Here is a 144,179-nt window from a genome sequence, read left to right on the forward strand (position 1 = left end):
CACATCTTGAATCAAATGAAGTATGTGATTTCTTTCAACGCCTTGTCGCATTTGACTTTCTTCTAATAAATCATTAAGTTGAGAAGAATTATTGAAAGATGTAACAATTTTCCTGCACTTAGTTAATGTTCTTGCAGTGAAAAAGAATATAGACGAATTATCTTTTTCACCTTCTTCAACTAAAACTATGATATTTTTAACAACTAATTGCAAAACATGTTCCATGCATCTTATTGATTGAATGTTTAATCAAACTTTTAAAGAATTTAGACAGTTGCGTACGTTACTAGCGTTGTCTGATACTATACTCATTATTTTAACATCCACTTTAAATTTTTCTACGATTTTTAGCAAAGCCTCTTTTAAATTATTTGCATCATGGCGGCCATTTATGTATGCAAAGCCCAAACAAAAACTGATGAAACTTGTTTTGTCAGAAATGAAATGCGCAGTTGCAGACATAGGCGCCGAGTTCCCTGGGGCAACAGCGGCAGTGCCCCCCCCCCTCTCCCAGGAAATTTATACTAATAATATATTATCACGGATATCATGAGGGCGAGAGTATCTATTCGCCCCCGAGATAATCCGTGATAATATATTATTAGTATAAATTTCCTGGGGAGGGGGGGGCACTGCCCCTGTTGCCCCCGTGAACTCGGCGCCTATGCACAGTGGGCCAGAATCCCATATTTTTGGAAAAAAGTCATAACTTTTTTTCCTTTTATCCATAGGCCTCAAAATTTCGTATATAAAGTAATTGGATGATTATAATTTGAATGAGCATGATGATTTTTTTGTGGTTGCCATGGCAACCCCAGTTGCATAGCAACAGATATTTATGCTTAGTTCTAAAGTAGAGACTGGCCAACCGTCCTATGTGATCATTTTATTCGTCAATATCGATTATTTCGATTAATGATAAAAAAAAAAACCAAACGATTAAAAAGTTAATTAGAGCGAGTTTTCTATAAACGATAGCGCGACAAGAGAGCGTCTAAATGATTAAAACGATTAATATTCATGAAATTTGATTTTTAATCGATTTGATTTTTTTAATTAAGGTAGCTGCAATAACTCGATTAAATTATTGTTCAGTTTACTTTTGAGGATGTCCCTGGTGAGAGTTTGGATGATATTTCAGACTCTGAACCTTCTTCTGCCACAAATTCTGACTCAACCAATCCTGGAAGAAGCTCAGATTTAAATAAACTTGAAGATAATCCTTTGGCGGAGCAGCCAACACGACAGCCTTCAAAAAAGAGGAAAAATTCCTAAATCATCTGAAGCCTTGCCTTTTAAACAAACCAACAAAAATAGCTAAACTAACTGAGAGACTTTTTGTTTGCCATCTTTTAATGTGTTCGTGATTTTTATACAACAAATGTTAAAACAAAATGTGTTTCATTGTGTTTTTCATTTTGTGTTTTTCTCTTAAAATAAAAAAAATATTTTATCGAGTTGTTTATGAACAAGGAGTATTAGAAATTTAAAAAATCTAACTAGATTTAAAATGAATAAAATGACTAATTGTTAGACAATTTGATTAAAATGATTAATAGTTTACTCGAAACTGATTAAAACGGTCACACAACTTTAATCGAATTAATCATTAATTTTTTAATTTGGTTGGTCATTAATCGATAATCGAAAATCGCGGTTGTCCGCTCTCTATTCTAAAGGATTATTTTTAAAGCCATTTTTTTCTAAACTTGGTATGCAAATTAATTTGATGGTTATAATATGATTGAGCATAACTATTTGCTTTAATTCATAGTCACACTTTCATATAGGTACACACATTTCCAAAATTATAAAGGTACATAAGACACATTTATAAACTAATATCATCTGTAGATGATCTCAATAAGTCAATAACTCCAGCTGGTAAGTTTTTCGTTTTGGTGTGACTTCCTACTGTCTTTCTCAGAGATGCAGTAAATGGATCAGATGTACACAATAGTCGATTTAACAAATCTTGGTTAGTTTTCACACGAGATGTTTTTCTTGTAAAATGTTCACGATAGTTTTGAAAGTCTTTATTGCGTGCTTCTTGAGCTTCTTCAGAATACATACCAATGGGTAATGCTAAAGTTTTAATAATTTCAGAACCATGGATTAAAATTTTGTGGAGAGATTGGGGCATATAGTACCAAGGATAATGATGAACATAAAGTCGAGCTGTTTTTAAACAGAAAGCCTCAAATTTATCAGTGTCGATGTCTAAACCACATGAAATTGTTGTCAATATAATATGCAAATTTAGAATCAGTTCAACATCAATATCTAAAATTTCTGCGAACTTTTCCGCATTTTGAAATGCTCTTCGAGCCGTATTTCCATAATTTGATGTTCCACTACCACCAGATTTTGGAACATCAACTATCAAGCCCATTTCATCTTTAAATCTATTTTGAATTTGTTGTTTCAGAGCCTTTACTTTGAATTTATCTTCTACTGTTTTTGCCTGCCATTTTTTCAAAGTCATTTTATATCCAATATGTAATAAACATTCAAAAAAACGTATCCAAGCATGTAAGGATGATAAACCAAATGAATGACTGCCTGTTATACCCTTTTTCAAAACCATTTTTTAAATATCATTCATTCCTTTGGGACTTGCCCCACATATAGTACAGCATTGACTAGAATTTGTAACATCTGAAAGAGCAGTATGAACTTTTCCATCAATCATAGTAGTTTGTATTATATGATGTATTTTGATTTTTTTTTTATTTATATCAACTTCAGTATCTTGCAAATTTGAAATTTCAAGCCTAATGAGATCCTCTTCTGATTTAGAAACTGCTGTCGTTTCTTTTTCAAATTTAAAACGCAGAGGTCTACAGTACATTGTTGATGATGGTCGTGGATTTCGCCAAGCTGGGTATCGTTTTCCACTTTTAAAGCCACACAAGTCCAATGGCACTAGGCATGTAATAAAAAGTGCCTGCTCATTGTTTAAATTTCTTGTTACCGTTCCTTGCGATATTTGTTTATATATGGACTGTCCTGTGGCACCATCAAAGCCTATTTTGTATCTCAGAGAAATTCTATCTGGAGTGCCTTCAGTGCAAAGGATATCATACTGTGCCTTGCATATTCTTTTTGCTGTATGATCCACCAAAGCTTGCAGTTTTATTTCAGCTGAAAAGTCTGAGACAGTTATATCTGCAGGATAGCATAACAGCTTTGCATCACGGACATCATTATATGGAGGATATATATCAACTCCCTTTTCAACTGCTTGATTTCGAATAATTTGGTAGGAACCTTTTGTCAATCTAGCATCTAAAAGAAGACAAAGAGCTTCATCTTTAGACATTCTACCATCTTTTTTTGAGGTTTTTTCAATTGGATTTTCTTTTCTACGTTTAATTTCTGAAGCAAATTGTAAAGCAGAAGCAGAATACATTTCAGTTAAGTGACTAATTTTATGTTTTTTGGTTTTAGTAGAGTAGTCATCAAAGTTTGCCTTAATTGGTCTTCCAATAGGTATTGGTGTTACATTTAAATCTTCAGGAACATGGCTTTGAAGCCATTTTTTATTCTTTTCTTCAAATCGAGCCATGCTGCTATATGACTTGCGCCACTTATCTCGTAGATGCGTTGTTATTGTTCCTAATTGCTGCTTGTTGCAATGCAAATTCATAGCATCAATAAGTTTGTCCACAATACCAGAATCAGATATTTGTAAATTATTAGGCTTATGCATGATGAATGCATAGATATCAAAGTATTTCATTTTCAGCCTACAAATACAAAAAATATATTCTTGATTAGACATTTGGACAACCAGACATGAAACAAGCTCCAAATATTTATATGTTCATTTTAATGTGATAAAAAAGATGTTTTGCTAAAAAATCGCGATGATTGGAGCCTGGGAACACAAAAAATGCCACAATTTTGGCCCCCCCTGCCCCAAAGATGAAGCTTGTAAAAATCATGTATAGAGACGCAGCTGATATCCGCCGACAATAGGTAAGATATATATCGATAATGTACATATTGGGCAAGATATTTCAAGTCTCAAATTTCTGGAGCACCCTGGAGCGCAAAAGTATTTTGTTATTTAAATGAAATTTTCACTAAAAAAAGTACTTTAAATACGCCATCATTAGAAACCAGTTTATTTGATATAGCTTACTTGCAAAATAACTTTGGAATAGCTCATTTCATAGATAATACTTAGTTTTATTTAATTGTGCAATAAAAAATGAAGTTTTAAAAATTAATAACAATTTTATGCTTATTAGTAACACGAAAAATATTATTAAATAAAAAAAAAAAAAAAAAAAAATTTAAAAAAAAACAAAACCTTTTTTATTATCAGCTTGAAATGCAAACGGCATAAGAGCTGTACAGAAATATATACATTTTATAAAAGCCAGATGTTTAAGCTTTAAAATGGTATATAACAACGTCATTTTTGAGAATGTTTTTTTTATACTTTTTTCCACCACCTGGCCCACTGTGCTATTGTTGCAGATATGTAACTATAGTTTTAACAGGACGTCCATCCGTCAGTAGTTATAAATAAAACTTTAATTGATAATAATTTTGACTTCAAAAGCTCAACTATTTCTCGATATAAATTAGTTAAAAGAGATCTTAACTTTTTTCGGCAAGGCACTTTATACTTTGGATTTAAATACAAAACAGATTCTTTATATGCACTACTTTCTACCAACATAAATGGAGGACAACAAGCAACATAGAAAATTAAGAGTTCTATCAATCTTATCGCTAATTTCTTTTGACAAGCCACTCGTAGTTCGCTTTTTTTTCGGCGTTATTATTTCGTGATCATATTCAAGATGGTAATCTAGTATCTTTGATGTTTTACATGAGTACTTTTTAGGTCTGTTATTATCACATTGATTGCATATCCATTTTGATGTTTCCTCCTCGATTGAGTAATATTCGTATGTAGTTTTAGCTGCTTCTTCAATGGACAGAGTATCAACTTCAATTTCTGTTTGACCGGATGAAAGACTTGAACTTGTTTCGCTATCGTTATGATTTACAGGATTTTGTTCATCTATAGTCTTTCTTTTATCCAATCTTTTCTTTAAATCAGATATTGGAACAGCATATTCCATTGGAGAAAACGTATTATTGTTCGACAGTTTAAAATACAATTTCTTAAAGTAAGTTTAAAGATATTTTTAAGAATAACCGTTTATCTAGTATACAGCGGGAAACCATTACTTTGAGGTGTCAGTTAAGATATTCCTTTATGTTTGTTGTGTTGAAAAATTATATGAACGTAACACAGTGTGCCCAGAATGTGGTTTCTTGGAAAAAATTCATAAATCCGTTATTTGTTAAAGAAATCTTGTGAAAACTTTAGTATATTACTTTTTTGGGCTGAAGAATCTGATTCTGAGGTTAAATGTTTCGTGTGTGCACTCTGACCCAGAGAATGGGGCAACGGTGGTGGAGGATGGGGGGGGGGGGGGGGGGCGCGCCGAGAGTCATGCTCTGACTTTTTTTTAAATTTTCAAATAAACTGTAAAATATAAATTAAAAAATAAAACTTTTAAAAAAATTTTTGTCTTCCACCGCCCCCCCCCCCCGCCTCATAAAACAAATAGCCCCTCGATCCCCGTGACCAGCAAGCTAATAGCTGGCTAGGTTGTTTGGATATCATATCCAATTCATAATGAAATATGTTTGACTATTATTAATTTCAAGAAATTCATAATAAAATGTATTTGAGTTCATAATAATTTAATATCAAACACAAATATACACAGATATTAGTCTTACTGATTTTATATGGTCACAGAAAACATTCTTGAATTATCATTTTTTCTTCAGTAAATACGTTGTTCACGTCTACTTTACACCCTCTTGTGGTATGTCCAAATTTTCCACATGTTCCACATTGCAAAAGTCTTTTTTTACTGGCAATAATTGGATGTGTCCTTATCATCAGTCTGCAGTAAATGTCACATGTATTAATTTGCAAAGACATCTGTCTGGCTTTACAACTTGTTCCTGATTTATAAGCCTTAATGTATTTATTCCAACTTTTGCTTGACTGCTCGGAGTACTTGGCAATGGGTGATCCACCTGTAATCATAAACAGTTCCCAGGCATGTGCACACATTTGATGCACACTGGGGCTGAGCATAGCCCATGGAAATGTCTGTTTATGGAATTTCATCAATCCATAACCAACTTCATTAACTTTATCAAGATCAACTTTTTTGCTAACATCAACATGCTGGTTAATGCTAAGGAGTATATTGAACTTAGATAACAAAGTCAAGAAGCTATCTTGGTCTTCTGTTTTAAGAATTATGGAACAGATTGACTTTCTTTCTTTTGGACTAAAAAAACGATCTGCTATTGGTCCATTGTTAGTGTGACCACCAATAGAAGTAGAAGAATCAAGAAGCATTCCTGTTTTTTCATGTACGTTTTGAATAACTTTTTTTTTTGCTGTTTTTAGAGCAGTTTTAACCATTATGTCCTGCTCAGACCAGGTATGGGTTTATTGGCCCACAATGTGATATGAGATTTTCAGACAGTGGTCAAGTGCACGTAGCTTTTGATGTAGTGACAAAAAGCTCCAGAATCACCCACCAATAAACCTGCCATTTTGTCATCAACCATACTAATCTCTGTTTTTACAAATACTTGTAAACCATTTTTTGAAAGAATAGTCTGAGTTTCATTTTTAGCCAGTTGACTCAGAGTTGGTTTAAAATACTCCTTTACACTCTCCCTAGTTTCTTTTGCTTTCACTAGAATAACAGGCCTGGCAAAAATAATGGAGATAGGGGTTGGATTAGTCCAGATTACTTGGTTTTAAGATTCTTTAATTTCAAGAGGACAGCAAAAGGAACAAATCTAATTTGTTCCCTTTAAGTCTGCATCTTAAAGATTGGAAAACTGATTACGATAGCTGTGGTTTCCAGATCCATTAAGTCCAAATTTATCCTCTACATGTATAGAATGATTTTCAGCACAAAACTCGGATATATTTAGTAGAGACTCAACAGTGTCTTTGATAACATTGTTCTAAGGGGATGAAGTCTGCTTGTCGTCACTGCTTAATTCTTTTGGTAGCAAAGTACGTTTAAAGGTATCTACATCATTCTTTATTGGCAACATTAGTTTTGGGAGAAGCTCAAGTCTCAGTTCCTAGGGAGATATAAAATTTAAACGTACAATTATAAAAACAATTAACTACAACAGTATTTGATTGCATACTTTACCTGATATGATTTATATATGGATAGATCCAAGTTGTAAATTAAAGCAGTTGCTTCCTGTACCAATATTGTTGGAAGTTTTACTCCTTCCACCTTCCCCCATCTTTTTTCACATCTTTGGACAAGTTCTTTTAAGTACTCTGATTTATCTTCTCCTTGTTCACTCGCATGTTTTTCCACAATATCCACAAAATCATCCAGAATTTTGTTATAGGTACGTTTTTCAGGTTGATCACTGAATTAAATGATGTTTTATGAAAAATAAAAATATAGCTACTGGGTGTCCCAAATAGCATGATGCTTAAGAAATTCAAATAAATGTCAACAGCTAAGCCTTTACCTTAGTCTTTTTCATTTCCGTCCTCTGTTAGCTTGTGGAGCTCCATCTTCTTCTACATCACCCCTGGATGACGACGACGCTGCAACAGGTAGATTTTCAGGCAGTATTATCCCAACTTCGTTTCTCCATATTTCCAATTCGGCCACAAGTTTATTTTGTTTCAACTTTGAATATTTGTTTACATGTCTTTCAAATTGCTTTAGAATTTTCTTGATGTTATCTTTTTCATCTTCTATAGTTAGATTATGTCTCACTTTGATTGTTTTTAAAATTAGCTTTGATTTTTCTAATGAACTTAATTTGATGTTCAAGGTTAATAAAATTTCTTCTAATTCTCCTTTTTTAATCAATAACATTTTATCGCACGTATTCAACAGGTATTCCTTAAAGTTGATTTTCATTATTACGCAACCTCGAATATAAAACTCGTAAGAACAAATAAAATTCATATTTAAATTACTCAATTTCCGGGGATAACCGGACTGTGTAATTTTTACACATAAAAATAGAAAGTCTACATTGTATGAAACATTTAAGTTTATTTGCGGCCTCCTGCGGCCTTTTTTTCCCTGTTACTTTGTTTTTAATAAAATTAATATATTTTCATATATTTTAGAATTTTTTTAGGTATAAACAAAAATGCACAAAATAAATGTTTAAACTTCAATTTTTATTTTTATTGAAGTAATTCGCAAACTAAATATTATTTACAGACCAGGATAGAAAATTTTTTTTAAATTCATGCAATCGATTTTGATGTATAGCGTTTCAAAGTTATTGATAAAAAACAGCATTGGTACAATTTTAAAACAAATATTTTGTGTCAACTTTTTCTTCAACTTCAAACAACTATAAAAACAAAATGGTTTGATGAATTTATAATTTTTTTTTTTTGCACTGACCTACATTTTTCCTAAACAACATAAATTTACTATTTAATGTGAAAAAATAAAAGGTCAGAAAAATGAATTTTTTCATATCCTGGTCACACAGTGCGTAATGTTGTAATTAGCGTAAAAAAATTGCATCATTGCGTCACGCCAGAAGAAGCGTTGTGCGTGCGTCATATTCTTTGTATAATTCGTTGTACGAAACTCATTGTACACAACGAATTTGGAAAACTTATATAAATTGTAAAAGCTGAGAAAGAGAGAGAGAAATACATACCGTATATACTCGGGTATAAGTCGAGAAATTTTGGACGAAATATTTACTCTAAAACACCAATTCGACTTATATGCGGGTCAGAAAAAAAACGAATTTATTCCTAGAAATTTTTTTCGTATTTCTTATTAATATTGATTAAAAAAATGTTTCATTTAATATTGATTTTGTACTGATTTTTGGATCGACTTTTACGCGAGTATATACGGTAACTGTAATGAAAGCATCGTCGTCTTGATTTTACGCATAAATTATGACAAAAAAATACGCATGAATTATGACAAACAAATCAACTTAAAGACATTCATTAAGATTTATTGTTTTTAAGAAATTTAAAATACGTGATATAATTTGTGACAATTAGGTAATGAAAATGTTTTGTTTGTACCTCACATTTTCTTTTAATCAGTTAAATAAAAGTTGATTTGTTAGTAGAACAACTCCGTCACAAGCAGCTGATATTTTATACCAAAAACACGATAAGTTATTAGCATTTTAATTATTTAAAAAAATTTAAAAAAATTGAGAGTTGAACAAGACATATATTCAACCACACAATACAGAAATAATAAAAAACATTAAGTCCGTAACAATTGCAATCGTATTGTCGTCACTGTAAAAGCTGCGTTTTTGTGAGTGTAGAACGAAACAAATTAGGTATTATTACCTCAAAAAATCATTGCAGGTATTATATTAAGGAAATCCGAAAATGCTTCTGCACATGACACGCCTTTCAAAAACATGGCACCATTTTTTTTTTTTATAAATTGATTTCACATGCGTTTTATAATTTATAATCCCCTTTAATTAGAAATTGAAAAAATCCAGATCTGAACCGCTTTTCATTGAAATTTAAAACAAGTACTAAACATTAACGGGGGACTACTTAGATAAGTTTTATTACAAAACTCCAAGTGTATAAGTCGCAAACCTTTCTCCAAAAACTTGAAAAACTCTGAAAATCAACCTTGAAAAAGATGCCCTGGAGATGTAAATTGTAACTTACAGCAATTTGTTATTAAAAAGATGGCACCCAAACTACTTCACAACCAACTCATAACAAGATTTAAAAAAAGTATTTTTTGGGTAAAAGTAACAATATATTTTTCGCAAATTAAAAACCTAGTCGACTAAATTTAGTTAGACTAAAAAGTTAGTCGACTAATTTTAGTTACGCTAAAAAGTTAGTCGAATAATTTTAGTTACGCTAAAAAGTTAGTCGACTAATTTTAGTTACGCTAAAAAGTTAGTCGACTAATTTTAGTTACGCTAAAAAGTTAGTCGACTAATTTTAGTTACGATTTTTTTAGTTAAGTTAGTTACAATTTTCAGTTTTGGTCACAACACTATAAATTAGTCCACAAATCGCTGCCGCACTATGTACTTCCTACCAAGATCAGAAGCAGGTAAAAGGTTGTGAAACAGTTGTAAAAGGGTCTTTTAATGCAAACAGAAGCTTATACGTTTAGCTTTTTCAAATTTGAAATCGCAACGATAGAAAATTTCTTTTCAGAGTCGTCGATCATACCTGTTGACACAAACTGAAAAGTATTTGCGGTTTTATGAAATGTTTTATCTATCGTTTAAACTTTTCAGAAAGATACTTTTAAATTAGAAATATTTATTTCAAATAAAAAAACTGATTACAAACAATTTACCAGAAAGTTTAAGTTTCCACAAAGTCGAAAAACTTTTTAAACGTCAACATTATTTTCTTTTAGCTAAAGATATCTTAATGAATAAAAACTCTGTCTGCTTTTAATAAACGTCTAAACTGACTCGGTCGTAACCGCACGGACCACAAAAACATGAAGAAGTAGTGTTGGAGCACTTACAAATTCTGCATATGCACAATGGCTCTTGTAAATCTTCGTTATTTACAAAATACTGAGCTTCGATTTCTTCGATATATCCATTATCTCCACAGTAACAACAATTTAGGGTTAGGTAGCGGACATATTCAAGATATCCGTCGGCAACAAAACCGATGGGCTTTTTTATAACCAAATCTACAATCTCTTCCTTTAAGTTATAATCTTGGTCTGTAAAATCCTGGAAAAGGTTTATTCGCGGTATCCAGTAGTTCGGGCAGTTTCTCTCGCACAATCTTCGCTGAAGCTCTCGGAGCATTTCACTAAATATTGGCAGTAAGTTAATACAGATAAAACCAGAGTGCAAAAGTCTTAGAGCGAAACTACTTTGTTTTTGTTTTTTTATTTTTTTTGGTATGATAATTATTCTTTGCACGATTCGACAAAAATCAGATGAAACTGTTATGCTAAAATATGCTTAAATAAATTATGACATTTAATAAATTATGCGCAAATAAGTTATAATAATTAATAAAATATGCTCAAATATGCTCAAATGTTATGCTCAAATTGCCGATTTTGATGTGGAAAACCAAAAAATAAATAGGATTTCTTTAAGAAGATGGTCTGTCGATGTCGCATTATGTTGCAGTTATCGATTACAATGGTTTTCTAACCAACTATAAAACTCATATTTAAGGTCAAATTAATTTTTGTAACTTTTAGCGCCGTGATATTTGAGCTTAACCTACAAACTGACCTTTATACAAATCCTTTCCAAGCTTTTACGTGTGTAAGTTTTTCATTATTTATAAATACTTTTTGAAGTAAAATAGAATTTAGTCATTTATTTATTTAGTTAGAATTTAGAAAGCTCCTTTTTACAAATCTTATCTTAAAGTTTCAGTCAAATTGAACTAAAAGAAAAAAATAAAATAAAGTAACATACAAAAAAAAAACCTAACAGAAAAATCGTCCCAAGACCTTTGCACTCTACCGTATGAATCCATTACATTTTAATCATAATTATATTGATCAATTAATTGATTGATAATAAAACAATTAAAACAGCTGAAAAAAATGCTAAAAAATTTGCTCAAAATTTAAAAATCTATCTTAGAATTGCTTAATTCTGACTTCGGCAACTTGACCACGACAATTTAACAAACGAGTAAAATTTAAAATACCTGAAAAATTCTTCTACCACAATTTTTTGATTTGAATTCTCCCAAAATGAGATGGGTTTTTTCTCAACAAGAGAAAGTAAAATGCATTTTAGGGCGTAACTCGGTATTTCTTTTCCCTTGCGATTGAAATGGCGCTTGTTGGTTGCTTTCAAAGCAAGAAAAGCAGAGCGAGCGCTCGAAGGAATGTTATCTGACAAAATAACTTCCGCCTGAGAAAACGAATATCGCCACTCTAATGAACTGCTTTGACTGTAAGAAGTGTATTCTGGTTGTTCTGAAAGATAAAGTTATATTTGTTTTTAAACGACTGTTGGCTCTTTAACTGGTGAGTTGTAAAGAAGAACACACGCGCTAGACGCTTTTACCTAAATTCAGTTTTACAAGTGCATTCGTAGATGCTTTCGGCGTCACATGACATCCTAGTTTTCGAATTGTGTTTACTGTTTCAGTGCTCGGCCAATGCTTTCTGTTTTCAGGGTCAAAAAATCCTGTTTACGAAAAGGTTTTTGTTAAAGAGAATGGCGACAAATATCGCAAAGAGAAACTGGAACAACAAACACCAATAGACAATATCCCAAATTTTAAAAAGCACACCTTTAGCTGCCTCGGGCCAGAAATTGCAATGAAGGGCGAGAGTAAAGTCTGCATCAAACAGTCTCTGCCATACATCACCTGACCAAATTCTACCTTGTTTTGAGATTTTAACCTCAATATTGAAAGCGGGACCTTTGTAAACTCCAGTAATACATACGTCGTCAAATCTTGAAGTAAATTGTTTAGAAACAAAATTTCGGACTTCTGAAGACTCAGTTATTAATTGTTTTAAAAACCCAGTAAAGAGCTTTGAAGAAAGGAAACTGACTCCTTCTTTATCAGAGTGTCTTCGAAGGCAGAACAGATCCCACTGTTTTAAATATATATCTTCAAGTTTCAACCAAACGTATCCATTTGGATTTTCGTTTTCAACAACAGTAAACAATGGCGCAATCTTCTGAGCTTTGTCCTCATTTCTACCTAAAAAGTGAAAAACTTAGAAAGTGTGCTAAAGTGTGAAAGTTGGTTCTTTAGTTGACCATTGAAAGCATCTTTATACATCTTTAATATCTAAATATTTTAAAAGTATTTAACCCAAACAGTTTTGCTCAAACTTGTAAACGAGTAGGTTGCAGTCTAAGTTTGAAAAAAAAACTCAGTTTAAAGACACAAAAAACGCACCCACAGTTACACCCTCAGGAACAAGCATGATATCGAAGTCAGTCGCTAAAATTGATGTTGATGGCAGAATTTTTCCGAATCCTTCTCTCAAACTCCCGGATAAAAGGTAAGAAAAAAAGTATTCCGGCATCTTACTACACAATGTTTCCATGATGGCCACTAAGAAAGGATGTTTGATAACGATTTCGGTGATTTCCTTTAAAATTTATAGATTAATTTGTAGCTACAAAATCTGCTTTGTCGTTACCGTAAAAACAGGCCATCATCATTAACAATGTAAAAAATAGTTTTACTATCAAATAGCTAAAAACTTACTTTGCTCGATAAAATGGGCTGCTCCTCATACCGTCCTATTGCATCAGCTAAACGAAGTTTTGACGTGAAATCGACCCGACAACAGCAGTATAAATACACAGCATTTAACCATCTCATAAATTTTCGTCTGCCGTTAAAACTGCATTGTACGTAGAAAATTAGCCAAATTATTATCAGAAGCGGTACACAAAAACCTGATGCACTAGCAATCGGGTCAACAAAGTAGTAATCACGGTTAACAAAGTAAAACAAGCATCCAGCGCCAATCAAAGAAAGTAGTATGGAAATTAAAGCAATACATATGATCTTTGATGATACCACCTTTTTTTTCATTGGTTTAGGATAATAAATTTTGTTATTTTTCATATCTCTTGGGGAACAACCAAAACCCTTTGAAGGTTGTTGAACGACAGGTGGTTTCTCTAAGACGTCTAACTCAACTCCGCTTAAATATTTAGAAAGGCGTCAAAACATTAGACGAAAAAAATACAAAAAAAAAAAAAAACAAAAACGAAATTAACAAAATAAAAGTGAAAAATAAAGCACGAATGGTTGTAATAAATCTTTTTTTTTTTGTACCTTTGGTCTTCAGTTAGAGGATTAAGGTCCATTTCTGTTTGTTAATATTGCAAAAGAGAAAGTGCAAAACTAATGAATATTCAGACACTTAACTGGCTGCACCTACAAAAACGAAAAAAGTTGTTGTAGTTAACATCAAAACTTTGTTTTGAAGCAAAGTTTTCGTTAGACAAAGTGAACATGATGTTATAACTTGGCAGCCCAAATTTTCGCTTATTTGCGGATTTAAATATCAATGGATACAAACCTTTGCATACAGTAGTTTTTACCGTGCACAATGTTGTGTCCGCTTGTATTGAAATTATGGTTCTTGAAAGATCAAGCTGCTGCCTACGCTGTGAGGGGTTTTTAAAATATTTTCTATTTTAAAATATTTTGAAAAAATAATTTCTCTCGATGCTTCTTTTCTTGGCTAATTGAAAGAACAGGTAGCTTAAATAAAGCAAGAAATATTCTCAAATGTTGTAAAAAAAGTCAATTATTTTAAAGTTTAGTAAGTAAGGCAAATGGTTTCAATATTAGTCAAATGCTAAATGTAAGTAAATGAGTCCAACAAATTGGTAGTTTGGCAATTTAATAGGATATATCGAAAATATTTATAAGTCCTTTTTTGCTTTTTATATTTCATTATTACAAGTTGATTATTACACGTTTACCATAGTTGTTATAATTTTTACCAAAATGTTTTTGTGTAAAAATTTACATCAAAAACCAAGTTTTTGATTCCAGATCGCATTGTAGTCATCTTTCAAGCAATAAAAGTTTTCAAAAATCTTTATAACAATATAGATGTAACTAAATTTTGAATTCCCAACGGTAGACTAATGATGAATACTAATATCAGTGAAGAAAAGAGACAAAACTGTAAATTGACTTATGACAAAAAAAATACGCGAAGAATCTGAAGCATGATTTACTTGCCATAGTTAGAGTAAAAAATAAATCAGAAGAATAACGTTTGAAATCTCAAGTTCTAGTTTTTTTTAATGTAATTCACTTTTGTTCTCAAAACCTGTTTTAAAATCTCATTTAATCGATTGTTTTTTTAATCTCCATAACAATTAGTAGTGTTCTTTCCAATGAAATCCAAACAGATGTGCTGTCTGTAATAATTATTTATAAATGGCTCATGGTGTTCTTGTTTGGCTTTTCGAGCCTTTTTTTTTTATTAAACTATAATCGATGAAGTCCATATTAACTTAATTTAAGATTGCAATTTTAAATTAAATTTATAACTATTGAAAATAGCTAATTGAATCATGCTTATTTTTGAAAGACTCTATTTGTAAATGAAGAACTTATTTTAATTCATTTTTTGATTTAGACCCTATTTAACTACGTACCTTTGCAATTTGACTATATGGAGCTTGTTCCTATCGATTAAAACATTATTCGTTTAAGTCCTTCTTAACTTTAAACCGGACCTGCGAAGTAGGACTAAAATTTACTGTGAACTCTAGTTCATCTCCTTAAATACAAACTACAAAGCCTTTCAAACGACAGAATAGTCATTTGACAATGCTTTGGTTACTTCGGCCCAAGTACGTCTTTTTGTGAATACAACTCTTTTTAAAACTGTTAGACTGACCATTCTAACATTCCAAAAATTGTGTCGTCATAGATTCAACATTAAACTCCCTTAACGGTGAATTGAAAATTGGTAAAGAAAAGTAAAAGGTTTCTCGCGCATGCTCTAAGACTGATATTACTCTAAAAATTGAGCTATCGTTCTATGATATTAAATATTTAAATAATTGTATCGATCTTATCAGACTATAACAACAGCGCAGTTACCAGCATCGTCATTCTTATTATTTCATTCACTACGTCACCACTTTTGTGGATTGCCTGGTTTTGATCGAGTTTATGTTCGTCGGTACGACCTTGAGTCCACCCGATGCGGTTTCTTGATCCAAGGCTAATTGTAACCTAGAGACCACTGTTTTTAAATTTTTTTAAAGAAATGCTTGATCCAATCCTTCTTGACAATGCGATCCCTGATAATTACCGATGAGCGGTTACCAAATGCCTCAATTTTCGATGGGTACATGAGCTACGCGACAATGCCTTCAACACTCCGTTTTTTTTTAAAAAAAAAAAACAGCGATCTCTATAACTTGCAATCAATAAAGTTCCTTAGGGCTAAATGTAAAGGTAGCCATCTTTTTTAAAATTAAGAAAAGGACAAATAAATTGAGAGAAATTGTAAATAAAAGAAGCATTTGAATATAAAATTTTATATTGCAATCATGCTTACACTTTTTGAGAGAGAACAGATGGAATTGACTGTAGAGTTGAGTGAAATTGTTACAAGGCGAATCTGTCACTTCACGACTCATCTTTTTAGTCAACAAAGAAACTATAAATGTCTGATAATAAGGACTTTTATTCTTTACAGCTGATGTTTCTAAATTTATTTTTAAGTAAAGCTTTTTTGCTTATCTCTCTAAATATCACTTATGCAAACAGTGAAGTTGAAATAATTGTTTCATGTTAAAATATTTGTTTTTTATTTGATTGATCAATGACAGTTTGTTTTTTTTTTCAGTATTTTGCTATATAATGATTTACTTAGCTCTAATAAAACAAACATTCAGCAATTGAGGTCAAAGGTTATCTATTTTAAGGCCTGTAGTAATTTGTCATAAAAAGAAATGTAACCCTACTCACGCAAAACAGCTCATTGCAATCATTTTATTACCAGAAATTGTGAAACTCATCAAGGAACCATCTGCTACAAGAGCTTTACCTAATTCTGATAGTGCAAAACATCAGTCAAAGTCCTTTTTTCCTAATGATCTAAATCAGCAATATACATTGGTTCAACTAAAAAGCAGCAGAGAGGGCTTTTGCTGTGTTTGTGCAGCTATTTTGAATGAAGTGGATAAAAATTGGTTTCAATCCTTGAGCTGGAATCAATGGGCAAGCGAAGAATATTTTGGAGTAGATATGTGTGCGAATTGTGTGCAAGCGACTTACAAACGTCTTGTAAACTCCTTAACTTTGAATGTAGTTATATTGAAATAATAAAATGAGTTCTTTAATTAAGTTAGCGGAACTAAGGAAACCGCTCCTTAAATAATGAATTCATCCCACATAACTGGGTTATAAATAGATCATATTGTACTCAAATGTATACTATATATGTGTGTGTGTGTGTGTGTGTGTGTGTGTGTGTGTGTGTGTGTGTGTGTGTGTGTGTGTCAATGAAACTGGTTATTAATATAATTTATCTTATTGTTTTATTTTTGTCCGATATTATTTTTGGTACGTCAAACCTAACAAAACACCCCACCTTACCCTAAAAAAGAAGGGCTTTGTCCCTTAAAGGAAGACAATTGGTAACCTCACATAATTTATTATACATAGTTTTAAAAAAACATGCTCAGTTAACAACAGTGTAAAAAAAAAAAAAATTACTTTTTATTAAACCAGCAATTGTTAAACTTGATACAACTTTCAAAAGCAATTAAAGAACGGAATTCAGCTCCTAGAGAACAAAATACTTCAGCAGCTTCGACCAAACTTTTTTTTTTCTGAGCTTTAAGTAGTTCGGTTTTAAATGATAATAGTTGTGCATGAAAAAACGCCCAATGCAAATAATTTTTACTCGTTTTTTTTTACAAAAAATTAATCTGGGAGTTCGTGTATTAAAGAGTGTCCGGTTACACCACTAACACACTTCAGAGCAAAAAGTTTATAGCAAAAAGTTTATAGCAAAAAATGTTTGTTAAGCAATAAAAAGTAAAGTACTTTTTAAAGTTTTTTAAAACTTTCTAATAACAAAACAAAAAAAAAAAGAAAATGGAAAACGATTTTTTTTTTTTTTTTTTTTTTTTTCACATTCATATAACAAAAGCTGAATACTTAACATCTAATAATAAAATACAACCTGCAATTACATTTTTACTAAAATGAAATTAAACAATAAAGTTAGAATGAAATAATAATAAAAGTTAAAATGAAATGAGAATGAAAGTTAGAATGAAATAATAATAAAAGTTAAAATGAAATGATAATGAAAGTCAGAATGAAATTATAATGAAAGTTAGAATGAAATTATAATGAAAGTTAGAATGAAATTATAATGAAAGTTAGAATGAAATGATAATAAAAGTTAGAATGAAATAATAATAAAAATTATAATGAAATAATAATGAAAGTTAGAATGAAATAATAATAAAAGTTAAAATGAAATGATAATGAAAGTTAGAATAAAATAATAATAAAAGTTAGAATGAAATGATAATGAAAGTTAGAATGAGCTTCATATATAGTGAGTTTGGAACAGTCTGGGTTGTCTGCGTTGAATGGGTGCAGACTGCAAGCTTCAAAGGCTTTTTTTTATTTTTGAAACAGCCATGCTTTGGGTATAGAAAGGTAAAAAAAAGACCTGTGAAATTTTCTTTTTAAACATACCCATTAGGATTGGTGAGGTGGAACGCGTCCACAACCTTCGTCCAACTTTTCTTCATGGGGCCAAATAGTCTCACGTTGAGTGGCAGTATGAAATGAGTGGTATTAGGTGGAATGAAGATTAAAACTATTTGGAAACCTGCGAGCTTTTTCACTAAATGAAGTGGTATCTGACTTCATGTTTGTTAGTCTAAACAATGACTGGTCTTTGAATATTATTATCTGTTAGCCACTAGTTAAAAGCGTTGCTTGAATATTTATAGACTACTTCATGGTTTATATAACCTTTAGCGAATTTACTAACAGCTACTAAATTTGGAGGCATTATATACTCTAATATATAAAATATACACACATGGGGATTCTCTGGTTAGCATATATAATAAGAGGGGGAGGAAGAGATTCGTCAGTACCAATATTTGCTGTAATAAATGTGCAAAAAAAATTCTAAAGAAAAACTAGTAGCTTAAGCTATCATGCTATCATGCTAAGATCTCATGCTATGCTATCATGCTCTAAGATATGTAAAATTAAAAGCAATTTAAAGTGCTTAAATAAAATTAATAAAAGCATTAAAGAAATAATAGAAAGATTAGCAATAACTTTAACATAAACTTACATAACTAAAACTATAATTCTTTCTTTGTCCATGTCCGTGGTGTAAGGAATATTTTTTATCCTCTTTCAGCCAAAACGTTTCACCTTTGGATGAAAATTGAAATCCGGACTCATCGATGTTAAAATTACGCTTGGGGTTCATATAGGATATCTAGAAGTCTCTCTCCGCCAAGTAACTTCTAATGTCCACCAACCACTGTTTAATTACTTGTTGCAACACGTTACGTCGGTTGACACTGTTGATGAGGCCTATCCTTATTTATTACCCCCATCAAACGTTCATCTGACACTAGGCTGAATACAAGCGATATAATGGCATCTTTGGTGACAGGATGAGCTCTCCTTTGTGCTCTGATTTTATAGTTAACCAGCACTTGATCCTCAGTTTCAGTCAAAAATATGTAATAATAGTATTTTTTTGACCATAGAGGTTTTTCCACTTTCCATCTTTAATTTGATTGGTTGAATAAAATATTTGAAATTTAATTAATAGTAGCAAGTTCAAATTTAGCAGCCATCTAGTTGTCACCTGGTATTAGCTACCTAGTTTTAAATGTAAAATTGGTTTTAAAACTATTTAAAACCTATTAAGAAAGTCTGAAAATAGAAAATAAACATGTAAAATATTGTTTATAAAAAAAAATTAAAAAATAGTCCTAAACGACGACGACGACTTCTATTTAACGATTTAATTTAAAAATACATTTTTAATTATATGCTATAAAACTTTTTATTTGATTAATCTTAAAAAAAAAAAAAAAAGGTGATGTATGATTATTTATAAAAAATTAAAATGGCCACTAATAACGGTGGTGGCTACCAGCAAGTGGATGTGGTGAAGCCAGTCAAACACTTAACTGCATATCATGCGGCTGTTTTTAAATAAAATTGAGCCATATGCGTATTGACCAATGTGTCAGAGTTTAAATTTTATGATTATGACAGAAACAATTTAGTTTTTTTTAAAAAAAGTTTTAATGGCGATTGCTAGCAAGTGGGATATACTGCTTCCACTGTTCGCCACCAACACACCACGCCCACCCTTTCAGATTCATTCTTAATAACACCCTGAAAAAGAAGAAAATAAATTAGATTATAAACAACATGTCTTTTGAATGATTATCCAAAAGCTTTTCTAATATTTGTCATTAGGCCAACTCATCATCTGCAAGAAATTTACCTGTTAATAAAATTTTGATGTTTTATTCCTTAAGGACTTTCAAAAATAACAAATGAACTGCAATAGTGATGAAAGTTGTAATTCGATCAAGGAGTACGCACATAAGTATTAAATCATAATATTACCAAAAAAATCTTTGGGTCTTATGACCTCCCACTTACCTCTAAAAACATTCCTCTAGGTGAAATGTCCTTCCATTTCTTTTGATGAAATTATTTTTTCTGAGTAAACTATAAAAAGCTGGAATAGTTTGCCTATAAACTTTTGAATAACCCTCCATGAAACGTTTATGCGATTTATTACGAATGAGAAGAAAAGTTACGCGAAAATTAAAATCATGAAAACTTTATCACAATTAATAAAATAAAATAACTTAGCGAATATTGTAAATATCATAAATAAAAGTTATGCTTTAAATCAATTACATACAATAGTTGGAGAAAATACAACGGACAACGACTGATATACAAAATTCTGCGTGCTGACTATAAAGGTACTAGATTAGATCAAATTTCATTTTTATGAAAACTACTTTTAATTTTTTATATAAAATATTATTTTAAATAAAATTATATATATATATGTTTTTTTAATATACCATATTTATATATATAAATTAACGAATAAAACAAGCTTCTATTGTGCTTAGTAAGTTTGTGCTTTGTGTAACAAAAGAGTGATCATAATGTATTTACATATACTTTGTATAAATATTTGTTTTATACATAAATTGTTTGTTTAAACATCATATATAAGTTGTAAAGTTAAAGCCTAATAGAGGTTGTTTAAAAATAACATTTGACATGTTTAAACTGCACTTCAATCGACGCCAGAAGGGGTGACCATCCCAAGTAGAGCTCAATAGAGAGGTCTTTGTTTTGTTTATGTTTGTTTAACATTATAGTGAGTGTAATTGCTAGAGTTAGTTTGGGAAAACATTATTTGATTTTTTGATTTTAGTTTTCATTAACTTTTTAAAATTTCTTGTTGTTTTTGCATTAATATGAGCTTTCATACTATTTTAATAGAGTTTCAAAGTAATTTCTGTTCTCGTTTTAACCCATAACCGTACTTTCCATTAATTAAAAAATATATTTTTCGCTATTATTCGAGACCATCTGGTGCTACATTTAAAAGATAAAAAAAAAGAAGAAGAAATTGACAAGAAGCTTCCAAAGACATTCAAGTGATAGCTTGTGTTTGATAAAAACAAAGTGGAAAACGAAAATATAAATGTTTACCCGAATCAATAAAATGGTGCTAATGATACAAACTTTTGGTATCGCTTTTTAGCATCAATATTTTATAGAGGAGCCTTTCTAGGCTCGTCGCACTCTTATCGCATTCTAGACTCAATATCTAGCAGAAGAACCTGTCAATGACATTTCAAAAAAATCAAGAATCTTTTTTTTCAGTTTTAAAAAAATGACCCTGTGACATGGCTGATAATTACTGATAAAAAAGAAACTGTTTAGTGAAACATGGACTAGAACAATACAACACCGGTGCTTTTCAGTTTTTAGCCGATGATCTGATAGCCGATGTTCCAGCACAGTTAGACATCAAAAGAATTTTTGAAATAGTGAAAAAGTTCAATACTTGTGGATGTTATATAACATTTCAAAAGGTTCCACTTACTGTTTCTGTTACATCTTATCATCAACCAGCAAAGTAAGACTTTTCTGATTGGAAAAAAATTAATCATAGAGAGCAAGAGCATGAAAACAGCTCAGAACACAGAAAATGCTATTCATTTTGGAATCAAAACAGAAAGAAACTGGAAAAGGTGAAAAACAGTAAACATAAACTTTCAAAAAAGAACTGATGAAGAAGGATTTTAGAAATTATTGTTGACATATTGTTTTGTGCTAAAAACAGCTTCGCTCTTAGGGGTAGTTTGGGGTAGTGGCTTGTTGGACAGTAAGAAAAGTAACATTTTTCATGGAACTATAGAGTTGATCATTGAAATACACAAATTGCTGAACATATTGCAACAGCTGAAGCCAAAAAAATGACAACCACGTATTTTTCTCCTCAACTTCAAGAAGAACTAATTATAGCAATCGAAGAAAAAACGTTAAATGAACTCCTTTAAAGATATCTAACTACTTTTCGTTTGTAATTCACTGGACTTTGAAATTCACTGGACTTCAGATGTTTCTCATAGAGAAAAAATCAGAGATAGTCAGATATCCAATCAGAGATGGTATGTATCAATCAGAAATACTAATCAGATTTTACTATTCTTTTTGAGGTCAAAGTCTTTTGGTAAAAATCTTCTTATCGTCTTTGTAACTTTTCTATTTTATTTAATTCCACTTCATATCTTCAACAGGACAAACATCATACTATACACAGTGCGATCATCCACACCTCTCTTCATAGCTACTCATTCTAAAACTCAGATTGGTCACTTTAGCCATCACCTCCTACCTTACAATTGATTCGTATGTGCTAAACCTAAAAAAATAATTATCTCCATCCTCCAAAAGATACTCAAGTTCTCTTAAGAAAATGTGCCTTGATGAAACAAATGTACTAAAAGTTGACAAAGTGTGAAAGTATCATTTTGATAACTTATAAAAGCCATTAGCAGGTAAAACTTCCACGGTTACCATGGATCACTATAATGCCAACCTAGATGACCCAAGAACGCCACTCTTATGGGGTGATAGCGTACACATCAAGATACCCTGTGGTGCAAATTTTGAAATTATTTTATTTTGTCCGCGGAAAATAAAATGATTTCAAAATTTGCATCACAGGGTATCTTGATGTGTACGCTTGATGTGAAATCATTTTATTTTGTCCACGGAAATTGAGTGAAACTTTGACTTCATAGTACTATAATAAAAACATCTGTAAAATGAGAACCACTCTATATCATTTGATAAAATTTGGTGCAAGTGTTGCCTACAGCCACACCAAACTTTTGATAAAACTTCACTTGATTTGCTATTTAAAGCGTGGTTTGAATTGGCTTATGCATAGAGTGAAAATCTCGGCATTTCCTAAGGTATAAACTACTGCCAAAATGCATAAAAATGCTAAAAAATTATTGAAAAGCTTTTTTAAGGATACCTTCATAGAAAACAAAAATATTTATTTCTCTTAAAACAGAAAAACTGAGAGAAAACCACATATTTGTTATATTGACTAAGATAATTGACAAAAAATTTAGATAACTAAGATAACTGACCGCTAAAAAATTTGGAGGGCCAGTCTGAGGAAAATCAATCTTTACATATAAGGGTTGTTTTGTAACAAAATTTGTAAAACTTTTATAAAAATAGTTGCAGAGGCACAAAAAGAGAAAATTTCTTCCAAAAGTTTTCTAAAAGTGTAAAAATTTTTGAAGAGAGAAATGTTATGAAGGGGAGAAAAAATTCCTTTGAAGAGCATTAAAAATCGTTTGTAGGACTGTCTCATCAAATAAGATCTCTTCTAAATTGTCATTAAGTGTGATAAAATTTAAGTAGTTATAATTATGTTAAATTTGTATTTTAATTGTAAACAAATGTCATTAATTGTTATTAAGTGTCATTAATAATTGTTAACAAGTTTCACTAATTTAAATAATTATAAGTATGTTAATAATTGTAAGTATGTTAAGTGGATTGTTATCCACTATAAATTTAGGTTAAGTTTTGTAAAAAGCAGTGTTTGATTTAGTAAAGTTAGATTTTGTGAATAACACAGTGCCAAATCATTCATAATGAAAATCGAAAGTTTGTGGGCTTTCTCTGTCTAAAAATATGTTTAAGACAGCTTAAAGTTTTCCAAGCAGATCGAATATGCCAACTGTACAAGACCAAGATCAATATCAGTGATTCTCGGGTACCATAAGGACTCTGCGAATTGGACAGAACTACTTTGCTCAGGAAACAAGAGGGGAAAGAAGTTGCACTCCCCCCTTAGTTTGAATACAAGTCAATACAAGTGAGGCTTGAAACAAAAGCCAGGATGTGTCATTGCCTAACCTGCCAAATTAGTCATTCAAAGCTGCGAGAAAAACAACCTCTTGAAGAGCAAACCATCATTGATAAAGAACCAAATGCGGGCAGCAGCACATGCCTCAGACCTTTAGGAAAAATTTGCCACACCAATGCTCTAAAATAAAATACTGAGAAAACCTTCAATCATTAGCAGCACTTTATGCCAAAGCAGCCGAACAAATTGTATCTCGAGTTATTTCTAATAAAGAATTATCCCCGGGAGGAACTATTCGAGTTGCTAAAACATCCGGCGGACCTCCAATTACAATAATCCCTGGTAAATATTTATGCTTAAATAATTTTTATATGCATATATTGAAAGAAAGTCTTGGCTATTAGGAAATGAGGCTTGATAGATTTCAGAAATATATTTTTGACAAGTTTCTAATCTCTTTAAAAACGAATTATTTAAAAGTTTTATCAAACTTTCTAAGCAATGTTTATTATAAACATAAAATATGCATGTTTTGGTTTCAGGTCAAAGTAGTGCTCTGTCACTATCAAGTGCTCCAAAATTGACCACTCCAGCTCTTGAAAATGTACAAATAAATATGGACCTGTTAAACAACGGATTAAAAGAACTGGTCAAAACTATAAACCAACCATCAAGCAGCAAGATGGTAGAGCCAAATTTTTACGTGAATTTCCTAAGAGCAGGTCAACACTTAAGTGATTTCTTCACCTGCAGTGACTTAAAAATCACTGACGGAAAAAGAGATTTTGGTGCATTTCGGGTTGTTGCTCACTGCAATGATTTATCAAGTCTTGTGAATCATGTTATTCAATCTCGCAAAATTTCTGGTGGCTATTTTGCTGGGAATAGATGTTGGCAAAGGTTTTCTCAAGTTTTGTCTAAGCATTGGTGATACTGAGTAAAGGGATGAAACCAGTTCACCGCCACAAAAATAGCCTCTCACTCAAAGGACTCGTAAAGACACTGGAGTCAAGAGACAAATTCTTGTTGCGTTATCAGAAACTGCCAGAAACTCACTACAATATCGAGTAAATCTGTTCACTTATTAATGCAAATGGGCTTAAACTAATTTTGGCTTGTGATATGAAAGTTGCAAATATAATTTGTGGTCTTCAAACCCATTCTAGTATGCACCCTAGCACATGATGTGATGTCTAATCTAAGTGTTTTACCGAATTTGGAAACTTGCGAACACTGGGCTCAATCAAACCTAGCCTCGAGTCTTTTCAGCAATATGGCGGGAATGTTGCTTATGCAATGCTGTTCGGCATTCATTCAAAAGCCAATCATAAGCGGGCCTGACAATGTTCTGATTTTGGAAACCATTTCATCGATGGAATTGCATCTCCTCTTAGGAGTTGTCAATCATCTTTTCAAGATCCTCAAAACTGCTTTGAGCTGCTGTAAAGTGGCCAGCTGCCCTCCACATTTAACTTAGCTCATATCATGGGGGCTAGTTCGAAGGAAATGAATGCAGAAAGCTTCTTAAAAATGCGGATGTGCTGCAACAACTTGCTGATACAAATTTGGTTTCCAATATTTTTCACATTGTTGTGGAAAATATTGTAAACCAAGTTTGCATCAGCAAGTTATTACAACAGGAGCCCTGTAGTGAACAAACTGTCGAAACTGCTCTTCAAGATTTTTATCAATATTGATCAAGGTATAAGCGAAACAATAATCATCCAGAGTACAAAGAAAGATTGTTTTGCTGCATAACTGATCTAAACAGTAAGCATCTTTAAAGAACTGCTAGCATAATTTGAGTTATTAGAGCTAAGGAGCAGAAAGTAATAGCTTACAGTTTATAATAAACATTTTTACTAACTTAATCCTTAAATCCTGTTAATTTAAAAATTATGAATTTTTATATTAAAAATAGTATTGTAGAGTATTTTTACTAAAAGAGTATATTGAGCTATTTATTAATAAATTTTTTGTGGAGAAAATCAAAAAACACTTCTCAAATTGTTATTAGATACTATTAAATGATAATACAATGTTAAAAAAAAAAGGATTTTAACATTTATTTCATCACTTAATTTTGAAAGAAAATCTATTTAAGAAGGTTTCAACAGTCAAAAAGGTATGTTTACAGAGACGCATTTTTTTATTTATTTTACTAACTGGTAGTCTTTTTACCAGGTTTTGTCCTTTTTTGTAAGGTTTATTTGCACTTTGACAGTAGTTATTACCTTAGGAAATGCCGAGATTTTCACACTATGCATAAACCAAGTCAAACCACCTTTAAATAGCAAATCAATACTTTGGTCTATAAAATGAAAACGTTACATGTAGCAATTAAACAATTACAATAGAAATTATTGGTATTACATAGTAGAACACTCATGTAACCATAGCTTTGAAAATAGTGATCGAATATCACGGTAATTGGTAATGTTTTGAGGTAGATGTAGCAAAAAACTGACAAAATTTAAACTAAAGCTGCCATAAATCCGTAACCCGTAAACCAATCCGAGTGAAGTTTTATCCAAAGTTTGGTGTGGCTGTAGGCTACACTTGCACCAAATTTTATTAAATGATGTAGAGTGGTTCTCATTCTACAGGTGTTTTTATTGGCGCACTATGAAGTCAAAGTTTCACTCAATTTGAGCATTCAAATCAAATTACTTTCCGCGGACAAAATAAAATGTTTTCAAAATTTGCATCAAAGGGTATCTGATGTGTACGCTATCACCCCATAGAGTGCCGTTCTTGGGTCAGCTAGGTTGGCATTGTCGTGACTCGTGATACCCTTACTTCCTGAGACCGAATCTTCATATACCGTATTTTATTGAGCTACACAGCATTTAGCCAGTTTTTGAATAACGCTCATAATAGTAAAAATGATTTTGAAGAAGGTCGCCTGTGTATTTTTGTATGGCAATAAAGTTGATTCGCAGTAGCTATATGTTATTCAAAAAATTCGAGGCGACCTCTGTGACCACATGCTCAAATCAACTAATGCTTAAGAAATCAAAAAAGAAACAAAAAATACTTTTCAAAAACCTTTTTTTCTATTTCTAGTTTTATATTCAAATAATTATATGATTAATTGAAATTTAACATTTATCTTTGAAAGGATTAAAACCAAAATATGATTTTTTTAAACATTGAAACAACCCTTAAAGTATCAAAAGTTTAAAAAAACTAAAAGTAATTTTTATTTAAAGTGAATTAAATACTGAGTGCGAAAAATAAACTTAAAAAGTTTAAATATGAAAAATCACTAAAAAATAACGGAATTCAAAAATAAATTCCGGAAAACGGTTTTTGCTGAAAAATAAACTTTGTGCATCTTTAAGTAAAATTGTCACGTGATTTTTTAAACTTGTTAAACCTAAACAGTTTAACGAGAAACAAAATGAAGGTTGGTCCCAACCCTTACCGTAGCCCAAACCATTTCTCCATTGAACCTATGTTTTGGATAACCTAGCTATTGTTTTACACACAATTAAAATCGCTGGTTTCTATAAGAAGTTTTAATGATACCTCTCAAATTTGTTTTCGATTTCCCAAACAACTATTTAAGTGTAAATCGCTTTTCCTTTGTTCCGGAAGCTGTTTAAACTTTATTTACTTTGTTTAACATATTCAAAATATCAATTCATCAAAAACTGAGATTGTTCATTAATTGTTGATAAAAAGTAATCAAACATGTTGACGAGTTTTTGGCTAAACCCAAGGCATGTCCATGTTAAATAACAAATATATGAAAAATATGTGAAATACATAAATCATTAATAGTTAAAAACAAGCATGAATAATCATGCAGGTTACTGAAATGTTATTCTGTTGGGAGGTACAATTAAGTATTGAGGGATTTACAAAAGATGGCGTATTTAGCGTTAAATCCCATCGGACCATCTTGTAACTGTCTTAAAGATGGGAAAAAGTTGTAGCTGACGATGGACAATACTTTGAAGAAACATATTACTCCAAAAAAAGTTATTTGAATTTTAAAAGTTGAAAATAATCATAAATAATATTCACGTTTTTTAATATTTCAGTCAAAAAATTTTCTTAAAAATGATCTCATTACTTGTTGGTGCAATTAATGTGATAAATGTCAACGAATCACTACTCTATTAGGTACTTCAAGAAAAGATTAGGAAAATAGAATCAATAATTTCGCTGCAGACAGTGAAAGACGATGAAAATCGTATGGAGATTTTAAGAAGCTTTTTTCTTGGAAGGCCTGGCCTTCAAAAACGTTTTTCGTTGCATTCTTTTACAACTTCGTCTTTGTTAAGTTCAGAGAAAATAAATCTCTAATGATTTAAACTGATGTACTTTAAATCTTGCCATAAATAATGTTTTACTATTTTTCAGCAACAATTATTGCTCATAAAAAAAAAATAAATAAAATAAAAAGTTTTTTGAACATCTGGAATCTGGATTGGAGCTAACTGATAAGGTGGCGTTTGCTTTTATAACACAACTATTTAAAATTTTCTCTTGCAAATAATAGCCTGAATGTTTTCGTTTACATATGCTAAAATCCTCTCAATGTCCCGAAGCTCAATATCTCGAACTATTAGGCATCTCAAACAATATTTTCGGTCCCCAGGACAATTTTTCCTCGTTATCTCGAACTTTTCACCAAACTTTCAGAACTTATGCGAAGGGATTTTTGCATTTTTGACTGTTTCGAGAACATTCTATTTTCTAAATTTTTTAAAAAAAAGCATTTCTTTGAAATTGATTGTTTCTTTCATGTTAAGCATGGCGCTCGTAAATCGAAGACTTCCAAACAAATCTTTAATAGAAAAGTGCAAGGCAATAAAAAACCGGGAAAAAGGGACGCCTAACAAAAAGGTGGCCGAAAAGAATGTAATATCAACCTGGCCTAACAATAAAGACAAGTTATTGACTTCGCAGATAAAAAAAAAGGCAAAAAATTTAAACGGAAGAAACTTCGAACAGTTGGGGAAATGGGGGCATAACAGCCCCCGTAACGTTTAGATTAATGGAATATGAAAATAAAAATAGCATGCATTTTTTTAACAGTGTATTTCGATAAACACATCATTAAGCTTTAAATTGCTGCAATTAAGAAAAAAATAAAACGGTTTTTGAAAATGTTATAACACAAAAATTAGACTTAGTGAAAAATACTACCGCACCCTTATATATATATATATATATATATATATATATATATATATATATATATATATTCAAATTAGGAAATGCATAATTATATACCTACAATATATGATAATCACCAGATATACATAAATATTATATTTATGTATATCTAGTGATTATTATATATTGTGTAATGTAATATATGTTATTATATATTTCTAAGAGTATAAATCGGTATCTTATTATACTTAATATAAAAAGATATCGATTTATATTCTTAGCTTTAAATTTTAATTAAAGACTCATTTATAAAAATTAAATAAAAAAATTCGAAACCTTATTTCCGACATTTCAAAATAATACTATTTCTATTTAAGTTTTTACATGAAGCATTTAAGTGTGACAATTAAGATTATTGTTATTCATAATTATCTAAGGATGACAAACATCAAAAGTACGCGGTTGTGCCTCCTGTGCGTCTATGCGGTTTTGCCCTAAAGGACAGTTTTTAGAAAGAATGCATTTTCTTAGGTTGCTCATTAAGTTATGCCGATGTCAAAAACGGTTTTTACTTAATGAAATAATGCTGATAATAAATATGTTTAATCCTCAAAATATTGCTTAATCCTCAAAAAAAAAGGTCTGGAAAAATTTGGTGTAAATAAAATATTTTTATCAAAATAGACATTATTATGTACAACTTCCCAGAAACGCAACAGGCGTTCTTTTTGACATAATCGAAATGAAGGAAACTGATTTACCGACGCATGGTATACTTTTTGCCATATTAGGTAACATTTTTCAATGGGAAATGTTGAAAAACGGTTATGCCTCCATATGCGGTTTTGCCCCCACTTCCCCTATTTCGAATTTCGAAAACGCATATGATAATTTTGAAAACGCAGAAAAGGCTATAACCACGTGGTTCGTCGCGAAAAGAAGTCAACAACTACCGTCCGCTGACATCATACTGAAAGAAAAAGCACATTTCTCTAAAGCATAAGGAGAGTTGGAGTTGCAACAAATGAGTAATCCTGTTCTACAACTTTGAGTAATTGTTAAAGAATCAATTCTTGGTTTATAAAATCTATTTAAAAAAAACTCTTTGAAAATCAAGTATCAAGAGTGACATGAAAATAAATTCTTACATATTTAAAAACATTAAAATAAAAAATAAAGAAATTTTTTCTTCCGGTTAAATCCGAACGAAAAAATACGAGGGAACAAATACGAACGATTACCGGATGAAAAAATGTGAACACGAGGTCTTCTAACATTTCATTATTTGTATTTACGGTCAAGGCTATATATTAGTCAACCTCTGTTTTTTTTAATAAATTGATCTCTCCCTTTATGCTAATGTACAAAGTAAAAGGAGATTTTGAAAAAAAAAATATAGATGATATAAAATGTTGGCTGAAAAGTATATGAGCTAATAGCTTAACAAATTTTTTGTGAGTGCTCCCTGTTACATTTGTCTGAAAATACTCACAAATATATACTTTTATGTATGTATGTATGTATGTATGTATGTATGTATGTATGTATGTATGTATGTATGTATGTATGTATGTATGTATGTATGTATGTATGTATGTATGTATGTATGTATGTATGTATGTATGTATGTATGTATGTATGTATGTATGTATGTATGTATGTATGTATGTATGTATGTATGTATGTATGTATGTATGTATGTATGTATGTATGTATGTATGTATGTATTTATCTATTTATGTAAAGTGAGTATTTAAAGTATTAAATGGTAAAATTCCACTGTCTGTAGTTTCCCTTTTGTTTATTTTTAGTTTATTTTTATAATTTAGCAAATCAAAAAAGCACAGTACTTGTCAAAAACAAATCTTAATTTTTTAAGCAGCAAAATAACTAGAGATGGGTAAAATGAAAAAAAAGGTAACAACTCTCATGAAGTAACTTCTTTGTTAATGCATGTAAATACATGCATTTATATATTATAAAGGTATATTATATATATATATAAATATATATATATATATATATATATATATATATATATATATATATATATATATATATATATATATATATATATATATATATATATATATAATTTGAATCCTATTGTTATCAGTAATGTAAGTGTGTCCTGATATAATTCTGTTAACCTGCTTTTGTTCTTGATCAATTTAAAATTTAAATTTGCATTGTGAGCAAAAAAAAAAGTATTGGACCAAATAAAATTTTGTTTGAATTCATTCAACTTTGGGTAAGTCTTTGAAAGTTTTGTAATTGAAATTTTATTTATTTAACTATATATAGAATATAAAATGATAGTAAATAAAAAAAATGTATAAACGAAACAAGGTTGGAAAAAATCCGGTTTTTTTTTTAAAACAACCCACCCCACTGGGTTTTTTTGGGTTCTATTGGGTTTTATTGGATTTTTTTGGGTTTTTTTGGGTTTTTTTAAAAATAGCTTTTTTTGGTTAGAAAATGAAAGACATAATACCTATTTTGCATTTAAACTATCTTTATACATTTAATTTTTTCAAAATAATAGTTAAAAACACATGGTAATAGTTATATTTATTTATTAAAAAGAGCTTTTACAAGGAAAATTTAATAAATTGAAGAGCTGTAAATAAAATTCTCCTTACATAATTTTACTTTGTTTGATTATTACAATAATTTTCAATTCTTGTCAGCTTTTCAGATGTTTTTGACAGATTTCCAGTTAAACGCTTCCTCTGGGATCATCAAGAATAAACTAAAACAAATATAAATTACACTTAAATAATAGAAATAGAATTTTTTTCAGAATTTAGATGGTTATTCTGAAGTTAAAAACGATTTTTCCTACTACTTACCTACTTATTGATCAGATTCAATATCATCACAGGAACTGCTGTCAGCTGCTGAGTTATTATGAAATGATTTGTAAATCTTCACAAGTTTCATTGCCTTATCTGCACCAAGACGATTCCTGATCTTCGACCAGACAAATCCAAAGGTTGAAAACCATCTCTCAATTGAGGCTGAGCTAACAGGACAGGAGTGTAGAGAAGCTAGAAAGCTGCAGAAATTGGCAGAAACCTCTTTATCCCTGATTTGAGATCTAGTAAACTTTCCTTTTATGATGTTCCACCATTCTGATGGAGAGATAACCTTCAGTGATTCTGAGAACATTTGCTTGGGGAACACCTCCCTGTCCTTCAAGTTAAACTTGTATAGTAAGCCCAAGAAATCAGGGTTTCTCTCCTCTAACCATTGTTCTGCAATGTTTTCATTATCATTATCAATGAAGCTTTTGTAATCATCTACATAGTTATGGTCAGTTATATACGCCAAAATACGAAAGGGTTGTACAGCATCTTGAAATCTCTTCTTTATTGCATTATAGTATATGGATAGCTCTGAAATGAATACCAGATATGAACTGGGTCAGAGAGATGACAAGAATCACTCTGCATCTTGTCTAAGGCAATCCCCAATTTTTTCATTTCACTAAGAAGGCGACTTGCCTCACGTTTGATGGCTATATTCTCAATTATTCTTCCAATATTGGCTGGAAAAACTTCCATCTTCTCTTCATAGATCTCCACGTAGAAGTTATAATTTTCTGGTATGTCTCAATGCAGGCAACTTGAGAGTTCCAGCGTGTTTCATTTGGCAGCTGAGGCATACATCCACCTTTTTTCTTTAACAAACCATGGGCCATATGCACATTTCTAAAATATTTCTGAACTTCCACAACCTGTTTTAGAATTGTTGAAAAAGAATTGCAAATGTCTTTCTTTAGCAAATTCATATAGTGTGCATTACAGCCATATGTTAACATATCAGGATACTCTTGTTTGATCAGTTCTTTCATTTTCTTCATCTTAGCTTCATTGTCAGTGCAGACAGCAAATACAAACTTATTATAATCATTTTTTATGCTAACTATAGCTTCATTGATGATTTTGATGCAGTATTCTGCAGTTTTTTTTTCTGATCCTGAGTCAACTATGTTGTACAGATAACTCTTTTTTCCATCATAAAATGAGTGAGCAATTATTGGGTCATTCTGAATACTAGACCATCCATCTTGACAAATTACCAATATGTCTTTGGTTTCCAGTTCGTTCTTTATCCCAGCTGACAGATCATCATAGACTTCATTTAATAGATCTCCACCCAGTTTCTTTCAGCTTGGTGGGACATACCCAGGACGAAGAAGAGAGCAAAGTTTCTGAAACTCACAATTTTCCACTGAATTAAAAGACATGTTAGAGCTAAAAAAAAAACCGGGCAACTTGCATGTCAATGACATCTTTCTGATCATTTGATGTTCTACCTACAAAGTTATTTAAGTTACTACTTTTAAACCTTTTTGCTGGTGTGGAGCTGGACATAATAGATCCTTCGGAAATTGAAGTATCTGACTCATTTTACAAGAGGCTAATATTGCTCATTGAGCTTCCAGGTCTTAGTTCTTGTTCAGCAGTGTCCTTTCTCTTTTAACACTTCTCCAAATGAATACGAACTCTTTCAATTTTTCCACTAATCTTCTCTGAACAATGGTCACACTGAACACTATTTTTGTCCCCTTCTATCTCACTGACCTCCTTCCACTCCCATCCTTTCTTCCTTCCACTTCTGAATGGCATTCTTATAAAGATTTTTTTCTGAAAAACACATATTGCATCGAAATATGCAAGTTAAATATACTTAATGCTACACAAATAATAATACTGTTTGAATAAAAGTTTCTTGAGTATATTGTAAGATAGAACACAGGCCTGACTTTGATATGGTTGATGAAAGCCACTGAGATCACTGAAAGTATATTGTAAAAAATACTAAAACTATTTTTTCAGAAATATTTCAAAAAAATCATGTATTTTAAAAGTTTTGATTCTTATTAAATACTATATTCTGATCATATCCATATCCTCTTTTCAATAATAATGACCTTTTAATTAGTCATAATTATGTTTAAATGTTTTCTGAAATAAATAAATCACAGAAAAAAACCAAGCAAAGGGAATCCTTTAAATAAAATATTATTTTAAAAAAACCCAAAAAAACCCGGGTTTATTTAACTGGGTTTTTTTGGGTTTTTTTAACTGAGTTTTTTTGGGTGGGTTTTTTAATGCCAACCCTGAAATGAAATCATTTTTTTAATTATGATTTGTGGCAAAAAGAATCAGACAACTGCAATCAATTGCAGCTGAATCAATTAATAGAAATGTTATTAAATTAATAAAAATCACTTAAAATCTGCTAGAAAGTTTGCAGAAAAGGTTGAAGAAGATCATATTAGTCACTTTACAGACTATTTGAAACATGATCAGAGATCAAGAGTTTAATGGCAGACTAGTCTGCAAGACTAGTTTCGTGGCGGGCTAGTCCGCAAGAAACCTTTTTTGACCAAAAAACAAATCATATGAAGATTTGAATTTGCTGAGATGTATGCCAATATATAATGTATAGGGTGTAAATTAAACTGCATGAGACAAATTGTGAAATTCGTTGTTGGAAACTATGGATTGGGGTGCTATGTCATGGCAAGGAGTTGAGAAAGTAACTTTTATTGATAACATCATAAATGCCGCAACATTTACAGACATTCTTAAAATGAATATCATATCTTCTGAAAATAAGTATCAAGAAAAAACTTTATCTTCCAGCTAAACAATGATCCCAAGCATACAACAAAAGAAACAAAAAAATAGGTTCACTTAAGATGTTGTAGAAAAGATCGAGTAGTGCTTACAGTTTCCAGATTTAAATCCAGTTTGAATGGAAAATTATGAGCAATCAATTGTCAATGACTGGCTGGAATGACAAAAATTGCTATGTTGAGCTCTCAAAGTAATTTCTTACTAGTCAAAAAGAAAATCAGAGTTTTGAAAATTAAGGTTTTAAAAATAGCCAGAATATATATATATATATATATATATATATATTCATATTTATTTATAAACATATGAGTAAAAAAAAGTTCTTATAAGCAGATATGAATAATATTTTTAGGGAGAGAGTGGTTCTGCTACAAATTATATTAACAGAAACCAAGCACTAAAAAAGTTGCAACTCAGCTTACCAGACTTTCGGTATCTTTTTACTTAATGGCTTTGGCTTAATATATTTTTATGACAAGCGTGTTATATTTTTGAAAAAGCAGTTATAGGTTTAATAAATCTAACAATACTCATATTTTTGGTAAAGGAGATTATGCATTTTGAAAGGAATATATCCACGCGAGCCAAGAAATCGAAAGAAAGTAGGGAAAGGAAGTACTGCCTATAAAACTTACTACTATGTCAAAGATATTCAGTTCTTAGCACACGAGCCTGTGCTGAATAAATTTCGAGAGTTTAAAGTTTTCATGAGAAAATTAAAGCGTGCAATTGGTAGAGAAGAATACAGTGATGCTAATCACTTGGAAGAAAATAAACCAATCTATACTCTAGATCACATTGTTAAAGAAAGGTACATTTTATTTTTTTTGCTATTTTTCTTACACTTATCTCCCAACATAAATGTAAAATATTGAATGTTAGCAGTGGTTTGCATCATTTGTCTTAAGTTAATGCTTCTTGCTTTAATCTGAGCTTCATTTAGATACCCAACATTCATTGATGCCTTAAGAGATTTGGACGATGCTCTTTGTATGGTATTTTTATTTGCAAGATTACCTCAGACTGATAAAATTGAGGTTAGATAAAACACATTTATGCAACTTTCAAAAAAACTATTTAAGTACTAATAGTCTACTTACAAGAGAAGAGGTTAAAAAAGTTTTCATATTTTTAAACCTTTTATATTACTATAAGTTTTTAAGCTTCAATTTCTTTTAAAGCTGTTTTGTTTGTAAATTTTTACCATAGTGTACAATAAATAAGTTCTCTTATGGAGGTTGCTACTACAAATCTCATATATCAATTAAGGCATCATTTAATGCATCATTTAACACAATTCTTGAGCAGTACACTAAAGAACATTTTTAAAACAATAAAATTTTGATTATTTACATTTGCCTAAAGATTTCTTATTTTTTTCTCAGATGAGTGTCGTGAAAAAGTGCAAGCGTTTAAGCGGTAAGATGATAAAATTTTGGATTTTTCACCAAAGTTTGTTTGGTTATGTTACGCCTTTAGAGCATATAATGGATTCAACTATAGAAATTTTTTTTTTTTTTGTAAAATTGTTTTTTTTATTTTAGTTGAATTTCAGCACTATATCATATCCTCAAGATCTCTTAAAAAAGTAATTGTAACTTTCAATTTATTTAATTTATTTTAAACCATGGCCTACTTAAATACACAGCCTTCTTTCCTGCTTAAATTGAAAAAAAAAAATAGAAGGGCAGTTTGAAAATTTTGCATTCTTTCGGATGGGCAAACTTTCTTAATATATTTTAATTATTCCTCTATAAATTTTAAATAAGTAAATCCGGCACAAAATAAAAACTTTTGAGTTTTCTAAATCTTAATCTCTACTAAACTTCACTTAACTTCATATACTTGATTACAGCTTCTTTTTGTTAATAGATAGTAATTATGGTTAATAAATGCTGTGTTGTTAGTTGTACCTCCAATTATCTAGGTGGTGAAGTAGTTCCAGTTTTTGTTTTTACAAAAGATGATGATCTGAGAATGTTATGATTTAGATTTGTAAATAGAAATTTCTGAACTGTAACAAAATCATCTGTGATCTGTTTAAAAGACTTTGAGAAAAAATTAATACATAAAGGAGCATTAGCAAAACGACTTTGTTTGCTGTTTAACCTAAAGCCTGTTCCTACATTATACCTGGCTAGCATAGCAACTGCTTCTCTTCCAGTTATATCTGGACCATGAAAATTAACTACTAAAGGAATTTTTCAAGAAGTGAATATCAGAAATTTTTATCAAATGATATTATTGAAGATCTTAGTTTCCTTTCAGCTGCTGATTCACCAGCAGGATATTTGTTTTCCAAGTTTGGTGATTGTGTCGTGTTCCATAAAATTATTCAAAATGAAAAAATATGAGGGAACAAATACGAACGATTACCGGATGAAAAAACGTGAACACAAATTCTTCTAACATTTCATTATTTGTATTTATGGTCAAGGCTATATATTTGTCAACTTCTGTTTTTTTTACGCATATCTGAAGTTGCTGAATCCTTTTGTATCAAAAAATGTCCAACTTTTTTATAAAAATCTTCCAGTTTCCTTACCACTTTGGTTCAGAGTAACCCACCAATGTTTGTTAAAAAGGAGTATGCTGGAAAACCTCAATTCACGTTTTAGCACAGAAAAAGAAAAGTTGTCTTCTATTCTTGAAGAACTCAAAAGTCACCAAATAAAAAAAAACCAAATTCATTCTACAAATGTTCTTGAATTTGTATTGATGTTGCAGTACACATCACTACAAACTTATTATTTACTGCTGAAGGAATTCCCACTCCCGTCTATATCACTGTTAGGCAAGCTTAAATTAGGTGAAATAGTTCTATGAAAGTTTTGAAGTTGCTACATGAAAATGGGATCTTATCAAAAGATCTTATAATAATTTTTGATGAAATATATTTGCAACAATGTACTGAATATTCTGGTGGCAATGTTATTGGGATGAGTGAGGAAAATGAATGCTATAGAAGTATCGTCTCTTTCATGACAGTTGGTTTGAAAGAAAATATCTCCTGCGTTGTCATAGCAATGGTTAAAGTCTGAAATTCTTAACCTGACTCAATTTTTAATTAAAAATATTTTTAATGTTCAAGGTGTTGTTTTTGACAATCATGCTTCAAATATTTCCTCTTTTACAATAATACTTGATACACATGGTGAAAAAAAATATGATTATACTTTCAAATGGGGGGGGGGGGGGGGGTGGCAGATTCCTTATCAGTTTGAAAGATGTTATTTATAGTGAGAGTATAATCCAAGTAAAAAGTTTAACAAAAGAAGGAATAGACATTTTTGAAAATGATTCAATGCTGATGAATATATACAACATTTTAGATCCTTTATGGAGCAGATCAAAAAGATTTCGATTGTGTGACTTTATCGGATGATTCTTGTGAAGTTGTCAGTTATTGCTGATTTTATTGCCAAAAAATTGATTAAGAAGTTGAGAATATGTTGCAAATTGCTTTGTACTAAATATTTTCAACAGGAGTCAACTGATTATATATATAAATTATTAGTTGAGAGGTGGGCTAATAACTCCATCAGTACTGCTTTTAGAATATGTCTGTGACAGTTTAACTATGCTATATCACATTTTTGATGTTATTTATCAGTCTCAAAATGCAATAATGTAAAGCAGCATTGTGCTGAATATACAGTTCTTTGCAGTAGAGAAGGGTATCAACCATTTTTATGTTCAAATCATCAAATGTGGAAAAGAAATTATACACAGTCATTTCAAATATTTACTTTAATAACACCAAGAAAGAGAGTGAAGGATTCGATTATTGCAGATAACATTGTTTCATTTAAAAAAAAGACAGAAAAATGAACTATTTTTGTTTCATTTTTAATCAGTTTGCGTTTGAATTTTTTTTTTACACTTTTGAAGCTTTTTTTTGAGAATTTGTGTATTTTTGTTTCTTCACAGTACTTCACTGTTCCAAAATTTCAATCGCCAAATTTAACCCATATCTTTCTCTAATCGTTGTATTTGGAAAACAAATAACTGGAACTACCTTCACTACAAATATAACTAGAGGTGGAACAATAATTAAAAGCATTTATTAACCATAATTATTATCCTATGTTAAAAAGAAGCTACAATTAAGTAGTTTAGTGAAGTTTAGCAGAGTTTAGATTTAACTAGCCAATGGAAAGATTTTTTATCCTGTGCCAGATTTACTTAATTAAAATTTACAGCGCGATAATTAAAGTTGTTTTGAGAAAGTTTGTCCATCCGACAAAATATATGATTTTCAAACTGGCCTTTTTTTTTTTCGATTTAAGTAGGAAAGAAGGCTATGTATTTAAGTAGGCCATGTATTTAAGTAGGCCATGTTAAAACTAATCTAGTCCATAAGTATCATAGTGTACTTCTTTCTGTTATAGTGAACTTTGGAGCAAATTTAAAAAACCCTCAGAAAGAAAAAGAAATTTATCAATTTGTTATTAAGTCAGAATACTGACTTAATAACAAATTGATGAAATGTTTTTTTTTTCAATTTTGTTTTATTAGTTACATTTTCCATACAATTAAGATAATATTATTGTAGCAACAAATTGAATAATAGTTTTATTTAAACAGCGGTTGAGTACTTTTAGGTGAATTTTTAAAAATTGATCTGTATCAGCTGGGGATAGGGACACTTATTGTGGTTCAGAATTTAAGCTCTTGAAATCATCAGCTGTTATAATTTTTACAAGTGAAATTAAGATGTAATGTATGGTTTATTATGATTTTATATTTTAAAGTAACAAGCACTAAAAAATAAAATACATAATCAACAATAAAGTTGCTGAAACCTCCTCAGTAATTCAAGTAGAACAATGTTAGGTCCTTTTCAAAACCTCTTTGAGTAGCTCTTTACATAATAGAAAGATGTTTGGAGTTTTATATGGTCAAAGTAAACCTCACTCCAATTATCTTTCTAATATTTAAACAGAGTTGAGAGGATTTTTCAGAGGTCAGAGATGAGAGGATTTTTAAACCAGCTATGAAACTTATGAAATGAAATGTAATAAACTAAAAAATATTTTCTTAGCGTTACTATGGAGTTTGACTGAATGGACTAATCTATGGCTCATCTCATGATAAAGAAGTTTCTTTTTTTTTTTTTATTTTTTTCAAAAAAAAGAAACTCCTTTTTTTTTTAAAAAAAAAAACCATCATAGAGAAAAAGTTGTTAGGAAGATAATTTTATTTTGTTAGAAGACATAGGTGTATATGTAAGATGTAACTATCCTTGGACTAGTTGCCTTTTTTTTAGTTCTCATTCTTCTAATGTTTAAAGAAAACTATATACATACTTTGTGTGAAATTTCGTCTGAAAAAAATTATCAATACTATTACTTATTTTTAACATGATGTTTAAATTTTGAAGCTGTGGTGTTTTTTTACTTGTGATAAATTTTCAAATTTGTTAACTAAAAGCCATAAAATATCCGTATTTAACTTCCGCATGTGTTTGCCTTACTTGTTTCATAGATCAAGTTTATTAAAAAAAACCCAGGGCATTCCTATCTTACAAAAATTATAGACTGAACCCATTACAAAAAATGTTTAGAAAAGTCTGTGATCTTGTTGAATGGAGGAAAGTTTTAGTTGTAATCACAGAAAAGTAATTTTCTTCTAGGTATTTGAAATCTCCATAAAAGTTAATGAAAAAAACATGAAATGCATCACAGAGCCTCATATTCTTATCTGGTCTTCTATGGAATCAATTTGCAATTTGTGCCAGTCTGTTCAGCAAATCAATTTACTTTTTTTCTCTTAAACTAGTGACAAACTAGTTAGCAGACCAGCCCAGTCTTTCAAAAACTAAAAAATATATAGTTTTTTAATTTTTTATATTTTAAATGATTTTTTCTTACTATATCTTTTTTTCTTTGTTAATAAAAGCATGTAATCAAGTTTAATTTAAATAAAGAAAAAAAGACTTTTATCAACTTGCCAATATATTCAACTGTATTATCCTCATTTTGAGTTTTTTTTTTTGGTTACTTTATTTGCACTAATATTCTTGTGTTTAAATATTCTTTATTCATTCAAATTTTCATTTTCATTTCAAATTTTAAAAAATGATTAATTTTAAATAAAGTTTTCTTGGTTTATTTTTCATCACAGTGTTATTAGGATATTTCAGTTTTGAGTTACAAGTATTTATTTTTTAGGTGTTTATATCCATTAAAGGAATTTATTTTCAAGCTGAAATTCAACAGCAAACTGTGACATGGGTTGTCCCACACAACTTTACACAAGAGGTTTCTTTTTAATGCTAATATTTTTTAAAAATTAAATTCTTCACATTGTTTATCATTTAACTGGTATGAAATACTTAAGTAATAATGCAATATGTAAAATTTTTAAAAATTATTTATGCATAAACAATTTTATATTATAATTGAATTATGTTTTAGCTCCCAGATGATGTTGATTTCCGTATCATGCTCACATTTATTGAGTTTTACACAACAATGTTAGGATTCATAAATTTTCAACTATACCACACCTTAAACCTTCAATACCCTCCTCAGGTTAGTATATCTTTTATTTTAGACTACCTGTCAAAAAAAAAAAGGATGATCTGTTTGAAATCACAATATCTTATTGTAGTTTAAATCATTTGTACTTAGTAAACTGGACGTTTTTTTATTATTTATAGTTAAAAGTGAACAATAATGAAGATGAAATAACAGAATTTTGCCAAGATGTTGACCTGTATGATGAGGTGAAATAAAAAAGTTGTTCATGTTTTAGATTTAAAACCTAAATACCAATAGGTTTTTTTGCCGAGAATTTCAATTGATTTATTTCTCTTTAGAAATTAGCAGCATTATCAAGTAGTTTAAAGACTGCTCTGGAAGGTACGCTGAAAGTTTTTCTTACATTATCAAGTTTAGTTAAAAGTTTTCTTGGAGTTTTAATATTGTGCAATCTTGCAAGTTATATTTAAGTCTTTTATTTTCTTCTGATTACTATTTTATTTAATTAGAATGAAAAATTAAGTCACTGGATTACAGTAAAAGTAATGCTATTGTTAATTTATTGATTTCTTTGAGTTAATGACTAAGATATAAAGTATTTTTTTAGTATTTTGGTCATAAACTCAAAGAAATCAATAATTCTCCACTATCCAAATCAAATATTTTCTGCAATTTTTACATTTGTTATTGTAAAGATAAGTGCTAAAGTGAAATGATTGAGGCAAGTTCTATGAGAGATTTTTTTTTTAAAATTGTCATTATAGTTCCGGACGAAACTGTTGATTTTGATGTGTTTCCTGCTGAAGAAGGGGTAAATCTCATAATGTGTGAGAAATCACAACATTCAAGTTTACGATTGAAGTTTTGTATACTTTGAAATAAAAACTTCATGGAGTTTGCATCCTTTTGATTTTGTCGTTCACATGTATTTTTTTTTTTTGTTGTTATTTTTAATTCTTTCTTGAAATAACGAATCTTGATTTAGAGCAAAGAGTCAGAGGAACAAAAGAAAGCTACCGAGGAAGCACAGAAAGAAAAGAATTTTCTGTCTTTATTTTCTTCTATGAAAGTGTTCTTGTCCAGAGAAGTTCCCAGAGAAGCTCTTGTGTTCATTTTAAGGTAAGAAATCAGCTTGCATCATTATACCAATCTTTATTTTTTATTTCGAAAAAAAAGAGAAACAGCATTGTATTTCTTTGAATGTTTGCAGATCCTTCGGTGCAGAAGTGTCCTGGGATAAGACAGTGGCAATTGGTTCAACGTTTTCAGAAAATGATGAATCAATTACGCATCAAATAGTTGATCGACCTGTTATAAAAAATCAAATACTTTCCAGGTGAACTGGTGCAAATGGTTAAATATTTTTCGTTAATATTTAACTAATATTATCTTCTCATTCGGAAATTTTTTTTTTAATGTGAATGACAAGTTTATTGATTTTTAGGCGTTACCTTCAACCTCAATGGGTGTTTGATTGTGTAAATGCACGAAAGCTTTTACCGGTAGACGACTATCTCCCAGGTGCATTGTTACCTCCGCATCTTTCTCCTTTTGTAGAAGAAAAAGAGGGCGATTACATACCACCTGAGCGAAGGCAGATAATTGAGATGGAGAAAGAACTTTTGAAGAAAAATGCCGAAGCTGATGATGAAATAGGTAACAGTATTTGTATATACGAATAGGCGTTTGATTGAATTTAGTTTGTGTACGATTAGCTTATAACAGTACAGTTTACTCTCTTTCTACTTTAGTTTCAACAGGAGAAAAGCGTAAGGCAGATTCTGACTCAATGACCGCAGAGGAGAAAAAGTTGGCAATATCCATGCTTCCCAGGAAAAAGAAGGCTTTATATGATAAAATCATGTATTCTAAAAAGAAAAAGGCGTCACAGGTGCACATTTTTTTCTTTAGAAGTTCATCAAATAAGTTATTTGAGCTTCAATAATTTAAATTTTTGACGTTTTTTTTTTTTTCTCTTGAATTTTAGGTTCGAAAACTTGATGATAAACGTAAAAGTCACGACGAAATTCAACGACATAAAAAGAAAGACAAAGTGCATTAAGTTTGATTGCTTGATATTTGAATTTAAACATAACTTTTGGCTTATCCTTCGCGATTTCCTATATTTTTTTTCTTTCTTGAAACTTTTAGAAAAATTGGCTCTTTGTGCTAGACCTTTCACGGAAAATTTTTGGTCTAAAAAACTTCACGCATTTAACTATTTATCCAAATAAGTTGCTATGGCTTTTCTGTCACACATCCTTTTTTGAATATTTATTCGTTTTTCGTTTTTAATTGTTACCTTCCATGATCTTTGCCGAAAAGTTTTTTTATCTGCTATATCTCACATTCATTTCAATTTGGACAATTAGAGGTCATTCAAAAAGGGATGTACGGTATATTTATTTAATTAGTTACCACAAAAAATATTAAATCATTTATCGATGTTCATAAAAACTTGATATCAAGTTGATCAAGTATCGATATTGTTAACAAAAAACAAGATAAGAACGGACATACCATGTGATTAATACACTACAAAAGGACATAACATGATCATTATGCTAAAAAAGGGCGTTACAAATTAATACATCAGAAAATTATCAGAATGCATGTTGGGTGTTAGCATATGACAATTCCATTTCCAAATTGAGGAGCGCCGCTGGTGATGGAATGTCACCTGGCACGAATGTCTCGGTGGGTGACACCTGCAAACTTGTTGCCAACCACTTACTCCATATAATCCCTCTGTTTGGCCGAGAGAAAAATAAAATTGGAAAAGATAGAATCTCATTTAAAAAAAATCTGCCTAATGGTAATTAACATTAGAAAAGAATGTTCCCTGAAAGGTCTAAGGGAGGTCTTTAATAAAAATCTTCTGTAATTAGTACTTTTGTGTTTCATGAATGATGAAAAATGATTTTCCTAAGTCTAGGTGATTTCTGAACTAAATAAAATGATAGCAATTTATTGTTCGATAAAAACTTCGACGTCAACTGCATGATGCTTTTCAAAATATTGCGATTACTTAAAATCTAAAATTAGAACTACTCACGCATTAAATTGAAACAATTCCAAATTCAATATTTTCAATCATAAAATAATGAGTAATCACCCTTTCTTACTGTATTAACCACACGTTATGTCAGCGTTCGCTTTGCCTTAGACACTCGTAACGGTAAAACTAATCTCAAACATAATTCAAAACTAATTTTAGTGCGCGCTGCGTAATTTGCTTCATTCGTTGGAATAGTTTGCTCCCACTCGTTGGAATTATGCTATTAATTGCAGCTCAACAATCTACAAGAATCATAGAATGACTAATTTGACTAATCTCATATAAAAGTCTTACTTCGTAATCAAGTTTATTCTCTTTTATATCATTTACAATTATTATGACTCATAAATGTCAACAATGTGACCTGGACTACCACGCTAGTTAAGAATATAAACATATCAACATTAAAAACCTTTAGGGTGCAAAATTTTTTAAAATACTGATGCCACTAAAGAGTTTGATATACTTATTTGAGCAGTTGTAATAACAGAGAACCCTACCAGTAGTAACAGAGAACCATAAAAGAGTAATTTGAAGCAGTGACTTGTTTCCTAGTATGGTTCAGTAAAGGTTCAAATTTTTTTGCTGTTTATCAAATGCTTCACAATTTTAAAAAGTTTTGTTACATGATGAAAGTTCTTTCCCAGGCCATTTTTAGATTACATCGAAATATATTCTTGTCTAAAATTAAAAACCTGTTAAAATTCTCTTTAGGGTTAGGGTTAGGGTTATTTCGTTGAATCGATGCAAATTTATCGTAGAAATAATTTTTCCCTTTCTTATCTATTTGAAAATTCAAAGCAATTAAGAGCGCTGGTAACTAATTGTAACTAATTATGTTAAATATGCCTCATGAAAAGCACAACAAAGCCCAAATTTGTTTCGTCTGTCAACAGTGGTTTAGATATAAATAAATAAAGTAAATAAGACCAAAGTATATGGTAAATATATTGATATTTTCCTTAACAATTTTGTTTCATTACTGTAACAATCAATAAAATTTTTTTCCTTTGCTGGAAACAATGTGTTTACAAACTAAAATGATTTAAGTTGTAAAATTTCAATTGTACAAGAAGGAAAAAGAGATGGTGAAGGTCAGGTCGAATTTGGTTTGAAAAAGGAAATCCAACGTTTTAGACCATATTTAATTATTTTTGTATTCGAGTGAGAATCTTGTTTTGGATGTTTCACCAAAAGTTAAAATTCCATCAATAGAATTTAAAAACAACCCACCACACAGTGGTCAGGAAATGCTTTATGACCAAATATAGAAAAAAAAACCTTGATTTAAACATTTTTTAAAACTTGAGAAAAAGTTAAAAAAAATTGAAAGATCGTTGAGCCAATTTAATTAAAAAAATATATAATTTATTTCACTATATCTTTAACATTTCAATGAAAATACACAGTCTGCCAGACAGGTCCTTTTTCAGTTTAAGCTAAGCATGACAGCCTATCTCAACAAAGCGGTAAAGATATTGAGTACAAGAGTAAAAACTGATCGGTACTTGTACAACTTAATCAAATCTAATTTAATTCGCAATATCGAAAATTAAAAGAAAAAATTCAGTGTTATTTTGGATACTAAAAAAACCTGTTCATTTTTAATCTAAAACTTTGATTTTTAAGGAAGCCGATAAGAGTTAACCTTCAAAAAAGTTATAGAATTCCAAATAAATCTAAATTTTACCATACTCAAATGATTTGCTTCAATCTGCGTTTTTAATCAGAAATAAGGATTTTCTTTGTCAGAACAACCTTTTTTTTTTTTTAACGTTATATTGGTAATAAAAATATTTAATATTTTTAGTCAGTCATTCGGGAAAATATTTTGATAACTTGTATATTATTTATCGGAACTTTCTGGAACCATGTGATAATACATAAGATATAAGATCTGAATAATAAATCTTAATCAACAATTAGAATTTGTAACAACGTGATAATAGTGAAATCAATACCGTAAGTAAAGTATGACTCACAAAAGCGATTTTTATGTAATAAATTTTATGTAAAAGAAACTTCTTTGAAAAAAGTTTCTTTAACATAAAATTTATTACATAAAAATCGCTTTTACATAAGATTCGCTTATACGTTAGATTTTTTTTTTATGTAAGATTCGCATTTACGTAAAATTCGCATTTACGTAAAATTCGTATTCACGTAAAATTCGTATTCACGTAAAATTCGTATTTACTTAATAAAATAATATAATTTTAATAAAGTTTTATTAAAGTTTAATAAAATTTTATAAAATTTCATAAAATAATTTTAATAAACTCAACTTTAACAAAATTCGTATTTAAAATTCGCTTTTAGATAAAATTTGCATTTACGCAAATGGACAGTTGACAAAATGCATAATTTTTTTAAGTAAATTTTCGACCGTCAGTCAAACACGTGTCATTTTGTTGATTAATTATTCTTTTTAACTTCAAATAATACTTTTTTTTTGAGTCCTGGGGTGATATATTTCATATTTTAAAAAATGTCAGTAACTGCGTATCCTTATTCCAATAACAAGATTTTTTATTATATTTTATTACATCCTACTTTTTCCGTAATAAAATGAAAGCTTTATTATATAACAGAAATCCCCGAGACAGTGCAAACCACCAACCATTCATCGTATGAACATATATGTTGTGTTGCGGTCGTATAGCCTTGTTACGGTATAGGCTCGTGAACGTGTATTAAAAGTTACTGCAATAGAAATAGCCTTGCTAGAGTTCGATAGAATTGTTTATGTGTAATCTGAGATTATGAAATCTTAGTCATCGTATTGTTAAATAACAGTCATGCTTCCTTTTCACCATTTTTCTCATAAATTAACTTCTCGTTTCTTCATAAATTATGTTGTTTGTATAAAACAGAACTAAATTAAAACTTCACATTCCCGTAAATAGTATAAGTTTTCAGCTTTCCGTAATAAGAATACAATTAATTCGAATACAATTAATTCGAATTTATTGAAGCTGATATTTGATTCCTGAACATTTATTCTTTTTAGGGATTTACTTGCGGAAACAGAAATGTTTACATTAATTCTATGGTGACTTAAGTCTCATGCCTCAGTTCACCATATAATATAAAAATATAAATGTTTTTTTAAGAAAAAAAAATCACATTTATCATTAAAACAACGCGACGTGCACCGGTTATTTAAATTGAATCACGGTCCTAAAACGTGACTTTCTGTGAAATAAAAAATTTATATCACATGAGCGGTTGTTAGGGCTTTTAGTAATCTTTTTCAGAAACTTTTAAGTAAAATTTTAGTTTTAGAAGACTAATATAGAAAGACAATAACGAAAGAGATGCAAGTTAGCTTTGGCTCAAAAGTATGGTCTCTGGGGGTAGTAACTCTAGTACACCATAGCTGGATCCAACCCTCCCACCCAACCTAAGACGTCTTTAACTCATCTTTAAGTCTTCTAGACGTCTTAAAGTCATCTTAAAGACGTCTAGAAGACTTAAAGCTTGTTGGGTGGGGCTGAAATACAGTACAGTTTGTATTTCAATTCCAAACAGTGAATTATAAATAGTTAATTGATAACATTCGTTTAATTTAAAACACCTTTCTTGGAGTATTTTATGAAGCGTTCTGCGAAATTTCTCCCTCACTCGATGAGTAACACCTTTTGGCTCACTCTGGCTTCAAATAAGATAGAAGTACTTGTGTCGAATTTCAACTTGTATTTTTGAAAACAGAATAAGCAGGATAGTTAAGAAGCAACACATGTTCAAAAATCGTATGACCATAAAGAAATTCCTCTAGTTATGTATTTTAATCATGTCAAGTCTCTGTTAAAAATTTCTGTTTTTAAAGAAATCAAAAACTTTTAACAATATAAACAAAGGCGTTGGTTTGAACGTTTTACTCATTAACTGCAGTTAAATTCGCATTTACTAAAATTAATTAATCTCTAATCACTTCACGACAGCTCGACGTCATTTCAACCAGGTTTTAGTTATTATAAGTTGAGTCTATACATTTCTAAAACTTGATGTTTAATCCTAAAAAGGAGGCTTAATGCGTATCGTGATAATACTTGTTTTTACGTTGTTGATTTTTTAAACATTCGATTATTTTGTTTAAAGTGTTTTTACAATGTTTTACACTGCAGTAAAGGTGAAGCTTTTGATTGTGTTGTGGACATAAATAACTTAAACAACTAGCGGAACGAAATTTTTAAACTTTTTTTTTTTCTTTTTGGATATTCTAGAAAGGCAAGTACGCCATGAACAAAGACGACTATACAAGCTCATCTGAAGATGAAGAAATGAAAGATGGCATTATTAGATTAGTCAACGACTCAATTGCTGATTTGGAGCAAGTGCCAAAAAAAAAGTTGCCATATAACATAGGTAATTGTTTGAAACACGCGCTACGCGTCTTAGACTCGCAAAACGCTGGTTGTCTTGCTAAAACTCAGCTCCAAGTATTTTGTGCAAGTATTTGTAATGCTTTAAACTTGAAGTATAACGCAGAGGATTTAATTTCATTTAAAGTTGAGAAGACTCAATTAATGTTCAAGGAGTTTATTAACTTTATCGAAGATAACCTTCTTGTAAAAGGTAGCTAAGCTTTTTAAACTTAAGTTCTGAGTAATGACTAATATACATATCAACAAATATGTAGCTGTGTATATATTTCTGTTTCTGAATTTAGTTTTTGATCTAAATGTTAGCTTTGATAGTTTTGATCGATTTTCTTGGACCATCATTGAGAAAGAAAGAAACAAATGTGCTGTAAAAATCCTTACAGATGAAGAACTTTTTCAACTATGGAAAGCTTTTAATAAAATTGATATATCTGAATCAGGATCCATTGACATAGAAGAAGTTATTATACTGTTGCAAATATTTATGCAAGGAATTGGAACACCATGGACAAAAGCCCCTTTAGACAATTACACAACTGAAATTGAATTAACATTTTGGGAGCTAGTAGAATGTCTGGAATCAAAATATATTACTTTCAATAATTCCACAAAGTATGATTATTTTGTAAACTTGTATAAATTCAAATACTTGAAACAGGGTATGTTTACATACATACATACATACACATACATACATACATACATACATACATATATATATACATACATACATACATACATACATACATACATACATACATACATACATACATACATACATACATACATACATACATACATACATACATACATACATACATACATACATGCATGCATAGATACATACATACATACATACATACATACATACATACATACATACACACATACACACATACACACATACACACATACACACATACACACATACACACATACACACATACACACATACGCACACACATACACACATAAATAAATGCATACTATTAGGAAAAAAAGCAATATTAAAGTAAATTTTTTATGTCTTATATTTTTTAAAGTTATTTTAAATATATCTTAATACTTTGGTTAACATTTTTATGTATACTGTGTACTCAATCTTTATACTCAGTATTTACAAAGATGGTTTGAATTCTATCTTTGATCATTATAACTTGGAAATTGTGAAAAGTGGCTATTTAGTGAAGAAAGGTCATCGCATTAAGTCAATGAAGGAACGCTGGTTTGTTCTCTTACCAGATGCTTTGATATATTATGATGGAAAAACCAAGCGAGCAAAAAAAAAAGGATCTGTTGCAATTAATGCCGTAAGCTGAGTATATTTTTATAAGATTTACTGTATATCATTTCCCTAAGAAGTTACAAATAATTTCCATGTTAAAAAGGTATTCAATATGGAAATATTGTAATGTACATTTAATCTTATTCTTAGAGATATGTTTTGCCTTTCCTGTAAGTTTCATTATGACCTTATCATCAAAGTGTGTAACAAGAATAGAAAAATCTCTTTGTCATTCTCTGAGTTTTTTTGTATCAACTCAAATCTCAAGTTTAGCAACTATATAAAATACTTTCTTCAGATTTTTATAGAACTTTGCACAGTTTTCAATATCTATTCCAATTTGCATTCTGGATATTTTTCCAGTTTTTAATCAATTTGTTAATTTTGTTTCTTTTAGTTATATAGTTTAACTAATACCATGTAGCATGATTTTTGTCCTTAGCTTTTAATTATCATGTCAAATATCAGTATTCACTAAAAACGTTGGTTTTGTAAACATAACCAAGAGAAGTTTCTTATGAAAAAAACAGGCAAATTATCCTTTTAATTTACTGCCAGAAAATGAAAAATATCAGCATTGCAAAGATTATAAGCTAAGAAACATTGAGAATGAGAAGATTTTCAGAATTACTTGGCGGTTTTCTTTCTTAAATTGCATAAGAAACTATAAGCCACTACATTGAAAATATTGGGATGTGGCAATTGATGAAGCAATGTTTTGATACATGATAGAAAGTACACTCCTTTAGTTTTCAAGGATCCAATATACAGAAGTAAGCAGCTACTTGATTGGTTGCCAGTTGACCCTCTTTTTCTCTTCTATACCAGCTTGTACACTCCTTACCTTCAGGAGTTTCCTTGGAAATTTTTGATGGTCTCCAACCAGTATGCAGAATGATGCTCTATAAACCTTGCACATCTTGAGAGATAATTTCACAAAGTGCTTTTTGTCTCCTCTGATAAATTTTCCACAGTCATATCAAAGTACATCTGCTGGGTGCAAGTAACCTTACATGCCATCTTATTCAATAATCCTATACAATCACTGTTAAGCAGCATTTTATCTCTATAGATGCAGCAGGGCAAAGTTCTAGAAAGTTCAAGAAAACACCAAAAGTTCTTGAAAGATCTAGAAAAATCTGGAACATTCTAAATGCTTCTTGATATATCTCACAATTCCAGAAGTTTATTGAGCACTTCATGGAAATTAAAAACATTCTTGGTTTGACTTATGGAATGTCTTTTGCAGAGAGATAAAGGATTATATAGAAAATGGATAAATATCAAAAGGTCTTGTGCAGACTATAAAACCAAATTTTTGTGAAAAGTGGCTTTTTCCAATTCACTTCAGACATAAGGAAACAGGAAAACACACCTTAAACCCGAGGACAGAGAGTTAGTTTATTTGCTGGTCTTTTACATATGTATGCAGTTGTATTGGTATGCATTTACAATCTGTTTCTCAATAAACCTTATAATGTACAGCGGGTGTTTTTGTAAAATCAATTTTCCTGCACAGTTGATGCTGTAGTAACATTGACGATTTGTTATGTGCATGATTGAATTTGTGTCCTGAAAAATATTCAAGAAATGACGTATATTGTTTTTAAATTAAGGTGACACATCAATTTTTAACACAATTTTTAGCCCTTTTCAAAGCTGAAAAAAGGTACTTCTTCATAGAAATTTGAAAATTGAATTTTAAAATGTTTCATGAATCATCATTCATGAAACATTTTAAAATTATTTTTAACTACTTTAAATATTTACAAATTTCTATGAAGAAGTACCTTTTTTCAGCTTTGCAAAGGGCTAAAAATTGTGTTAAAGAATTGAAGTGTCACCTTAATTTAAAAACAATGTATGTCATTTCTTGAATATTTTTCAGGACACAACAAAAACTCAATAGAATTAATTTTTTTATTGAAATATGAGTTTTTCTTAGCAAAATTTTCTTCTTTTTCTTTTTTTAACTGCTTTATAATTATTATAAATTGTTTTTAGAATTTGCTTTTGAACTGATTGATTTAAATGACTTATTGTTATTAAATTAGCGTGATGATGTAACTATGTAAACATCATCTCATCCTCGTTTTCATCCTCATTTTCGTTTTTTTTAAATAAAGACAACCAAAGTGGAAGCTGTTCAAGAAATGAAAGGTAGCAGATTTCGGTTTACATTGAATTGTGGCATCAAAGCTCCCAGCTATGAGGTAGAAGCCTCTGATCTTAAGTCCATGAATGAATGGATATCTGCTATTCAACTATGCATTGGTAATTTTGTTAATATTACTTAAAGTGGGGTGATATACTATTTCTTTTGTAGGCTGTTATACTATTTCTTTTGTAGGCTGTTATACTATTTCTTTTGTAAAAGGACCGATTTAAACTATGTTCCATATTCCTAGGTGTTTTGGTAATGAAATTGTAATTATATCAAAAGTTAAATTTTTGTTTTAATAACTATTAATGAAGTTTAATAATTGAGCCTTTTAATATAAAATAATATTTCATTTACAAATTTTTAGAGATCATCCTCATCTTATCTTCGTCTTATCCTCATCTAATCCTCATCTTAGCCAAATAACGTTTCTGCATTTTTTGAGAGAAGATAAACAAAGTTATGGAAGGTTATTTATTTTATGTAGACCACATCAATGGTGAAACACCTCTAATGATTAGCCTTCTTGAAAGATCCCAAGAGAGAAAAGAAAGACGAGAAAAAAAAGCCGAAGAGGATAGATTAAGATTTGAACATGAGACACTTATCCAGAGTCAGATAAAGGTATTTATGAGTTATTTAAGCAACTGTAAAGTTAATTTGGGTTATTTAAAATATTTGCAATTATTTATAAAGGCCTTAATTTTTCTTTACTTCATAGTGATATTTAATGTTCATTGTTTTTTGTGAAGGATCTGAATTTCTTTTTGTAAAAGTGTGATCTTTAACAGGAACTTCAGTTGTTAAAAGAAGAAAGAGATGCCGCTCAAACTCAAGCAGCAGTTGAAGCTGCTCTTTTGGAAGATGAGAGAAAACGTTGTGAAGAGCTTGAACAGTTAAGACTTGAATATGAGAGACTGCTTGAAGCTGAAAGAGTTGCCCGAATTATTGAATCTGAGGTCATTTGAGTTTGTTTTCTTTTTCTAAAATCTCTGTTTATTACTTATTATTTATTTTTTTATTGTTTCTTTTCAATTTTACACATTTGTTACTCAGGCGAGAGTTAAACAACAAACCATTTTGGAAGAAGAAATGTTAAAAAGGCAAATTCTAGAAAAAATTAAAGCAGAGCAAGAAATGATATTAGAAGAAGAAAAAAGAGTTAGAGAATCTCTTGAGGAAATTTCAAAGGATCAGGCTAAGGCGTTGGAAGAAGTAATTGCCTTATTCGTCCTCATTTCACTAACATATTATCAAATCATATAAAAAGATTTTTTATGAATTTCATTATTTTGTTTTAAAAAATCTATTCTGTTAAAAAGATCTATGCTTAATACCCAAACAACTTACATTAAATTACGTCAATCTTTGTTTTTCTTGATAACTGATTTTTGTTTTTAACTTTTAACAATAAGTTGTCTTACAGGAGCGAGATCGTTTGAGAATATTAGATGCAGCACGTAGAACTGCAGAAGAGGAGCTTAAAACTGCACATTCAAAACTCGAGGAGGCTGAAGAGGAGAGGCGTTCAGCTGCTTTAAAAGTCGAAGCTGCAAAAGAAAGAGCTAGAAAAATGAATTTACCTGTTGGATTAGCGAGACCGTTAGTAGTATGTCATTTTGTTTTTTTTTATGTCAAAAGTTTTTAATTTGAAATAGAGGCGTACTTTAAAATACTGAACTTTTACATATTAGCTCGAACAGCGTGGCGTCGCTACTCATCGAGGTTTTGGAGCGTTTATTGAAGAAGATTTCTCTAAAACGCCGTTGTATCTTTCCTCAGAGCGTCGTCCTTCAGCTGTTAATAAAAGAGAAATCAACGAAGGAGAGCGCGCAGTTATTGTGGAGTCCAATCTCGTAAAACCATCAAAGTCTAAAGAAACTTTTGAGAGTCAATGATCAATTTACGTTTAAAAAAAGATCTATATTATTTATATTTTTATGCCAATTTAAATTATTATATGTCTTTCTCATTTTTTTATTTTTTTATTTTACAATATTTTATATATATGTGTATTTTCTAGCAGTTCTCTTTTAGATAAGCAAAAGAACTAGATGCAGAATCATGATCGAGTTTTTTTTGAGTTTGCTCTCTTATAATTCGTTCAAATCTTACTAATATGTGTAATGCATCCCAGTGATAAAAACCTTTTTTAACGATTTTGCCTGAATCTTATGTTTTTGTGCTCCGAAAATATTAAGTCGTATCACCTACCATGTTTTTCAAATTGGAACATGAGGGGGTTGTGAGAAATTTTATTTATTTTTTTTTAATCTAATATTGTGCATTTAGCAATAGAAAAAAAACATAAAACCTAAATGAAATTATGTTGTAATTGGTGGTAAATGGCACTTTTAGTACTGCTCTTTTTTCCCTCACCTTCGCTTATTGCTGGTTGCTTTTCAGTCAACAAAACCTCACTTTTCAGCTTTTTGCACGTGTTCTATGACTACCCGTGGTTGTAAAAATTTTCCTAACAGTTTTTGTTAGGGTTTGTAAAGGGATCATTTTTTTCGGATATATCCAGAATTCCAGATAATTCGTTCAATTTTAGTTTTCCGGAAATAAAAGTTTAAAATTTTGTGTTTGTAACCATAGTCACAAGAATATATAGTCTGGAAAGTCACATGACTGAAACACTGACTGACTGTTTAAAAATGTTTTATCAAAAATTCTCATTAAAAATACATACTTAATATTTCTTTCCAACTTCTGAGATCAATAGTTTTTTATGAACTTTAAGATGCTTTTAAATTTAATACCTTTAGACAAAATTCGATTTAGGTATCGAAAATAAGAAAATTTATAACAAGGTCGTTCGCGAAGAAAAAAGTCACAAATCCAAGAAGAAAAAAAGCGAAGCAAGTAAGTTTGACATTTCCGACAAAAATAATAAATACTCTTTGACTTGAGCCTTAAAGTGGGAAGCACAATCTGAGAGAGGGGTGAAAAGAACACTAAAAATCTCTTATTCGACCTTTAAACTATATCATAGCAATTTCAACGAAAATTTGTTTTCAACGAAAATTTGTTTCACTTTACTCTACCCAATCTAGTAAACCATATATAGCCTTTTTGCAAAAGCCTAATTTTAGGCGTCAAAGTTTAAACAAAGTTAAATTTTTATTAAGCAAATTTGATAGGTCAAGTCAACCTTTTTCAGATTTTTGAGCTATTCTTGATTAAGTTTTTTGTCTTTTGTAACCATAAGCTTCAATAAATACATATTTATAATGGGTTTGCTGAGGGAGGTTTAGTGAAACGAATTTGACGGGTAGAAGTCGGAATATCTATATTAGGAATTTAGAAAATTGATGGTAACACGCATAGTTTTTGGCTAGTTGACGGCACCTGTGATCTATAACAATGCGTTGAACGTCCATCTGTTAGGCACCGGCGATTCGGTTCGTAAAATCCGCAAAATATCAATCCGACTTATTTTGCGGATATTATACAAACCATAATCCGAAAATTACGGATTCTCTTTTTTTACGGATTCTCTTTGCTGTTCGGATTATTATTCTGAAAAATTTTTACGAATCAATTTAACTTGAATTCGTTTAGCGAATTATACAAATCGCGTTCCGTTCACATCACCATTAAATGATGCGGTCCAAAAAAATTACATTTTTATTATGTGCGCGTCCTATAAATAGTGGATTCCTTTTTTTTATTTTCAATCAGTCCAATTTGGAAATCTTAACCAATAACAATTCGTTCAACAGATCAACAAGTCTACTATTCTTCACTTACATTTATTACGGTGCGCCATTATTATATTATTTTGATTTAAAAGTTAAGAATTTTTCGAACTATATTTTTGCGGATTTTTGATTTTTTTTTGCAGATCGAATTCCTTCGCGAATTAATTAGCTTTTCGGATTGCTTCAACTAGTGGATTGGTCCGATAAAATTTATCTTGTTACATCTTTTCTACTTAAATATAAATAGAAATAAAAATAGAAATAGAGATAAAAACTAGTTTGAAAAATTGTAACGTTCATTTAAGGCAAATAATGAGTTCTTTTATTGGAAACTTTATGCATGCCTCAAAAATATCATTTTTTGTTAAGACAAATATTAAGGAAAAATTCAAATAATCCGATTTATTCCATTTTTATGTTATTTCATTTTTTTTTTTTTTCTTTTCAGATGCCTAAGCTATCTAACATTTGAGAATTCTTCAACAAGGTGGAGGAAAACAAAGCAAAATGGCCTGTGTCAAGCCAAAAACCGAAGTGTCATTAGAGCTTGCTCACTAATTCAATGAAGATCTAAACAAAAGACTCGAAGGGGAGCTGATGAATATTGAATTCTCAATTGCTCATTTTAAAAATCCTATCAGCAAGGGCAAGGGCATGGATGAGGGGGAAAAATTTGAAGCAGTCAAAACTGCAGTAAAGAAAGCTATGGAAGAACTGTCAAAAAAGGAAATTTTGGCTAGCCAAAGCACTCCTTCCCCTTTAATGTTAGATGATGAAGATGATGACCACTTTGATTTCACTGAACAGCTGAGGAAGGAAGTGTTTGGTGCAGGTTACATTAATCCTGGAGGTGAAACAAGCACCAAGAAAGCCATTTCAGCTGAAGTTGAGGGGTATTTAAATGCAAAACCAGTTCCACCAAGTAAAAATGTACTCGAATTCTGGAAACAAAACCAGTATATTTACCCAATAATGTCAAGGCTAGCCAGTAAAACCTCCGTATACCTGCTGCATCATCAACATCTGAAAGAGTTTTCTTAACAGCAGGGAATATATACAACTCTAAAAGAACCAATCTTTCAATCTCAAAGGTTGAGATGTTGGTACATATGAAAGAAAACACTAAGCAGCTCAGCAAAATTTAAGACATTGTGTGGCCAGGAAATGAATTTGGAAAATGATTAACTTTCAGTGTGATTTTGACTATTTTAATTTCTTAACATGGAAATTATTTCGTTTCATTGTGTATTTGAATATTACAAATAAATAAAAATGAATCTTATTTCAAAAGTATTCCTTATTTTGAATTCGCATAAATCCGTAAAAATAATCCGATCCGAAAGTATTGAATCGGATTGCAGTCCGAAAAAATAATCCGAAAAAATTTTAACGAATTTTTTTCCGATACATTATTTTTGGATCAAATCAATCCGTAAGTAATTTGAACCGTTCAGCATAGATAGTTCGGTGCACAATCCGACAATCCGATAAGAAGTAACGGATCGGCGGTCTCTACCTTAATTGAATTCAGATAGTTTACAACAAACGTTATAAAGGAGAGGAAAGGAGTTTAAAAAATGTATAATCGTGCTAAAAATGAGGGTAGGGGGTAACTGTTATAATACAGTAACAGCAAGAGGAGAGCGTTCTGCCACCAAATCAAAAAGGTATTCTAGACTTGATCAGCAGCATTTATCAGTTTCCTAAAATAATTATTTGAAGCTTTATAAATATATATAGTTTTGTAAAAGTACCAAAAAAATAATTGATGGTAAATTTATTTATAAAGCTCCGAATAATTGTGTAAAACTCAATTTTTACGAAATTGATAAATCGCGAGGTTAGAATTATTTTGTTCTCTCTCCGAGTTTAAACGTTGGGAGAAAGTTTTTGATTTTTTTCTTAAAGTAAAAATTATTTAAAATTTCAGCTTTAATTTTTAAAGAAATAATAAGTAATGCTTTAAATAATTTAAATTTAAACAAATTATTTAGGAAAAAAATTGTAAAATAGAGCGTATTTTTAAAGCAATCATTATTTACTAAACTTAATAACTCATTTTCTCCCAACTTTTAAAATAGAAGGTAGAACAAAATAATTCTAACCTCGCGAAATGCTGAAAATTATCCTTTTTTATATAGGATAGTAATTTAAATGTTCAACTACAGGACAAAGTTGGGTCAATTAATTTTTAATCCGCAAACATTTGCAGATAATCTTAATTTTGAGTACTTTGGTAAAATTTATTACATAAAAAAAGAATAGAAAAAATGAAAATAGAAAAGTTCTTTACGTCCGGATGAAACGAGTTTCACATTGATTTGAAATTTAGTAATTTAGGATCATACCATTTAACTTCTCAGTGCGGTATCTTACCGTAAATGAAGATGGATGGTAGAACTCCCCCCACCCCCACCCCGACCCCCACCCCCTTCTTTTTTTGATACAATTAAAAAAAAAAAGGATTGAGCTCATTTCAAACCTGAATTTCAAATCTGAAAGCCGAATGCAAACTTTGTTTTTATTGAAAAAGACATTTGAGTTTTAGTAACCTAGGTCTTTTAATTTTTTCCATGGTAACGGTCTTAGCAATAAGGACGCCTGCATTTTTAACCCTTCTCTAGCTCAATTAAGCGAGCTTTTGTTTCTTGTTGTATTTTGTTGGACTTTAGTTATGCTTTAATTTCTTCAACAATTAGTGATGTGCACTGTGATTTACGGAAATTGAGAACAATCTGATCTCTAAGTGTATACAATGAGAAAACCTCCTAAATGCAAAATATCTCGAGTCAAACAAAGTGTTCATACTATCAATGTTTGTATAGGATTTTGTGAAAACAATAAGAAGTGTGATCCTTATCGTGTTTAGAGTAATCGTAATATAAATTACGCTATTATCCCATCAAAATACCTATTATTGTTAAGCCGGTCGCCGCGTTTTCATGTCTTTCGCTTGCAGAGATTTTAACGACTTTTAGTCTGGTCTGATTGTGTGGCGTAGTTTTGGAATTTTTAGCAAAGTAGAAGTGAAAAAGTTGAACAACATGAACGTTTTTGACATTGTTTTTTCGAAGTGTCTTCGTTGAGCGCAATACGCTCTACATAGCCATAAGCTGCTCAGGGTGCAATATTGTACTCGCATGCGCAATTATTTTATTATAACAGTGCGATTTATATTTCACAATAAAGCTGGTTAGGTAGGCGGTTAGGGTTAGGGATAGGGATAGGGATAGGGATAGGGATAGGGATAGGGATAGGGATAGGGATAGGGATAGGGATAGGGATAGGGATAGGGATAGGGATAGGGATAGGGATAGGGATAGGGATAGGGATAGGGATAGGGATAGGGATAGGGATAGGGATAGGGATAGGGATAGGGATAGGGATAGGGATAGGGATAGGGATAGGGATAGGGATAGGGATAGGGATAGGGATAGGGATAGGGATAGGGATAGGGATAGGGATAGCGATAGGGATAGGCATGGGAGTAGGATTAACATCAACAAGATTTAAAAAAAAAATTTAGCGCATGCGTACAAAGTACTGCGCTCCGAGTAGCATATGCCTGCATTAATGATATATTATATATACTAGATGTCTAACTTCGATCCGAAAAGTGAAGCCGTGGAAGCCATTACTAATTCGGGCAAAAACATGCATTTTTTACTTTTATTTCACACGTCGGATGTATCTGTGGTCCTTATTAAAAATGGCGGATTCAATTTGTAAACAAAAAAAGCGGCTTCACTTTTCTTCTAATAAAATCCCGCAAGTTAGACATCTAGTATATATAATATATCATTGGGCTGCATAGAGCGCATTGCGCTTCAAGTAGCAACGGCCTTGTTTTTTTTAGTTATGCAACCGTGAGAGGCTTTTTCTTTGTTCTAAACTTTGCGCAATCTTTACTACTTGGTTGTTTTTTTGAGAACGTTTTTAGATGCTTTGAATTAAGAAGCCCTAAGATTGGGATTAGTAAAAATGTTTTCGGGCAGATGTCCAGAGTCAACTAAAGACTCAAGCAGATGAAGAAATTAAAGACTCACGCAGATGAAAAAGTTTCTATGCCCCAACATCTCACACGCACAAGATCGTTAAACAGCCCTTCCTCAATCAATATTACCTAATACTTCAGAGCCATCAAAGTTATCCCTAATATTTTCATTTCTTTAAAAATGGAAGGCTTAGATCAAATTTCTGATTAAATTAAGATTCTCCTAAAAGTATTTCTAGCCTTATTCTCTATGTTCTAGAACTGAGTCTCTTAGATTTAACCTTGTGTCAATATTCGTTTTAATATTGACATTATAAATGGGATAAAGTTCTTGTTCAGTGTATTTGTAGCCTGATTGTCTTAAATCTAGACTAGCGTCAATACTCGTTTTAATATTGATAAATCCCAGTGTGTTTCTAGCCTGATTCTCTTAGTTCTAGCCTATTGTCAATATTCGTCTTAATATTGACCTTACTCAGTGTATTTCTCGCCTATATTTCTTAGTTCTAGCCTAGTGTCAATATCCATTTTAATATTGACCTATCTCTATGTGTTTCTAGCCTTGAGTCAATAATCGCTTTAGTATTGACATTTCTACTTGGAATAAGTTATTGTATAGTGCAATTCTAGCCTAAAGTTCTTAGTTCTAAACATGTTTCAATGCTCGTTTTAAAATTTAAATTCCGGACTAGGTTAACATTTTCTTAAGGATATTTCTAGCCGTACTCCCTTAGTTTTAACCTAGCGTCAAGTATTATTTTCATATATACCTTTCTCAGTGTATTTCTAACCTGATTCTCTTAGTTCTAGCCTAGTAAAAAAATCCTTAATATTGTTCAATCAAATACAATCTTATATTAAGATATGCCTTGAATATTTTATGGTATTTGATTGCTAATTGGACAGTTTCAGGATCTGAGTTAAAACATCCTTCTAATTTGTTAAGCCCATAAAAAAATAATTTTCAGTGTGCTGCTCTTATAATAATTTTTGATATCTTAATTTGATTTCGAAATGAAAAATAACTGGTGATGAAAAAGCGAATGAAAAACAAAAGAAACGAAAAAAAACAAACAAACAAAAATGAAATGAACCGGTACGTCATCTATTTCTGTTCTACTTGTATTAATTGTTACTTAATTTTTCAACAGTTTTAGTTTAATAATTAAGAAAACTGGGAAAAACTGGGAACAAAAAGTGATTTTGCAGAACTAAATAAATAAGGCAAAATGAAGAGAAAGTTCTTAAATAATAACTGATTATCAGTACTTAAATATGAGAAATATAATACCATAAACATAATATACAGAAACAGTTTCAGAGAAAGTTTTTTTGAACTGAATGAAATAGACTGCAAAGTCTGTTCAATGATGAAAGATTTTATAACTTTAGTCATGTTATTGGATGATAGCATTCCCAAAATCACTTGAATAGTCCTTTCCAATTGGAGATTGGGAACAATAACCGGTTTAACTAGTACTCAACCTCCTTGCGAGTTTTCTGACTTTTGAAAAAAGTAAAAGATATCAGCGAAGAGTTTAAAACCAGCATAAATTATCAAAAATTTTATATTCATAATATTTAGTTTTTTAATTTCAAGTAAACATTAGATAAATTCAGTAAGTTCTATCAACAAACATAAGAAAGAAAATTCAGAAAATTTTGAAAAATTAAGGTTAGGCTTGAATTCAACTCACATTCTGTGTTTTTCAATTTTTGAAACAGCTGCCATTAGAAATTCTAAGGTTTTTTTTCCCTCTCATTTCTAATATCTATTCTTTTTCCTTTAAGTTAAAATATCCGTTTAGTTAAAATGACGTTCGAAGGATAGTACCTCTTGAAACATATTGCAAATCTTTTCCTCGACTCCCCCTTTAATGTGAAACATTCATCAATCTCAATACCTAGTAATGGTGGTTTTGAGAGTTGCTTTTTCTTTTTCTTTCGGTTTTTTCTTCACATGCGTTGTTCTGCTTTTTTTTTTGTTTTTTCCTAATTTGATTTAATAACTCAAAACTATTGAAAATTTTAAGAAAAAGTTAAAAATTAACAAAAACCTATTTTTTAAATATTTGTAATTGCAATTAATAAAGTCTTTTGTTTATGCTGCTTTTTAATTTATTCTTAATTTACCAACTAATTATAAATTTTGAGTTATTCTCTCATATTTTAAGCAAAAATTATACTTTTGACATTTTTCTCATTCGACCAAAAAACATCATCTAGAAGTATTATTTTAGCGGACTTTAGAAACCATATCAAAACTGTTGTTAAAGGTTTCGATAAACCTCTGCAACAGATATATAAGTCATAATGACGAATTAAAGTTTTTTATTATTTGTTATTGATAGAAAAAAACAAACAAATGTAAATGTTAGTTTAAAGTATAATAACAGTAACCAACTGAATTCACAAACTGAACTCACACTTCAAAATGAAGTTTACAAACCGATTTCTTAAAGATCCACCTTCGTGGCAAATAATCTGTTTCGTTCAAAATACCTCGTTCACATTGAGTTTAATCTCAACGCATGAGAGTTTATTTACTTAAAACATTTTCTACTAAAATTCTTCTAGCCTGTTTATTTTACTGTTTGATGTTACAGGATTAATTCAGTTTTTTTACTTAGTGTTGAGGTTAAAGTTTTAATTGTAAATTCATTAACAAGTTGGTTTATATATTTCAAGAAAATCTGAAGAAAGAAACACTGGTTTTGTCGATCAACACTGGTTTTTGTGAACCAGTTGTTTCCATAAAGATTTTTAGAAAAGAATATTTGCAGTAAGAAAATGGAGATACTAGAACACAGAATTAACAGGTACGTCATTAATTGTAGGTCATCTGTTTTTGTTCTACTCGTGTTAATTATTATCAGATTCTTTAACAATTTTAGTTTCATACTTAAAAAAAAACGGGAAAAAGAGGGAAAAAAATGATTTTGGAGAAGTGAATAAATAACGCAGAATGAAGCGAGAGTAATTGAATATCAGAACTTCAATATAACAAACTTTACATAAAAAACTTGATATCAGAAAACAGTTTTAGAAAATGCTTCTTTAACTGTATGAAAAAGACTGCAAAATCCGTTCGATAATCAAATATTATGTTCCGCTACTCTACTCATCTTACTGGGTACTGGGTACTAGGGTTCCCAAAAAAGTCAGCAATTCCTTTCCGATTGGAGATTAGGAATATTTACTAGTGCCCATTCTCCATGCATACTTTTTAACTTCTGAAAAATGATCAAGATATTAACTTGAGTTTTAAACCAGCATAAATTATCATGAGTTACGTAATTAGAATCTTTAGTTTTAATTTTTAACTAAACATTTGATAAACTCATTAAGTTCCATTAACAAACATAGAAAAGAAAGTTTTAAAAATTTCCGTTACTTGCTATTAAATTACGAATGTATGTTTGTTTGATATTTTACGATCCTCGAAAAATTGAGGATAAAATTCTTCATTAGAAAGAAATGAGAAAACTTTCGTTAAAAATTTAAAATATTTTTTTAAGTTCAATTAATAGAGTTAATAAGAAGCGATTGAAATCATGGACAGATGTTAAGAAAAAAAAGTGGTGCTAAAAAATAAGTTTTAGTCGCATAGTTTCTGTGAAACGCCTAACGCTTCAAAAGGAGAAAGATTTCGAAAAAGTGTTGGAATTTTCCAAAACTACCTAAAGTTTCGATCGTTTTTTAAAATTCAAGTTAGAAAAAAAGTTAAAAAACATGAATCAGCTCTTTCAGAAACACCAAAACTGACTATTTTTCAAAAACTAACTTTTTCGTACAAATCTGTATTTTAGAGGTAGACACAACTTTAACCAGAAGCAACATAAATCTGGTTTGCAATTCCCTAAATTATTATTTTAAAATCTATTCTTATAATAAAAAACCCTTTCAGCCAGTAAATTACGAAGTTTCTGCCGAAAAAACATTTTTTTGTTTCGCGAATTTTTGCCAAGTTACTTTGTTGCTGCTTTAAACAAAACTTGAAAAGAAAACGAAGTTCTAATATCAGTTCATCAAAACAGAATAAAAAGAGGAAAAGAGGTTTCAGTCATCCAGAAAAGTATCGAAGAAAATCCATTAAAAAAACTTGTGTTAAAGGAACGGAGCACGTAAATTTGAAGAATAATATTAGGTCAGGAGTTTCCTTCGATTTGAATAAAGATTGCAAGTGAGTACAACATTAGTCTATGGTCATATGTGAATAAAACCTATTTTTTAAGTGTTTAATTAATTTTAGTAATTCTAATACACAAAGATTACCGAGGAAGACCCTCCAGTTGTCCCCTCTTCCTACATTTGAGAAAATAGGAGTTTTGCATGAGAGGATTTCAGTAATCTTCAACACTCACCAATCTCGATAGCACCTGATAATGGCGGTTTAAGATGAGCTCCATTTAAATTTGTACTTACATTAGCTACTAATTAATTTGGTATTAGAATAAATAGGCAAGCAACAGTAGGGGAAGCTGTTGCATGTTTTACCACTTATTGCTTACGGGCAGTTTCATCTGGACTACTGAGTCAATTTAAAACATTTCAAAGTTTGTGTTATTCTCTCATATTTTAAGCAAAAATTATACTTCTGACTTTTTCCTCATTCGACCAAAAAACGTGATCTAGAGGCATTATTTTCGAGCTTTTTTAAAAAGTGCTCAAATGGTCAATGGCACAACATATACTTTGTACCTTTGACCTTAATATTATTGTTAGAAAATCATGCATTGTTTGGACTAATTTAATATTACGGTTTTGTTAAATATTGTAAAGAATCTTCTGGCCAATCTCATGTCAATAAAGGCTTATATGATTATTTTGTAAACAATCATAGTTGTCTAAAATAAATCTAAAAATCCAACCCTTGCAATCTGGGGGAGGTTTGTGTACTAAGAGTCTTTTTGTACTTCAGGACACCCTAATTTAATCAAAAAATATCAACTTTTAAGCTATATGAAACTCAGTCAGTGGGTTGGTAAAACCAACTTCTTCTTTGCTTTAATCCTTTTTTAAGTCTAAGAGGTCGTTGCCTCGGCAACGTGAAAACCAGAAAACATTTCTTGATGGTCTGAAGTAAATTTTTATTTCTTACTTCTTTTATTGCTTTTTAATCCTAAATAAAATAATTTTATGTAGTTCAAATAATTAATGCTATTTTAAACAATAACTAATAATTGCGGCATTACATAAGTTTGTACTTAGTTTGAGATTTATAATAAATCTTGTTTTATACGATGTTCTCTAGTCTTGTACAAAGAGCCATTAAATGTGCCTAGGACTGTGTCTTAAAGTACATCTATAATAATTATGATTTTGCTTTATTTAAATATTTTTGTGAAAGGAAAATGACATCAGTTATTTTAAAATATATCTATGTTCATAATCATTACATTTAATGGTGGCGTTTGTGGTCCACATAATGTTTCTTATAACAATACCATAAATAGTTGGATGATACCACCAGGAAATGCTGTTAAACCAGTTACAACTTATGATTTATCTTCCTTGTCGGTCAAGCTTAACCTCGTATTTTTGTACCAAATAATATTGTCAATAGTTTTAAATGCGCTGGTTTTTTTTACCCTTTAATGAAATATTTTTAGTGAAACTGGCTACTTAGCTGAAAATGTTACTCATAGGCCAATAGTGGATGCTGAAGCTTGTGTAAAATTGCTCGTTTTAACTGATATACCTGAAATGAAAGTCATTTTACATTAAGTGTCAATGTTTTTATATTTTGAACGATCCCGATCATATTTTTTATTTTAAAAATTTCATTCCAGACGATCACAAACTGACAATTTTGAGGTCAAAATTTTTTTTTAACGATTCCGATCCCGAACGAGCTTTAACGGATTTTTAACAAACTTTTAAAAAATTTTGAACTTTAACGAGTAGTAACGATCTAAATTTTATTTAACTAAAAAAATGATGTTTTAAAATGAAACTTATTTATTTTTAGTCGAATTGTTATTCAATAAATTAGATTGTTGTTTAAATTAGAAAGCTTGATATCATGAAGAAGATTTAATTCAGTAGAAAGTTTTAAGTTTCTCATAAGAATTTACTTGAATGGAACCGACGTGAAGTGTTTTTGAACTTCAACAAAGATTGGCGTAGAGCCGAACCAGTTGGGCCAGTTGGTCTTAGTTGAGTTCCAGAACCACCTCGACAATGATTTGTAGCTGGGCCTGTTGCTAGCGGTTGAGTTGCAGCTGCATCTGAACAACATTAGAATCGCCTTCAATCTTCATAAAAGCTCCAAGAAGCTTCAAAAGCTCCAAAAGAACGAATTTCTAGCTCGTGGCATGTTTAGCAGTCATCAGAGAAGTTTTTCCAACTGAAATTTGTAAACAAAACATTTTTGACAGGAGCTTAATTTTTCGTGTCTTCTAAATTTGTAAATCCAAAAGGCTCTTTCCCGAAAAATTCATAAAATTAATTATATGGCAGTTTTAATTATTAAACTTCTAACTTTGCTCTAATTACTAGTTTTTTGAAGCTGTTGGTTTAGCTTACGAAATTAAGGATCTTAAGAAATTCTTTTAACTTTGCATAAAATTTAATATAGTATATTGAATAAAGAATTTATTCAGAGCATAAAACAGTGCGAAAACTAGGAGAAGATTGGTTTCTTAATGATTACCAAAAGGTGGCTGAATAGATTCTAAAACAAAAGAGCCGCTTCCAATGAGTGATCAGAAATCATGAACCGTTTATATAAACTTAACAAAAATATTGTACTAGACTTTTATTTTATTTTCGTTATCAAAAAATGAGCTATATTCTTGCTTTAAAATGAGGTTGTTACAAATCATGTACTAAAAAAACATTAACATTAAAACAATTCAAATGAACTTTTAGCCCAAACGTCAAAGATTCATACATTAATAGCGTCTCTGCCGAAGGGGAGGTAGGGGAGTATCAGAAAGTTAATTCCGATGGTAAGTAAAGTTAAGAAGAGGATCAAATCTTGATTTAAGACAACGTTTTGTGTGATTGAATTCATTTGATGGAATCATAGACATCTTTTGTTGCATAAAAAATCATTTACCAAATCTAATTATGTAATTGAGCATTTTAGGTCGGCATTTTAGAATAAAAAGAGGTAAAAGAATCTGCAGCTTGGTTTGAACCGGTGACGCTAAAACCACGTGATTAAAACATCTCTTAACTAAGGGTCTGCGTATCGTTATCGGATATCGGTATGAACCGATATTTTGAACCGATAACGATATAAAATGATAACGATATGAAACGATATGAGTTTGTCTATGAAACGATAACTTATCGTTTGAACCGATAACCAACCGATAACTTATCGGTTGAAACGATATTATCGGCTTTTTTTTATCGGTTTATCGGAATACATAAAAATAACGAGAATACCGATATTTATCGGTATAATAACGATATTTTTCACAATATTCCAATTTATTTTTTTTTTTAAATGCCAAATTTTAGTTCAAATATTTAATAAATCTTCAAGTCGAGTCAAGATGTCGTTTTGCCTATCTTTACCGGTTTTACAAGTTAATCCTTCCCAATTGTATATATTATCTAGATGTCTAACTTCACAAAAATTCTGTCAAAAAAAAGTGAAGCAACACTGTTCTCCAAAATGAACCCCAGGTTGAAACTCTCCCCACTCCTGATTTTTTTACATTTAATCAATCATATGCATTAGTAAACACAATATATGTTGTCAAAAAAATCTGAACTAAGTGCTAAATATGTATACTTCCAAAATTAAAACGCATAATTTTTGGCTTTTTTTCTTCCAAAGTTTTAATAAAGTCAGTTTAAAATAAGATATCGGTTCAAACGATAACTAAACCGATATTATCGTTTCATAGACAAACTCATATCGTTTCATATCGTTATCGTTTCATATCGTTATCGGTTCAAAATAGTAACGATACGCAGACCCTTACTCTTAACATTTTGAAAAATATTTGCGTCATGACGTATGAATTTTAAAATACCACAAATAAATGCAATCCTGGAGAGAGATACGCTCGTCATTTAACGAAAAGGAAGTTGTCAAAATTTTTGGAGGGTTCTAGAAGTTTAATCATTTTTATAAGTCTATCCAAATACACTTAATTCGCATCCATTAAATCATTCGAAATTTTGTCACAATCAAGTTGTTCTGCAAAACGTGCCCTTTTTGAAAAACCTCTCACATTTTAAACTGGTATAAATAAAGCTAAAAAAATAAATAAAAGAAAACGTGTAATATGACAGTGTTAGTCCCATTTTCAAAATACACCTTTAAATTATGCTTCTAATTGCGTCTTAGACTTCAAAACTTTGTTTGTTCTTTAAATCATTTCTTTATTAATCATTATTTCAAAACAATCCCACAAGTCCTAATTTAAGCAGATCTCAATCATGCAGGCACTGCTGCATTATTCTGAATTGCTCAAGTTTCTTTTAAAATAGTTGCTTTAGGAAAGATGGACTTTTGGCATCTTTTCTGTTCTTAAAGTGCAGAGTCCCCGTATGTCAAACCACTTTAACAGTCAAATTAAAAAATTTATTGGTGGATATAGAAAAATGTATTCTATAAAAAGGAAGTTTACTAGGATGGCAGTTTTGTTTCAGTTACTTAGGAGGTGTCTGAAGTATCTGATATCAAACGGTTTTTTTCATTTCTAAAACTACTCTTTATACTCGTTTATTAACCTTAAAAATAGTTTGCTGACGAATTTAAGAGCGTTTTGGTGAAATTTATCATAACCAATAACGGACTTCTTTTTTGTAGAACGGTTTTAAAAGACGAAGATTTCATGGAGAACGAGTTCGACGATATAAAGGGTATTAAAATATTTTTAATGTTTCCCATTTGAGACAGATTTTCGATTCTCAAAAAAAACCCTTCTCTCTTAGTTGAAAAATTTCCGCAAGATGTATTTACAACGCTTGCTGATTTGCTGACTTATGACTGGCAAAAATTTGCTCAATGCCTTTCGGTTGATGACTCAGCAATCGACAATGTAAAAGAAAAATTTGAAACTACAAGAGAACGAACGTTGCAAATACTGAACCAATGGCGTAAGAATAATTCATCAAAAAAATGGCGAGATGTGAAAAAAGGATTACTTTTTTGCAACCGTAAAGATTTGATCAGTGAATGCGAACGAAGTAGGTATTTTGAGCTTCATAGTTTCTGTGTCGCCTTCTCATGCCGAAGTTCTCTGGCTGCCCCTGAATATTTATTAGAGATAAAAAAAAAACAAAACATAAAATATACAAAAAAGGTTAAAAGACTACTAACCATTAAAAGATTTTTTTACCTAAAAGGAACATTTTTGAAAATGACAAACTTTCTTTAATTTATTTAGTTTATTTATCTCACAAATCTTTAGGCCTTTTTATCAGCAAATTCATTTAGCAATTTTGCGGAATAAATTTACAGTTTAATTAAGCTCAAAAAAGGTCTATTTATAGCATTATTACAATTAATTACTTCGTTTACAATATTAGTTATTTAAAAATATGAAAAAAAAACTGAATGTGACTGAGACTCTGAAATTCGGTGTGTCGATTTTTTTGAAACCCTCGGACATTGCACATTTTTAACCTCCCACAATCCCCCAAAGGGTAAACTGCATAAACTTCAAACGTAGATATATTTTTTTCAACTTTTTCAAAATACCTTTTTAAGAAAATTAATTTCGATTTTGAAAAAACAATAGTTTTATTTCGAGGCTCTCATATTAAACTTCAAAATAATCCCTCTGGGAGTATTTTACGTGAAAAACGGTTTTTCTTATAAACACTGTAACTGTTTTAAATAGCGTTTACAACAGGAATTGCTTGAAATTAAAACAAATTTATAGACGAAACATTTCAACATAAAAATAGCAAGCGTATTAAAAGTTGCATTCAGCTGTTAGTGATAAATTTTTTACAGAAATCGTCGATTTAATTGTCATTTAAGTCTTCGATATAATTTATTGTTATAACTATCAAAAACAAGTGAACAGCGAATAGCCGTTCAAAAAATAACTTCTAAACATTCCTCAAAAATGTCACCGTGCAGTTAAAAATGAAAAGTTTTTGTATTTTAGAGTTAATATCCCGACACTCCATTTTCGGTGTCCGACCACCGACAAAAGCCTTCTTTTCACGTGACGATGAACTTAAACAAATCCACAAACACGTTTGCAAAACAAACCATTCGGGTAAATCAATCACGATTTTAACTGGAATGTCTGGGGTAGGAAAGACTCAACTTGCTAGAAAGTATGCAGCAATATACAACGACCATTTTGAAAGTATTGTGTGGGTGGATGCAGCAATACACAAAATACGAGTTTCTATGACTAATCTCTGTCACCAACTAGGGCTAAGCGTAAAAGATTCTCAAGGCGATCCGTTCGATATTGAAATAGTGTCTAGAAAAATACATCACTACTTTGAAAGAGAAAAAACGTTATACATCTTCGACAACGTGGATGATGAGAGCAGGAAGATATTTCAAAAATGTGTGTCAAATAATAAAAATGCCTTTACTTTGGTAACATCGCAATGGAAGTCTTGGTCTGAAGATGTTAATCAAGTGCAGATTCAATCTTTCTCGCCTCAAGATGCGTTTCTATTAGCTAAAAGAAGCATTAAACAAATATTAACAAACGATGACGAAAAACTTAAAGAAATAGCCGAAGTGCTTCGATACCATCCACTCGCCATTAATCAAGCCATTCTCTATATAAACAACAACAGCGTTTCTCTGCAGGAATATCTAGATCTTTTTCGATCTTATCCCATTGAAATGCTGGAGGAAGACATCCCCACCGAAGAGGAAACAAAGTCTGCAATAACATCAATTAACATAATATTAAAAAAAATAGAAACATCGAATGAAAAGTCAATAAAACTTTTAAACCACTTATCGCATTGCGACGGTCAACACATTACAAAAAAGTTTCTTCACGGTATTTCAAAACACATGAAAATAGAAGAAGAACTTTCGATAAATCAAGCAATAAGATTATTAGTCAGTTATTCGTTGCTTGATCGTTTCGACGATGACAATGACAGGTACGCGATGCATGAAATGACACAGTTAGCGTGTAAATGTTATCAAAAACGCAAAGAAATAACCGATGCATGCGAAGAAAACATCATCTATTTTCTAAAATTACAGTTGGTAGAGGTAAAAGAACACGTTGATGACGGGAAGCACTTCTATAACCATTTCATCTATATGTTTCGTATTAACAAGTCAAAAATGTGTGAAGTGTTCCATCAACAGAGTGAAAGAATCCAAAGTTTTTTGTCAAACAAAGGTTTTTTTCAAGAAGCAATAAAAATACTTGACGCCATTCAAAAATATAACACAAAAAAATACGGAGCTGAGAATGAAATAACTTTAGATACAAAAATTCATATAGCAAAATGTTTGTATGAAATAGGAAAACTTAATGAAGCTTTAGAAATTTGTAATCAAGTTGATAAAATACAAACAGATAATTTAGGCATCAATCATCAATCAACATTGCCTTCAAAAAATAACATAGCAAACTGTTTGTATGGAATGGGAAAATATAATGAAGCTTTAGAAATTTATTATCAAGTCGATAAAATAGAAACGGATACTTTAGGTATAAATCATCCATCAACATTGGGTACAAAAAATAATATAGCAGTCTGTTTGAAGAATATGGGAAAATATAATGAAGCTTTAGAAATTTATTACCAAGTTGATAAAATACGAACAGATACTTTAGGTATCAATCATCCATCAACATTGGATACAAAATACAATATAGCAAACTGTTTGGATGACATGGGAAAATATAATGAAGCTTTAGAAATTAATTATCAAGTTGATAAAATACAAACGGAAGTTTTAGGCATCAATCATCCATCAACATTGAATACAAAAAATAATATAGCAAGCTGTTTGAGGAATATGGGAAAATATAATGAAGCTTTGAAAGTTTATTATCAAGTTGATAAAATACAAACGGATATTTTAGGTATTAATCATCCATCAACATTGATTACAAAAAATAATATAGCAGGCTGTTTGTATCGAATGGGAAAATATATTGAAGCTTTAGAAATTTATTATCAAGTTGATAAAATACGAACGGATGTTTTAGGTATCAATCATCCATCAACATTGGATACAAAAAATAATATAGCAGGCTGTTTGTATGGAATGGGAAATAATAATGAAGCTTTAGAAGTTTATTATCAAGTAAATAAAATACAAACGGATATTTTAGGTATCAATCATCCATCAACATTGTCTACAAAAAACAATATAGCTAGCTGTTTGAAGAATATGGGAAAATATAATGAAGCTTTAGAAATTTATTATCAAGTCAATAAAATACAAACGGATGTTTTAGGTATCAATCATCCATCAACATTAAATTCAAAAAACAATATAGCAAGCTCTTTGAAGAATATGGGAAAATATAATGAAGCTTTAGAAATTTTTTACCAAGTTGATAAAATACGAACGGATATTTTAGGTATCAAACATCCATCAACATTGGATACAAAAAACAATACAGCAAGCTGTTTGGATGATATGGGAAAATATAATGAAGCTTTAGAAATTTATTATCAAGTTGATAAAATACAAATGGATGTTTTAGGTACCAATCATCCATCAACATTGGATACAAAAAGTAATATAGCAAAATGTTTGTATGGAATGGGAAAACTTAATGAAGCTTTAGAAATTTGTTATCAAGTTGATAAAATACAAACGGATAATTTAGGTATCAATCATCTATCAACATTGGCTTCAAAAAATAACATAGCAAACTGTTTGTATGGAATGGGAAAATATAATGAAGCTCTAGAAATTTATTATCAAATTGACAAAATACGAACGGATACTTTAGGTATCAATCATCCATCAACATTGGGTACAAAAAATAATATAGCAGTCTGTTTGAAGAATATAGAAAAATATAATGAAGCTTTAGAAATTTATTACCAAGTTGATAAAATACGAACAGATACTTTAGGTATCAATCATCCATCAACATTGGATACAAAAAATAATATAGCAAACTGTTTGGATGACATGGGAAAATATAATGAAGCTTTAGAAATTAATTATCAAGTTGATAAAATACAAACGGAAGTTTTTGGTATAAATCATCCATCAACATTGGATACAAAAAATAATATAGCAAGCTGTTTGAAGAATATGGGAAAATATAATGATGCTTTAGAAATTTATTACCAAGTTGATAAATTACGAACGGTTATTTTAGGTATCAATCATCCATCAACATTGAATACAAAATATAATATAAAATTCTGTTTGATAGCAGGCTTTTTGAAAAGTATGAAATGGATATAAACGAAAAATGGAAATTGTCAAATAATTTTGAGAATCGTTTTCAAAATTCTTGATTTCTATTGTTTTATTAGTGTATGGTCAATTTTTTAAAAGTACATGAAACTCATTTTTGGACTTACTGTAGGAGGTTAAATTGAATGATGTTTTTATTTTATGGTTTAAAAAGAGATTCAAACATTTTTATTTTTTTTTCAAATTTGACGCAATCAATTTCATTGCTAGAAGATAGCGTTCTTAATAAAATAATAATTTTTTAATTAATTCGGCGTCCTGTATTCTCTTCGCTCTTTTCTGGATTTAGAAAAATTCTGCGAGCTGTGTTGCCATCATTTGTATTGCCATAACATAAAACAGTGTCGTATCAAACAACGTTCTTCCAAATGTTGTTTGATACGACACTTATTCTCATTGCTTCTAGCTTGCGACTTTTTTATGTCCGAGTGGTAGCTTATGTGTAGCAAGCATTCAAAGGTACGGATCCAAGCATGCAAGGTAGAAAAACCAAAACTGCAATTTTCTTTTTCATCAACCATGTCTTTTAATTAACCATTTATCATTTTAGGAGTTGCACCACAGATATAACATATTTGTGTTGAACGCGTGTCAGTTAAGGCAAACTTTTCCGTCCCCAGTGGGCACGGCGATGTTGGTTTAACGTTTAGGCGACGTCGAGTGCGACATCGCATTAACGTTGGAAATGGAAAGTTGGATCGACGTTAATATGCGATGTTATCGCGATGTTTTACGTCGTTTTGACGTTGATTTAACATCGCAACTTGATGTTAATTTTCGACGTCAATCTCACGTTGGTGCGATGTTGACTTTACGTTGGCAACGTCGCTAACCTAAAACTAACATCGAACCGACGTGAGAATGACGTCGATGCCCACTGGGTCTGTCATTGTATGTAACAGATTGCGTTTCACAATAAATTTAAATTCACCAACAGTACACAGTGTTGGAATAAGTTCAGATATTTCTTTCAAAACTTTGTTAGTTTCTATTACAGTAAATTCATGTGTTTCTTTTGAAAAGATGAATTTAATTGGTCGGCAACAAAGTGTTGATGATGGGCGGGGTTTTTGCCAAAAAATATTATGACAATCATCACTCAATCTCAATAGGACAAATGCAAAAACAAACAGATATTCATCATTAGCATCGAAGTTCTCAAATCTTTGTTTGTAGGTACTATTGCCATAACTTCCGTCACATCCCCATTTGCTTAACAATGTTAGTGACGATTTAGAAGGTTCATTTTTGAGAAAATGACTTTGTGTTGTTATTAACCGTTCAGTTGTTTTATTCAGTATGGCTTGAAGTTGAATTTCAGCCCGCGTTTCTGAGACAGAAGTAAAAACCTCTGGAGGGTAATACGACTTTTTGGATTTACATAAATTATGGTAAGACGGAAATACTTCACGTTCCGCTTTCACAGACCACTTTTTTGTTTATTTATGAGTGACTAGCACACTTAGAATTTACATAATAAGCTAATGCCTCATCGGTACTCAATTGTTTGCTGCCACAAATCACATCAGAAGATTTTCTTTGTTTTATTGTTTCTGCACTTTTTTTAATAGAAGTAGCTACGCCTCTCTGACCCGATAAACAATGTGCTATTTCAGCAGCTGTGGTTAGTTCACTGGCACTCCACGATTGTACTAAATCTACAACTCTACGTCTTTTGGTTTTTATACATTAGTCTTCAAAGTTTTTTTTGGGCCAACCTTGAGGCCGACTTCCTTCAGATGTTGTGGAAGCACTGGACCGATGCAAACTTATCTTAAATTCTAAACTATTGCTCTCTAACCAACTTTTAGTTTTGTTTAAAAATTTATCTATAGTTCTATTGGCTGCATTCCACTTTTCTGCAAATTTAGCGGATATGCTTGTAATTTTTAATAGTATTTTTTTTTGCGAATCACAAGTCACATTTTCTGTACTATATTCTTTCAGAATAAAGTTTCACAGAAGAGTATTTCGTTCTTCTTTTGTATGCTTTCGCCATTCTTCAAATAATTCCAATATTGTAATAGAATGCACTCGGTCTGAAAAAAGTTCAACAAAACTTAAACGGGCCGACCTGGGCAGCCAAATTTTTATATCTAAACACTTTAGGGGGTTGTGGTTATTCTATGTAAAAAAATTCGCCTGAATATATGTGGATAAAAATAGTTACATGCTTTGAAAATTAAAAAACGAAAAATAAATTACAATTTTTATATATTGTTTTTAAAGTCTACAGAACACTAGTTATACCACTCATTCGAATTAAAATATCGATAAAATACAAAGTACATACCCTCTAAAGTAAAATTCATCGCAACAGCAGTAATTATTATTCACAATAAGTTTTCTATAAACTATTCCTACACTGCAAAATTGCAACAAATTTGACAACAAAAATATATTTTTCTTTTAGTGTCACTGAAGCCATAACAATTCAATATTTAAAAACACGTGCACTAAATAATACTTGGAGTTTTTTCTAGAAAATGTTCAGAAATATCATGGGATTATCTACTAATTGGTTCCTTGAAATGACATTTATCCACCTAGCTTGTATTAGATGATTCACTGTGCGACGTGTCTATGTCGCCCTTAGAGCTTTTCATATTTTCGAACTTTCTTCATTCGAATCCCTCTATTTAAATTTCACTCACTGAATGAAAAAATCTCTTCGATTTAGAACTTTTTTATTTAGTTTTGCTAATAATTATTATTCCAATTTTACGACACTTGTTTTTAAAGATTATTTGCCTTTTTTTAAATAATAATTTGAAGCATACACAGCTTTACAAGTATGTATGATTAAATTCATCAAACAAACAAAACTAATTTCTTAAATAAAATAAGTTTAAATGTTTGAGAGAAGACTGTTAAACTTTTCTGCCCTTTTCTTAAACGGGGATAGTCTTTTGCTGGGTTGTTTTCAGCAGAGTAACTTTAGAGTTTTCAACTCCCACCCATTTTTTTCTCCCATCTTTTGAACAATTACCCCCTCCACCGTTCCTGAAGTTCTCGTTATCCTTCAGTAAAAATGTTTTGAAATCTTTATTTATTTTTTCAGGATTTTCTTCACATATGTTTCATTCTGACCAAAAAATATAGCTTTTATACTTAAAGGAGCACATTCATTAGAATTTCTCCATCCTCCTTACTTTTAAACAGGCAAACATATCATTTTATGCTCGTTTTTACCGCAATTAGGAGAATAGAGAGATCCTTCATGTGTTAGTTTAAATTTCTGAAAAGAGCTTTCCGCATTGCTAATGTGAAAAAAACTAAACAGGCAGTTACTCTCACTCAATGTTATATATTTACTAGATGACTGACTCGAGCTGCCATTATGAAGCAAATTTTTTTTTGTCAGAAATGTTGTTTTGCCAGCGGAAAACCGCGAAATAATAAAAAAAACAACCAACAGATATTTTTGTTAGTTTGATTAGAAAATATGTCTAATTGTAATGATTTTTTGAAATTTTGAAGTATTCAATGCGTAGTAGTAATAGTTATTTAAAAGTAACTTATATGTTACTTTTAATTTACTGATATAAATAAATTTACTTTACATTTTTCTTTGGATTTTATGCGGAGCTAGATTTTTCAAATGGGTGGTGAGAAATTATACATCTTTATATATTCTTTCACAACCTCCAAGAAGACTGAATTTCAACGGCTGCTCGTTTTTCACCTTTAACTATATGACAAGACTTACTTGATCAATTTGCTTTAAGTTATATGATTAAAAGTAAATTTAGCGGATCGTGTGTAAAAATTATTGCCAATAAAAGATTTACTGAATTTTGAGTTTAATTCTTAATTTATGCAATTAGCAACTTATTTGGAATAGCTCTTAGTATTGCACATACAGATAAAAAATATGATTCAGGTATTAACAGATTTCATTCAGGTATTAAGAAATTTTACTGGCAAAACATTATTTTCCTTCTTTCTTCAATCAAGACTCTTAAATGTCCCTTCTGTGTACGTCAGCCAGTCATTTTTCTTATGGTCAGCTAATCATAATTTTTCTGCTGACCATATTTCATAAGACCTCTTTTTTTGACTTTGATTTGTAACTTTAACGCATCTAAATGCAAAACGTTTTGTGTTACAATTAAAAGTGAAATAAATTCATAACGGCGTGGTGTGAGCTGAAAGTGGCGTGTTACATTAAGCATTATAAATTTTTATTTCAGTTGTCATAGCTTAAGAAGCAATCAAGTTTCGCTTACTGAGTTTTCGCTTCGAAAAGAATATACTCATGATGGGCGTTTTTTAGAAACTCGTTGTTATAAAGTCAGAAAGTGTTTCTTAATTTGTTTATTCCCTAAACAGTTCACATCAAAGATAATCACATTTTCTTTTTTATCTTCACTTAAAAATTTACAATTTGACAATTTCTTGATCACGAAATATCAAAAACTAGACGTTAACTACATTAGAACAAAAAAAAAGTTAACAACATGTATTATCTCTTAACATAATTTCATGTAATTGACGCTGAGCACTGGTTATTTTTCTTAATAATGGATTAAGTTTCTCGGATGGTCAATAAAAAATTCAGTCCGATAGATGAATTTATTTATGTTATCTTGAATGTAACAAAAGATTCTGCTCTGAGTAAAAGGTACAAAAAAAGCGTTTCTGTCTATATATGTATACATACATAAATATATATATATATATATATATATATATATATATATATATATATATATATATATATATATATATATATATATATATATATATATATATATATATATATATATGTATATATATATATATATATATATATATATATATATATATGTATCGTTTATCAGTCAAAAGAAATATACTTTATGAGTAGAAATTATATGAATTAAAACTTCTGATATCTGTGTTCTTTCGATTAACAAGTAAAGAAAAAGGTTTTCTCATTTTGACTCTCAACGCTATTATTCGTGTTACAATCCGCCAGTTATCAATCTTGTCACCTTGCCTAACCCAATGTTTTTCTTTAGTATTATGTTTTGTGCTTTTATCAGCTAAAAAAACAAAAAATACTGAACAGCTACTTTTTCTTTTCATATCCAACATTTTATCATGAATTTAAAAGCATGTAAAATATAAATAAACCCAATAATATCTATTGGAAAATATTGGAAATTATTTAACAGACGTATATTTTAAGATTTTTTCAATTTTTCCAGCTTACTTTTAGTTTCTGAAGTTTTTTCCAATGATCACTAAAAGATGTTATCTTCCCAACACATATATGAGACTAAAAAAAGCTGTAAAATCAGTAAAAAATATTTGAAATATAATAAAGTAGAGTAAAACTAATTTTTAAAATTTTTTTTTAATTTGACAAAAACTTTGGTTTTCTTTAGATCTTAAAGAGTCTTTTAAAACTTAATTAGAACAATTAACTTTCAAAATGCATCTCTTTCATCGCAATTTAACTTACGATATGTTTTTTCTTGTACTTTTAAAGGTTTAATGGTGAAGTTTAGAGGAAGTAGAATATTAAAAAACCTGTGCCTCAGTTTTCATTCAGAAAATAGAATTACATACTTAACAAGCACTTGCTTTACTTTCATGTTTCGCTGCATATTTGGTAACCTTTTTATAATGATAATCAAGATATTTTCTTCATAGCACCATATATTGAACAGAAGTGCTTATTAAATCTAAAAAACAAAATATTAAAAAAAATACTAAAATTACTACATAACACAGAAATATTGAAAAAGATTGAAGTGATAAGCCGTCAAGTTTTTATATATATGTATACATTCATAAATATATATATATATATATATATATATATATATATATATATATATGTATATATGATATCTTCTGATATCTTATTGATTAACTATTTTGGTATTTTATAAATTCAATTTACTTACTCAAGATAATTATTTTAAAAAAAAAACTGTTTTTCTGTTGCTTTTTTTTAAATAAATTTTTGAAGATTCTGAAATTTGTTTTATAATTGTATATTTTTGTAAATTGCATATTTTTATAAATTCTATAGTTGTATGCTTTTTATAATTGTATCATTACTATAGAAATGGTACATAAATTACTGAAAATGAAAAATTCTCACTAGGATTTAAAAATTCATCACACGAACCTTAAGCCATTTGTTTCTGAGTGTAAAAACCCATTGTTTATTTTTGCTTTCTTAAGTTTTGTTTGTTCTGGAATTATTTTAACTGGTGGATTTTTTTATTGTACCAAATGCTACTTCCACAGTTTCACACAACAATGTCTTCTAGCTGAAAAATGCTTTTAGCATAAAATAACTTTAAAAAGCTTTTTGGTATTTTTGAGGGAGAATTAATATTAAATCAAGTTTAACACTTAAACTTGATTCCATTATGAATTTAATTATGTTTAACGTTGCATAATAGTAACTTTTATATGACTATGTTGAGATGCTACAGGTGTGAAACTGAGATTATTTATATACAGCTGAAGAGATGTTTTCTTGCAGAATATGATGATTAAACTTTGTATTAGAATTGTTAAATATCTAGGAATTTGTTAAAAATTGTTGAAAAATTGTTAAATATCTTGAAAAAACAGTTTATCTAGTTCTGTGGTAAACTATTTTGATTTACGAAGTTAAAGAACTTTATGCAATCATTTACATTATTGAATATCATTGATTCAATAATGAATGTATATTATTAAATCAACAAATAAATCACATTCTAACAACATATTTGTTGGTGATAAAAATGATTGCATGAAGATCTTTCAGTTATTTTCATCAGTAAACATAAAATTGCAATAGTAATATACTATCGAAATAAAAAGGGTTTCTTTCCCAAATAATCATTAAAGCATTGTTTTCAAACTTATAGAGTTTAAACAATTTAAATGCAAGTGGAATCTCATAGCCCCATAGCTGCATCAGAGCTCAATTATTCAGTTTAAATTAAATTTTTATTAATTGAAACTGGAGAACGGCACTTTAGCAAAGAAAAAAACAGAAGGATATAAGAAATAACTTACAAAATAACCACATACTGTTTTACACATCTTTTAAATGTTTTACGTCGAAGACTGTCATTGAATTTTTCGATCCTCTGGATCCTTTGGATGAAATCAAAGCGTCAATAATTCTGAACCAAAATGTGCCCAAAGGACGGACAGGGGAGGAAAGAACACCAAAGAAACGAACAAAATGAGCAAGGAGGGAGTGGGGTTGGTTAAATTCAGATCTTTTACAACTTACGTTATAAGGGAGGGGAAAGGAGTTTGAAAAATGCTTATTCGTGCTAAAAATGAGGGTAGGGGGCAACTGTAATAATACAATAACGGCAAGAGGAGAGGGTTCTGCCGCCAAATCAAAAAGGAAATATCGACTTTATCAGCAGCATTTATCACTTTCCAGAAATAATTGTTTGAAGCTTTATAAATATGCATAGTTTTATAAAATAATAGACAAATAATTTATGGGTAAACTAATTTATAAAGCTCCAAATAATTAAGTAAAACTCAATTTTTATAAAAAATTGATAAATGCTGGAAAATATCCTTATATAGAATAATGATTTAAATGCTCAACTACAAGACAAAGTTGAGTCAATAAATTTTTTATCTTAATTTGGAGTATTTTGGTAAAATTAATTACATAAAAAAGAATAGAAAGAATGAAAATAGAAAAATTCTTTACATCCGGATGATATGAGTTTTACATTGATTTGAAATTTAGTAATTTAGGATCACACCGTTCAACTTCTCAGTGCTGTATCTTACCGTAAATGAAGATGGATGGTGGAACTCCCCCCACCCCTTCTTTTTTTGATACAAATACAAAAAAAAAATTGAGCTTATTTCAAATCTGAAAGCCAAATGCAAGTTTTGTTTTTATTGAAAAAGATATTTGAGTTTTAGTAACCTAGGTCCTTTAATTTTTTCCATGGTAACGGTCTTAGCAACAGGGACGCCTGCATTTTGAAGCCTTCTCTGGCTCAATTAAGCGAACTTTTGTTTCTTGTTGTGTTTTGTTGGACTTGAGTTATGCTTTAATTTCTTCAACAATTGGTAATGTACATTGTGACTTACGGAAATTAAGAGCAATCTGATCTCTAAGTACATACAATGAAAGAACCTCCTAAATACAAAATATCTCGAGTCAAACAAAGTGTTCATACTATCAATGTTTGTTTATGATTTTGTGAAAACAATAAGAAGTGTGATCCTAATCATGTTTAATGTAATCGCAATATAAATTGAGCTGTTATCCTATCATATTACTTATTATTACTATTTTGTCGGTCGCCGCGTTTTCTTGTCTTTCGCTTGCAGAAATTTTATCGACTTTTAGTCTGGTCTGATTGTGCAGCGTAGTTTTGGAATTTTTAACAAAGTAAAAGTGAAAAAGTTGAACAAAGCGAACGTTTTCGACTTTGTTTTTTTTAGTTATGCAACCGTGAGAGGCTTTTTCTTTGTTCTAAACTTTGCTCATTCTTTACTGTTTGGTTGTTTATTTTGAGAACGTTTTTAGATCCTTTGAATTAAAAAGCAAAAGTTGGCTTACGAGAGTAATTTTTAATCTCTTTACTTATTTATATATTTTAATGACAAGTCAAATGTATTACTAAAATTGCGATGAAAACTTTATTAAAACCTTTTTTCCTTATAGAGAACGCTAAAAACCTTATTGGTAAGTTTTTTGTTTTAGCTGAAGTTGTGTTTGCTGTGACTAAGTCTTATGAGAACTTCTTTAAATTTCGGTTAAGATGAGGGTTCAATTGATATCAACCTACTTTTAAATTGAGAAAAGATTTTAAAGCGTGCTTTTTTTTATTGCACTCAACTTTATAAACTCTTGATAAGTTCTGATTTTATGCTCCAAAGCAAAATACAGCCCAGTTTTTATGTTGTTTAGTTCATAAATTTTATTTATTTTTATTATCTTTTGTTCGGTAGTGAGCAGGATATCAACCGATATGTTGTTTCAAAAGGATGTAAAGGCTTAAATATCAAAATAAAAGATGACATTAAAGTATGCATTCCATTAATTACATAACATGAGCCACAAAATAGCTCTACAGATTGAATTTCTTTGTCTAAATGTTTCATAAAAAAATCATATAACATTGAAATTAAATCATCAGCCTCCTTTCAAGCAATAGTTTCTTCATGACAGTATAAAAAAACTTAAAAGACTTAAAAAACTTAAAAACTTAAAAACATTACTTAAAAGCACGTGAATATTTAATGCATAAAATGCCAACTTTCTTCTGTAAAAAAAGTCATTGGTTTTCTTTGGAGAATACTGGGTACGAACTCTGACTAAGGAAACGTGGTCACACGTCTTATTTTTAAGTTCAGGAGTAAAAATTGTATAATGATTTTTTTTTTTTTTTTTGATTGTGAGATGAGTGACCTATATAATGAAAAAACGTAATTTTTATATAAGATTAATGTTATTGAAAACTTGCATTCAGAATAAAGATTTCATAATCATTAATGTATTCAATAAAAAATTATAATTTCCTTGTGGTTAAAAGACTTCATTTTATTGTCTCCAATCTTCCCTTCTTTATCCCAAAGATTGAAGTAAATGCTGAAAAGCAAACATGAACAAACGAACTCTTACTCGTAATTACCTCTTGATTTGTAATAAAAAGTTGTATTTGTAACTGTTATTATAACCTTTTGAATCGATATTTTGTGGTCTTCTTTTTTGAAACTCAATTTAAGGTTATCAAACTAGTAACATACTAATCTTGAGTATCCTTGCTGGCTAGAGAGTTAAAATAACTGAATAAAAAAATTCTATCTTCTCTTTTAACAATTTCGAAGCATTTCAACCTTTTACAAATACATTCATGTCCTGTTTTATGTGATGCTAGTCTTTGTTTTTTTTACTTTCACGCAATCTCTCCATACTTTTTCATTTTTTGGATTTCTTTGACATTTCTAACGGTTTTTCATGTGCAGCCATTTTTATGAAATTTACATTAACCAAAAATCATCTGTAACTGTTTTGAAAAATACGGACTTAGAGCTATCAATATAAGTCTTGATAATTCAAAAACAAGGAAAATAAACTCGATTGATGTCTATTAGTAAGTGCCAAACATTATTTACATTCTTAAAAAGTTGTTTTTCTGAGAGGTAATTTTTTTTTATAATAAAGAAAATAGATTTCATCCCAACAAATTTTAAATATGCATCAAATCGCTTATTCGATTCGAATTCAAATACAAAGTGTGCTATTGTAGTTAATAAAGCTAGAAAGTATAAAAAGTCAAATTTATAGATAAACATAAGTAAGCGAAATATTTTCTTTTTAAAACAAAATTAAATTTAAGGTTAACTGGCCCTGCTATTAGTCTGATCCACCATGTGTCAACTTCCATAAGTTTTCCAGCTCTTCGATTGTTTAATTTCATCCAGCTCTTCGGTTGTTTAATAATTAACAATCGAAGAGCTGGATGAAAGAATGAAATTTCAAAAAAACAAAAGCCTTGTAGTGAGATATAAAATAATTATTTAAAGTGATCTATTATTGGTAAAAAAAAGAAAAGATTAATTAGTATTTAATATTATTATTTTATACTTTTGCAATGAGACAGTTTGCTTAATGCTATAATCTCATTCCCATATATCGCATTTTCAAGAGTGCTTGATATTTATTTTTCATTGTCTTGTGAGAAACAAGGTTTGTCAGTATTAATCTAGCACCTTGTATTTTATACACAATCTAATGTAGTTATCATGTAATGAATAAAAAAAGATTAAATGGAATTTGAGGAAGAAATTTTAAAAATTTATCTCTTATATTTGTATTGGATTTATTTTGACCCACCGCCAATTAAAACTTCAAGGTTGACTAAAGACAAATAATTGATGAAAAACATTTGGATTTTGCAACTTTTCTTTGTACTTTCAAAACTCATTTTGCTTTTTATTATTATGACATTTGCTGAAAAATGAAAACTTCACAAAACTTGTAGTACTAATTGAAAAATAAACAACATAATAAAATCACACAACTTAGATGTATGCATGTATGTACCTGAAAGTATTTTTATTTTTAAGGTTTTAAGATATACTGGTTAATATATATTAAGCATAAAAAATTAGAAAAGATTTACTGAAACATCAAATTCATTTTCAAGTAAAAAATAAAAACAAGAAGATAAACATAGCAACAAGAAAACTGGTTTAACATATTTTCATGTAAAACTTTCAAACTAAAAAATGGTTTTTGTTTTGCTTGAGACAGGTACAAAATATTTAAAAATCTAAAATTTCAAAGGCCAGTTTAAATTTCTTAAACACAGGTCAACAAGCGATCCTAAAAGATTGGCTACATAAGATTGTTTGCTCGTTACTGATATTTTTATTTACTGATTATTGTATAATTTTTTTTTTTACCAATGGCAGAAGAGACTCATTTCCCGTAGTTACCTCTTTATTTGCTTTTCAACATTTGTTATTTGATCACAACCTGATGTTGTCAAGTAAAAATTTAAATTTTACCACATGGTTTTACCCGATAAAAAAACAAACCTTTAATACGCTAATCGACTTTATATCTCAATGTGTCGTTATGGATATTCGCTCTTTTTAGTCGTGTTAAGGGCAACAAAGTTTCTAAAAAACGTCGGATTTTCTAATCGCACCACTGATTGTACGGTAAGTAGATAATAACAGTTATCAAAATACGTAAAGTGGATAATAACAATTATCGAAGTGTACTAGAGTGAACATTTCTGAAAAATTTGTGCTTAAAGATCATTTCGTTTATTTTTAAAGATATTCTCCTTTTTCAGATAAGACAAACCGTCATAAACCATAACGTCGTAAAAAATTAATATTTTAATTTTTAACAACTTTTGCCTGGTAACGTACATTTTAGTAAACTATTAGCCAAAAAAGGTTATGCTAAAAAGAAATGTTTAGTAGTGCAAACAAACAGTGATTACAGACAGACATTCCTTATATCACCCGAGCCATCTTGAATTCACAATCTTTAGGGTGGATTTTGTTTTCAACCGCAAAACATTGCTAGAATGGTTTCTACCATAAAAAATGATTTTTAGTTTGTTATAATGCGACAGTTCTTTCGAGGATAATCAGACCGACAAACGAGTTATAAAACAAGTTATTCTTGTTAAAAAATGTATAATTAAATAACTCGATTAAACTTTTATGTCATCAGTAAAATACATCGTCTAACGTTCAATTAGTTTTACGGATGTAGTGTATTTTTTTTCGTCTATTTTATCAATACAAACATAAATAGCAAGAAGAAAAAGATAAACTTAAAATCTATATCCTTACAAACTTTAATGTTAGAAAAACTAGCACGTTGTTACGAAAATCTCTATCTCGATTAAACTTTTGTGTATAGCTGTATATATCACCTATGAGAGAACTTGAAAACATTTATCAAAAATCCCCGCCCTCACATTAATATACAAAATCCTAATTTATAAAGTTGTCTTTAAACGTATGTATGTGGTATGTACAGCATATTTTATTGTTTCATATTATTTTTATCTTTTGTTTAACACACACAGCTAAAAATAACACACACACCTTAAAAAAGCGTTCATCATATTTATTAAATACAAATGTTTTTCAAAATCCAATATACTGTGAGGGCGGGGTTTTTATATGCTTTGGGTTTATTTATTTAGTGTAATTTAGAGAATGCTTTTCACATTTCTGGTGTCCAATAAAAAGAAACTTTTAAATATTTTGTTATTGTGTTTATTTTAAGTGGTAAACAAACATCCTTGAGGTTTGCAGTACGTTGCTAGAATATGGACTCTATTGATTATATTCAAGAGAGTTATATTTTTATAGTTATTCTAAGCAAATGTCAGGCTAGCAAAAAATGTCAAACGTTATTTATCTTCCTTCAACGTCTGCTCCAGTGCCACACAATGAAAGAAATGTTTTGAAATGAGTTCAAAGAACGGGTCATTAAGAATTGTGTTTCTTTTTCACTAAACAATATGGACTTTGATATTGTAATGATGTAAATGCGTAAATTAAAATTCGTGCATTCCTTCTTTCTGATGTTATTTCATAGGCAGTTTTACAAAAAGTTTGAAACTTTCACAACGGAGATAGCTTTCATCCTCTTCAGCTCGTTTTCTGATTCGTTACGAAAAGTTCGAAATTGCGAAAATGTTGCTTTCGTGTTTAAATTTGATCTGACCAGTTGAAGGAATTTTAAGATTCTGATGGGAATCCTGGTTTGTTGCTTTTATTGCAAATATGAACAAAATTTTTAGAGCAAAATAATGAATATTTGAGGTGAAATAACAGATAATTTGTGACGTAACTTTGTCATTTACAGTTTTAATCTCCTTTTGGGAGAAAAAACTTTACTTTGAATAACCAAATCACAAACAACTTGACAAACTTTTAAAAATATTGTTTGCTATTATCCTTAATAATAAACCTCTAATAAACCATCAAAGGTTTTACGAAAGTGATCATTTCCGTTTTTCTATTACACAAAATAATTTGAATTGAGGGCATGAAACGCGCTTCTTCACATGTTAAGTTTTATTTTAAAAAAAAAAACATATTTTAAAAAATATTTCTGTACTTCTTATAAAAATTCGAATTTTTATTGGAATTTGATTTTTTCGCTCAAATATGACAAAATGAGATGTGCATGGGAAAAAAGAAATGTATAAGGGGAATGGGAACATTTCTTAAGAGTTCAAAAAGCATTTTTTATCGGCAAATCTTTTTTCATTATAGAGCCGTGCTGTATGGCAAACATTTTGTATATAAAATATAGAAGATGCGTTTTATAAATCCATTTCTACACTTTAAAACTATTTCTTTGATTAGAATATAGTGCCAAAAAGACCAAAGACAGATACCTCCATTACATTCCAAGAAAGCCTATTAAGAAATTAAGCTTTTTGATATTTTAAGTGTCTGTTATTGCTAAAATTTAAATAAAAAAACACATGGATTCTATCAAAAAGGTTTTTTCTCGACTACTTTTTAATTTAATTAATGAAAAGCGTTTTAAATGCTAAAACTCTCGTTTTTTCTAATGAGAATAGCAGTATATACATCGTTCTTCCACTGAGGTCTTCTTGTTTCGTTATTCTTCACCCTTTCACCGCCGGCGTCTCCAAAAGGAGACAGCAGTTTGGTCGGATTTTTTCATTAATATAACCGGATAAAAGGGTTAAGAATGGAGTTTGCTGCATAGTAAGTCTTTTACATTAAAATTGTGCGAATAAAAATTTATAGTGAGTTTAAATTGTGTATAATTTTTTCAAAGAGTTATCATACTAAATGATATGTCTGTATATTTAGTTTCAATAAAATCCGCTGGCCGGCGGTGAAAGGGTTCAACTTTCGTAAGCTTTTAAGTGTTTTAAAGTTATTTAAACACTTAAAAGTTATTTAGTCACTCACTAAGAATGATCAAATCGAACTTTGTTTAGTGACATCCACCATCTGTTAGTATTTCACCTACTGATCCAAGGATTTCCTCTCAACGCAAATTTTGAATTTCAAACTAGTCACAGTGTCATTTAAATTTAAGTTTATATTATTAAGATTACAGAAAACGTACTCTGCGAGAGGACAATTAGTTTTGATTTTTGTTTGTCGATTATCAAAGTTGTTATGTTTTTAAATGTTGCGAAAAACTGATAAACACGATATACTGATATTATACTGTAAACTTTTGAATAGGCAACTAGCAAAGGTATAGCCATAAGCTATATTTTAAAAATAGATATTACAAAAGAATGAATTTTATATCTAGTAAAACCCCTACATTGCTGCGGTACTGAATTGATACAACTTTATTTAGCTCGAGACGAAATAGCTTGTACAAACGTTATACATTACGAAATCGAGAAAAAGCATAAGGATATTTTAGCTTGTGATGCAACTTGGATGCCTCTTCTTGTTGATGAAATAGTTGATGGCATCGTTACAGACTGTAAATAAAAGTTATTATTCAAATTTATTTTTTAAGTAATTTTATTCTAACTTATTTTATTCACTAAAGATCATCTCTTTCTCTTTTTTTGGTTTTAATTTAAACTCTCTATCCTTTTGGCTTATCGCATCAAATCTCTTAGTTAACTCATCCGGTATCGTTTGTAATTTTTTTATTACCATCCGTCTTTTAACGGGTGATGCATAAGTTATCAGACAAATATTAATTTAATTTTTCCAGCAAACAAAGCAATCAAGTGAATACAATGGATATGTAAAAAAAATGTATAAACCTTTTATTTATCAGTTAAAAGACATTTAAAATGAGGTTGCAAATGAACGAGAATCTTTTCAAAACGCATCGAAATTGTTTTTGTTAAAAACCCAAATATAAAAAAATTGCGAAATCATAAATCATTTTAATCAATTCATTTCATTGTTTCGGACTTCCATCACTGTTGCAATCAATGCATCAATCTATACTAATGATCTTTAGAAAAGAACTTCTTCCATTCTTTCAGAAGTAACATTACAACTTTTTAGTTTCAAATTAAAACTAAAAGATATTGATTTAAAGTTTTCACCATCACTTATGAAATGTGTCAAAGCCAAATTGAGATCTATTAGAGAGGTTAAATTTTTTTTTTCTTAACAAAAATAACTGATTTTTATTCAAAAAAAAATCATGGTTTTTTTTTATTAACAAATGAGATGTTAAAGTTCTTATTTCGTTCGATAACTTATGCATCAGCCGTTATTACTAAAAGTTCATACTTCTTCATGGTTCATTTTAAAATAAAGAGCTGATAAAGTTATTCATAGAGTTATTTCTTTCATCCAGCTCCTTATGGTAAATATGAAGGAGGAAGGAAATTAGGCTTGAAGAAAGAATCAAAATGGGAGGTCCCGCAAAATTTATAAGAGTTTTACTCATTAAAATAAAATGGCATTTTTTACAGGAGAGAGCAAATTTTATGTACTTTTCAAAAATAAAGTTCAGAAAACAGAGTATTCTTAAATAGTGCAAATACTTTTATTAAAGGCGTAACGAAAAAAATACCTGCGAAGAAGCCTCACACTCTCTCAAGAATCATTATGGATCTTTTCAGGCTTCTTCTAAATATTTAGTTATTGGTAGACGATTAGTAAATTGGCTACCCTTATTTAGGCCAAAGTATGCGTTTGCAATATAAAAAGTTCAATAAGGAATTTGTTAAATATTATTTGACTATACTGACGCGACTGACGATAAAAGCACTGTGCAATTTTGTTAGTGTTGTTGATGTTGCGCTGTTGTACTCTGCCGAAAATACTAACCAAAGAGTGGAAAAAGATTTTTTTCAAAATTGTGAAACAAACATTGCACAGGTACTCGGCGTTATTTGTAAACGTTAAAAGAGATTTGCTTAAAGGGTATGAATACAATCGAAAACTTTGTTTCCAAATGACATCAAATTTACTATCAAAGTATATTGATGATTTTTTTGTCTTGAATTTGTTTCAATGGCCATGTCTGATTTAGTTATTCTGAAGAGATGGTCCCTACGTTTAGCAGATTTCATCTGACTTCCAACTGTGAGCAGATTCTTACAAAGAATATTTCTCGGAGGCTGATTACTATGGTGAACTTCCAAGTTTAAGGCAAGATTCTTCTTACATGTTTCCTGCAATTTTTTTTTTGTGTGTTTTTTTATTTTATTTTTCTAATAAACGTTTTAGCTTTTAGATAAAAGACTCTGAAAATGAACGAAGTGGATAAAAATCTGCGAAGTGGATAAAACTACAAGATAAATTTAGAAACAATTGTTTCAGCAAGCAAGAAGTCTTATAAAGGTTGATAACTTCTCAAATCTGTAGAACATTCGATAGTTTAACGGAGTTCAATGCCAGAGCAATAGCAAAAAAAGTGCGTAATGAAATTTTGTCATTGGAAATTCTATAAAAGGTTTTGCACGGCAGTGCAAAAATCTGAGGCATGTTTCAAAAAATATATTATGATCACTAACTATTTAAATAAAAATGCCTGAGTTTTTCGTAAACTTAATAAAATAAATGCTGCCTTTTTTACATGAAAGTCTAAAATGAATTTAGATTTCTGTTGAGATAGTAGATAATAGCTTCTTAGCAACACCCCAAGTAACTGAGCATCATATTTAAACCATTTCAGTTGAAGGCATCTATATATACAATACGTTAATAACAAATCTTTTATCATGCCACTATATTTTAAATACCAAAAAATGGTGTGACGTCATTGAAAAGACAAAAACCTTTCTACGGATCTTTTTTGGCTAAATCTTTATTCTGCATTACTTTTCTACTGTACCTTGTTTTCTATTACTCTACTGTCCATTTTAAGCGAAAATAAACACCGTACGAAAGCTGAAAGTGTCAGTGAAAAAAGATTGGAAACTAAAAGTAACAAATCAAAATTATTTTTTTTTTTTTTGTTGTTAACGGAAAAAAGCAGATGTTGATTTTAGTCATTAATTTAGTAAGAAACTCATTTCACAAAAACATATCGATATGAAAGTTTACAATTTGATTTCTCGGCGATCCTCCGCACTTGCAAATAATCTGTTTCCTTCAGAATAACTCGTTTTGCACGTATTTCGCTTTTATAGTATGATATGTGATGTTCGTACTATTTTGTTAAGCCCTATTATTTGATAAAGGCTCTACTCATCAACGCCCATTGTTGTATAAAATTAAAAAAATGTGACTTTATTTAAAAACCATTAGCAACTGAGTTTAATCTCAACGCGAGTTAATTAACTTAAAACGTATTTAAGTAAAACTTCAACAACTAGATCAAGATCACGCTGATTTCATTTGGGTTCATCGCAGATCTCGTTTTCAGTTTTTCTTTCTACTAAAGCAATTTCATTTTTATTGATTTGGGTTTTTATTTTGTTTCTTATTTTTATGGCTTGCTGCTGCATGATTCAGTCTTTTTTATTTGGCGTTGAGGTTAAAACTTCAATTTTAACATCTTTAACGTGCTGGTTTAATTGAGTTCCAGAACCTTTGTACAAACAAATTCTGGTTTTGTTCATCAACCAGCTGTTCACATAAAGATTGCAAATAAGATTATTGTAAGTGAGGAAAATGGAAAAACTAGAGCACGAAATGAATCGGTGCGTTATCTATTTTTGTTCTACTTGTATAACTTGTTACCCAATTTTTTAACGATTTTAGTTTCATAGTTAGAAAAACAAGTAAAAGTAGAAGAAAGAATAGCTTTGAAGAAGTGAATAAATTAAGCAGAACGAAGTAAGAATTCTTTAATAATAACAAATGTTGTAACTGAATATCAGAACTTAAATATGAGAAAGTTAATACCAGAAACGTAACATACAAACTTAAAATCAGAAAACAGCTTCAGAAAAAGCTTCTTTAACTTTATGAAATACGCTGCAAAATCTGTACGCTGTAATGAAAGATTATATTCCGTTACTCGACTCATTTGATTGCGTATTAGCATTCCCAAAAAGCTCTGCAATTCCTTTCCGATTAGAGAATCAAAACAATAACTTGCGCTCATTCTCCTCCCTAGGTTTCTAGCTACGGAAAAAGTAAAGTATATCAGCGAAGAGTTCAAAACCAGCATAAGTTATCATAAGTTACATATTCATAATATTTAGTTTTAAGTTTTAAGTAAACATTTCATAAACCATCAACAAACATAGAAAAGTAAGTTTAAAAACTTTCCGTAGTTGTAAAAAAAGTTTCGTAATAGCAAATCATTAAACGATGTTATCAAGCGTATGGCTATAGCTGAAAGGAGAGTGCATTTAAGTCTGGCAAAAAGGTTTTCTACTAAACCAATATAACATTCAAATAAAGCTCAAACGGATAAAACGATTGCAGAGAACGATTGCACATTAAATACATGATGAGCTTACAACTTTCATGATACTCTATTTAGATCGTTCTTTCTTTGTCTTGTGACAGGGATTTGGCTATTTAAAAAAAAAAAGATCCAATATACACCAACGAATTGTTGCTGACAAGAGTTGTGCAACAGTTCTATTTTGTGCAACAGTTCTATTTCGTAAAAAAAAATTCTTTCACTAATATATGTTTTGGAGAACTGTTTCAAATGGTGCAATACTTTAAAAATGGGTGTCTGAGACCTGAAAAATGTGGAGGCTTCAGAAAAACATTAAGCGATAATAAAATTACTTCAATAGTGAACTTTATTATTTAGTATGTGTTTCACACGATGGGTGAGGAAAAAGTATAAGAGTGTATCTTCTGTCTGAACTGAATATTGTAAAATTACAAAGAAAATTGAAAACTTGACGGAAACCAAGACAATAAAGACACTTTATAACTTTCTTACTTAATAAAAAATTAAAAGAATGTTCAATGTTGGATTTGGAAACCAGATGACAGAAAAAACAAAAAAAAGTTGATTAGAGTTTGATATTAAACTAAGGGTAAATGAATTTACTAAATATTGTCTGCACAAAATAAAAGCAAAATTCTTCTCTCTCATGAAAGAGAAAAATGAAAATGTCATTAAAGTGTACTTTTACTCGCAACAAAGCCAACCGATTCCTTTTCTTTCTCCTCTGGAATATTACAGAGTTTTATCAGAGCTTTAAACAGTACAAAAACTAGGAGAAGCCTGGTTTCTTAATGATTACAAAAAAGTAGCTGAACAGATTCCAAAATAAAAAATTCGTTTCCAATGAGAGGTAAGAAAATTGCAACTCTCAAATAAAGATTGAAGTACAAAATGCATATTGTGGAGAGCCTGGTTTTAAGAAAAATAAAATAGGTATCAAAAGTGAATGACTTTCTTTGAGGTAGCAGTTGATGCGAAGGACTTCCTTGCCAGTGTTTTTGACAGAGTTTAGAGAATCATGCAGGATGAAGTTAATGTGAACCGATGCAAACCATTGTTAAATCATTTTAAAGAATATTTGCGCCATCCCAGCCTGCATTTAACACATTTTTGACATCAAAACAACATTGATGGTAGTTTTTGCTTTTAAATAGCGCGCGTATGAATAGATGACGCATGAATTTTAAAATGTTGCTAATGAATGCAATACCGGAGAGAGTCTTCGCTTATCATTTAACGAAAACGAGTTGTCAAAATATTAGAAAGGTTGTAGAAATTTAAGATATCATTTTTATAAGTTTATTCAAATACACTTAGATCGCACCCAAAAAATCATTCAAAATATAATTTTGTCGTAAAAAAGTTGTTCTCCAAAAATGCGCCGTATATGAAAAACCTCTCACATTTTAAACAGTTGTAAATATAGTTTTAAAAAATAAAAGAAAACATAAATAATATGACATATGCCCCTTATCAAAAAACGCCTTTCAATAAAGCTTTTAAGCGCGTGTTGGACTTCGAAACCGTTCTTTAACTTATGCTTTATTAATCATTATTTCAAAATAATGCCACAAGTTCTAACTTAAGCAGATCTCAATCATGCAGGAACTGCTGCATTATTCAGAATTGCTTAAGTTTCTTTTAAAATAGTTGCTTTTGGAAAGATGCATCATTGGCATCTTTTTTGTTCTTAAGATGCAGAGACCCCGTAAGTCATGCCACTTTTACAGTCAAATTAAATTATTTATTATCAACCAAAAGGAAATTTACTAGTTTTGTTCCAGTGAAATAGAGGGTTTCGATATATCTCAAACCAAACGGCTTATTTCACTTCTATAACTACCCAAATTTATTTTTGACGCAGCATCTATTTCTTTACACTTGTTTATTAACCGTGAAAATAGTTAGCTGACAAATTTAAGAGCTTTTTATTAAAGTTTATCATAACCAATAACTGACTTCTTTTTCGTAGAGCTGCTTTAAAAGACGAAGTTGTCATGGAGAACGAGTTCGACGATATAAAAGGTAATAAAATATTTATAATGTTTCCCACATGAGACAGATTTTCGATTTTCAAAAAAAAACCCTCTCTCTTAGTTGAAAAATTTCCACAAAATGTATTTACAATGCTTGCTGATTTGCTCACTTATGATTGGCAAAAATTTGCTCAATGCCTTTCGGTTGATGACTCAGCAATCGATAATGTAAAAGAAGAATTTGAAACTACAAGAGAACAAATTATACAAATACTGAACCAATGGCGTAAGAATAATTCATCAAAAAAGTGGCGAGATGTGAAAAGAGCATTACTTTTTTGCAACCGTGAAGATTTGGTCAGTGAATGCGAACGAAGTAGGTATTTTGAGCTTTATAGTTTCTGTGTTGCCTTTGCATGCCGAAGAAGGTTGCTCCTGAATATTTATTGGAGATAAATAAACACAAAATATACAAAAGAGCTTAAAATACTACAGACCATTAAAATATTTTTTTACCTAAAACGAACATTTTTGAAAAGGACAAACTTTCTTTCATTTATTTAGTTAATTTAAGTGACAAATCTTTCAGGCCTTTTATCAGCAAAAACACTTAGCAATTTTGCGGAATAAATTCACACTTGAATTAAGTTCAAAAAAATATCTATTTATAGCATAATAATATCTAATTATTTGGTTTACAATATTAATTATTTAAAAATATGAAGTAAAAAGTAAATGTGACATGACTCAAAAGTTTTCTGTCTCAATTTTTTTGCAGCCCCTCTGCATTGCACGTTTTTAACCTCCCACCTCCCCAAAAGAGTATTGTTGCATAAACTACTAAGGTGGAATTTTTGTCAACTTTTTCAAAATACCTTTTTAAGGAAATTGATTTCAATTTCGAAAGAATAATAGTTTTACTGCGAGGTTCTCAAATGGAACTTCAAAATATTTCTCACAATATTCACAATATCAAAAAATTCTTTCTAAATATTCCTGGGAATATTTTTTAGGTAAAAGCTTTTTCTAAAAAAAGCTGCAATTGTTTTAAGTAGCATTTACCACTGAAATGGCTGGAAAATAAAATTACTTTATAGACAAAATATTTCATCTTAACAATAGCAAGCGTATTAAAAAGTACATACTACAGTTAGTGATAAATTTTTTAATATAAATTGTTGATTTAATTGTCATTTAAATTTTAGATATAACTTTTTATGTTTTTCCTATCAAAAGTAAATCAAGTGAACAGCGAAATGCAGTTCGAAAAATAACTTCTTAACACTCCTCAAAAAATATCACCGTGTTGCTAAAAATAAAAAGTTTTTGTATTTTAGAGTTAATATCCCGACACTCCATTTTCGGTATCCTACCGCCGACAAAAGCCTTCTTTTCACGTGACAATGAACTTAATCAAATTCATAAATGCGTGTGTCAAACAAACGATATGGGTAAATCAATCACGGTTTTAACTGGAATGTCTGGAGTAGGAAAAACTCAGCTTGCTAGAAAGTATGCAACAATTCACAACGATTATTTTGAAAGTATTGTGTGGGTGGATGCTGCATTTGATAAAATACAAGTTTCAATGACTAATCTCTGTCACCAACTGGGGTTAAGCGTAAAAGATTCTCAAGGCGATCCGTTTGATATTGAAGTAGTTTCTAGAAAAATACATCACTACTTTGAAAGAGAAAAAACAATATACATCTTCGACAACGTGGATGATGAAAGTGTGAAGAATTTTGAAAAATACGTGTCAAATAAAAAAAATTCATTTACTTTGGTAACATCGCAATGGAAATTATGGTCTACCGATGTTAATCAAGTGCAGATTCAATCTTTCTCGCCTCAAGATGGATTTCTTTTTGCAAAAACAAATATTAAACAAATATTAACAAATGACGACGAAAAACTAAAAGTTATAACTAAGGTGCTTCAATATCAGCCAATTGCCATTAATCAAGCCATTCTCTATATAAACAACACTAACATTTCTTTGCAGGAATATTTAGATCTTTTTCGATCATATCCCTTCAAAATGCTGGAGGAAAGTATCCACCCTGAAGAGGAAACAAAATCTACAATAACATCAATTAGCATAGTATTAAACAAAATAAAAACGTCGAATGAAAAATCAGTTGAAATTTTAAACCATTTATCGTATTGTGATGGTCAACATATAACAAAAATGTTTATTCACAGCATTTCAAAATACTTGAAAATAAACGAAGAGCTTTCGGTAAATCGCGCAATAAGATTATTAGTCAATTACTCGTTGCTTGATCGTTTCGACGATGACAATGACAGGTACGCGATGCATGAAATGATACAGAGAGCGTGTAAATATTATCAGAAGCGCAAACATATCAAAGAAGAATGCAGTAAAAACATGGTCGATATTCTAAAGTTACAGTTAGAAGAAGTAAAAGAACGCGTTGACGATTGGAAGCACTTCTACAACCATTTCATCCATATGTTTCGTATTAGCAAATCAAAAATGTGTGAAGTGTTCCATCAGCAGAGTTGGAGTATCCAAAATTTCTTATCAAACGAAGGTTTTTTTCAAGAAGCATTAAATATACTTCATGCAATTCAAGACTATAACACAACATCTTATGGAGCTGATAACCAAATAACGTTAGATACTAAACATAGTATAGCAATCTGCTTGTATAGAATGGGTAAATACAAGGAAGCTTTAGAAATTTATTATCAAGTTGATAAAATACAAATGGATAGTTTGGGTATCAATCATCCATCAACAATGGATACAAAAAACAATATCGCACTCTGTTTAAAGAACATGGGTAAATACAAGGAAGCTTTAGAAATTTATTATCAAGTTGATAAAATACAAATGGACAGTTTGGGTATCAATCATCCATCAACAATGGATACAAAAAACAATATAGCACTCTGTTTGACAAATATGAGTAAATACAAGGAAGCTTTAGAAACTTATTATCAAGTTGATAAAATACAAATGGGCAGTTTTGGTATCAACCATCCATCAACATTGGATACAAAAAACAATATCGCACTCTGTTTAAAGAACATGGGTAAATACAAGGAAGCTTTAGAAATTTATTATCAAGTTGATAAAATACAAATGGACAGTTTGGGTATCAATCATCCATCAACAATGGATACAAAAAACAATATAGCACTCTGTTTGACAAATATGAGTAAATACAAGGAAGCTTTAGAAACTTATTATCAAGTTGATAAAATACAAATGGACAGTTTTGGTATCAACCATCCATCAACATTGGATACAAAAAACAATATCGCACTCTGTTTAAAGAACATGGGTAAATACAAGGAAGCTTTAGAAATTTATTATCAAGTTGATAAAATACAAATGGATAGTTTGGGTATCAATCATCCATCAACAATGGATACAAAAAACAATATCGCACTCTGTTTAAAGAACATGGGTAAATACAAGGAAGCTTTAGAAACTTATTATCAAGTTGATAAAATACAAATGGACAGTTTGGGTATCAATCATCCATCAACAATGGATACAAAAAGCAATATCGCACTCTGTTTGAGGAATATGGGTAAATACAATGAAGCTTTAGAAATTTATTATCAATTAGATAAAATACAAATGGACAGTTTTGGTACCAACCATCCATCAACATTGGATACAAAATACAATATAGCAATCTGTTTGTTTCGAATGGACAAATACAATGAAGCTTTAGAAATTAATTGTCAAGTTGATAAATTGCAAACGGATATTTTAGGTTTCAATCATCAATCAACATTGAATACAAAAAACAATATTGCAGCCTGTTTGATTGGAATGGGAAAATATAGCGAAGCTTTGGAAATTAATTATAAAGTTCATAAAAGTAAAATGGATATTTTAGGTATCAATCATCCATTAACATTAGAAACAAAAAACAATATAGCAATCTGTTTGCATCGAATGGGAAAATATGGTGAAGCTTTAAAAATTTATTATCAAATTGATAAAATGCAAACCGATATTTTAGGTATAAATCATCCTTCAACATTGACTACAAAAAGAAATACAGCAGACTGTTTGAATGATATGGGAAAATATAGTGAAGCTCTAGAAATTTTTCATCAAGTTAATAAAATACAAACAGATATTTTAGGTATCAATCATCCATCAACAATGGATACAAAAAACAATATAGCACTCTGTTTGATGAATATGGGTAAATACAATGAAGCTTTAGAAATTTTTTATCAAATTGATAAAACAAAAATGAATACTTTGAGTATTAATCATCCATCAATATTGGATACAAAACAAGATATAGCAGACTGTTTAAATAGAATGGGAAAATATAGTGAAGCTTTAGAAATTTGTTATCAAGTTGATAAAATGCAAACGGATATTTTAGATATCAATCATCCATCAACATTGAATACAAAAAGCATTATAGCACTCTCTTTGAGAAATATGGGTAAATACAATGAAGCTTTAGAAATTTATTATCAAATTGATAAAATAAAAATGGATATTTTGAGTATTAATCATCCATCAATATTAGATACAAAACAAGATATAGCAGTCTGTTTGAATGAAATGGGAAAATATAGTGAAGCTTTGGAAATTTTTTATCAGGTTGAAAAGATGCAAATGGTTATTTTAAGTATCAATCATCCATCAACATTGGTTACAAAACATTGTATAGCATTGTGTCTGAGGAGTATGGGTAAATACAATGAAGCTTTAGAAATTCTTTATCAAGTTGATAAAATACAAACGGTTCTTTTAGGTATCAATCATCCATCAACATTGACTACAAAACATGAAATAGGAGTCTGTTTGAATAAAATGGGAAAATTTAGTGAAGGTTTGGAAATTAGCTATAAAGTTCATAAAAATAAAATGGATGTTTTAGGTATCAATCATCATTCAACATTGCTTACAAAACAAAATATAGCAGCCTGTTTAAATGGAATGGGAAAATATAGTGAAGCTTTGGAAATTTTTTATCAAATTGATAATATACAAATGAATTTTTTAGGCATAAATCATCCATCAACATTGGTTACAAAACAAAATATAGCAGTCTGTTTGAGTAATATTGGAAAATACAATGAAGCTCTTGAAAATTATTATCAAGTCGATAAAATTCAAACAATTATTTTAGGTATTAACCATCCATCAACGTTGGATACAAAAAAAAATATAGCACTCTGTTTAAGGAATATTGGTAAATACAATGAAGCCTTAGAAATTTATTATCAAGTTAATAAAACACAAAAAGATATTTTAGGTAACAATCATCCATCAACGTTGGATATAAAAAATAATTTAGCATTCTGTTTGCATCGAATTGGAAAATATAATGAATCTTTAGAATTCTTTTACCAAGTTGATAAAATACAAACTGATTCTTTAGGTGTCAATCATCCATCAACATTGAATACAAATTTAAATATAGCAAGCTGTTTGTGTAGTATGGGAAAATACAATGAAGCTTTCAAAATTTATTTTCAAGTTTATAAAATACAAACGGATGTTTTAAGTATCAATCATCCATCAACATTGCATACAAAAAATCACATAGTACTCTGTTCATTCTATATATTATTTATTAATATTTTTTTGCGTTGCTTTGTCAAGACTGTGCCTTCGGATTAAGTGTAATTTAAAAAAATTTTGGACAGATATCCCCAGTAACTTAACGACTCACGTAGATGAACGAGTGTAAGACTAACGTAGATAAAAGAAATTGTAATACGCCATCATGACGAACACGCACCAGACCGACGCACAGCCTTTTTTCACACAACACTACTTGATGCACCTACGTGACCAATTTTTTATTTATATGTGTAAAATAATGTTAAAATTTAATATTGATAATAAAAGTTAACGTCGGATTAAGTTTATGATTAGTATTTATCTCGTCTTGCCCTCCAACTTTTTTGTTTTGCTTCAGTTACCGTAAATCTTGTGTAGTGTAGTGCATCCCTTTTCGGTTTGAAGTTTCGGTAGTTTGTAATGGGTGGAAATTTCTAATTATATATTTTGATGGGGTAGAATCAGATGGTTAATGTTGGATGTTCAATGAGCACTGAAGAGTGAAATTGGGGATGTCGTTGTGGCTACGTTAGGATTAGAGATTTAGGTACTTTAGTTTGTTATAGTGGATGTCAAAATTAAACCAGCGGTGTTTATGGGTTACTTGATTTTCAGAGAACCACTTCAGTTGATTTACCTGCTTACACTCTAAAGACGTGTGGTGCTTTGAAGAACCTTAGAGGGTTCTTGACGTTGGTGCCTCATTCCCGCAATTACCAATCTGTGCAACATTAGGGTTGTGGTATACATCTTTAACATGCAACACATTACTAAAAGCAGATTTTGGATAGATAATCATTTTCTCATCAATAACTAACCAAATGTATTCTTCATGATTACGATAGGCTATTGCTCTGCTTACAGGATGCCTTTTGCTTAGCTCATTCTTAAATCCATCGAGCAGATCACAAGCATTTTCATAATACATTAGAAAGTTTTCATTTTGAATATCCCATTTTTTAGCTTTCTCATCAGAAATTCTTTTAGCACCAAAAGGCACATATGTTAGACGACTTGGATAACTCTCAGTCAAAACTTTTTGAGTTTCTTCAACTGGCTTTGCCATTGTTTTATTATAACCAGAGAATGATTGACCTACACTCTCTGATAACCAATACTTTGTTCTTGCTTCTGAAACAACATTTTTAATTTGATCTTTGTTCATTAGATGCTTATTTAAGATGGTTATCCAAACTCAAGTGCCATTTAGAACATAAAAGGCATAGCAACAGCTTTGCAATACCATGCTTATTTTTCTGAGACCACAAATATAACACCCTTAACTTACGCTCTTTTAAAGATGCATCTTCCTTTAGAAAATTATGCTTCACAACTAAATGATTTGACAAATGACTTTGCTTTATTTCACAAACAGGACAGATTATATAAAAAACTCTACGGTTGTTTCCTTCTTTTATCTTCTTCACAGTTTCAGATGGTCCAACATGGTCCTTATGATGGTCCAGATGGTCCTTATGAAGAAATGCTCCTATATTTTTTTTCTTTTGCTCTGCATTTCTTTTTTTAGCAAGTTTTGTAATTGATGTTTTTGGATGCTTTTTACAGATTGATTTTTATTTGTTTGTAATTGTTCATCACAGTAAGACATGTACTCCCTCTCAGCAGCCTTTTCTGCTGATTTTAACCTGCTTTGTAATAATTCTATTTCATCATGAAGACGTTTTATCTCATTATTGGGAACCTGTAACAAATGTTAAATGCAATTATATAACACAAACATGAAACTTTGCTGAAACTATTTAAATATTTACATTATTAATTTATGAAAGTCTTTATATGTGTAAGATGGACTAGATGGCAAAGAAAAATAATTTAAAAAATCAATACCATTTTCTTTTGATATTTTCTGATAAAGATCTAAATTTTATTATAAAATTATATAACTAAAATATATATTAAATTACAAATAAATAATTGGTACCATTTACCGTATGTATAAAAACTTCAAAAATTATTAACATGTTCATTAAAACACTAATATTTTTTTAACATTTTGGAGATATTATGACAGTACATTTTAACTTAAACAATAATGTTTTAAATAATACCAGTGCTTGGTCTAAGTAGTGATCTTTTTAAATGCTTCTTGTCTGGAATCTAGCGATTAAATAATGGATATATGTACATACATGTGGGTGGATGTTAGTGATGTGCGAAATTCGAAACTTCGGTTGCGAATTCGAAACTGACTTTTAGTTTCGTTTCGAATCGAACATTTTTTTTTAGTTTCGAACCATTCAAATTTTTGAAGTATAGTATCTTTGTTTCGAAGCGAACCCAAGGTTAATCGAAATTTATCGTTTAAATGTGAAAGCAAAAAGTTATACAGTACCACAATGGCGGATAGTAACGATGGTAATTGTCGAAGTATTGTCTAGGAATTTTTAGTAGGCAAAAAACGAATGGCAATACAATTAAAGGCATTTGCAAAATAGGAACATGCAAGTTACCTGTTCAGTGTCCAACTGGAGCAACAACAGGTCTTTATGCTCACTTACGTGCTGCTCATCCGAAAGCGCATAAAGAGTGAGTAGCGAGAATTGAAGAGAATCGTAAAAGAAAACTTGCAGAAGAAGAACTGAAAAATGAAAATAAGAAGCAAAGTAAAGTTGATGATCTTTTTAATAAGAAAGCACATTGGTTGTGTAGTTATCCAAATGCCATCGCTATAACGAATTCGGTTGGTTGCATGCTTGCTCTAGACATGTTGCCATACAACTTTGTAGAAGGCAGAGGATTCAAAGAACTGATGAAATTAATGGAACCACAATATCTGGTGCCAAGCAGAACTACGTTTTCAAGATCAGTTGTACCTGAGTTATATTGTAGTGTAAAACCGGAAACCGCTAATGAAATATATCGAGATTTTGAAGATATTCCTTCATATTCATTTACGACTGACCTGTGGACTTCAAGGGCGCAAGATCCATTTGAAGACTCCACGGGAAGAAACGGCAGGGCCACATTTTGAAAGTTTTGAATTTTTACACTTTCTAGCTTTACTAACCATAATAGCATATTATGTATTTGAATTCAAATAAACGATTTGATGCATATTTAAGGTTTTTCTAAATTTTCCTAAAAATTCAAAACTTATATAGGTTATAACTTATAAAGTTTAATAATGACTTATCTCAAAATCAAAAAATGTGACCCTGCCGTTTCTTCCCATGGACTCTTCATTTACTTATTTCTGACTGTCATATGTAAGTCCTGAATTTGAGCTAAAGACATTTGCATTAGAAAACAAGCCGTTTTCAGGAGAACATACCGGCGAAAGCATTCTTGAATCTTTAGTCAAGACTATTGATAATTGGGAACATCCTCGGACTGTTCAAATTTATGCGTTGCGTGATAATGGCAGTAATATGAAGAGCGTCATGAATCTCTCACAATTATTTTATGATCTTTCTTGTTTTGATCACACTTTACAATTAACCATCAATGACGCCGTGAGTTAAATTGATGGAATGCAGACTGTCCTTTCCAAAAACCGTCGTATTGTGTCACAATATCACCATAGCTGCCAGGCTACACAGAATTTGCACAGAGAGCAGAAACGATTAGGAAAGGCACAACGAGAACTGATAATCAATGTTGCTACTGGGTGGAACTCGGATTACTTTATGCTGAAGGGATTATGCGAAGTAAAAGATGCCATATCTGCAGAGCTAGCAATAATTGAAAAAATTGATTATTTGACTAATGCAGAATGGAGGCTTGCTGAAGGCTATTGCACAATTCTTTCTCCATTGAAACAAGCAAGTGGAGAATTATGTGCCAAGAGCTACCCAACGTTGTCTATGAAAATTCCGGTTTTGCATGGCTCAAATCAGCTATTGCAGCGATTCATCAATGATCCTTCACATTAGAGTTGTGGTGTATTTCTTGCTCAAAAATGAAAGTCAAAACTAGAGCGACGATTTCCGCAATTCATATCAGCTTTGTCTGATGCAGCGTGTACATTTCTTGATCCACGCTATAAATTTATCTTTTTTTCTGAACAACAGCAAGCTACTATTATAGACAGTCTTCATTTGTATTCTAAGGAATTCCGATCTCGTGGCGGTAATGGTGTTAGTGGAGGTGGACATGTTGCCTTGAGCGACCATGACAAGAACTTAATTCAAGGTACAATTCCAAAACTATAACGTTTTTATGTTACGTGATTAACACATATTAAGACTTGATGGTAATGGTAATAGCCTGCAGTTTAGATTTAACTTTCAGATTTACTGCATTGTGGTTTAATTTAATTACAGATGAATAATAAAACAATAATGCATAGGTTTTATTTTCTGTTTTCTATTTTAGTTTTACAGCTATTTATATTATATACTACTTTGTAGGAACATCCTGCTTTAGGAAGTGCTGGTCCTGGTTCAGTTCCTGGTCGGACATCAGCTGCAGCTTCATTAGCCAAGCAGTTTGTTGGATGACTTTGATTGCATGCTTACAACAGCAACTGCGAATAGGATGCTGCCAGTTGATGATGCGGCTTCTGTGCAAGAGGAGGTCAGAATGTATATGATTGAACCTCCTATTGGAAGGAATGCCAATGTACTTGATTGGTGGAAAGTTAATCATCACCGTCTGCCGAAACTCTCAAGAATTGGCTTTTCCAGCAACCTCTGTAAATTTGGATAGATTGAACTCGACGTCTGGTGACATTGTTACAAGAAGGCGATGTAATCTGCTCTCTGAGCATGTGGCTGAACTAACTTTTATTCACCAAAGCTTGTAGTATAACAGATAGCAGTAGCGTACCGAAGCCAGACTGCCCTGCCAGCCACAGCCAGTACAGTTCACTGTAGTTAAGGTGTCGGACTCTCTGGAACCATTGCCTATGCATGTACAACTACTTTACATAATTGTATTGCAATTGCATTCATTATAGCATTGTACTTTTATTTGTATTGTCATATCTGTTAAACTATAACTGTAAATATATTACTAGTCCTAGTCTTTATTATATACACTGCATTGCAAGCACTTGGCTTGACTTTTTTTTAACTTGAACTATTACACATTGTAATTGTATTCATTTGATTTCATTCACTTTTATTTGGCTCTAGAGTCTAGTCTGTGTTGCTTAGTATTTTGTTTACATTGTAAAACTGTAATATGATTGGTTTTTTAGTATAAAATGTATAATGTTTCGTTTCTGTTCTGTGTTCTGTCACACGCTTTAAATCATTACTATTTAAATACCAAATTTCAATATCAGTGCAGCGTACTTTCGAATCTAATCGAAATCGAACGAAAGTGGCTTAGTTTCGTTTCGAATCGTTTCGAACTTAAAGTCTTGGTTTCGCACATCACTAGTGTATGTATGTATGTATGTATGTATGTATGTATGTATGTATGTATGTATGTATGTATGTATGTATGTATGTATGTATGTATGTATGTATGTATGTATGTATGTATGTATGTATGTATGTATGTATGTATGTATGTATGTATGTATGTATGTATGTATGTATGTATGTATGTATGTATGTATGTATGTATGTATGTATGTATGTATGTATGTATGTATGTATGTATGTATGTATGTATGTATGTATGTATGTATGTATGTATGTATGTATGTATGTATGTATGTATGTATGTATGTATGTATGTATGTATGTATGTATGTATGTATGTATGTATGTATGTATGTATGTATGTATGTATGTATGTATATGCTGCCAAAGTGCCTGATGTTTATATTGGATTTATAAGAGTTTTGATTCTTTTAGTTATTATGGAGGAACTAAAAGAGTATTGTTATTGTTATATATATACATATATATATTTATATATATATATATATATATATATATATATATATATATATATCACACTGGATGTAATGATAGGGCGGCAGTGTATTTTTGTATGGTTATATCTATAGAATATAATTCAAAGGCATAAGAAAGGTTGTTTTTACCTTGTTATCATCAACAACCGCTGAAATTTAAGAGATATAAAATACACTGTCGCCTTAAAGTAACACAAACACTAATTGTAATACAAAAGTAATACAAACACTAATTGAACATTAAAGCGACGCACAGTGAATCGTCTAATACAAGTTAGCTGGACAAAAACATTTTCTTCGCCAATTCGATTGTCCTAGCCATGAATGGTTGAATTAAATAATACTTTGTTGTTTTATTGAATAATTACCAAGGGTTTAAAGTCTTAAGTATTTTTTTTTGAGGGGACGGATGGGGGCAAACCTCCACGGTCACACCCCTCCCCCCCCCAATTCCTCATCGCAGCGACAACAGTTATGATAAAAATTGAAATACGAAATAAAAAATATCTTTAAAAAACAAGGATTCATAAAGTTATACATTAAAAGTTACATTCACTTATCAGAAAACTCATCATTTGACTCCTCCGAACACTCCACGATTGAATCTTTAGAAGACTCATCATTTGAAACATTTAATGATTCATCGGACGAATTACAATTTGCTTTTTTTGGAAGCGGGACAATCAAATTCAAAACCTCCTCTGGCAGTTTTTTGCTTCTTCTTGCTGGCAGTTTGCTAAGTGAGTTGATAACAGGGTCAGATGTTATCAAGAGCATATTCAGCAAATCTATATTTGTAGAAATACGTGAATTTTTCCTAGTATGATGCTCTCGAAATTTTCTGCAAACTTTATTTCATGCTTCTTGCGATTCTTCTAAGTGCTGGATAATGGGAAGAATACACGACTTTATAGCTTCAATACTATACATTAAAATTTTGTGCACTGTAACAGGCATGTAATACCACGAATACAAATCTAAATATAAAGTTCTAGTTTCAGAACAAAATTTTTCTAATTTGAAGCAATCAATTTCATGGCCAAAAGATAGCATTCTTAATAAAACATTAATTTTTTAATTAGTTTTGCTCTAATCCTATATTCGCTCTTTTCTCGATTTAGAAAAATCCTGCGGGCTGTGTTGCCATCATTTGTATTGCCATAACGAGGTTTTGGTTTGTGTACAATAAGTCCCTTTTTTTTTTTAAACTTTTGTTTGATATTTTCCGATCATTGTTTGATAAGACACTTATCCTCATTGCTTCTAGCTGGCGACTTTTTTATGTCCGAGTGGTAGCTTATGTAGCAAGCATTCAAAGGTACGGATCCAAGCATGCAAGGTAGAAAAACCAAAACTGTAATTTTCTTTTTTATCAACCATGTCTTTTAATTAACCATTCATCATTTTAGGAGTTGCACCACAGATATAACATATTTGTGTTGAACACATGTCAGTTAAAGGATTGCATATTTTTCCGTCTATCATTGTAAGTAACAGATTGCGTTTCACAATAAATTTAAATTCACCAACAGTACACAGTGTTGGAATAAGTTCAGATATTTCTTTCAAAGATTTGTTAGTTTCTATTACAGTAAATTCATGTGTTTCTTTTGAAAAGATGAATTTAATTGGTCGGCAATAAAAAGTTGATGATGGCCGAGGATTTTGCCAAATAATAATATGACAATCTTCACTCAATCTCAATAGGACAAATGCAAAAACAAACAGAAATTCATCATTAGCATCGAAGTTCTCAAATCTTTGTTTGTAGGTACTATTGCCATAACTTCCGTCACATCCCCATTTGCTTAATAATGTAAGTGACGATTAAGAAGGTTCATTTTTGAGAAATTGAGTTTGTGTTGTTATTAACCGTTCAGTTGTTTTATTCAGTATGGCTTGAAGTTGAATTTCAGCCCGCGTTTCTGAGACAGAAATAAAGTCTTCTGGAGGGTAATACGACTTTTTGGATTTACATAAATTATGGTAAGACGGAAATACTTCATGTCCCGCTTTCAGAGACCACATTCTTGTTTGTTTATAAGAGTGACTAGTACACTTGGAATCTACATAATAAGCTAATGTCTCATCGCTATTCAACAGTCTGCCGCCACAAATGACATCAGTAGATTTTCTTTGTTTTAGTGTTTCTGTACTTTTTCTAATAGAAGTAGCTACGCCTCTTTGACCCGATAAACGATGTGCTATTTCAGCAGCTGTGGTTAGTTCACTGGCACTCCGCAATTGTACTAAATCTACAACTCTAATTCTTTTGGTTTTTATACACGAGTCTTCAAAGTTTTTTTTGCGCCAACCTTGAGGCCGACTTCCTTCAGATGTTGTGGAAGCACTGGACCGATGCAAACTTATCTTAAATTCTAAACCATTGCCCTCTAACCAACTTTTAGTTTTGTTTCTGTACTATATTCTTTCAGAATAAAGTCACGCAGAAGATAAGTTTTGTAAGTTTTCGCCATTCTTCAAATAATTCCAATTTTGTAATAGAATACACTCGGTCTGAAAAAAATTCTACAAAACTTAAACGGGCTGACCTGGGCAGCCAAATTTTTATATCTACACACCTTAGGGTGTTGTGATTATTCTATGTAAAAAAATTAGCCTGGATATATGTGGATAAAAATAGTTACATTCTTTGAAAATTAATAAACGAAAAATAATTTACAATTTTTATAAAGTGTATTTAAAATCTACAGAACACTAGTCATGCCACTTATTTGAATTAAATTTTCGATAAAATACAAAGTACATACCTCTAAAGTAAAATTCATCGCAACAGTCGTAATTATTATTCACAATAAGTTTTCTATAAACTATTCCTACACTGCAAATTTGACAACAAAAATATATATTTTTTTTAGTGTCACTGAAGCGCTAACAATTCAATATTTAAAAACACGTGCACTAAATAATACTTGGAGTTTTTTCTAGAAAATGTTCAGAAATATCATGGGATTATCTACTAATTGGTTCCTTGAAATGACATTTATCCACCTAGCTTGTATTAGATGATTCACTGTGCGACGTGTCTATGTCGCCCTAAGAGCTTTTCATATTTTCGAACTTTCTTCATTCGAATCGCTCTATTTATATTTCACTGAATTTCAAACTTTAGTAAATCATTAATTTAAAACTTTAGCAAATCATTTCTTATATAAAAATTTTTTTTATTTAGAACTTCTTTTTTTAGTTTTTCTAATAATTACTATTTAAATTTTACGACACTTCTTTTTAAAAAATATTTGGCTTTGTTTAAATAACAATTTGAAGCATACACAGCTTTACAAGTATGTACGATCAAATTTATCAAACAAACAAAACTAATTTCTTAAATAAAAAATAACTTAAATGTGTGAGAGAAGACTGTTAAACTTTTCTGCCTTTTTTGTTAAACAGGGATAGTCTTTTGCTGGGTTATTTTCAGCAGAGTAACTTTAGAGTTTTTAACTCCCACCCATTTTTTTCTCTCATCTTTTGATCAATTACCCCCTCCACCTTTCCTGAAGTTCCCGTTATCCTTCCGTAAAAATGTTTTGAAATCTTCATTTATTTTTTCCGGATTTTCTTCACAAATGTTTCATTCTGACCAAAAAAGTAGCTGATATACTTAAAGGAGCACATTTATTAGAATTTCTCCATCCTCCTCACTTTTAAACAGGCTAACTTTTTATTTTATGCTCGTTTTTACTTCAATTAAGAGAATATAGAGATTCTTTATGTGTTAGTAAAAGAGCTTTCTGCACTTTCTAATGTGAAAAAAACTAAACAGGCAGTTACTCTCACTCAATGCTATATATAATGTTACTCTCACTCAATAATAAATAATATATTTACTAGTTATGAAGCAAATTTTTTTTGTCAGAAATGTTGTTTTGCCAGCAGAAAATCGCGAAATAATAAAAAAAACAACCAACAGATATTTTTGTCAGTTTGATTAGAAAATATGTTTAAGAATTGGTGAAATTGTAATGATTTTTTGAAATTTTGCAGTATTTAATGCGTAGTAGTAATAGTACTTTAAAAGTAACTGATATGTTACTTTTAATTTGCTGATATAAATAAATTTGCTTTACGTTTTTCAAGGAAATTTATGCGGAGTTAGATATCTTGTTAATATAGATCATTGCTCTCGTTTCATTTCCCAATATTTTCACTTGAATTTAAAAGCATGTAAAATATAAATAAACCCAATAATATTTATTGGAAAATAGATCTAAATTATTTAACAAACGTATATTTTAAGATTTTTTCAATTTTTCTAAGCTTACTTTTAGTTTCTGAAGTTTTTTCCAATGATCACTTAAAGATATTATCTTCCCAACACATATATGAGACTAAAAAAAACTGTAAAATCAGTTAAAAAATTTCAAATATAATAAAGTAGACTAAAACTAGTTTTTCAAAACTTTTTTTAAATTTGAGAAAAACTTTGGTTTTCTTTAGATCTTAAAGAGCTTTTTAAAATTTAATTAGAACAATGAACTCTCAAAATGCATCTCTTTCTTCGCAATTTAACTTACGATGTGCTTTTGGGCAGTAACAGGTTTTTTCTTGTATTTTTAAAGGTTTAATGGTGAAGTTAAGAGGAAGTAGAATATTAAAAAACCTTCTGAAGATTCTGAAATTTGTTTTATAATTGTATATTTTTGTTAATTGTACATTTTTGTAATTTGTATATTTTTATAAATTGTATAATTGTACGCTTTTAACAATTATATTATTAGTATAGAAATGGTGCTATTATCATAAATTACTGAAAATGAAAAATTCTCACTAGGATTTAAAAAATCCTCACATGATCTTTCCGCCATTTGTTTCTGAGTGTAAAAACCCTTTTGTTTATTTATGCTTTCTTAAGTTTTTATTTGTTCTGAAAATTCTTTAACTGGTGGATTTTGTTATAGTACCAAATGCTACTTCCACAGTTTCAAACAGCAATGTCTTCTAGCTAAAAAATGTTTTTAGAATGAAATAGTTTTAAAAAACCTTTTGGTATTTTTGGGGGAGAATTTTTATTGAATCAAGTTTAATACTTAAACTTGATTCGATAATGAATTTAATAATGTTTAATGTTGCATAATAGTAACTTTTATATGACTTTGTTGAGATGCTACAGGTGTGAAACTAAGATTATTTATATGCAACTGAAGAGATGTTTTCTTGCAGAATTCGATGGTTAAAATTTGTATTAGAATTGTTAAATATCGAGGAATTTGTTAAAAGTTTGTTGAAAAAATTGTTAAATATCTTGAAACACAGTTTATCTTGTTCTGTGGTAAACTATTTTGATTTACAAAATTAAAGAACTTTATGCAATCATTTATATTATTGAATATCATTAATTCAATAATGAAAGTATATCAAATTAAAAAAAAAAAAAAAAAATTAAATCAACAAATAAATCACATTTTAACAACATATTTGTTGGTGATAAAAATGATTGCATGAAGATCTTTCAGTTATTTTCATCAATAAACATAAAATTGTAATAATGATATTTGAGCGAAAAAAAAGGGTTACTTTGCCAAATATTCATTAAAGCATTGTTTTCAAACCCATAGAGTTTAGCCAATTTAAATGCAAGTGGAATCTCATAGCCCCAAAGCTGCATCTGAACTCAATTATTCATTTAAAGTTAAATTTTTATTAATTGAAACTGGTGTTTTTACTTTAACAAAGAAGAAAACAGAAGGAAATAAGAAATAACTTACAAAATAACCACATACCGTTTAACACATCTTTTAAATGTTCTGCGTCGATGACGGTTATCGACTTTTTCGATCCTCCATTTTATGTAACCAAAGCGTCATTAATTCTGAACCAAAATGCGCCCAAAGGATGGACAGGGGAGGAAGGAGCACCAAAGGAGCGAACAAAATGAGCAAGGAAGGGAGTGGGGTTGGTTGAATCAAGGACGTATTAATAGATGGATGTTCAACGTATTGTTTCAAAAAAACATATGCGTGTTACGGAATTGTTTAGATAACAATTGCGAAACAATAGGTGATAATTGCAAAACCTGGGAGTATTTTTATTTGATTAGACGTCGGAAAAAGATGGTCTCGACTATCCAATAAAAGAATTTCAAAATATTTTTCTTTGCATTCATAAAATGAGTATAACAGAAAACTTCAATATTAATCAAGAAGATTATTTTTTGCTTGAAAATATTGAAAACGAAATTGAAATAATTGTGGTGGATTTTATTGAGCTAGATCTTCGAATTAGAACTCATACCATCAGCAATTTCTACTGAGAAGTCGATTGCAGAAGAAGAAACAAAAAAAGCTGAAAAAAAACAGAAGAACGGTTAATAATTGGTAGACATTAGTACTAAATGTATGTTTATACTCGCATGTTGTGGAACTTAACGTCTAAAGTTAAATACCATGAAATAAGTGAAGAACGTAGCAAATTTTACAAATAAATCTTTAAAAAACAAATTTCGGGTGCATTAATAGCAAATAAAAGAAGAATAATCTATCATATTAAGAGTTATAACATTTAGCGTTACTTAGGTCTTAAATGCTTTTTTACGGCTGTCTAGATGTTTACAATGAATTTTTTTTGTAAAGCAGTGCTTCCCAAACCCCCTACCCATGATGGTGGTATTTTAAAGAAGAGGGAAATAAGGAAGACTATATTTTCTAAACAAACCTATAATGAAACAAAAGTAAAGTATCAACTGAGTTTTTCATGTTTTTTATCTAGCCTATTTGCCCCATTTTTAAATACAAGTGAGGCCATTTCAAGAGAACTGTAGGTCAGGTGTGTCAAACAGCAGGTAAAATTTGCTGTTTAGAGGTTAATTTTTTATCTTAAAAGAGATTTAAACTTCAGAAAAATGTAGTACAAAAATAATTAACAACACATTTTAAGAGAATGTTGCATATATAAACGTAGTATTTTTTCTAAAACATATTTTCCAATTCTGAAATTATTGCCTGTTTCTTTCTAATCGCGCTGCAGCAAATTTTGTTAACAGCGAAAAAGATTTTTATTATAGCTGCTTTTGTCAAACTGAATATAGATTGATAATGTGTACTGATGTACACCCAGGATGAGGTGCTTTTTAGATGATTACAAAAAAAGAAGTATTTAAAAACTATTTATAAAGATTTTTAAAGGAGTGACGTGTCGTGGACGGAACACACAAAAGCTTCTTTTACCTATTGACGAAGCATTCTTCAAAATTTGTTCTAAACTAAAATTGCTGGAGATATAAAAATTTGGGTGTTACACTCAAATTTGTTGTTGTTTTTTTTTCAATAAAAAAGGAACAAGATGTGCACGAAGCTGCAAGATTTTGTGATTTAAAGTTACACAACGTATGTAAACCCAAAAAATAGATAATAAAAAAAAACAACGGCATCTTAAGCGATACCTTTTTTTATTCAAGTTGTTAGCATTATTAATCATATTACCGAGTTCAGTTCTATAAAAAATATCAAAACACGGAACATTTGGAAACATTTTCATGTTATTGGTTCTGTCAAATAGATAATCAAGTGATGTTTGTTTTGAATTCATTTTTAAGTGAAAAAAAGTGTCCGAAAGAAAACTTTGAAAAAAAATTAAACAATAAACAATCGGAAAATAGCCGTACTCCCAACTTTAAACTGATGAATAAGTGTTATAAACTCTACAAAGCAAGAATTTGGATTAAATTTGATTGATTTTTTTAATAAGCAAATCTTCATACATGCAGCGTCTGGAAACACGACATTACTATTAGTCTTGCATCACCAAGGCTCTTCAACAATAGGTTTGAAATAGTAATTAGAAAAGATTTCCAAAACGGAATTATTCAATGTGCACAACAAGTCGAAATAAAAAATTAAAAAATTAAAAACCGGAAATAAAAAAACTAGGCTCCAAACGCACTAGGCTATAAGAACAGTCATGTTGTTGTGAGCACAACACGAAAGTTGTGTTCACAACAACTTTCGCGTTGAAAGCTTATCGTTGTACCTTTTGTACTGTCACTTTCAGAATTTAATATTCTCACAGAAACATTAAAATGTATCAATATTTATATTTGGTGATGTAGCATGTATGTAAACCATGCCATCACTTAGAAAGTAGATTTCAAAACCAAATATTTTTTTTTTGCGGAAAACTTATTACATCATTTTGAACATATTTCTTCGAAAAGAAGTTTTTGTGCTGGAGAGTTCTAGATAATCAAGTGCATTATGACCTCGCCCACCGGCGAGTGGATTTGAAAAAGATTTTGTTCGCAAAAAAGATAAAATGAGTCTGAATTATTCTTAGAAATATGATCTTGTGTTACACGCTTTCGTATTTAAGGTATGTAGGGTATGAAGCCGAATTCCAACAAAATCAAATTTGAAAACTCCGCCATTTTATACTGCATGAACAGATCTCAATTAGCCTCAAAATAACTTCTACACAGTCATAACTTCAAAGCAGTCGCTATGCTGAAACCAAATGCTAAGTATAACCAAAAAGCAGCAATTATCAAAAGTGTTCACGCTGGACGCTCGGCGACAAAACTCATTCAGTTCTTCGGGTACCCGAGATCAACTGTGTACAATGTGATTGTGAAGTGCAATGAGCCAGAGGAGTCCAACAAAGGTTCTGCAATACCAGCGAGGAAAACTCACTCGAAGGAGCGCGTTGTCAGGAAACCTGACGTCATTTCACGGGCTCAGGACCTAAATTAGGGCAGTCAATTCAAAAATTGTCGCCAGTTGTTGGTGCGAGTAAAAAAATTATGAATTATCGAAGAGGATCTCCACTGTTGTATACAAGTATAGTGAGAGAGATGCTCTCTCTAGCCGCTATGACAAAATAAGTTGAACGCTGCTACTCTTTATAAACTTATTATTTAGTCATTAAAAGAAAATTTTGTAAATCTTTTCGTTTATTCAATAATAAATATATTTGAAAATAAATGGTAATTTGTCCGGATTTTGTCGCCGCCCCCTTTATCAATCCCTATTCGACAGTAATTTAGGATTTTTCCATCCGATACAAAAATTGCATCAGAAAACATTAAAGCTAATTACAGCATTAAAAAGTTCGGCAAAAAGTTTGGAAATTAAAAATAATTAATGAACTTAATTTTTAAGAAATAATCATGAACTGAGAGTATGCAAAAGTTTTGTTGTTTTTTTTGTTTTAATTTTATTTCAAAAAGAAGTTTAAATATATTAGCTATGATTAAAATAATTTTTATTCTAATTAGTGACCTTTTGCTGTCTTGTAGGTAAGTCTCTAATAACATCCCTATAATTTGATATTGATTTGGACTCAAAAAAAGATACAAGGAGATTTTTAACTTCTAGCCGGGAGAATGCTCAAGTGAGCAAAACAAATGGTACTCTGATGGTGCTAAGTCTGGTGAATAAGCAGAATCTGGCATGACCTTCCAGCCTATTTCAAAAGTTATTTTTTTGTGTTTCCATAGCAACGTTTGGACGAGTGTTGTCATGAAACATGACTATTCGCTTACCATGATATCGTCCAGTTCTTTTTTCTAAAATTACTTCATTCAAACATCAAAATTGTTGAGAGCAACGTTGAGCATTAACAGTTTGCTTAGTTTCCAATAACTCAAAATAAAGTAAACCTTTCATACCCCACTAAACGCATTCACATCAATCAAATTGTTCAATCGTTGAATCATGTTTCGCTCAACTCATACAGAACCCATTTTCCACTTTTTTGAACTGTTCCTAATTCATGTAAACGTCTAGTAATGGTTGGTTTGTAAACTGAAAGCTTTCGAGACAATCCTATTGTTGTTTGACGTGAATTTTCATTGAGCAACTCTAAATAATCTTTACTTTTGGCCTCTTGTGGTCTTCCAGAGCGTTGCTGGTCTTCTAAGTTGTAGCATCCACTGCTTAACGAAGCCAACTTTAACCAAGCCAACTTTAACCAAGCCAACTTTAATAAGTTCTTGCTTCTAGAGCATTGATTCCTTAAACAGAGCGAGTTGCATTGGTAGCTTCAATAGCCTTGTCAAAATAAGGCATACAATGTCTTAAAAGAATCTTTTCTACTTCAAATGTTTTAGAGAAAATATTTCAACAATAACAAGTTATCTTCACTTAAAGTAAAATAGCCTTTTTACTTTTCAAAAATAAGTAAAATAAGTTTTTATCAAAAGGCAAATTATATATTTATTTTTAAATACAAACAAAAAAATTATAAAAGTTTCTAAATTAATTGTCATAAAATTACATTTAATGATACAGGTGAAGCGAAGGATCATTATAAATCTTTCATTAAAAGAGAATATGTTGAAAAAGATATTCAAAGATAGATTTTCATTTAAGGTTATTGGAAACTGCTATGGGTTTAAAAGGGTGGGTATTGTTTTCAAAGTAATATTAATTCTGATGAGCGGACGGCATTGGAAAAAGGTATTAACATTAATGAAAATGTTCTGGAAGAATACTTTCAAACGGAGGGCTTATTTAGAAGCAGAGCACCTATTTGCGTGAAGGTAAATGAATTCTAACCTAATGGTTTTCGATTTTAAAAGCACTTTCGGATAGTTTCAGACAAGTACATTTTTTTCTACCTTGCTAAAGAAAATTTTAAAAAACATATTTTTTAAAATTGAGGAAAATGTGACCAGCCATTGAAGAATTCACGCTAATGAAACAAAAAGATACCAAGTCTTTCACTGAAAAACTCTTCGTAAGCTTCAAAAGAAACAAAAACATTAATAAAATGTAAATGAATGCACCACGAAGAAAAAGATTTTGACAAAAAAACGAAGTTCAATTGTTTTGAGAGAATTTTTTCTGTGTTTAAATTTTGATTTTTTAAGTTTAATTCATTATGTAAATAAAGATTGAGTAGTTTCAAATATTGTCTGTTTTTGTCACAGAATCTTCTAGAAATAACTCAGTAAACTGTAGATTTTTAGGCATTTCTCCGAGAACTTTGAAAAAACCTTACAAAAAAATTCTAAATTCTTCTAGAAATCATAAAAAGACCACGCTTACCTCCTATAAAATACAAAACACTAGAATTGTTGTCTTAAACAACACTCTTTCATGCTGATTGCCTCATACCAAGCAACACAGTTTATAAGCCTTCAAGGCGAATTTTAATGTTTATAAAAAAACGCTATTTACCAATTTTCTTAATTAGTCACAAACACGAAGCACCCCTTTAAACTCTAAGTTAGGTCTCCCTTCGTATTCGAGGTAACATTTTACGATATAAAGTCAATGATGTGAAAAGCAAAAAAAAAAAAAAAAAAAATCAGTTTGAAACAATTTTGAAATTTGTTTGAAAAAACTGTTTTAATGAAATATTTTTGTGTTCAAACGCTGAGGTCTTGTTTTGAAATCCCGCTTCAAGCTTAAATTTTTGATTTCAAACCCGGAAGTCAAGAAATGAATATAAAAACTTAATCTTTAAATCACTAGCATTCCCTCTGTATTCCATATTCATCTCTGTACTCCATGCTCGTTTCACAAAAACAAGTGAGATCTCTTGATGCTCAAAGTGACAGTTACAAAATCCCATCTATTTGTATCAAATAGACATTAGGAAAAGAGGAAATGAAATTATTAAATATGAATTTTAAAAAAATGTCATAATTTCTCCTTATGTAATAAAAAAAAAGCTAAGGCTCTGCAAAATCAACTACCTGAAGTAAACGGAAAAAAATTACTCTGTTGGGAGAACGCCCTTTTTTAAATCAAGGTTCACCAGATTTTCTCTGTTTTAAAAGCAGCTAGCAAAATGTAGAGCCTATCATCATTTAAAATTCGAAAATTAATTTGTTCTAAATATTAAAAAACGCGAAGTAATCGCGTCAACCATTTTATTAAAGCGTTTGTGACGTTAACCTTACAAAATGGCTTTTCTCATGAAGAGCTGTATGATTTATGTGACGCGCTCTCTCCTACGCTGATTCTCATAATGTCCTGTTTACATCGCGTTAGTTATACAAAGCCTGGCGACTTTTTTTTGAAGAGTTATTGTTCTATTTCCAATATTAACACTATCTTGTTTGAATAAAAATCGCGGAACAATTTTAATTCTGTAATATGTACATAGTTCTATTACTTGTTAGAGTGGAAGTTAAAATGATGAATTGAGTATATAATTTTTTCTATATTTTATTAGGTTAAAAAAGTATACGCTGTCTTAACAGAGAGTTGGTAATACATATTGGGTCGGAACCGTCTTGATACAAAAGTATTCATGTAAGCTGTTTAAAATCTTTAATTTTTAGTTTGAATTTAACAGGAACTACAGATTAACTCAAATTTCAGAACACTGCTCATTTTGTTATTTTTGCGAATGCAATAAAATAAACACGGTTTACTTGCTCAATATTTTTGCTGCCAATGCGACTTTTCTTTCGGTAAATTCAACACTGTTGCTTTCTGTTTTGGATTGTGAATCAGATTAAGAACCTCCTAAGACAAATCATAAGCTGCTCTTTGTTAAACAGAAAAAGCTGTCGTTACGTAAAACGTTTAGGTAGCGATTGCGTAAAACGCTAATCGCAAAATAACTCAATCCAATCGTCAAGACAAGAGCAGACGATGTTTTTTTTTTTTTTTTTTTTTTTTTTTTTTTAATCCTATTTTAGAAGTTAAAAAAAAAAAAAAAAGAAAGAAAGAAAGAAAGAAATCAAAATATTATGCGCTTTTCTTAAATTCAAGCTAAGTGTCTTGGTACATTTTTTTTTTATTTCCTTTTTTCACTGTTTATAAATACAGTCTTATTTTTCTTCGGAATACGTAAAAAAGAGTGTTGATTCTGTGCTTTATTCAGTGATGTCGTAACAAGAAGGTTTCTATTTGCAACTGAAAAGAGATAAAATTGTTCACTTACGTAAAATTTTTATTGAAAACTTGTTTCACGGAAGAATTCGATGAGATTTACAGGTTTTGATCAACGCGGTATAAACGCAGAAAGAATTTCACGCAGTTAAGTGCAATTGATAAAACGCTGATCGTTATCTTTGAATTAAAATATTATGGTTAAATCGTGCTTTATCGTTTGTGTAAACGGTGTATTGGACTGTTTTTCTTGACTGGTTAGCTAAAAAGAAATCTTTTTAAAAACGTCGGTCTTTTGAAAAGCTTCCTACTTTATTTTTAAATTTGCGGCGTTGATTCTTCAATTTTGCCCAGTAGCTAAACATCTGACCTTAAAAGTAAGATAAAAAAAAAAAAAAAAAAAAAAAGTTCTTCAGTATTTATTTGTTCGCTGAGCGTGATTATACTAAGTTAAACCCCCTCATCCTGGCCTTAAAAAAAATGCCGCAACAAAAATCCTGCTTAAGCATTTAGCCACACTCGCCAACTTAACACGGACATTTTAATTTTCAAACGTCGTTTGTTCTGCTAATTTGACAATAGCAGATGAATCATGTTCTTTTTACAATTTGTATGAACTTCCTAATCTTCTAAAAACCATTAGTGAATCTTAATTTTAACTGGGTTGTCTCCTCTGACAACTGCACAGTTGTCTTTAAACAGTTAAACATGCTGTTGAAAAAATGAGAAACGATCGTAACAGTTCCACCATTTTGTGCAGAACTTTTGTTCAGCAACCTACATTCAGAAACTCATTTGGTCAGATAATTTTCATTCATTCAGATTTTTTTTTTAATTCAGAACTTATTTTTTCTTTATTTTAGTCTTGATCTTCGACTGAGATGAAAAGGTAATCATTAAATCTCTCTGAATTAAATTTTATTTTCCTTCGTTCGAATTTTGATTTTTTTTAATTACTAACAACGTTTTTACTATTACTTTTTTTTTTATTATTATTTTTCAACGTTTCTATTTATCTAGTGAAAAAAAATTGCGGGAGAAAGAAAGAAAAAAAAAATTAATTAGGGAAAGTTGAATAGATGTTGAAATCATTTTTTATGGAGCTTTGCTAAGATGAGTCATAAAAATTTACCTCGATTCGCGCCTTTTTTTACAAATCATTCGGAGCGGGAAATTTAGCATTAAAAGAAAAAAAAAAAAGATAAAAAAAAAAACTCGTCTCATTTAATTGATGAAAAAAAAAGTTCTTTTTATTTTTATTTTTATTTTAAATATTTTAATTAGCGAAACCATATATAAACAAAGACATTTAAAAAGTTTTAGTGTATACTTCTCAATCTAATACACAAACAAAGTTACAAAGTTTATCTTGTAGTTTACATTATTAATGTTAATTCATAGAACTTTTTTTTTAAAAATTTGCATTCGTATATATAGCAAGTTGCACATGTATTTGGCGTTTTCATAACGCTTTCAAAGCCAGGTCAAAGTGCGTTTTATCTAAAAATTAATATTTTATGAGTGTGCGCGGCTATTCGAGCTTCAAAATTTTTTTAATGTAAAACAAATGCTCTTTTATTTTTCAAATGGCTTTAAAAACAAATGGAATATTTTAGACTTAAACACAAGAACGACATTCGTCATTTGTTAGAGGTGAAAAATGCCCAGCCCCGACGACGTCAAGGTAGTGTCGGTTCTGATGGGAGCGATGCAAGTGATCTTTCTACGCAGTCTATGCCGCAGTATAGCAGTTACAGGTATTTTTTCCCTCGTTTTTGTAGCTAAAAAAACCGATTAGCTCAAAAAGTTCTTATGATTCTTACAGATCAGAGTTTTGTTTGTTGTGGGCTATTTTGAAGTATTATAAAAAAAACGAGAGGCACTTTAATTTTTTTTTTTTTTTACAAATCCATTTTTAAATCCATTTATAAGCATTATTCATTTTGGAATGTTTTATGTCAAAACAAAAACTAAATTTAAACATCAGATAAAGGCTTAAGTACCGTTACGGATATTTAAAATACCAAAAATACTTTTGTGGTGCGGAGCATGTAAAAAGAGGCCACACTGGCTGGACAGCGCAGTTCACCGAATCGGTTTATTTAAGTGTAACTCGTTGTAACTTTCTTATTTTAGATATGCGTTATCATTATTATTAGTCCATCAAAACTACTTTTTACAAAGAAATATTGCTTTAAAATAGCGCAAACAAAAACCTCGATAAATTGATAAGATGCTTCTTCTTTTGTGACTTGAGTTCGTTTGGGTCATAGATTGAACTTTGGCAGTACGGACCTTCGTCCGTCCGTTCATTATTACAGCAACATTAATTTACAAAGTTATTAATTTAGGATTTACATGCTTCTATTTTTATGTTTTGGAAGAGCGTAATCTTATATTGATCTGTGACCATCTTTTAAGTTTTAATCTTATTCAGGAAGAATTGATACGAATTTTCATAAGTTATTTCCAATAGGTCGAGTATCTTTAAAAACTATATCAGACTTTGTTTTGTACACGTTTTGATTAAACAAGATGCGTAAGATTTTTTTGTAAAAATAGTCTCATTTGATTACAATCAACAACTATTCATCGTCATCTTCGAGCAAATCGATTTGTCTTTGTGATGTTAGGCAATATAGTATTAGTTGAACATACTTCGTAGGAAGTTGGACCCCAGTAGTCCTTCTTTAAAAGTGTTTCTTTCCATTTTATTAGAAAAAAATTTAATGATAATCGATGATACTTCGTCAGGTTAGAATTATTTTGTTCTATCTCCCATTTTAAACGTTGAAAGAAAGTTTTTGAATTTTTCTGTAAGTAAAAATTACTTAAAATTTTACTATTACTTTTTTTGGAAATAACAACTTATTCAAATAATTTATATCTAAAGAAACTATTTAGAAAAATAATTTTAAAAATAAAATGCATTTTAAAAGTAAGCATTACTTAGTAAAATCAACAATTCATTTTCTCCCAACGTTTAAAATTGGAGATAGAACAAAATAATTCTAACCTGACGATTTGGTAAAATGAATATTTCGAGAATGGAAAAACAGTAGGGAGACCGGGACTAGTTGATACGTTTTTCAAATTTAATAAACTCTCAAGGATCGCTGTAAAACAAATCATACTTCTACATTGAAGTGCAATACCAAGATATTGCACTTCAATGTAGAAATGATAAATAACTTCTGTTAAACTGCACAAACTTTAACCCCGAGAAACCCGTATCAACTAGCTAATGTTTTGGAACATAAATTTGTGGTTTAAAAGATAAACATGTCAAACTTGACAGCACTGGTTCCTACTTAACTTCACCCTAACTTAAATTCTAACCTTAACGAAGTTCCGGAAAAAATTTTTCTGTAATGTATTTTTTCCAAAATTTCTGATTTCAACGGGTTCAAAACTGTTAGATATCAAACTTAAAAAATTGAGAAATCAAACAAAATTGACAAGATGACGATCGAACAAAATCGATATGAGAACGATCAAAGTGGAAGGAAAGAAACTTTTACGCTTACAGAAAACTAAAGCGAAACACGAACGAAAGTAAAACTGACACAGATAGTTAACGCGTTTAAACTTTAATTAATGGTCATTAATTATTGGTCCATGTTTTAGAAGGATGAAGCATTTCAGAAAAATAAAAATGATGTTTTTAAAGGAACTTTTTTTAATAAAGTGTTTATTTTCTATTTATAGGACTGTAGCTGCCCTATATAAGAATATAATTGAAACTCTAGTGGATAATAATTTTTATATCAAAAAATGTGTCAATTATATTGGATTCAGGAAATCTCCGCAAACGCAGCAATTTCATAACACAATAAGTCAACAAGTCAACAGAAACTTTAAAAGGGTGATGTCATAATTGTTGATAAGCTAAATGATCACTGAAATAAAATCGAGTTAAATACAATTCTGTGTGAGACGGATTTTTTATCGTAGCATTTTATTAAAATACGATTCCTTGTGAGACAGATTTTTTTTCATAGCATTATATTAAAATTGAACGTTTTGTTATTCAGATAAAGTATGCATTTTAACAACTATTGTTGTATGAACTGATGTAACGATTTTTTGCAATCTTATGTTACTACAATAGTTAAAACAATATATTAACAAATAACTATAATTAATTTAATTATTTAGTCAGGATTTCATCATAAAATGCTGTTACAAGTCAAACAAAATGAGGCTTTATGCTTGTTCATTGTTAATTCTTTGACAAAATAAATCAGTGTATTAGTGGAGCGCAAGACAGAATGAATCAAATTTTTTTGTATAAACTTACGGAATTCGAAAATAATTAACTGAGATCAAGGACGTCCCCATTCACAACTGATGACTGGATAACAATAAATTGAATTAAATACAAAGTTATAAAAACTTTTTTAAACCTCATCAGCCTCACATCTTTATCCCGTCCCTTATGTAACATTAATCTTGAGTGATGATTGTAATACACCATGCGAATATTAGTGTATATACTATAATTTCAGTTGTAGTTAGATGCATAGATATCAAAATAAATCAGTGAATCTTTTTGCATTAAAAACAAAAACGCAGCATGGATGCTAAGTTTATTAGTTATAAGAATTATTTATCATACTTACTTTAGATAGTTTAAAGCATTTAATATGTGTTTTATTTTATTGATCAATTTATTAGTAATTTTGATCAGATATTGATAGAACACACAAGATGGTTTGATAAAACACCGTAAGAAAGATCTAAAAATTTATTATGGGAGAAGCTGTGAAGTTTAATTTTTTCATTGAATGATGTGCTTGACCACAAACAATAAGTGATTTATAGAGTCAAACTTGAAAATCGATCAGTCAGTTGATCTATTCTTGTGTCAGATTAGTTCCTTCAATAGTCTGGTCTAAATGTTACATTGTATGTAATATATAGGGTATTTGAGAACATAGATAAATATTGTAATAAATACTTCATTTGAGAAACTTTTTTTGAATAAAAATGAACCTTTTCAATATTGCTTTTCAATAAAGCCATTTTTAGTTTCCATGTGAGAGCTACATTGTCTACATGCCAAAACAGAATGACCCATTGCTTTAACTTGAGCCTTTAAAGAGAGTTTCTTAAAAATCCCCTTCACATAATAGGCTGATTGATTGAAATCTGAAGAGTTTAAAGGCAAAATTTTAAGGGCAATCATGAACATTTTCAACCATCTTTCCATGCTTTACACAATCCTTGAGTTTACATTCTTGTTGAAACAAGAAAATATTTTCAAGGATTTTTAATGATCTACTGAACTTGATAAATAAATCCTGATGTTCTGATGATGTCAGGCTATTTGAAAAGCTTTTTATGGTTAAAAACTTGTGATACTTTTCCATTTTTTGTGTTTAATTCTTTAAGAAATAGATGTGGAAACTTTCAATATCAAGGTTTTTAAATTTCTGTGCTCAGTTTTATTGTCTTGATAACAGTATACCTTAGTGTGTTTGTGTTAAAACTGCATTTAATACAATCAACTGTATGAATATATGTAACAAGCTGAATAGATAAACATACAACTTAGCTTAGTTAATAATAATTTTATCTATTTATTTAGACAGTTATCAGGTGGATTGCTTGGGCCATTTGAAAATTCACCCTCCAGACCCAGTTCTCGAGGAAGTTTCTTACCTTGGGGTAGTAGTGATAAACATAAAACTTCTAAAATGAGTAGTGTTACACCCTCTTCAAGACTGAAAACTCCAACAGTGTTAGTTAAACCAGGTTTAAAAAATGAAACCCTTGAGCGGCCAAGTTCAGCAACACCAGCTGATACTCCTTTGAAACCTGGTTATCTTAGAGAAGTATCTGGCTCTAAGCTTCCATTGTTTAAGAGAGAGATATCTTTACCTCAAATGAAACCTGATTCAGCACCTGCTATTAAAAGAGAGAGTTCTGAAATAAAAGGAAGACCAACTATTACTAACAAAATAAACACACCTGCTACACCTAGAGGTTCTATTGTTCCAATTAATCCTAAGTCTACACCAAAAACAGTAGCAGAGCAACGAGTATCAGAGCGTAATATTGCTGCAAAAGGGACTCGAAATGCAATAAGTGGTATTTCTGATAATTTTACTATTGGGGATGATGTAGGGATAAAGGGTACTAATAAGAAAGGAAAGTTATTATTTATTGGGGAAACCCGTTTTGCTAAAGGGTGTTGGGCTGGGGTAGTTCTTGATGATGATTCTGGCAAAAATGATGGTTCTGTAGCTGGTGTTCGATATTTTTCATGTCCACCATTAAGAGGTGTTTTTGTGAAAGAAGAAAAATTAGAAAAACTTACAGAAAAAGACTTTGAAACAACAAGCGTTGTTTCTACAAACATCACAAATAGCATTGATTCTGATGCTGAAAATGTTGTGGGGAACCTGGTTATAGGTGATCATGTTGAAATATCAATGGGTATTGGAACTCAAGAGGGTATCCTTCAGTATATTGGACTAACAGGATTTGCAAAAGGCACATGGTGTGGTGTAGAGTTAAGAGAACCAAATGGAAAAAATGATGGAGCTGTAGCTGGTACTCGGTAAGTTAAATTTTGAGATTTAATAATATAATTTATATAAAAATCTACGTATGTGATGTTTCAATAGTAATATATTTTAAATTTTCTGTGGGAAAAAATTTTCAAAAGCAAATTTCAAAAATTTCAAAAGCAGGCTTCAAAATTTTTAAATATCTTATCATTTCAAATATCTTCATTATTGAAAGCTAAATCTATAAAATAACATTGAAGTTGTTGCTAGTCTTTAATAAATAATTTTATATTCTTCAACTGGTGTACATTTAAATTAAGTAAATATATATTTTTTCAAATGTTGTTTACAAATTCTTTTACTTAATCTATTCATCATCATCTTCATTATTCATTTGTTGATCACACATAAATATATCAAAGGCTTGTATTGAAGGGAGGCTTAACTGAGAGAAAAACTTGTAATTTTTCATATCATCTCTACAAGTGGTGATATTATCACACAAGTAAAATAAAGTTTTGTAAATTATTGAAGGAAATAAGGAAATCTTATAATGAGTTCAACAACGGAGCACAACTCAGACTTTCCAAAGGTTTCTAAACGTGCTTCCTGGATTATTATTAATAATAAGAGAAAAGAAACTAAAATCAGTGAAACAAAAAGTAAAAGGTAAATATGGTTTTGTAAAGTAACATTGTCATCTTTTGCTGTTTAAAAATGAAACTTCTATTCCTGTAATTGTCATGAAGAAGCAGTTTTAATATTTTACAGTTAAAAAAAAAAGAAAAAACTAATTAAAAAAAAAATAACTCCATCATTTGTTATGAGTTAAAATTAATCTTCTTTGTCTTTTTGTTTGTGTTTTATAAATCTTTTTTTTAAACATAAAATTTTCTTTTAGATTTTATAACTAGTAGTAACTCTTATTTTAGCTCAGTTCTTCATTTTTAATAGATATTTTCAGTGTGAACCAAAGCATGGAATATTTGCTCAACTGCAAAAAGTTCATAAGATTAAATCAAGTTCTAACAAAATGTCTTCAGGAGAAGAAAAAATTTGGTCAGGTTCTAACATGATACCACAGCAGGATGAAGGAAAGAAAGATTTTAAAATATCTTCTCTCAAACCAATCACAACCTCTGCAGTAAGCAAAATTCCACCAAATGATTCAATAGAGGTATGCATCCAACTTTCTTACCAACTTTTTAACTGTCCATCCAAAAAGATCAGGGACACAAAAATTCTGTCCATTTTTTTTTACTGAATTGCTTGCATCATCGGTTTTTTTTTGAATATTTAGAATTCTCTTTCTAACTTTAAAGTTTTTTTTAAAGTTAAAAAAGGACACTTTGAAAAAAGTTTTCAACTTTTTTTTTTAATGAAATTGTTTACAAACTTGTTTACGCTTTCTTTGCCACAGATATTATAAAAGTGCGTGTTATAAAAATATTCTACTTAAAGTTAAAAAAAATCCAGTTCCTATGAAACTTGATCACTGTAGTGTAAATGTATTTAATGGTTTATTTAAAATTTAACTTATTATTAGCAGTTTTAACAAAATTTCTATCACTGGCTGTATCAGACTCAATTCAAATAACACCCATTTTAACATTTTTTAGTTTATTGTGTTTTGAATATTTTATAAATATAAACAAAATGTAAACTAACATAAATATGAAGAACAAAAATATTTTTTAAATTACATTTTCAAAATTTAAAAATGTTTTTTGATTTAAATAACTATGTGCATTAAAATTTAGACGCTGCATCATCATGTTGAACCCCTGGTCGAGTATAATAACCTTAGTAATAATAAGGACATGTCACCTGAAAAAATACATTTAGAACCCAGTTTTGTTGACAATGATCATATGAAAGAATTGGAGAAAAAGTTAATTGCTTTACAAGTAAAAAATACAATTGTATCCAAATAAGATTTTTAACTGAACTTAAAATTTGTCTGTACAAAATGTCAAAATCTTTTTTATTTTTTGTTTTATGTAAATATTGCATGCATGTGTTTTATTTGTTTCACGTGTTTGTGAACACTTTTTTCTCTTTTTTGAACTAAATCTTTTTAATTATAAGAGTCAACTTAACAACAAAGAAAATGAGCTGCAGAATCTAAAGGCAGATAAAGAAAAAACATCTACAAAGGTTATTTCCAAAATTATTTAATATGTTAACTTTGAAATGTAGAGTTATACCTAAACAAAATGATGAGATTATTTCAAATAATCTCCCAGGTTATCAGTGATGCATATAGAATTTGGAGCAGGATGCTGGCTCTTTAAGATAATAACTTACTAATAAAATTATTTCTGTAATGACTTTCAAAAACCTTAATTTAGATCCTTCATGAGCAAGAGTCTACTTTCCGTTTACAAAATCAAGTGAGCCAAAATGACAGGGAAAAGCTTGAGATGCAAAATGAGTTGAATGAATACAAGCAGTAAGTTCATTACATGTTTTTTGAAAATTAATAATAACAGAATTAAAATCACACTTAGTTCCAATTCTAAATGCAAAAAATGAAGAAAAAAAATTTACTTAAAGTGGTAAAAATTGTTTCTTTTTTCTGAATTTTAGTAAAATTGAGGATTTGCGTTTTCAGCTGGAAGAACTCGCTGTAGTTGCTGATGAAAAAAAGGTGATTTTATTTTGCTTACAACAATGCTATCAATACTTTCATCACTGATGCATTTATTTATGGTATTTTATTGTTATTTTACTTAAGTATTTATTTTTTTAAACATGTAGTTATTTGAATATTTTTACATATTTGTTTATGCATCATTTGTATATTTGTATTTTAAAGGTAACTTTGTTTATTTCAAAAATTGTTTTGGTTACATTAATATCCTACTATAGATTTCTACGTGTTATGAACTGGACAAAGTCATTGGTCTTGAGAATAAACTTAATGAAAAGGAGAAGGAGTTGCAAAACTTGCAGTTTGAGTTGGAAAAATGTAAGCATTTGTGCGAAGAAGAAACATTTAAGCTGGATGAGAAAGACATGCAACTGCATGGAAAAAACCAAGAAGTTGAAAAACTTCGAGAACTTTTGCAAGTTACAAAAGTAACAAGTTTATCTTTTATTGTTTTAACAACTTCAACTCTGTTTATTTAATCTCAGCCCTGGGTTATAATGAAAAAAGTTTATAAAATATTTCTATTTCCTTTTTTTTTAGTTAAATGAGACATCTTTAGTTAATGAGGTTACAAACTTAAAGAGACAGTCTCAAGAATTACGTAGTATGCAAATGTCAATGTTAGAAGTTGACAAGCAAAGGGACAAGTTGCAACAGGATTTTGATAACAGGCTTCTTGAGAGAGAGAAACAGAATTCTGAGCTTAAAGATCATATAAAGTTGTTAGAAAATCAAATTGGGAAGCTCAATGCGATGAATAACGAAAAGGATGCAAAAGTTTCTAGTTTAGAAATCCAAGTTGGTCAGCTAGTAAGTCAAGTAGAGTTCCATTTATGTTTTCATGATTACTGAGAGATTCTTTTGTAGTTTTTTTTTTATGACTGGTAATAAAAAATGTTAATATTGATGGGATAGGTTTATGGTAAATAATAAGAAAAAGTATTTATAGTGTATTTATAGTGTATTTGTTTTTAGCGTGAGGAGCTAAGCATCACCTTAGAATCAAAAGGAGCTCTTAATAAACAAATTTATGGTGACTTTTTTTGTTTTATTTATTTTTTGCTCAAAATTTGAAACTATCTGTTATCTTAGTCCCTTGCTTCACCTTGTTTTTTTTTAAGTTTATTTTAACTTAAAGCACTAATTTTTTTTTTAAAAAAATTAAACAGATTTAAACAAAGAGTTGGAAAGTAAAAGAATTGAGGTTCAATCTGTTACTACATCTAATGAAACACTTCGCAAAGAGCATTTGGGTAACTTTTGATTCTTTTAGTATGCAAGTTTTTATACTTTTATGATACTTTTTTTGTAACAAGGTTTGTATCAGAAACTGTTTCACTCAGATATAAAAGCAAGGTTAGAAGTTGCTGAATGCCGCATTGACCAGCACATTGAAGATAAAAAAAAGCTGGTGTGTAGAAAATTAGTTGCAATTTATTTTAACTTTTTCAATTTCTTCTTTTATGTTGCATTGCATTCTCATTTTGGTCATGCTTATAAAACCAAACTTTTCTATTGTTGGTAGGAAGAAGAAATCCTCAAGGTTTCAAAGAACTCTGGGGACAATGCACAACAACTTATGTACCACAATCAACAAATTCAGCTAAAAAATGGGTCAGTGGGAGCTTAATGAAGTCTGATTTAAAAATCTATTCAGCAAAAACATAATTTTAAAATTCTATCAATAACTCAGTTATTAGCTGCCAATTGATTATGACCATGGTTAACAATGGTTTATTTACATTTTCTTTGCATTTTCTTTATATTTTCTTTACATTTTTTTAATTCAATTTTCTAGAGAGATTGCTGGTTTGCAAGACAAACTTGCAACTATGACTGCTGAGAATCATAAACAAGTTATGGAAATGAAAAACATGCAGGTCTTGATTATTATTATTTTGTTGCTTTTAAATTTTGTTGGATGTTTGAAATAAGTATTTAGAAATAAAACGAATCCATTGCCTAAGTAACTTTTGTTTATGAAAATATAGTTTTATAAAAAATAATGTATTTAATTTTTTTTAAGTTTACACATTTCTAATAGGATAAAATGATCAAAGAAAAACAAGTTTATGAAAAAGAGAAGAGTGAGGAAGTGAAGAAGTTAAGAGAGTCAATAAGTATCATGGTAAACTTTAATTCTGTCAATAGTTTCAAAGTCTAAAGCTTTCAACTAATAATTATTTCTGTTAAGTTAATCCTAATCAAAGAGCATCTTATTTAGGAAGAACACTTCAAAAAGTTGAAAACCAAGAATGAAGAAATTGAGCAAAGTTTAAAAAACGAGCAAATTGTAAGAAAAAATATTTCAGAGAGGTTTACAATTTTCTTATCCGTTTTTCTCTCATCAAGAGAATGTTATGATTGTTTTTTTCTCAAGAATTTCAATTGAGGAGCTTCTGTTTAGGAGCTTCAGAAATCAAAGGAGTATATAAGTACTTTAAAAGATGATAATACATCAAAGCATTTACAAATAACGTTATTAACACAAGAGAGCGAAGGACTTAGGACGAAAATTACAGAAGGAGGAACCATTAGCTCAAGAATACAGGTTTTAAAAACACATTTTTTCAGCAATAAAACTTAAATTTTCTAGTTAATTTTTTCTAGTTTCATTTTAACGAAATCACATTTCCACTGTATACTTGTTACTGTACTGTATATTCAGTATGTTTTTTAATTTCTTATGTGTTTAATTTGATGTTTTATTTTAATGTTAGTTATGAAGCGCATTTTGGTTGTTATGGAAACTTTTTGTTTTTCTTGTTATAAATATCTCAAAATCATTTCATCAGTGAATTGTTGAATTTACTTTTTGTTTTAAGATTGAACTAGACAATTCAAAGAAGTTGTTGATTTCTAAAGACAATGAAATTCAAAGGTTAACTTCAGAGATTGAGTGCTTACAGCATAAGGTAAAAGCAGCAGAAGATATTCATGAAAGTACCCTTTTCCAGCTGAACAAATTAAGTTCTCAACATGAGGATTTGGAACTTAAAATTAATTGCTCAAAGTTAGAAACCAAAGAAGCTTTAAAAAATCAGGATGCGTTGTTAAAGCTTAACGAAGAGTTACGTATTAAAGTGGAAGAGTTAACTCAAACAAAGCAAAGTTTACAAGCAGAGAAAGAAATACTAGAATGTGAAAAAAGCAAACTTTTTACTGAGGCAAAAAAATTAAGGGAAGAAGTAAGACTCTTACTAAATTCTTAACATTTGTTATATATCAAATGTATAATAATGTATAATATGTAATGTAAAAATAGATTATATGAAAACATTAATAGAGGATTGAAGACAAAAAGGAGGGTTAATTGCATGTTTAAAATTCTTTGATTCTTTAGAAATATTCAAGCATTACAAACTGTTAAAAAAAAAAAGTCAATAACCTTTTTAAAATTTTTGTTGCATTTTAGGCTCAAGTATGTTCTGAGTCATCAAAAGTTCATAAAGAAGAATTACTACTTCTTCGCAAGCAAATGACAGATGGTTCTTCATCTACAATTATGCTTGAAGCCCAACTGTATGTTTTATTAGTTCCAAATTTCTTCCCTTTACATGATTTTTTTATGTTCCATATAACTGGCCTTATAAGTTCTTATAGTATCTTTAGGTAAAAGTTCTAAGTGAACTTGACATTCTTCAAGGTTTGCTATGAATTTGACAGTGGAGATTTGTCAGGGCTTTGCTAGAAATTTAGTTACAGACATTTTAATAGGTTGTTGTGTAGTTGCTACAGTGTAACTATAAATTTCAAGATTTTGGTTATATAAAATAGATATTGGCGCTGAAGATAAAAGAACTTTTAAATCATAGCAACCCCTTGATATATGTTAATTGTTCTATTGTGCAATAGAAAATGAGCAGTAGGGCCGGCTAAAACAAAAAAGAGTTAGAAAATTTTGATTTCATGAAAAATGTTTCCTTAACATGTTAAAAGTGTTATTTAAAAAAAGAAGGATTTTGAGATGTTTCTGAGTTTTTGTAAATTTGCATTTTTACACTAAACTATAACCATAACAAAATATCAAACCTGTAAGGAAGGTAGAGGTATATTGCATCAAAAATGATATTTGGTATCAGTTAAAAATGTTGCATAATCCTTTTTTTTTTTTTTTTTTTTTTTTTTTTTTTTTTTTTTTTTTTTTTTTTTTTTTTTTTTTATAATCAATAAAACTATATTTTATTTCTATAGCATAAATCATTATTACATATAATTCAGGTGTTGTACAAAAAGTTAGTTTACAAAAAGTTAGTTTTTGTAATGAAACAAGTCAGAGAATGCAAAGTCAAAAAACTGCTACTTATTCAAGTTACCAATAATTTTTAAATAAGTTTCAACAACCTCTCAAATTTTGTTTTGTATTGCCTCGTCCTAAAATGAACTGAACATTTGGTATATTTAATGTAACAGAGTTTTTTAATACATTTTATAACTGTGTTTGTTTTAAACATAATTTGATTCCTTGCTCAACAGCATTGCTGTCTTCAAATAAGTTCTATCCTCCTGCCTGCTAGTTGCGACTCCCTTAAGATCTTTTTAAGAATTTCAGTGACTAGAGATTCTTTAGCTGAGTGACTGCTACAACCAACCAATGGAAATGTTTCTTCATCATTGGTTTTTCTTTTTATTTATCAAATGTTTATCAATAAAACCTGTTTCGTTTTCATTCTTGCTTTTTCTCTCTTCGCACTTAAATCCAGCACATTATATGTCACACCAATTCTTCCAGTTTTTAACCATTTTTGAAAGCTTGAAACAAGGCAATATCTTCCTTTGCATCTTTAGCTGGTCTGGTTTGTCTAATGTCATCTTTCTAACTGGAGAAGTAGTATCAAATGTTTGAGTAAAGCTCTGTGTAGGAATTTTGCAGATAAAACTTAGATTTTAAAAAGTTACTTTGAGCATGCAATGCCCCCCTTAACTTTAGAAAATTCTTCACATAAACTATCAATCATTTTCAAATGATATCTTAAAATGCATAACACAAAATAAATTAAAGCTTTATCTAAGTTTTCAAAGATTTGAAGTAATATCAGTCAGACTTAAAGTAGTTTTGAGTCTAAAAATTTAGTGCACCTTTCTGGAAGTGAGCTGGTTTTAAATCTTCTAAAAGATATCAAACAAAACCGTAAACAACTCTATTTTTCGTTTGTTGACTTCAATACTTTAACATCTCTTTCACATTTCTTTTTCACTTTCTTAATCTTTTTGATTTAATCTTTTTTGCCTTCTGGTTTTCTTTTCATTGTCTTTTTACATAGCAGCACATAAACTGTAATTCAAAACAAAGGTATATACTCGATTCATTAATTTATAATATGTGCCTCATTTGTAGTTATGCATTTGTTTGTCAACAAAAAAAATCAGCATAACTTTTATGGAAATGTTTTCTTCATGCTTTGTTAAGATATTTCTAATTGAAAAAGAAAATATTGCAGTACTGAGAGACATCCCATTAAAATCCCGGTGTTTATAAACTTTTGCACACTCCTGTATATAAAAAATCGCAAAAAATAAATTTTAAAGAAATTCATTGATTCTGCTTTTATGTTTATTCATTTGATTTTAACTTAACCTCTTAGAAATTTCTTACTTTTAGTCAATCTTTGAAAGAACAATTAAATATTGCTCATAACAATCTAAAGAAAGTAGAAAAAGAATATGAAGATATGACAAGAAGGCAACTTGAATTGGTTAAAGAACAAGATAAATTGCAAGCAGATTTATGTCAGGTAGAAACAATAAATTTTTGCAATTCTTCTCTTTTTTTTTTTTTTTTTTTTTTTTTTTTTTTAAAATGAGTGGATTATATCATTTTTCATTTCCTTAAGACAATATTTCTTGTAAAGCATTTTGCTAAAGGTAAACTTAATTTTGCATTCCTCAGGCAATAATAAGTTAAAGGAACTAGTTGTGAAAAATCAGTATTTTCTAGTATACTTTAATTGTTATTTATAATAATGTTAATAATTATATTGATTTAATAAAAAAATTTTCAAGTAGAAGTGTGAACAAGAAGCAGAGCAGAAAAAAGAAGCTGTTCTGCTGCGTGATCAGCTAAAACAAGCTCTTGAAAGAGAACAAACTTTGCGAACTGCATTAGATACTGACCGTCATAAAAAAACAGCTGCTGTGGAAAATGAAATAGAAACTTTGCGCAAACAAGTAAGAGATTGTTCAATTAAAATAAAGTAAAGGTTTAAAATATTTTTCTCATCCTAGTTTAAACGTTCATCAGATGGGTAGTTTTAAGGCTGGCAGACTAAAGCAACATAAGTCAAACGTTACCATCTTAATTTTATTGCTGAATTGTACCAAACCTTTGTCAACACACAACTGAGCACATCAGTGACTTGCATCTGTAAATCTACAAATTTACAGATGCAAGTCACTTTATTAATTTTTGTTTTTTTTTTACTCCTGAGTAATTATCATTTTTGAGTTTTCGTTTTTTTTTTAAGCTTCGATGTTTTGCTGTATTTAAAAAAAGAATTATCTTTTTTAAATCTTTGTTTTTAAGGTTGAAGTTCTTGAGGGAGCCAATGCTTCATTGACAGCAAAGTTAAACGATAACACAGCAACTAAATGTGGTGAGTTCAAAGTTCATCCAGAGAATATTGCTTAAGAAATCACTTATGATTGGATGTTGTGATTTTATAGCTATCTGCTAAAATACTTAATTTTTTTCCAGATTCATCAAAGCATTCAGAAGATCTAAGAGTTCTTCTTGAACACGTTACGAAATCAAAAAACGAAAAAGAAGCTGAGGTTTTTGCTTTTTTTTTACTTTTTTTGTATGGGTAAAAGAGTTTTTGTTTGTCAAAAGCAAATTTCATTTATCTTTTTTTTTTAATTACAGATTGGATTTTTGAATTCAATTATCGTAGACTTGCAGGTAATCGATGGTTTCTTTAACAAAATATTTTTCTCTCTTATTTCTCCCAAATTATTTTCTTATTTTTCTATTTCTCTCTCAGATGTGTAAACTTCATTATAAAATTTTTTTTGTTTTTTGTTACCAGAAAAAAAATAAGGACCAAGAAGAGAAGATTAAAATATTGTCATACGGTGATGACGTGCTGAGCGATGATAGCAACCACAATATTACAATGTAAGTATGTTGATGTATTTACATATACATTTCTTTCTTCGTATTTGGTTGATATAGAGATGTTAGTATATGCGATAGCCCCACAATCGCTCTCAATAACAAATAAAAATGGCGTTAAAGTATTTTAAGAGAATGTATAAAGTTGATCAAAAACTTATTCATTTCTTAAGGAGTCCGATAAAACCGAACATGCGCATGCGCCCGTTTTGTGACATTTGTGATGTGTTTGATGTTCATGACACCGAAGATTGTCCGACACAAACCGACGACAGTTACGGTGGCGTACAACATCGTGGATCAAGGACAGACGAAAGACCATATTGTGTAATATGTGAATGTGAGTTGCGAAAACTCTTTCATTTTTCTTGAATATTTATAGCTTTGCTTTTATCAATTCTTTAATTGAAACCGGGAAATTTTTGCAATCTTTTTAAGTTACATAATATAATTTCTACGTGGTGAAATTTTGATCATTTATATCATGCGCTCTGTGTACCGAATCAAATGGGTTTCACCCAATTTCATCTTTGGTTTATCTTGTCGCACTAACGACAAAATAAACCAAAGGTATTGACTTGCCGGGTGGTTTTGACGTCTTTGTTTTGATAAAACTTTCGTTGTTCCCGGCGCGTTTTTGTGTGTTGTTCTTTAATATTGAAATTTTTAAAATATTTCAGCTTTTGGCCACACACAAGAGAATTGCGACGATGAACAGGTAATTTGAATTCTTTTTTTTTTAAATTTACATATCTCAAATTGCGTTGTAATGGAGAGAAAGGAAAATTGAAATTATTTTTAAACTCTAATTAACTAAAATTTAATTTCTAAATTTTTTTTGGCTTAAACTTTTTATCGAACATTTAATTCGCTTTGACATTGCATCATGGGACGTGTCTTTGTAAAACTCGAAGAAAATCCATGCGCAGATAAAGGAATGCAAAATTGCAAGATAATTTCTGATGATTCCTTTATAAGTACATCAAGACGGGATAATTGAAGAAAAATTCTCTACAAATGATATTGGTTTTCGACTGTGTTTTAACTTAACTCAAACTCAAACAAGGGTTCTTTTTAATTGTAGGCCAAGTGTAAACTAAGACGAAATCGCAAACGATGGTTGAAATCGAGGCTTATTGCTTGGAAACAATCTTTTTAACATAATTTTTTTTCTTTTAAAAAGTAAAATAAAACAGATAATTGCAGATATTTTTCTTAAATTTTCGCTAAAAATTCACTTTTTTAACTTTACTCAATTTTGTATGCATCCATATACTATATCAACCTTTAAAATATGTATATTAAATATTTTAAAAATATATATTAATTTTAATATAAATTATAAATTATATTAGATAATGAATTTTTAAATTTTAAACCAGTGAAAATATATGGTGTGTAAAAATATAAACAAAGAAATAATTTATAAGTTCAAGAAAGTTGAAGTCAGAAATAATTTTTGACTCTTCAATTCATCTCAATCTTTTTTCAGACGTTTTAATGGAATCTATGATGGCTGCAATGACGAAGGTGTACCTCATGCTATGCTGCGTCACATTTTACGCATTTATATTTTTAAAAGGACATGTTCTTAATAAAAGCGACTGTGTAAAATGCGCTGAGCGGTTTAGGGTGTCACGTGTCAGGTGGTAGTTTTATTTAAAAGGCGGTGAAGAAAGACTGCGTAAAAATTCGATTTTAATTCTTTCGCGATGAAGCAATTCAAGGATTTATTCTAATAATTTTCTTTATTCAAATCGCTGTTTTTAAAAGTCAGTATTCATTTATGGTTATAAGTGAGGTTTTTTACCAATTAGAATTTTTCAAATCTTTAGGTTTTTTTAAAATAACGCCATTTATCTTTTCCGTCTTCGTGTCACATTTGTTCCAACCAAAATATGGTTTTTCAATATAAATAGAAAACAATTTTATTTATTTTATTCAGATTTTTACTTTTATACATTGCATTTTTTTCAATTGATAATTTTAACAATTTGGTCATTATTTTGAATGAATTAATATGCAGAATATATTTAGTACCTGGTCATTAGAAATAAGGACCAGATAATCATTAGCTCAAGCGAGCGCATGCGATTAACTGCCTATTAATCTGCGAACGATTAATTTGAATAACAAATGTCTGATACCAATTCGTATTAAGGTCAATACTTAATAAGGAAAAGTCATATTAAGCGAGTGTGGCGCAATTTCTTAATGCATTACTGGCGCCAAATGTTCAGATAGTTTTGCATTATGGGAAAGGCGTCGTGTGAATATTTTATACTCTTATAAGTACCTTTTTTTTGTTAAAATTTCATATTTATAATAAGCTAAAATGTATAATTAAAATCCTCAATTATCTATTTATTTGATAAAACAAAACAAGTATATTAAAGCGAAATAGGCATTAAAATATCAATCCTTACAAAAACTTGGTGAACCAAGGTGATCTGACAGAGAACTTTCTCTTCAACCTGGCAAATTAGGTTTACCCCACAAACTATAGAAATTTTTTTTTTAAAGAAGAACTCTAAAAAGTTTTGTTTCTGACATTTTCCTCTTCGGGTAGAGACAAGATAATTGAGTAATTGGTTGTAATCATCACATGTAATGTCTAGTATAATCAAACTTACAGCCAGTCACCATCTCCACATTAGTCTTTTTATAATAAGATTTAACAACAAATGAAATATGTTATGAATGTATAGAAAAAGAATTATTTATATTTCAAAGTTTTACAAACATTTATACATATACATATATATATATATATATATATATATATATATATATATATATATACACACATATAGAAACATACATGAGTGTATGTATGTATGTATACACACATATACACTCCCATCCATAAGTTTGGATGCAATTATGGCAACTACAGATATTAAGAGAATTGTGTCAGAATAATTTTGATTTGTGACTTTAATAAAACAAAACGTTAATTTTATTTTCTTTTATTAGATTTTATGAAAAAAAAAACATAATAGTGTCAAAAATTATTACTTAGATAAAATGTTTTTATTTTAATCATCTTTTCGTCAAAATGATGATTTAAATAAAACCTTTAGCTTTGGCTAACGCTTGGCAGATACGTGCCATGTGATCAATTAATTTTTTAAAATATTCCTCATCATTATTTTTCCATATGTTTAGGATTGCCTCCCAAAGATCGTTTTAACCCTTTGGTGGAGTTTTTTAGACTTCTCGATCTAAATGATCCTACAATAACTCAATTGGGTTACAATTAGGACTCTACGGTGGCCAAGTCATGAACTTCAACAATTCTTCCTCTTGTTTTTCATTTAAATACTGCTTTAGCACTTTAGCAGCGTGTTTAGGATCGTTATCTTGTTGGAAAACGAATCGTTCGCCAATTAATTCGGTTCCACAGACTAAAACATGTTCTTTCAAAATCTTTAAACAGACTTCTTCTGTCATTTTCCCGTCAATTTTGGCGATTGATCCCACTTGGCCACCACCGAAACAACCACAAACCATTATATTCCCACCTCCATGCTTAATTGTTTGCATAGTAGATTGCTCCAGCATTCTTTCTCCTACCCGACGACGAGCAAATGACTGGCGTTTATTCCCAAAAATCTCAAACTTTGATTCGTCTGACCAAAGTACTCGATTCCACTCTTCTACCGTCCAATTCTTGTGTTCTTTGGCCCAGACCAATCTTTTTTGTTTGTGGGCGGTTGTAAGACGTGGTTTTTTAACAGCCACACGACCTCTAAGCCCTACTTCAAGAAGTCGCCTTTTTTTGTCGTTCTAATTATTATTTTGGAAAGATGTTCATTAAAATCAGCAGCTAAATCTGGCGCTGTGCGTCTACGATTTCGTAAAGAATTAAATACTATGTACTTACCCTCTTTTTTCGTAGTAGAACGAGGTCTCCCTACTCTTTTACCATCGCAGAAAGACCCCGTTTCTACTTTTCTTTTAATCGTTTTGCGGACACAACTCTCTGAAATGCTGAGGCGTCGACCAATATCTCGATTAGAAAAGCCTAAATTATGAAGGGTCCTAATTTCAATACGGTTTTCGAAATTTATCTGCCCTCTTTTTGACATTTTAAATAACGACTCTTATAAGAATACTAAAATGAAATAATTAATTTGAAAAAATGAGAAATAAAGTTAAAAAAATTTTCTTACCAAAAACTGATAGTTTAAAATCAATAAAATCATTAATTTTCAAAAACTATAAATTTATTAAATTTTTAAAACAAAAAAAAAATCTTATAACACACACAGCTTAAAAGTTTAACTAATAATGAGAATAGACAAAATAAAAAGTAATCTTATCTAAAAATTTATTTATTTTACGATACAAGTGGGCATCGCTTAAAAATGTTTCTCTTAATTTTATTTTGTAAATAATAACAAATTTAATAATGTAAGAATATATTTCTTTTAAAAATATCTCCCTAAACTATGTTCTCACAATACTTTAAGATGAGACCAATGTAGACACTCTTAATTAGTTTTATTTATGAGTTTAAAACGCGTTTTGTTTATTTTTGTAAGGTGCGTCCAAACTTACGGACGGTAGTGTACATACATATATATTTTATAGCAAATAACTTTTATAACAAATCCTTATTAGAAAAGTCTGCATCAAGCTCGCACTTGAGTTGACATTAAACCTGTATTATGCAACTTATTTTTAACAAGGTAATAAATTAAAATACTGAAATACATTGCAATATCCCCTGGAAAGGCTGTATGAGATCATAAGAAGAATCCTCAGAAATGAAGGATTTCAGAGGATTCTTCATTCTTAAAATTTCTCAGAAGAAAATCTCTGGTATCTACAGCAAATCAGAAAAAACAACTTTGTAACACCAATAAATACCAATATATAGTATAGCAATAAATGTTTTGAGTTTATTTTAAGCCCTTTATCGATATACTGTTACAAAGTTGAAAAATATCTGTTTTCTAACAAAAGTAAGTACAGTGTTATTGGAAGAGATGTGGATTGTAATGTTTAGCAAAGTAAATTGGTTCAAAAAACGTTAGTATGAACGAAAATTACTGCAGATTCACTACAATATTATTAATTTTAAGAGGTTGCAGACAGTTTTTACGGTAAATGGAGAGTGTTTTTCAACGTAATTTTAAACGCATAAATCATCCACATATTTCATGTAATCATTTGAAAATTACACACCTTTCAAATAACTACATGAAAAGATGATACAACCTTCTAAAGTAAATGTTTGAAATTCTCAACACATTTTCCGAGCTTATTTTGATGTAATTTATAACTAATATTCCCACAGGAAACAACATTTTTCAATCAAAATAAAGTTTGAGAGTAGTTTTGTTTTGATTTTAAATTTTAGAAAAAACTTATGTAAAATGAGTATAGTTTTTGTTTGCTCCAATGTTATATTAATGTAACCGTGTATTAAAATTGTAAATATTTAAAATGTGTCAAGATTAAAAATATTTTTAAACATTTTTAATTTATAAGCATTAAATTTAAATATTTTAAAAGAGAAATTTTTAACATCGGAAATTGATACTAAAATGGATACGGAAATAGATGTACATATCGCGAGGTTAGAATTATTTTGTTCGTTTTTTAAAATTTGGGAGAAAACGACTTATTAATTTGAGTAAGTATTGCGTTTACTACTTTTAAAATAAAGTTTATTTTTAAACTTTTTTTTTCTAAATAATTTGTTTAAACAAATTATTTAAAGCATAAGTTATTATTTCTTTAAAAATTGAAGTTAAATCTTTAAGTAATTTTTACTTTTAGAAAAAAAATCAATAACTTTCTCCCAACGTTTAAAATTGGAAGATACCGTGGTGTGACCTAACAAAATCATCTGCTTTAAGAAAGTCCAGAAATGACAAATTTCGTCTATATAACAGAAATATTTGGGGAAAATAGCTTAGTTATTTTGACTATATATCTAGTTAGTTAAAATAACAAATTTTTTTTCTTAATGTTTATTTTATTTTTACGAAATTTGTCATTTCATAAATTAGGATTTTCTTAAAGCATAGGACTTTGTAAGGCCACACCACGGTAGAAAAAAATAATTTAAACTTCGCGATATACAGACCAAATTTAATACGATGTAAAACTTACATTTCCTTTTTTATCTTTACGGAAAACGTACGATTTGGTTTATGATTTTGGGATTTGCTTATTAGAAATGATCTCTTTTAAAATGTTCGTCGTGCTTTATAATTCGAAACGGCTGGCAAACGCGGGGTTTTGTGAAATTTGCTCATTCGGTGTTAAAGAAATATTTTACGCATTTAAAAATCGGTCATTGTTCGGCGGTTTACAGCCAGTGAAACTAGATCTATAAATTCTCCTCAAACATGTCTGGCATCATGTTATTCAATGAGAAATTTATGGCAACATCAATTGTTCAAAACTGAAACAAAACCCTTTAAAGCACTTCTATAATAATAGCAACTTTAATACCTCTCCTAAGGAATGTCCGGGTCCTGATACAAGCCGAACTACATTCAACCCGAACGGATATCGGACATTAATATGAGGCAAAAAATATATATTTTTTTTATTATCTACATGTATAACCCGATAACGTCGATAAGATCGGATAGTTGAAAATTTTTCATACCTGACCCGACTCAATCTTTTGAGTAATTTAATCATCGGTACCCGAAAGTTATTGATCCTATCGATGCTCGAACCCAATTACCCGTTAAAAAAAAAAAACTCAAATAGTTTTTGAGTGTTCTGAGGCTGTTTTCTGCATAATTTGATACTCAAAATTATATAAAAAAGCTCTTTATTTCAATTAACTTTAACAAATGACGGGGAAGCTTAAAGTTCAAAAAATCTATTGCATACTACACCACTTTACTTCTTGTTAGTATAGTAGTTTACTTATGTTCAATCCTTACAGCAGGACTAAGTCTTATCTTAAGTGAGTACAACGCAGTAATGGCAAATATCTCATTTGTACTTGGCATTTCGGCAGTGAATCAAAATTTAATGTATTTTGTCATTCTATTCGTGCAATCTGATTAGCAAAATTACTGTACCACACCCTCTATTTTAAATGCTCAACTCTGATTAGTTGTTACGTAGATAAACCAAAACCAGTAAAAGCGATCGCAAAGCATGATTATGTGTTTTCAGAATTATTTCCTTTTCCGTTTCTTATAGTTATATGAGAAAGACTATAACTTTAAAATTAAAATCGGCCGTGCGTAAAAGAGCAAAACATTTCAAAAATGTTTGCTAGACTGTCAAGTGCTCTGTCATTACAAAGCCTAGGTGAAGTTCGTACTGAAAACGAATAAGAAAATAAACGTGAAAAAGACATTCCAATACCATCTTCAGATCCATATGACCCACTTCCCCATGAAAGGGAAGCCAAATAACCAGGTAATATATTGCTAATTAACTTAATTTCTTTGTTTAGTGCTTGTATTTTACACAAGCCGCTAATTGCCTTCAAGAACTGCTTTAAGTTGCAAAGAATTAAGAGACAATAGAGAGCATTCAAAGTTTTATTCAAAATTAATTTTAATTATTTGGCGTAAGTTTTATTAAACTTGTCATCTTCGAGGGCCGCCCAAACCTAAAACGTCTTCGTACTCACGGAAATGAGAAAGGAAGTGCACGACAAAAACTTTTTCCAGGTGTTCGGGTTATCGGTTGATTAACGGGCATACTCAAACGGGAGTTTGAGTATGCCCGTTAAACAAAAAAGTTTTAAGTAATATTTTAACTTTATTATAAATTTGGTGATAGGAGTTTTCAAAGATTCTTACAGTAACAAAAAAATATAATGCTGGCGCCTATTCGGTGATTTCTTGACATTCAATTTCATTGAGAATTGCACCTTCTTCAAGAATGTAATCAGTCTTGTCATTTGTGTCCATCAGCACGATATTGGTATACAAGAATACCAGCTTTTCACCTCTATCATTCGTAAGACGATTTCTTAGTCGCGAGTGAATAAATCGAAAGGTAGACCAAGCTCTTTTTGCTGTAGCCGATGAGCAGATCATTTCGTTAATAGGCTTAGCAACTTCGTAAAGAGCAGGATAATTATCGCGACCAATAATGTTCGAATAATTTCGCGCGTTCATCTTGAATATTGTTTCCTTTCTTCTCTCAGGCAGAGCAGCCATTTCTCCTATAAAAGCAATCAATTCATCCTCAGCAGTGTCAGCAATTTCAGGTTTGATCTTTTCGGCGAATTCAACTGTTGCAGTGATAAAATCGGTTTTATCTTCATTCAAATATAAACCTTCTGCGGCATTTTTGGGCGTTAATATGAAAGGAATTCCAATACCTGGTGTAAAGAGAAAATCGAGGCGAGATTGCACTTTTTGTTGTATGTCTTTATCGTCCATATATGATTTGTACATTTGACCAAAGTAATCATACACGAGAGACAATGGAGCTTCATCACTTTCTAGCTATCCAATCACGTTAGAAGGAAATTCAATGCTTTTGACAAGCTTAGAGAGACGGTCCAAAAATGGGTTAGATTTTATCAACGCCATAACATCAGCAGATGTATTCTTTGGTTGAATTTCCTTCATTTGATAATTTTTTCTGCATCTTTGACTGTTTTTGTGGCCCCAGCTGTAGAAACTATGTCCTTCACAAGCAAGTTGACTCCATGAGCTCCGCATCCGCTAGCCGAGATGTGTGGATATTTCTCCTCGATGATCCTCCACGCTAATTTCATAACAGGAGCGTTGTCGCTTATGAAACTGGTAAGTTTTTGCGAGCCAATCTTCTCAATAACTTGTAAGATTGCCGCGGCAACTGCAGATGAATTTTGAATGATTCCGAATATATTTATGGAGGTGTAAAAAAAAGGCTTCTGATCAGGCGCTTTAATACAAAAATTCACTATGTGATCGCCTCTTATGTTCGTCCAGCCGTCAGACATCAGCAGTGTTAAGTTTGTTTCAGAATTCAAAATTTCATTTACAGAAGTAGAACATTTTGTGTTTTGATTGTGAGCAGAGATCCTGATAAGGCTTTAGCATTCGGGATGACAGATGCGTACGATGGTTTGAGCGACTTAACGAAATCCTTAAAGGCCTCCGATTCGGCTAAACAAAATGATATACCCGTACGGTAAAAGAAATTAGCAAGCTTCGTGTCGATATCATTTTTGAGTTCTTCATTAATTGGTGATGTAGACGCTGCGTCGGTGAATCAGACGTTGACGGAACTTGCTGAGAATCATTGATTAGATGTGACGATTCATAATTACGCTTTGAAAACAATCTTTTTTCCTAGACACTGGCGTTTGGACATGTTGATCTTTTATGCGCTGCAAGGCGTTCCTTCGACCATTGAACAGTTTTGTTGCATGCTAAACATGTGCCAGAACGCTTCTCTCGATCAACATTTGTCAAATAATTCGAAATTTTGATGTTTTCCATTTTAAATATTTTGAATGACAAAAATACACGATTTCTTGATTCTAAATCACTTTAAGTTGTAGTAAGAAAAACTTACAAAAGCTTATATCGATTGATAATACGTTGCTCGAACCAAAAAGAAACAGGTAAGCAACGAAAAACTCGTAAAAAGTAGATAATTATGTAAAAATAATTTCAGACATTTGATTCAGATAATTTAAATTTTTCTTTTCCATTTAAGTGTCTGCGCAGACGTCGGCGCCGACGTCTGCGCAGATATGCGCATATTTTCGTCTGCGCATAT

At 30.1% G+C, this 144,179-nt stretch overlaps 7 protein-coding genes and 4 pseudogenes across 19 annotated transcripts; 5 read left to right on the top strand and 6 right to left on the bottom strand.

Moving 5' to 3' along the window:
- Positions 1–1,762: 1,762 nt before the first annotated feature.
- On the bottom strand, positions 1,763–2,587 carry LOC149892768 (uncharacterized). The gene has a single exon (XM_090097897.1). The coding sequence runs from the start codon at positions 2,585–2,587 to the stop codon at positions 1,832–1,834; it is 756 nt and encodes a 251-aa protein (XP_089954023.1). The 3' UTR covers positions 1,763–1,831.
- LOC149892767 (uncharacterized) lies at positions 1,763–4,391 on the bottom strand. Its single transcript, XM_090097890.1, has 2 exons — positions 4,319–4,391; positions 1,763–3,749 (listed from the first exon to the last, which is right to left on the bottom strand). Exon 2 carries the CDS (start codon positions 3,740–3,742, stop codon positions 2,591–2,593), a length of 1,152 nt encoding a protein of 383 aa, XP_089954016.1. The 5' UTR covers positions 3,743–3,749; positions 4,319–4,391; the 3' UTR covers positions 1,763–2,590.
- Positions 4,392–5,686: 1,295 nt separating this feature from the next.
- On the bottom strand, positions 5,687–7,922 carry LOC145184846 (uncharacterized; annotated as a pseudogene).
- A 2,412-nt stretch (positions 7,923–10,334) lies between these two features.
- On the bottom strand, positions 10,335–17,417 carry LOC149892769 (uncharacterized). 2 transcript variants are annotated; one of them, XM_090096280.1, is made up of 8 exons: positions 17,258–17,417; positions 13,838–13,939; positions 13,259–13,703; positions 12,944–13,139; positions 12,323–12,742; positions 12,094–12,216; positions 11,729–12,002; positions 10,335–10,864 (listed from the first exon to the last, which is right to left on the bottom strand). In XM_090096280.1, exons 2-8 carry the CDS (start codon positions 13,867–13,869, stop codon positions 10,489–10,491), a joined length of 1,866 nt encoding a protein of 621 aa, XP_089952406.1. In that variant the 5' UTR covers positions 13,870–13,939; positions 17,258–17,417; the 3' UTR covers positions 10,335–10,488. The 2 variants fall into 2 exon arrangements, with proteins under 2 accessions (XP_089952406.1, XP_089952404.1); XM_090096278.1 differs by lacking the exon at positions 17,258–17,417 and adding an exon at positions 16,095–16,262.
- Positions 17,418–18,046: 629 nt separating this feature from the next.
- LOC149892770 (uncharacterized) lies at positions 18,047–19,013 on the bottom strand (annotated as a pseudogene).
- An 11,912-nt stretch (positions 19,014–30,925) lies between these two features.
- On the top strand, positions 30,926–43,342 carry LOC145181266 (pescadillo homolog). Its single transcript, XM_090091214.1, has 16 exons — positions 30,926–31,028; positions 35,115–35,194; positions 35,310–35,573; positions 35,706–35,799; positions 36,148–36,181; positions 36,307–36,350; positions 40,936–41,025; positions 41,182–41,298; positions 41,427–41,492; positions 41,586–41,628; positions 42,012–42,058; positions 42,233–42,366; positions 42,458–42,583; positions 42,692–42,903; positions 42,999–43,138; positions 43,235–43,342. Exons 1-16 carry the CDS (start codon positions 31,008–31,010, stop codon positions 43,307–43,309), a joined length of 1,587 nt encoding a protein of 528 aa, XP_089947340.1. The 5' UTR covers positions 30,926–31,007; the 3' UTR covers positions 43,310–43,342.
- Positions 31,763–32,924, bottom strand: LOC149892771 (uncharacterized; annotated as a pseudogene).
- A 4,913-nt stretch (positions 43,343–48,255) lies between the features above and the next one.
- Positions 48,256–54,201, top strand: LOC145181265 (switch-associated protein 70-like). Of its 4 annotated transcripts, XM_090072384.1 has the most exons (10): positions 48,256–48,437; positions 48,532–48,883; positions 48,978–49,302; positions 49,805–50,000; positions 52,102–52,249; positions 52,624–52,760; positions 52,928–53,095; positions 53,193–53,351; positions 53,563–53,745; positions 53,831–54,201. In XM_090072384.1, exons 1-10 carry the CDS (start codon positions 48,417–48,419, stop codon positions 54,032–54,034), a joined length of 1,893 nt encoding a protein of 630 aa, XP_089928510.1. In that variant the 5' UTR covers positions 48,256–48,416; the 3' UTR covers positions 54,035–54,201. The 4 variants fall into 4 exon arrangements, 3 of the variants coding, with proteins under 3 accessions (XP_089928510.1, XP_089928511.1, XP_089928512.1); XM_090072385.1 differs by lacking the exon at positions 48,256–48,437 and having other exon boundaries at positions 48,781–48,883; positions 48,997–49,302; XR_016447339.1 differs by lacking the exons at positions 53,563–53,745; positions 53,831–54,201 and having other exon boundaries at positions 48,330–48,437; positions 52,504–52,760; positions 53,193–53,274.
- Positions 54,202–62,423: 8,222 nt separating this feature from the next.
- On the top strand, positions 62,424–99,858 carry LOC145185147 (uncharacterized). Of its 3 annotated transcripts, XM_090092101.1 has the most exons (5): positions 62,424–62,653; positions 68,611–68,663; positions 68,736–68,990; positions 69,920–73,112; positions 96,616–99,736. In XM_090092101.1, the coding sequence occupies exons 1-5, from the start codon at positions 62,625–62,627 to the stop codon at positions 99,608–99,610; spliced, it is 6,525 nt and encodes a 2,174-aa protein (XP_089948227.1). In that variant the 5' UTR covers positions 62,424–62,624; the 3' UTR covers positions 99,611–99,736. The 3 variants fall into 3 exon arrangements, with proteins under 3 accessions (XP_089948227.1, XP_089948205.1, XP_089948216.1); XM_090092079.1 differs by lacking the exons at positions 62,424–62,653; positions 68,611–68,663; positions 68,736–68,990; positions 69,920–73,112 and adding exons at positions 90,947–91,283; positions 93,972–94,024; positions 94,097–94,351 and having other exon boundaries at positions 95,313–99,858; XM_090092090.1 differs by lacking the exons at positions 62,424–62,653; positions 68,611–68,663; positions 68,736–68,990; positions 69,920–73,112 and adding exons at positions 93,595–93,707; positions 93,972–94,024; positions 94,097–94,351 and having other exon boundaries at positions 95,313–99,858.
- A 3,342-nt stretch (positions 99,859–103,200) lies between these two features.
- Positions 103,201–104,013, top strand: LOC149892772 (E3 SUMO-protein ligase ZBED1-like; annotated as a pseudogene).
- A 13,435-nt stretch (positions 104,014–117,448) lies between these two features.
- Positions 117,449–136,469, top strand: LOC149892773 (uncharacterized). Of its 7 annotated transcripts, none has more exons than XM_090083004.1 (30): positions 117,449–117,601; positions 119,050–119,075; positions 119,803–119,943; positions 123,777–124,751; positions 125,656–125,878; positions 126,462–126,608; positions 126,790–126,858; positions 127,053–127,153; positions 127,291–127,351; positions 127,573–127,782; positions 127,895–128,164; positions 128,330–128,387; positions 128,524–128,607; positions 128,698–128,765; positions 128,880–128,968; positions 129,153–129,234; positions 129,399–129,482; positions 129,579–129,647; positions 129,762–129,905; positions 130,180–130,542; positions 130,770–130,876; positions 132,957–133,089; positions 133,361–133,522; positions 133,878–133,947; positions 134,049–134,125; positions 134,217–134,252; positions 134,380–134,468; positions 134,639–134,805; positions 135,146–135,183; positions 135,958–136,469. In XM_090083004.1, exons 2-30 carry the CDS (start codon positions 119,068–119,070, stop codon positions 135,964–135,966), a joined length of 4,134 nt encoding a protein of 1,377 aa, XP_089939130.1. In that variant the 5' UTR covers positions 117,449–117,601; positions 119,050–119,067; the 3' UTR covers positions 135,967–136,469. The 7 variants fall into 7 exon arrangements, with proteins under 7 accessions (XP_089939130.1, XP_089939113.1, XP_089939118.1 ...); XM_090082987.1 differs by lacking the exon at positions 135,958–136,469 and adding an exon at positions 135,550–135,678; XM_090082992.1 differs by lacking the exons at positions 117,449–117,601; positions 135,958–136,469 and adding exons at positions 117,960–118,078; positions 135,550–135,678.
- Positions 136,470–144,179: the final 7,710 nt, after the last annotated feature.

The sequence above is a fragment of the Hydra viridissima genome, unplaced genomic scaffold, assembly GCF_058129835.1.
Source record: "Hydra viridissima isolate aposymbiotic clone 2 unplaced genomic scaffold, HvirCarnegie_v1 scaffold_1, whole genome shotgun sequence".
NCBI lineage: Eukaryota > Metazoa > Cnidaria > Hydrozoa > Anthoathecata > Hydridae > Hydra > Hydra viridissima.

Bases quoted from the DNA above. Each gene is read 5' to 3' on its own strand.
- LOC149892768 (XM_090097897.1), bottom strand. From the start codon at position 2,587: ATGGTTTTGAAAAAGGGTATAACAGGCAGTCATTCATTTGGTTTATCA.
- LOC149892767 (XM_090097890.1), bottom strand. From the start codon at position 3,742: ATGAAATACTTTGATATCTATGCATTCATCATGCATAAGCCTAATAAT.
- LOC149892769 (XM_090096280.1), bottom strand. From the start codon at position 13,869: ATGGACCTTAATCCTCTAACTGAAGACCAAAG. The intron at 12,003-12,093 runs GTAAAAGCGTCT...TTTATCTTTCAG, and splicing joins ACTTGTAAAACTGAATTTAG to AACAACCAGAATACACTTCT. The intron at 10,865-11,728 runs GTATTTTAAATT...GCCAATATTTAG, and splicing joins GTGGTAGAAGAATTTTTCAG to TGAAATGCTCCGAGAGCTTC.
- LOC145181266 (XM_090091214.1), top strand. From the start codon at position 31,008: ATGGGTAAAATGAAAAAAAAG. The intron at 41,026-41,181 runs GTTTCTTTTTAA...ATTATGTTTTAG, and splicing joins CACACAACTTTACACAAGAG to CTCCCAGATGATGTTGATTT. The intron at 42,584-42,691 runs GTGAACTGGTGC...ATTGATTTTTAG, and splicing joins AAAAATCAAATACTTTCCAG to GCGTTACCTTCAACCTCAAT.
- LOC145181265 (XM_090072384.1), top strand. From the start codon at position 48,417: ATGTTTTACACTGCAGTAAAG. The intron at 48,884-48,977 runs GTAGCTAAGCTT...TTCTGAATTTAG, and splicing joins AGATAACCTTCTTGTAAAAG to TTTTTGATCTAAATGTTAGC. The intron at 53,096-53,192 runs GTCATTTGAGTT...TTTGTTACTCAG, and splicing joins CCCGAATTATTGAATCTGAG to GCGAGAGTTAAACAACAAAC.
- LOC145185147 (XM_090092101.1), top strand. From the start codon at position 62,625: ATGGAGATACTAGAACACAGAATTAACAG. The intron at 68,664-68,735 runs GTATTAAAATAT...CTTCTCTCTTAG, and splicing joins CGAGTTCGACGATATAAAGG to TTGAAAAATTTCCGCAAGAT. The intron at 68,991-69,919 runs GTAGGTATTTTG...TTTGTATTTTAG, and splicing joins GATCAGTGAATGCGAACGAA to AGTTAATATCCCGACACTCC.
- LOC149892773 (XM_090082982.1), top strand. From the start codon at position 119,789: ATGGAATATTTTAGACTTAAACACAAGAACGACATTCGTCATTTGTTA. The intron at 128,969-129,152 runs GTCAGTGGGAGC...TCAATTTTCTAG, and splicing joins CAAATTCAGCTAAAAAATGG to AGAGATTGCTGGTTTGCAAG. The intron at 130,877-132,956 runs GTATGTTTTATT...TCTTACTTTTAG, and splicing joins ATTATGCTTGAAGCCCAACT to TCAATCTTTGAAAGAACAAT.